At 26.1% G+C, this 120,514-nt stretch overlaps 1 protein-coding gene across 1 annotated transcript; it reads right to left on the reverse strand.

Annotated features, from left to right (window-relative positions):
• Positions 1–15,665: 15,665 nt before the first annotated feature.
• Positions 15,666–89,816, reverse strand: LOC113557164. The gene is made up of 3 exons (XM_026962507.2): positions 89,244–89,816; positions 55,599–55,965; positions 15,666–20,087 (listed from the first exon to the last, which is right to left on the reverse strand). The coding sequence occupies exons 2-3, from the start codon at positions 55,876–55,878 to the stop codon at positions 19,750–19,752; spliced, it is 618 nt and encodes a 205-aa protein (XP_026818308.1). The 5' UTR covers positions 55,879–55,965; positions 89,244–89,816; the 3' UTR covers positions 15,666–19,749.
• Positions 89,817–120,514: the final 30,698 nt, after the last annotated feature.

A 120,514-nucleotide genomic window follows, 5' to 3' on the forward strand; every position in this document is an offset into this window, starting at 1 on the left:
TAAGTTTAATATTTATAGGTTTATTTATAGTTTTATATTAAATATTAAGACTAATAACACAAAATTGAAACTGTTAAATTTAAGTTAACCATATTTGTTTCTAAGACATAGATAACCCTTGCGGATGTGGTATCACTCTAAACAAGAAAGAAATATCTTTAGTTTATAAAGTGTATTGATTGATCTTATAATAATATTATATTATACAATTTTTTGATTTATGTATTGTAACAGATTATTTTAACATTAAAGCCGTCATTCTTTGTAATGTTTTATGGATTTTTTTTTTTTTTTTTTTTTTTTTTTTAATTGCTTTGAAATGAATTTGTTAACCTAATGAACTGTTTCAAAAATGTATGGTCAAAATGAAAGTATAGCTATTTGGTTTTTATTCATAAGACATTCCTTAAATTTATTTTATTTATCATTAGACCAACCAAAATTATACAAATTCTGTACTAAATAATAATTTGCAAAAAAAAAAAAAATACATTTTCTAAAATTTAAAATCCTTAAACAAAACTAAATATTAATATAAATATCCATTTTTTAATTTAATTATATTTGTTTTATAATTCTTATAGCAACACTTATTTTTATACATTTCTGTTATTTATTAATTAGACAAAAATCATACAAGTTAGTTGTACTCTGGCTAGTAATTATTATATCTATATTGATACTGACTAAAGATAAAAATCATAGAATTATTGTGGATACTAATATATGTTAATATATTGTAAATTAGCTACACATTATATATATAAAACTAAAATAATTAAAAAAAAACATTATACCAATAAGTGACCTACAAGTTTATAATTAATATAAAAATATAAAAATTAATTACCGTGACAACATTTTTTTTTTATAAAACATGTAAATAATTATTAAAATGAGTTTTAGATTTTTTTGTTATCATAACTAAAGCATTATTGCTATATTAATATTATTGTAAAGTTTAGTTTGTTATGTTGATTTAGTTGTGTTTGTGGATAGATTATATAAAGTTAATAATGTAGATTAGATAAAGTACCAAAATAGCAATATTATAGTAGGTCACATTTTGGTATAGTGAAAGAAAATTGATTTTCATATAGGGGGAAATGTTACATGATAACTACTAGTAAACAATCTTTTTGAATTTATTCATGGTTTATTATTTGTATGGTTAATATTTACTTTTTTTATTTATGTTCTTCTTATAACAACCTTTTGGCAATTAAATAAAATTAATCTTAAGAGATTTATTTTTTAAAAATTGGATTTGAGATTATTAAGTTAAATTAATTTTGTAAAATCTGTTTATTAATTTACTTAGCACATTTTTATTTATTTAAATTATTTTTATTCATATATATAAACCACCTATATATATTTAAAAAAGTTTAAAGTTTTACCAACTTCAACTAATTATATTGTTTGATAAGACAAAAATTAAAACTTATAAAAATATATTAGTTCAGAACATAAAATTGATTATTCCAAATAATTGATACTGTTGACTAAAATCATTTTGAGACATCACTTTTTAAAATTTGTTGCTAATTGTTTTTATAAAATAAATTATTGCAGTAGAACCCTTTATATATGTTTAAAAAAACTTAATTATATTTTTGTTTTTAATAATTTAAAATTAATATTTAATCTGACGAGTATTTATTTTATTATAATTGTAAGACTCATAGTACAACAAAACAAATATTAGGTAATATTTCTTTGTTTATAGTGTTGTTTTTTCATTATGGTTCAGTTTGATAATTTTGGTTTTCTATTAGTAAATATGTGTAATATACTTAATGTATAGTATTAAATTATATTTTTTAAATTACAAAAATTGCATTCATTTCCACATTGTTTTAAAATGATAAGCACTGAATTGAAAACCATTTGGCCAATGTAGTTCTTATTGTTATTATATATAAATTATGTTATTATAATTATATACATAATATAATAATTTTTTCATTATGATAAAATAAATTGTAATCTGAATATAATATCTAAATTTGACTATTTTTTTAGCAATAATAATTTTTTTTATTACTGTAATCAATGTAGATGTATTGTTTTATATAATTATAACTGTATAAAGTGTAATTTATCACCAAAAGAAAATAAATTATTATATTTTAATAATTAAATTTAGTTTTTGAATTATGTGCTAGAATATGTATTGTGAATTTTATTCAAATTGGAGTTCTAACTGAAATAATCTGTGATCATATATATTTATATTTAATGTATAATTATATATGTATGTATTGCATTTTTAAATATGATATAATTTCAATACTTGTAACTAGTAATGTGTTTAATGGACACATTCTTCTGATTAATCATCAAGTAATTATTTAAATCTATATTCATAGCTACTATGAATACAACAGCGTGTTGAAATGTTTGTAAAGAAAATACATGGGAAAAAGCTAGAACAAATAATAATTAGCCCACACTTACCTGTTTGTGTATACAATTTACAGATTACTTGGTCATTCTCATTTCGAAAAATTAATTTTTGGCTGTTATTTTTAACTTTTAGCATGGCTAATGGCTATGTGCATTTTTTTATTTTTATTTATTTTATTTATATTTATTAGAAATCTTTTACATAGAAGTAAAAAGGGTTCTATCTTCAACTTTGATGGAGAATTCTGCTAATAATTAAAGTTAAATTTATAATACATTATATTGTATGCAAAACAATTTTCAACTATATCAAAACATCAAAACTAATTAAAGAGTATAACATTTTTTTTTTTTATTAATTATTTTAGAATTATTGGTTAATTATTAAGCATTAACTTTAATAAGTATTATGATCAGCTGTTATATTTTAATGTACCGACTTTGACCTTGGTGAAATGTTCATCCTTTTACTTTAAAGGACCATAAGGCTAAATATGTTATGTAACATTATGGATATTGCAGTCAAATAGGACAGAATTGTAATTCGTAATTTTTGTACCATAATTAAATGTTGAAAAGCATTCAAATATAATTTTGTAGTATTTAAAAGTAGTAAAATATAAACGAGTGAAGCACAAGATATAATTTTGGATAACTTGAATACAACATTTGCAATTTACAAATATAGTAGGTATCTGCATTGCATAGCACTTTTAAATATTACTTAATATAGAAAAACTTATATTATGTTTTGCTAATGGTTAATCTGTTCTCTACTATATTAACTAACAACAATTTATTTTTATATATTTTTTTTAAATTCCATGTTGTGAAAAATATTATGTAATTCCAAACAGTGGATGATGGTCACTTTGACAGAATCTCGAGCGTAGTACAAATTTCTTTTACAGTCTCAGAAAGTTAAGTTCCAAATGTTTCAATATCGGCAATTTGTAATTAAGAATTGATAGCCTACTGAACATGTTATTGTCAATGGCGCTTTTCTTTATAAATAATTGTTGTTAAGTTTCTCGAGTTTCTGTCGATTTATTTTGTTGTTTTGATATTTTTACACGGTTATATCTGATCAGTAGTGAATAGTGATTACCATTACTATCCATACAAATATTATTATTATTACATTTCAAATAAAACTTACACGTTTTAACTTTGTTAGAGGTAAGACCAATGTTGAATATCGTTTTCTCAAGAAGTTTACTAGCAGGAAGTATGAAATTATTGACCATTTTTAACGTTTTTTCCTTTCGTTGGTACACTACTACACTGGTAAACTAGTGGCTAGTGCACTAAGCACACGAGCGTCACGAACTACGATAAATTGTACACTAAGGCTGCTAGTAATATTATATTAGTGAACATATAATATTATCTATATCGTAGATTATTATACTAATCTTTAAATTGTTTCGCGGACTGGAAATAAACAAAATATCCGGGAACGCAATTCACGTACATTTTAAAAATAACCGGGCCTCAATTTTCGTACTATATGACTGTGACTTGTTTAGAGACGCAGTTTATTAACTCTGATTTACGTTCTACATCAATTATAGGTATTTTGACAACAAAATTCGCTGTGTACAGCAGTTACAACCCAATACATACCTATGTATAGTGTTGTAAAGGCAGGCACGTGTTGATGTTAATTTATTATGATCGAGTTTTAAATTATGAAAGGAGTGAAGAATGAATACATTGATTTTACAATATCATGTTTTTTTCCTCTTTGTCCGTCATCACTTTTTGGAACAGCAAAATGGCTCGATTCGCAATTTCAATAGATTGTCCAATAGAAAACTGAATCTGGTTGATGCTAATAAACGCTAAGCGTCCTTTAATTGCGCTTATGGAACCATAATAGTGTAGTACACTGTACTTATTACTTACGTCAAACTACACAGATGTTTTAAATTCCGTAAGTACCTATTTAACGTTTATACGATCAATGTGTATAATAGTCGTGTAGAGTAGGTAGCCTATGCATGCTATTTTTAATTATTTATTAGTTTTAATATTTATTTTAGTAGAATTTATGGTAATATTTACGTAATATTCTTATTTATTATTCAAATGGATCCCATTAAACAGGTCTGTGTGGGGCACATGTTCAAGTGGATGTTTTTTTATTGTTAGATATAACATATAGATCTCTAAGAAAAATCAATAAAATAATTGCATTTTATATTCAGACAAAAACTTGGTAGTTACTTGGTTTTTTGATCTTATATTTTTTGTGAAGAACACTTATTTTTATTCAATAAATTTGTTTATGGCAGAATTTATGCATATTAGGTATTGATAACTAATGCAAATTATGATTTTGTATGAGCAACTTTGATATATTAGTTTTGGATTTTTTTGATTATGTGTATTGCAGATTGGGTAGCTTATATTGAAAAGTTGTCAATTAAAGAGGCATGAACAAATGCTTTAATGTTTGCTAATGTATTAAATCCCACACATGTAGATTGTAGGTGGTGTGTGGGCAAGCAATGGTGTTTTTACCGTCTACGCTGCAATGTTTATTGGCTTTTAGGTCTTAAAAGTACATGACTTAAACAAGATATTCTATTGATTTAGTTATGAAATTAATAAAGTCATATCTGTTTATTAAATTATAACATTATCACAGTCTAAATCGTTATTACCTATTGGTTATATTTATGTTTTAGTCTTCCTTTATTATATTGTAGCTACTTATTTTTGCTCAAGCTCTGTGTAGAATAATATGTTCGAGTTCATCTAAAAATAAATTAATAACAACTTGAGGAGGCCTATAAATTTCATGTAAAGTATGAATTTTATTTTTCAAATAATTTCTTGACTAGATAAAATTTTGGTTTAACTTACCAAGTTTAGTTTTGGTATATTATTTCTTAATCTATATCTAATTTTACTTAATGTTCCTACAAATATCATTTTAGATCATCAGTATTATTTGTTGTTTTTCGGTCATATCTGGATTATGTTTTTTAATACAGCTAGAATTGTTTATTTATTAGCCTATGTTATTATTACAATCGTAAAAAACAATTAAAAACAAAAATGAATCCATCTAGTAGCTTAAGTTTACATTTTGTCAAACTTGCATACAAAGAATATTATGTATCTGTTTAATTTATATAAATTTATGTATTATTGTTAAGCTATAAGTCTAGTTATATTTCTAGGTATATCTAGGATTTCTAGGTCTAGGTATTTGTGAAATTTATTTACAAACTGGAAGTAGTAAAATAGAATCATTGTCTGATTAAAAATTGACGAATAACCAAAAACTAAGTTAAATTTTAATTCAAAATCTATTTATAGATATTACACTAATACACTAGAATGAATTATATTATTGCAATTTTAGAATTTTAATGTTTGAAATTGTGATTTTTTGTTTTTAGGTATCAATATATTTTACTAAAAATGTTTTTTTATCAAAATGTTTCATTTGTCCTAATGAAGTTCAACATAATTGAAATTACACCTATAAAATGATTTGTAGAATATTTAAGATTTTGTACTTATTATTTTTTTAGATTCTGAGAACGGAGTGATGAATGTATTGATTTTACAATGATGTGTGTTTATTTTTATTTTATTTTTTTATTTTTGTGTCCGTCATCACGTTTTGGAGTAGTAATTGTGTTTTGATTTATGACTTAAGTCCCTCTTTGAAAATGAAAATGAAAATGAATTTAGTAGGTACTTTGGTGAATCAAAAGTAAACAATTTTCAATAGTTTTCAAAAACGTCAGGAAAAACCCTGAAAAAGTAACGGAAAAACGGAAATTTTTACGCATAACCATTTTCGATAAAATCGATTTTTTGATTTTGCTCTAACTGAAAAACGAATCATTGTAAATACTTGAAATTTTTACCAAATGTTTATATTAGCGTTATCTATTTACGATTAAATTTTCAAAAAATTTAGAATTTTTTTAATTTATTTATAAACCATTGAAATTTTTGATTTTTCTAAATTTTTTTTCTTAAAATGCCGATAAAAAAAATTTGGCTTTCCTAAAAATTTTTAAAATATAATACAAGGTTTATTATAAGTTGTACTTATCGTACTAAAAAAAAATCAAAAATCATTAGTCACAATTTTTGTTTATAAGCATTTAAAGTTCAAATGTTTACGAAATATATCAAAATCGCGGAAATTTGCAAGGAATTTTGAAGTTGACAATTCATAAAATGTTTGTGATTTATACTTAAGGTTAAAAAACCCAATTTAAGGTTATCCATAAATTTTTCTTCAATAGCGTCAAATGTCTTTTATGACCTTTATAAGCGTATGAAATTTAATTTTTTACGAAATCGGGTAAAATAACGATATATTATAATATAATATATCCTACTAATTATCATTGACTGAAAAATCATCTCGGTTCAGAATCGTTTTTTGTATACAATGATACCTGTCATTGCATTCAAATTAAACACATCCATTAAAGTGATCTACTCTCCATCGCTGCTATACAGCAGAGCGATATCCACTTGCCCAACTTTTTTATAAATACATATATATATATATATATATATATATATAATAATAACAATTTATTTTGTTATTTTGTTTCAGATATTTGTTTTTATTAATATGTTCCGTATGAAATGATATCCTAGAAAATGAGAAAAAGAAATTGATAATTAAATAAATACTCGATACACGATTTGCTCGTGCTCATTGTAGAATTAATTAAAAAAATAAATTAATAAAAATAATTAACTATTTTACTTAAAAATGATATATTTTGTTATATTAAAAAAATAATTATTGTATACCTTGATTATTTAAAAGTTAAATAATATTTATTTATTCATTTTTAATTTATAGTTGTGTTCATTATTTAAATTCTGCAAATTCTAATTTAATTGTAAAAGTTTTTTTTATCAAAATAAATTAGAAAAATTGTTAATATTTAGAAAAATTACTTAAAAATAACTTTCTTATATTTTTATAAATATTTAACCATTTATGACTTATAGCCTTTTGAAATATGTATAGACATAAAATTAGTTAAATATCATTATAATAATAAAATAAAATTATTAATATTTCATTTGAAAATTCAGTAGAGCATCGGTCCTGTAAAACGTGGTAATCTGGATGGTACATAACAGGTCGTTTTTCAGAATTTCCCAATCTATTTAATCTAATCTTTTATCAGCAATAATAAAATACATGTCAGTTTGTTCACATATTTCTTGTCAAGCGTACTATTAAAAACAATTCCAATTCTTTTCCTAATACATAAATATGTATTTTTTTAGTTATAAATAGTTAAGTCTTGTACTATTAATGTATTTTTTTTTGTCTTTTGTAAAATCGAATAAAATATGTGGTGTAACAAAATGTCTTAGTCATTTGAGTTGGTACTATCGTCCGAACTATTGAAGCTCTACTGTATGTCTGTATATAATTATGTAATAAAGCTAAAATAGTAGTAAGCAATGGTATTAATGAAACATTTTTTTATAATAATACATTAATTAATAACTAGGATGTTGTAATTATTCACTTTTAATAAGATATAATTGATGGGTCGTTGAATTTCAATCTCCTTTTATCATTTTTATTAGTTTTTAAAGCCTAATATTATTACAATAAATATTTGGGCTTGTGACTTGTGAGTAGTGAGTTCAGATTAAATAAATATTATTCATTTTATTATATACAAAAACATATGTACATGTTTATTGAAACCTTTTTATTATTTATATAATATAAAATCTTATTGTTTTGTAGAATTATTTTTAATAAACGTTTTATTCTTGATAAATAAATAAATGGATATTAGATAAACTATTTACTCGTGTACTTTAAGTAAGTCCATTTCCTTTTTATAATCAATTCAAAGGCTGAAGCCCATATAGCAGATGGTATGCAGATATGGCGAGGAAGTAATTTTTTTAGTGAAATAAAAATACTTATGAATTATATAATAATGGCAATAGTTCTTACAAATTGTACTGAAGGTTAATCAAAAATGGTTAAACAGAGCTTTGTTACTTTACTGATAATCCTACGTATGAATCAATGAAGATTGGCTGATCGATTCACTGACTGAGTGTTGTTATTAAATTTGGTTGTACTTTTACTATTTAGTTATTTGTGCTATAGCTGTTGTTTTGCTGTATTGAAAAGAGAGGTACAATTTGTTATTGTTATTGCAAATTTTTTCATATTGATTACAAAATATATAAACGACAATATTATATTCAGTTAATAATATGTTATAAGTACATAAAGGTGAAAGGTCCAAATGTCAGTTAATGATAAAATAAGTTTTAAAAAGTCCTATTTAAGAGGTGCCCTTTGTACACATTATACACACACTTACAAATTAGTGTTCAAGTCTTCAGAATTAAACCACCTAAAACACAACAAGACAGAATAATATTATTGTATTTTAATAATTTTAGTAATAATTTTTTTTTTAATGAAAAACAACATAAAATAAGGCAGCACAATTTAAAATAATAGGTAATCACATAATACACTTTAAATAGAGTACTTATACATAATATAATCTATCTCGTATTCTGTTCAGTTCATAGACAATATTTTATCTGTTAGGTACTTATTATAATATTATTAATTGTTGATGGAAATGCTAATATTTATATATAAATATATCAAAGTTATTAGTTTATTAGTTTGTTTAATAAAGTAATTTTGACGGTTAAGACTCTTATAATTTAATATTTAAGTTTTAGGTACCAATTTCAACTTAACAAACTTATACATTAAATTTTTTACAAATTTCTTTATTAATTGATTTAACTTTTCACATTGCTACATAGGTCTGTAAATTGGAATATTGAAATTAGTGTTATCAAGTTTTATATTAATATCTGAAGATTAGATCTAATTTATCATATTAATTATTAATAATGATATACTTTAGTATTGAGTAATTTAATTTACTTTCCCGGACTTGGTTTTTTGTTACTTAAAAAATAATTCGACAAAAATAAATTTACCGACTTATTTCATACTTTTGTTTACAAATATGCGTATTCTTAAACAGTTATTAATTTTTTTAGATAGCAAAACTAAACTTATTTTTATATAAGTTATGTTAACAAAAAAAAAGATATAGAAGATGTTAATATTCCCAGACCCTAAATCACTTTAATTTATATAAAAATCTCCGCCTAGCAATATGCGAATCCGCAACGAAACTAAAACGCGACAATAAAGGAATATTTATAATCAAATATCATATTATTGTCGAATATTTTTGTATTTTAATTGTAATATTAATAGTAATCATATTTTTAAATGTTAAATCTAAAGAACAAAAAAATGTATGTGTTTGTAAGCCAGAAATAGCAAAACCGAATGTTAATGTATCTAAATAATATTATTATATTTAATTTTATTTATTTTTTGTCGCGCGTGTATGATAGATAAGTCGCAGCTCGCAGGAACTGCTCCAATTTGTCTTGGATGGCGTATGTCATACGTGCAGATTGATACAGTGACATTAAAACATATTTGGTAATCTAAATAATCTATGTATAATATGTGCACTGGCGTACCGCATACGTGACTACGGGACCAGACGTTCTGGAACGACGGGCGGGAATTTGCTGATCCAGCGACTCTCAACCTGCTGTTGAAGATATAAGGCTCATGGTTACGGCACACATAATTATTTATACTTATACTTATTGTTAATAAGTCAATGCCCACAGCAGTCGAATAGATGAATGCTTTAGGCAGAACCTCTATTGTAATAAAGAAAATCTATGCGATTTGTTTAGAGCAGTTCTAATAAGTAGGTATAATCATTGATTATAAATTTAGTAGTATAATATTGATTTTACAAATATGCGTGTTTTCTTATGTCTGAGTACGTGATAATATGTATTTGAAAAAAGCTCCAATTTTCAACTTCGAGGGTGGTTTTGGATAGAAAATTGGATCTAGTTTGTACTTTGGAGAGGCAAAAATTAAATTATAGATTCTCAGTACCTACATACTTTTTTTTACAATCGTGAAAAAACAAACAAAAAATTAAGAAAAAACTAGAATTTTTATGCAAATGTAATATTATCTTAAAACTTATCAAATTTAATCTCTACCTAGTTTAATGCGGGTCGTAGGTAATGTTCAAAGTTTTCGAAGCATAAGACCAATAAAGACAACTATAGAATGTCATAAATATACAAGTTTATCCAGTACCTACCTAATTGCAACACAATTTATTTTAATATTTAAAAAGTGCCAGGGCGTCATATTTTTATAATTGTTTACTAAAGAAATTAGAAGGAGTACGCTAAAATATTTTTAAAATAGAAGTAGGACTCCGTCCCCCCAATTCAACCACTGATTTTAAATAATCTACATTTTTATAATTATTCATAGAAAACCAATGATTAATAACTTTAATAGCTACATTAAAAAATTATCATAAAATATACTTAGTGATATAAACTGACAGAAATATTTACAGAAAGATGTTATAAATTTTGTGTATATCAAATGATTTTTTTTAAATTTAAACTATCCCTCGACGCAAATACCATTGGGGTATAATAATATGGTATAAACATGTATAATTATAATAATTTAAATTGTTAAATAGTTTATTTAATACTAATAATATAATAAATGTACCTAATATTTTCGAAAACAATAATTATACCAACCAACTAAAATACCAAATTTAAAATAAATTACTTTAATAGCTATATCAAAAAACATATCCCTCGGTCTCGGTGATAACCATAATGGTGACACTCGACACCTAATGTACAACAAAGTAATTTGCATACCTTTTTTAATTAAATTTTTGTAAATATTTATATTTCAAATAACGAACAGTATCAAATACATTTTAAGAGATTATACATTTTTAGTAATATTAATTTAACCTAGGGATTATAATATTTAATATAATAATTGATATTTACTATACAGAGTGATTCTTTTATCAATAAACACTAATTATTTAAATAATTGTAGACTTTTTTCAATTTTTTTTTCAAAATTTTTAGTTTCATGCTTTTTATAACTATTTAACATTTTTATTTTTTTCACCCTTATATTTAATAGTGAAATCACTTACAACTTTTGATTTTCAAATGATAACTTATATTTAAAATGTCATTAAATAGTAGGGCTATTTTTTTTTATGAATTTTAACGTTAAAATTATTATTTTTTATTTAACTGTTAGTGAGTTATAGTTGCTCAAAGTTGGAGGGTTTGAGGTTTTAAGGTGTTCACCTTACAGATTATTACGGCTGTGAGCCGTTGGTAATTACAGGTAAAAAGTTCATCACTGTGTTGATAGTCGATAACGAGTTTATTACATAAGATTATAATATGAAACAAAAAGTTTTATTAAAAACCGAAAACCTCCTAATTTTGAAAAGCTTAAAATTAACGAAAAATAATAATTTGAACATTAAAATTCATAAAGAAATAGCTCTATTTATTTAGTACATTTTAAATATAGGTTTCCATTTGAAAATCAAAAGTTGATAGCGGTTTCACTATTAAATAAAAAGATGAAAAAATAAAAATGTTATACCTACAGTATTACCTACAAGCGTGAATTAAAAAAATGTTGAAAAAAAAAATTAAAAGAAGTCAATGTTTGATGAAATAACGAGTGTTTAATGATAAAATAATCATCCTGTATAATATTTTATCGTGTATATTTATTTGCTATTAAAATATTTTATCTTATTATTAGTAATATAATAAGTTGAACTCATTTTTTTCGAAAATAATGCGTTGAAAATGCGGTGTGCATAAAATATAATATTATATACGTTAAAAGTTGAAAGTTCCTACAGCGAATAATTTTTTTTAAACTACAACGAAATAACTAAAATCGTTATTCTTTGTTTAGATATATAGAAATTTTTTCAGCTCTTCTTGCTATAATATTGAATTTTCCGAAGAAACTCTAGCTATATTGTATTTAGTCTATCCTTAACTTTTTCATAGACATTTTTTACGGGATACTTGTTTCACAATGATATTTTTAATGTTTTTGTAGAAAAACGATTCATTATTCCATCATTATTCCACTTCGAGCTTCGTTTTGGGTAATACATTGAATCCAGTTAATACTTTTGTTGAGTAAAATCCCCAATACTTTTCAGAATAATCAGGAAAAACTAAAAATAAATTAGGAAAAATGAACATTTTTATGCAAAACAAAATTTAAATTGATTTATTATTTTTGTTGTAATTCCAAACAAATACTTGAAATTATAAAATATTTATATATCATTTACATTTAGCATTTAATGTACATCATTGATTTTATAAACATGATATAACTTTCAAAATGTTTTAACTAATTTTTTAGTCATTTATCGACAGTTTCCATTATATATATATATATTTTTTTTTCTTTAAATAGTAATAAACATTTTTGCTTGATTAAAAAGTTTAAAAATGTAATATATTTATAATAATTATATAATTAAGGTTTCTCGACAAAATATATGTACTAATTTTAATAATTAAAAATGTCAAATATTTTTTATAAGGTCAAAAACTAGTTATTTTTTTAACAGCTATTTTGTAAATAATTTAAATTAATTCGTCCGAATGCTACTGATATTTAAAACTAGGAAATATATTACAAAACAAACTGTATATCTGAGTAAATAGTTATTATTATAATCAAGTAGGTACCTTACTAATTGATAATTAAAATTGTAATTAAAGTTCGTTTCAAATACTTTTAAAAAGTATTTGAATAATACTCAAATAGGTACATTACAAAAAAAAATAAATAAAATATTTTTTTACATCACTGTATATTATAACAATATTATGTGCATTTTTGGTCGATGCACAAAGGTTACACTTATTATACAGGTGCTGTTGACATACAAATGCTCTTTAAGCCGTACTTCAAACAAATGCATCACATAACACGCATATAGGTACATGTAGGTATAATGCTGCATTCATTATATATTTATAACAACATTTTAAGAAGCTGTTAAAGTGAAACAAATCTCTATTTAAATATGTATTGTTGTTATACAACATTGTACAAATAGTGTTATATCTTTTATTTATTATGATGACGATGATAATAATAATAATAATAATATAATAATTTAAAAAAAAAATAATAACACAACATACTATCAGTAATATAATAGCTTATAAATCTATGAAATAATTATGGTGATTTAGGCATAATGTGACTTTAAATGATGAGCTTTTCAATCTTTAATAGTTCAATTCATAATAAAATATATTCTAAGGATATCCCTCGGTTTAGTCAATTGGAGGTGACAGGAAAGAGCCATGATGATATCACCTCTATAACACAAATGTGGCTACTATTTTTTTGGAAAAATATGTATTTATGCAATAAACAAACAATACATCTATATAGTTAAATATATGTATACCACACTCAAAGTTGAAGATCAAAGCAATTTTCCTACAATATTTTATGTATTTCAGACACACACACACACACACACACACACATAAAAAACATATAAATTTACGATTAGTATACTCAGAGTTTGATAAATCTATCTAGAAGTGTTCAGCCTCGGTAACATTTACAAACATTAAATAGCTATTAAAATATATCTCATATTAAAAAATTGAAATCAACTAGCTTAAATACTTTTCCGAAAGTAATATATTTTAATATATTTAGGCATATTATGATAAAACATTAATAAACTATATAACAATATTGTGAAGACAATCTTATACATATATTTTAAGTGCTAATTTTCATAATAAGGACAGTGAGTATTATCGTTGAAATTTGTTGTAAACCTTTCGAGACATTATAGAATTTATCCGAAGAATACATAGCGTTTGAATTCAAAATTATTAGCTATGAAAACTCCATTCTGCATCTTAGTTCGCTCATTATTTGAACTTGCGGAACTTTAATCTGAGATTCTTCTACTGCTGTCGAATCTAACATGCTCGAACGCGTTCAATCAAGCTTCTTATACGCTTTGTTCCTTATTCTCTAAATTATAATATACCTTGCTGCCATGTTGGGTAGTATTGTAGTAACAGAACGAAAGTAACTAAAGTGACTATAACGACGATGTTTGGCCTTAAGCGTTACTCAATTCGTCATTTCGTAGAAACGAAAATGTAATGGAAATAATGCGTAACTGTTTTAATTTGTTTCGAGTATTGTGAATAAAAAAAAAATTCATGTACTAAAAAAGGATTGGATAAAAGAACTCAATAGTTTTATATTTTTGCACAACTTGACATTTTGAGAACATAATTTATTGACGCGAATACCTACCTATATATAATAGATATGAATAATTATTTTAAATAGTTCACTTTGCCTGTAATATAATGTTATTACACGTATTTTAAAAACGAATACGAAAGTAAATATTAAATAATTGATAATTTAAATAAAACATAGCTTTTGTTTTGAGAAAAAAAAATATTATATTATAATATAATAACAATAACAATAATATAATAGTAATTGTATAGAGCAGGCACCGGTAACTCGCGTCCCTCGGAACTTTTTGCTGCGGCCCTCCAAATATATTTCATGGTATTTAAAATTTAAATTTTATTTCTTAAATTGATTCAAATTAAATTTAATCATGAATATAATATAACAACGTGCACGCATTGTCACATTGTCATGACATAAGCTATTAGCGAGAACGTAATATAATCGTATATAATGTTTATATCGTAATATACTATTATATATAATAAATTATATTTTTTAATATTTTAATTTTGTATGCGGCCCTCAACGAAAAACTGAAAAAAAAACTATCGCCCGTGTAGGTAAAAAGGTTGCTGACCCCCGGGTATAGAGAACAGAGCTGCTGCAGGGTATAACTTTCAAATAAAAAATACATTAAGTTCTATATCACGTAGATTCGTAGATACCCGAAGCAACTATTAGTTAACAAGACAAAATACTGGTATATTTTTTTTAAAGTTTGACGTCTGAAAAGTAAATCAAATTAATCTTGCAAGTTTTGGTTTTGACGAAAAAGAAAATGACAGCAAAAAATAAGATATACTTTATTTTCGACTTTTTACGACGTATTCTGTGCATGCTCTTTTGTCTTTATACTTGTTTTGAGTGTTCACTCATCATAAAACTTGACGAGAGTGATAAATGAACGGCTGGTCTATCATTTACATTACAGAGATATTATAGACGTATGTAAGTAGAAGGTTCGACGAAAAAATATACAAATAATTTTGTTTATAATATTTATTCATATAATAATTTAAAAATGAAACACACGTTTGGCTCTTAATCGAATGACTTTATATTATTATAACTAGTTAAAAGTGAAATTCTATCGGCTGACATTAAATACATATTACATATAATAATAATTAATATATTCATATAATAGTTTACACGATGGCAGTCAAAAAAAAAAAAACAATAATATAATAATTAAATAAATACAATAATTTTACACTATAAGCTATATATTAGACATAATATCGTAGTAATATGTCTATTATAACGATACGCGACTATCTAAATGATTTTGGGCAGCGATTCGACCAAAAGACGAACATTTTGAAACGTCAACGACGGCGTGCGTTATTTAATTTGAACTCGTAAAACCGACGTGAACGAAATCTCACAAAAACGCCGTGTAGGGTACAATACAATATATTATATGTATATAGGTAGACTAATATCAAACAGTGTTATATTAATATAATATTATGTGAGCAAACTGCATTGCTAAATCTATCGTTTATCGTTTACGGTTGCAACAGAGACCGCGGATAACATCAAACGCTAACCTATTTCAGTGACGCGTCAAAGGGGGTGGACTTCGGCTCCGACCCTCCCCCGAGCATGTAAAATGTCAAATTTAGGGTAGTTGAACTGCTCAACTCCTCACCTAAACAAAAAATGTTCTACTCACAGTCGGCTTAAAAAATATTAACGTTCGTATAATTGCTCTCGATCTGATAATTTCATCAACTTGTAAATATTAATTTGAATTGAATATTTTATGTATTTATAAATCTTCTTATATAATATCATGCATGTCTGTAAACTCTATAAAGTCTCTGTCAGGTAATTTAAGAATCGTTATAAAAGTGAACGTGCCTGTGATTTAGCTGTATGCGAAAATTATACGTTTTATAAATAAATAAAACATGTAAATGAGGTGTTAAGTGGTGCTGTACACGTCGTGGAAGGGTTTCTGGAGAGCAGTAATTGGAACGTTACAACGTTACATTTTTTAAGGCCGAATGCGAAAATTACATTTTTTCTGTACTGAGCGCGACTCGAGAAGTCGAGAAGAATAAGTGTGACTCAATCCGTAAAATTAATCAAAAATCAAAGGCAAAAAAATGTTATTTGTTAACTGTTTGGGGGGGGGGGGAGATCGTTTTAAATAATTTAGTGCTGTTATTTCTATATCGGTAGTAATTTTCTTTTAATGAATTTGAACAATCCAATCGTCATTGATACTTGCACTACACAAAACACATAATATTATTACGATACATGTCTTGCGCAACTACACGACTATGTTATACTATCATAATGCATCATATTGAAATTATATTATATATTGTATTCGATAATATGATGTTGTCAAATCGAGTAGGAGTCTCGTGCCGGTCGATAATCAAGCACGTCGCACAGTACATACTCGTACGTATTATACCGACGACAGAAAACAACAACAACAAAAAACACAACACAAAGTCAAAGTCGTAAGCGTAACGGCGGAAGTCGCGCGCACAAAGGCTTTTCGAGGAGCATAATATATTATATACCTAAATAATACAGGACTGTCGCACACGCTTTACGCGCTCGTGTATTGGTGTGTGTAATATCTTAGCGGTTCGTACGTGCTATATACACTGTTATAATATAATATGGCGCGTATATTATTGCGGTGCATTATATTACGCGTATAGCATTAGTCGAACCCCTTCTATACGGTGGTGGTATCCGCGGTACACAGATTTTCGACGCGCGGGGCGAGAGAAAAGTGCCGCCCGGATGACGAGAATAAAAATTGTTCCGGTGAAAAATGTTATGACCTATAATAATACGACACCGGCGACGCTGCAGAGCTCGTTGGCCATTAACGCTATTACATATATATATATATATGTTGAGGGGGATGGGGTCGATTTCCAACAATCTTAAATGTTTGACGGTAATTTAATCGTATAAAATATTTGTTTTAAATATTATTATATGTACAAATTATGGGTACGCGTATCATTTGCTCACATTGAATTTTCGTCGGACTCACATTCCTCTATCTTTCTCTCTCTCGGAAAAAAAATTCCTACTAAAAGTATAGTGAATAGCGAGGTGTTATGTAAAAAATAAGATTTTATCTTAAATGGGCTTGTAGATCATGACGATTGTTTATAAGTTTATTTAATTATCGTTTGCACGACGCGTGTTTGTCGTGCATCCATATATAGATACACAATTTTATATTTTCGTATGACATTTATGTAAACGGCTGAGAAGAATGTCCAAAGTCCAAAGTGAAAGTGTTGGATCGAAACAGATTGTTGGTTGAAGAATTTTCTCGTGAAAATTTAAAAATTATTGGTAAAATACTTAGTTTGCGATAAATTTTCATTTTTTTTTTTTTTTTTTTATAACAATAAATTAGGTATCTTTTTATTATAGTATAATAGAATTTGAAATATTGGTTGTTTTGGTTTTTTCTCTGCGGTGAAAATATGCTATTAATTCAATCTTTACACGTGTGCTATAAGTTGTATTATAATAACAAGTTATGGTGTTCACTTTAATTTACTTAAACCTATTTATATGTTTTATCAAATCGAAAATTTTTAGGGTGGAAAAAGCTAAGCGAATTTGTAAATGGCTTAGCACCTTTAATTGCCCCTATTTTTGCTTAATACGGGGTTGTGACGGTTGTGTTGTGTATAATATCGGAAACGTAGGAAATCTGAAACAGCGAAGTGGAGCAGGAGGTGCGTATTAGTAGTAAACCTATGATTTAACCACCTAGCCGTGTCACTTATCCATACGTGTCATGTAGTAACTGAGTATCGTCGTAACGAGGCGGAACACGATTCAAGCCAAGCCGCCGCCAAATGAGCTAATAAGGTGACCTGAGTTAACTCTGTAAAAATACACGTAACGATCGGTTTCGTACACTATTATAGTATATAATAATATAAATCACTAAGCATTAATATTGTTAATTTGCATATAGGATCTGATGACGAGCTGAAAAAACTGAAATACAATATTACAATAATTGGTGTCACAGCTGACGTGTGACATAATATTGTGTTATCACAAGACTTTTCGATAACTACATCGTGCACTATGTACAGGGAATGTTCCTAATACGTTTTTTCGACGATTCGACGGGTACCTACCTGTAATCGGAATATTTTTTCCGCCATTTATAAAATTTAAAAAACTGTTTTAAAACCGTCGATAGACCAACACTACCGTTGTTTGAACATCGTTCGTTCTTTATACAACACGACTACGTATATTATACAGACAAATCCAATGACACTTACATCCGCAGAGTACGGTCGCAAAGGGTCTTGGCGGAATTTTACGACACACAACATTTACGCGGTTTGCTTTTGAAAATAGGCTATTTTTGTATCGTCGCGACTAATAACGTATTTTTTAGTTTCGGAAACGATACACGTCGAGTTCTCTTCGTCTGCGCGCTCCCAGAGTTGCGGTTGCGTTCAACTGTCTTTGAACGCGGGCAATCGTATGTCCCTCACGATGTCGTATTCACACGGGCGGAACAGGCGTATACGTCTTACGTATGGGTGTTCGGTACCAAATATACACAAATAAACGACGACGATAATAATAATAATAATAATTATATGTATTGTTCCGGGGCGGTTTTGGGTACATCGCGTCTCTAATTATCGGCTTTACGCGCGCAACACATACGCACGCAGATCCGGGCACGACGGCTAATACGTAAGATGCGCACACCGCACGGGCGCGTCTCGCCGCGGGCTCTATAAAACGCGGCGTTTATCATCATAACGGTCATAATATAATGTAACGCGCGGCGTCAGCGGGACCGGAGAAGACCGCCGGCGCGCGCGCCTCACATGTTTTCGGCTGCCGTTGTCGCGTCCGCATCGCATCGCACGCGACAACGCAGTTCTACATCGATAACAATACAATATCATTAGGTGTGATATATTGAAATAAATTATCACGCCGGGCGGCGTCTCGGCGGGCGAGAGGGGATGGCGGGGTGTGTGTGTGTGTGTGTTTGTGTGTGTGTGTGTGTGTGTTGCTCGGAGGGCGGCGGGGTGGCGGACGGCCGTGCGGGCCTATCGCACGTTGTACGTCTCCAACAGCTCCTGGACGGACAGGCAGTGGCTGCACCCGTCGTCGTGCACGAACAGGCTGTGCGACACCAGCCCGAACTTGGGGTCGGGCTTCGGCGGCGTCGGGTCGCTGACGCACACCACGGACACGGTGACGGGCGCGTGCTGCTGCTTGGACGGCGGCTTGTTGTCGCGGACGGGCGCCGCGCCGCCGTAGCTGAAGCCTCCCCTCATGCGCTCCACCGCCTCGTCGTACGTGGGCAGCCCCGTGACGATCGTGTAGCTGGGCAGCGAGTCGGCGTCGTGCTTTCGCGAGTTCTTTTCGTTCCTCCTCCGCTGGACTGCGCGGTACGCGGGTACCGGAAACACACAAAATCGTAACAAATATATAGTGACTGCAGATGAGTTATCAAATCATGATGATTGGGGTGGGTGATATACGGCGTGAGTTAATATAAGCCACGGTAATTGGTTAGATTGTTGCGATAATCGTAGGATAATGATCGATAATGACCATCGATTACTTTACAACATTAGTAAAAAAAAAAAAAAAAAAACTCGATGTGTTTTACGACAATATTGAGATCTATAACGATCTGCAAAGCTGGGCCAGTTAACTTATTTTTTCAACTCATCAATATTTAACTTGTTATATAGAAAAACTGAGTCGAGTTTAATGTTAAAAGTCGAAAAATCAATTAGACGTGTTATCCGAGTACTTGCGACCACGGTGTGAAACACTATACACAGAGTTCACGAAAGTATATAATAATAATATACACAAAAAAATATATATTTTAGTGTTTAATAATATTTACGAGAAAAATATTACAGAAAGGGAAGCCATCCAATTATATAGAACCATACTAGCAGTACTGACTGAAGTTATAAGTCATTTGGGTGTATTTTTAAAGTACCGCAGCACCGAAATCTCTAAACGTTGAACTGGGTTATCTGATATAGTTTTATTTTTGTATGATTTGAAATTAATATATTTGTGAGAAATTGTAACTTTCCACGGAAATTCATATGATTATACCTATAATATAACTTATTGAAAGTTTAACTTTTTCATTTGTCAATGTCAAGCTTCAAGTTTTAGATATCCTAGTCCTTTACCTAATTAAAATATTTGTAGTATTTTTAAAAATATATAGCGTTTTATATATGAATATTATGCGTAGAAATTTCAATACTTTTTTCTATTATTTTCATATTGTCTAATATTTCTTAGAAAAAAATGGATAAATTACTAGTTTTTTATTTTCTCGAACAGTGTTATTTGCTATAATACATTCAGTATTAAAATAATAAGTCTTCATGTACTCCCATTCATCAAATTATATTTTTAATTATAATAATTATAGATAAACAATTTTTATTTTGTTTATAAAATTTAAAAATTTTTATTTTTATTTATTTTACCTATATATGGCTATAATTTAATATTAATATATAAAGCTAAATTAAAGAACAAAATATTATGTTTTGATGATAATAAGAAAGATGATGCATATTTTTGCATTTGACCGTTATCGATTTTTTTAAATATGCTTTTTTATGTTTATTCTTACATAAATGAGTATTATACTAAATATTTAATAGTTATTTTAGTGCATATTATGTATGCATATATTTTATTATTTTTCAGCGCACAAAGAACCGATCCCTGAACATATGAACAACATATTATTTTATTTTAAACAGCGAATAATTATTTAAGTATTTTAAGTTGCCTATATGATATGCCCGACTCAATTAGATACAATACAGTTTATACATATTTTATCAGTTTTAACGATACATAATAGGTACTAATACTCGTATAGCTAGCTTATTACTCTTTTTTCAGTTTAAGCGCAACGAAAGACAATTGGTTAATTAATGGTTGTACCTAAGGTCGGTATAGCAGTTAGATGTATGCTATGTGTATAGTGTTCAATAAGGACGACAATAACGATTCAAGACGTGATAAAATAACAAAGTTTTTATCATAATAAAATGTGGTCATCTGTAACTGAGTGTACCCTATTGACTATTACTTCGCGAGTGTACTACGATATCCGTAGAATAGAATAGCAATCGAGTTCTTAAAGGATATATCTTCATGATTCGTGGTATCAGTCGGTTGTTAAAATTTTGCTTTTATAATAATTCTCTGTACAGTAATATGTAAAAATGATAACGACTTATAATTGCGAGGTTAAGAGCATTCTTACCGACTGAAAAATTGGTTGGTATAGAAAATGTTATCAGATCATAAGGACTTATTTTACATAAATGTCCCCCGTCTGTCCCCGCTTTAATGAAGTCCCCGATGCTTGCACAATATATATTATAACGCTTTACTATAATTTAAATTACAGGGCTTGAAATTGAAATTATAATTTTTGATGTTAATTTAAATTTCACTTGTCGACATTTGTTTTTTCTGATTTAAATTTAAAAGAATATATTGGTTTTTATATTGGTATAAACATCGCTTTAAGATTTTAATTTTGATTTCTAACTAAACCAGTCATCGTTCGAGAGTTCAATATTCGTAGTTACGTGTTTTTGTAAAACGGGCCTAAGAAAATGAGATATTAGTCGTTTATTATTACTTATCGACGACAAATATTATGGGACTATCGAATATTGTAAAATTTTAAATCGATTTATATTTTTTTTATTAGATTATACAATTAAAACATTATAAAAAAAAAATTTCAATTTTACAATTACTTTTGATTTTTTAGATCATTTTTAACAATTTCTTTTTATATTTAAATACGATTTCAAGTCTTTCAGCTATACATTGTAGCCATCATTGATATTATTCACGATTCAGAGGAAAAATATAATATACAGCTGTCAGCTGGGAATAAACGCTTAGTGAAATAAAAATTTCACAAATTATTATTATCATTGTGTGGTCATATTATACGAGTAGGCATAACAAGGCCACATGACACACGTATACGTACACGTTAAATACTCGTTAGTTACATTATATTTGGTGGTGCAATAAAATCATATAGATTATGGTGTGCTCACACTGCTCACAGTAGGATATGGTTGTCAAATATCGTCTTGTTTTGAATATCAAACCGTTTAATTTTTAATCGGTACGTCGTCTACGCCTTAACATGACAGTGCGTATATGTGCATGCCGATTGGTTGACCAATAAGACAATAAATAAACAACATTTTAATTTATATCTTATTATTTTATCATACTACGTATTTGACTAAACGGTCAATATGGTGGCTCATCTTTCAATATTTTTATTTGAAAAAAATGAAATTGTACAATCTATGCAGTCATTGTAGTCGTAAATAGCAGGGGGCCGGCTAAGGTCTAAGTCCCGAAAAACTCATACGAAATTTTGTTTTGAACGTTTTGTAATATGAGAAAAGCTTCAGGTTAGGTAATTCTGCATATTTTTGAACAAGGGGGCCCATACACCATTAGCATTTATTAAAATAAATTTTCAATAACTTGGCGCAAGGGTGGTGTAACGGTCGTCACAATAATCTCCAATAATGGTATGTATATTGCGCAACGATTAAACACACACGAGTGCAGCTGCTCTATTAGTTATATAAATTATATGAACAAACATAGTGTGAAGCATCATTAATCGGACTCGTTTATGGATACTTAAACGAAAACAAGAAAACCATCAGGCTTAGTATGACTGTATGAGTAATGATTATGAAAAGAGCAGCCGCACATCAAAATGCGTATATAGATATTTAATTGTAATATTATGATATTAATGATCAGATATTTTTGACGGTGATCGGGAATTATATAGGCACCAGGCTTAACTTATTTTGTCATTTATTAGTTATTGTTTGGTTCGGAAAACATTTATTTAACACTTATATTCGTTGCATTTTATAGGTATATAAAAGTATAACATGTCCTATCCACGTTGAAAATTGAATACAAATGACGGGGTTTAATATTATAAAATATAAACAATGAATAATAATACTTGGAGTCCCTTAAAATTATTTAAAAAAAATCAAATATATATAGGTATATAAAAATAAAACATTGATATTTACGATTAAGCTGTTGTAAAATAATATTATTGATTTGTTGATCGAATTGTTCGATTAATATTTTATATATATATGTAACCTTTAGTTATAATCTTTGTTTTTAAATTCATAAAAAAAAATTTAAAAAAAAAGATTAATTATATAATATAAGGTCAATCTGCAAGGCTGGACAATTATTATTTTTTAACTTGTTAAGTTAATAAATAAACTATTAAGTCAAGTTATATTTTTTAACTTAAAAACGTTACTAATTTATTAGAAAAAAAAGTAACATAAATTTGTTAAAACCTATAACATAATTTTTTTAATTGCTAATTTACTATCTATGTCAAAGGATATTTGATAAAAAAATATACATACATATATAGGTATTCAAAAATAGAAATATATATAAAAAATAATATATAATAGAAGAGTAATTGACAGAAAAACTAAAAGGTAGGCCAATGATGGAACCTTACTAAATTAAGTTATAAATAATTTAGGTTTATTTAAATAAAATATGGCACTTTTTTTTAACGTCGAATTGGGTCTGTTAGTGTCATGTTGTGAGATTTCAAATTAATACATGTTTGGGTGAGATTATAATTTTATTACATTTATAAATAATACTATTTTCCGATTATTATTATTATTATTATTTTCTCCATAAAACAATTGTTTGAACAAAACAAAATATATTTTATATCTATGGATTTTATGTAATAAGGAAAAAACCAATTACCTTAACTTGACGATAAAATTTAAGTGATTAATAACTGCATGACTACATATTATCATTGGAAACAAGGCGTGTACTCATTAAATTAAAAGTTATATTTGAAAAAAAAGTACCTACCTAACTCGTTATGTAACTTGGTTAAAAGTAAGTTAATTTAAACATTAATGCTGTCTTGTCAATGTGTAAAGTTTTCTATCTTGTGTTGATGATATTAAGTTATATATTACAATATTATAGCACACGGATCGGCAACCCGCAGTCACCGTATCTGCAAGTATTTATCAATTCAGTTAAATCGAAGTTATACTTATTTTACATACATATAATACAGATATGTTATACAAATGATACTTGAAGTCTCAATAGAATGTTTATGATATTATTTATTTTATAAACGGTTTAGGAAAAAAAAAATTATGCATTTTCTTCTTGCAGTCTACAAAATCGGAAATAAACGCTCAACGGAATAATACGGTATTCAATATGCACACGATACACACAACATCACACATAATACGGCCCATAGAAAAAATGGAGTGAAAATAAAAAACAATTTTCAGCATTACGCGTAATTAATTGTGATAGTGTTAAGAATTAAGCGCATATACCATAAGCTATTCAATGCTCGGCCGCGTGGCTAAATAAAGTATACACACATAATTTGATTTCAGTCATTAAATAAAATTATCGTGTTTTGCTTCTTTTGAATAACATAATATAATATTATTTTAATTGCTATCTCGTTAACACATTCTTATACGTGTGTAATAATTGCTTTGTACGTAAATAACATACAAAACCATTATAATAGCCGTACATCACGTGATGTACCTACGTATGTATTATACTCGATATATCATAACGCTCAATGCCGAAGACGAAATGACGATTAAATTATACATTCATAAATTGTATAGTAAACATATATTATATATATATATATATATATATATATATATATATATATATATATATATGTATATACATAAGAACTATTCCAATGAGCGAATTCATAAAATATTTTTTATTGTTGAGGGACTTATACTTTTCACGTTTTATACCTACCCCCCCCACCCTAACTGCCGTGGTAATATTTATTTTTGAATACATATAATATCTATATGATTGCAATATTTACGAACATAATGTAATATAATAGAATATATTGTCCAATAGAAATTTGTCCGCGCGTATGATTTCAATTTGATTTTGAATTAATATTTTATTCAAACGAATGTACAAAACGGTACGGAGACACGTGGAGTGGAAAATAAATAATCGAAAATTACAATTTATGTGCACAAGTACTTCCCCCCCACTTCATACACCTTCGGACGTTCTGGTACAAGTACAATCGCGGTATCTATTGTATTACCCCACGTTTTAATTAAAATTTAAAAGTCAATATATTATTTACTATTATTTAATATTATTAAATATTATAATTAATACTGCAGTAGTTGCGGTTACGTGAAATCAATTGAAAATCTGTTTTTTAAACGGCGCGGTTGCTAATGGTGTTATTGATTACAAAGCCATCACTGTCAGACCAACGCTAAAGAAACATGCATAACATTATGTCATTTTCTCTCTCTCTCTCTCTCTCTCTCTATATATATATATATATATATATTCACTGAGTATGATCAAATTCTGATTTTTGAAGTTTTTAATATATATGTTTATAGACTGTATTTTCAAATTTTTAAGATTTTTTTGTATTACTTAAACTCTTTAAGTATTAAGTGGATAATTTTGTCGAATGTATTGGCATATATACCTAATTCAAAATTCAAATGAAAAGTTTCTCAGTTATTAAAATGTTTATACTAAGGAATCTTAATATCCTTAGTAAGGATATTAAGTTCTTAGAAATTATAAAAAAAAAAAAAAATATATAGAATAAATGTAATATTCTAGTATATTTTGCCTATACTTGGACGACCATTTTTACAAATTATAAAATATGTATGTTGATAGACTAATATTAATAACGAAAATGTTCAAAGCACCATAGTCCCTATATCTTCTAAACACATTACTATGAACCTATTACCCTTAGTATACACATTTAAATAACTCAAAAACAAAACATTCGAATCTTGGTACGTTATATTTTTCAGGTAAATCATTCACAAAATAATTTAAAGTAGACAAGGGATATGGAGAATAATTTGAAAATAAAAGTTGGTATATTCACAGAACACTCCTGAAGTATAAATCTCAAGATTTTGAACTACATTATTGGAAAAAAATGATCATGCCCTGAATTACTTTGTATACACACACATATCTACACATATATTGATTTATCGATATCCAATTTGTATAGATAATAATAATTATTAAAGTATACATTATACGGCCGACATAGACTTAAATAATTATCGATTGTTATTTGTCTTGATGTTACTTGGAAGATATTCGAATGATAGTCGGAAAATGAAATTATAATTGTAAATTATGCTATACGTTTATTGTTCACTTTATTCATTGACTATAGAACAGCTATTTTTATTGTACGAAAAATAAGTGACAGAATTCGTGGGCGTAGAATATAATATATATAATAATATTGTTTAACGATAACCGATCGAGGTTGTTTAATCAAGTCGTTGTTCGTTAAAAATAATAACAATAATCGACAAAAAAAGGGGGAAAGTAGGTAACCGGTGTAATCTGCTGTACAGTAGGTGTCAAGTGTAGTACTTCGTCATTGAGTAGTAAGTCATTATAATGTGTATGTTAAATTTGAATTCAATGATAAATCATCGCATTACGAAAAACGATTCTGAGCGAAGAACAATGTGTCTGCCTTATCACTAAGTATTTATTTTACTATTAGTGATGCAGTAGGTTTGAATTAGATTTTGCGTAAAAATATGCATTTAAAAATGTCATTGTCATTGTAAAGGTATAAAATATTATATTATATTATGTTATAAGTTTCAAGTATCCATTGGTAAACGAACAATTTATGAGAAATCTTATTGTATAAAATGTCGATACTTTTGATCCAGCGAAAAAACTGTTATCGACATAATATAATATACAAAATATATAATAGAAAAAAAAACTAATTTCGCCAAATCTGGTTTTTTCGTGAAAATTCCTGTGAAATTTTTCCTGGTTATTTTATTAAATAATGGTAATTTTCGACCCCCCTCAGAGCACTAACTAGATTAAATTTATAGCCAAAATCAAATATTAAAATTGAAAATTGTAGTGTTTATAAATATATATATATATATGGTCCCTAAAAGGCGATGTGATGCCGATATCGGACAGAAAACAAGCACACATTTTTGTAAAATCAATAATATATTATACGTTCATTCGTCACTCCACTCAGAATTTAAAAGGGCTAATACTCGAATATAATCGCGCTTTGATATGAAACATCGAGATTTCCACAATATCACAATATAATTATTTATTGCTCGTGCGACTTTACGGCGGCGGCGTGCGGTCCGATACTCTTATACAGTCCGCTGTCGTTATATTATTAGTACTTATATAAAGGAGGTACACGCGCGCTCGGTCCACACGACCGCAAGAGGCAATATAAAATAAGAAAGGAAAACTCAACTACGCCTATACGTGTATATATATATATATAGGTATTCTTACAGGGAGGACCGAAGATCGTATAGATGACGACGATGAGATTTACCTTCGTTCCATTGAACACATTCGTCCGTGAACCTAATAAAATAGTTATTGACCCTTGCGGTGCTGTGAATTAACCTACATATTCGTTGCGACGATTGTAACGATTCGTATCTATAATACCGCGGCTTAACCTCTGGCTCGACGAGTAACGATAGATCATAATGTCGATACAACGTACGCGTATATTATTATATTATTATGTTATATCGCGCGAGAGTCGCGGGTACATTTTCAGCGACATTTTAATCATTTTATTCTCCGCGATGAATATTGTTTTAAACCGCGCGGAAACCGCGTGTAACCATGACTACCTAACGCGTAGGTTAAGAAGTAGGTACCTGTATATTGCACGTATTGTTCCCGATTACGTTTTATCCGAATGGTTTTTTACGCGCACTGTGCAGTGTATAAGGTAATGCGGAGACCTCGAAAAGTTAATTTAAGACACGCGGGACTAGTGTGTACAATAATATATTATACATATATATTTACGAATAAGCTTCGATCGAGTCCATAAATGAGCAAGTTGTATCACTGTACACACACTATTCGTAAATTAACTACCTACGCCTAATTAGTTTTCAGCATCGGTGTTTTTTGTCGATTTTTTTTTATTAAAAAAAAAAAATTATTATCAACTAGAAGTTACATAGATATATGTAGGTAATATAAAATATACGTTTTCTATGAATATAAGTTTCGAAATTTGTCGAAGTAAATATATACACGACTTTACAATGTTTTTGTGAGATAGACGTCTAGTTTTAATTTATGTAATATTTGTTCCTTAAAAATAATCGAAGGACATGGACGAATATTCAATTAAAACTGGCCAGTTATTTTTAACTATTAAGTTTCAGCCCCATGTTCATTGAAAATAATTCATAATATATTTACAGTATAGTGTTGACGCTACGAAGTACTACTAATTAATATTTCAGCTGGACGATGTGACATCGAAATTAGGTTTTAGAAACGAAAATATAATATTAAAATACGCATTTTGAAAAAATTTCAAAATTTTAAACCTTTATGGATGGTACATGTGTATATATAACACAATTTATTTTTTTTAAATGGTAACATCAAGTTTTTTCTACAAACTTTAATTGATTATTTATTTATTGAACAATTTTTGTACAATTATTTTTTTCTAAATTATCTGTGTAAAAATAGTCATTTTACAGTATCAGGCTTGATAACCAGAAGCGTATTTAGGGGGGAAAGGAGGGGGGGAATCGCCCCGGATTCCAATTTGTAAATCTTTTAAAAAGTTACATTTTTTAAAGTTAAATTTAAAGTTTTTTTGGGGGAAAAAGGGCGCCAAAATCGTAAATACGCCTCTGGCATGCACTTATTACCAAAAGTGTTAATATGTTGAAATTTTTTCAAAATGTGTACTTGCATATTCTTTTAAACTGTGTGCTATGAAAATCCCATTTCGGTCTGAGGTTATCTAGCTGAAATATTCAGTGGTACCTACGAACCTCTTATAATAGAGGAAGGAAAACGATAAACTTTACTGATATGTTTTATACTCTATGAATTTTTTACTGTTCATAAAATCGAGTAACTCCTCTTTTTAATTGTATTCGTATGTACAATAGCATTTAGTATTTACTAATAACACAACTAGTTATTACCTGATATGATTAATGATAAAAAATATTATTGAGTTTGTAATAAATTTATTAAACAGAAATATTATTATATTATTATACCTATAAAAATAATTTACGTAAATTTACTGAACATTTTTCTATGGCACAAAGCTATAAATTTGACACTCCACATATACATGTAATAAAATATATTTTATTAACACACAGACAGCATCGTTATTTGCTCATTTTTGCGTGTGATGATATTTAAATGAGCATCGCGATATGCAGCCCGAAGGAGTTAGCCACTCAAATATAGGAACCGTTTTGGTGTCGAGAAACTGGCGGGTAGGTAGTGAAGCGTGATGTCATCGTCACCGAGTTACATTTTTGCTTATAATATATTATTATAATCACTTCATTTTAAACCGACAATATTCTCTTAAATATAAAACAATTATTATTTCTTCTTTTTTTTTTAGCAGATCCCTACTGCAGAGTGCAGAGATATCCTTGCCCATATAATGTAGGTAAATACATGATGACTAATAGTCGCTATAATAATTAGATATTCTTATGACGTTGTCGAGACATTACACCATTTTAATATTATGAGCTTGTATACCCACACACTGATTCTAGTGATTCTATTTGTTCTTACACGTTAAATAAATGATACATTTTAAAATTCAATGAAAACAAAACCGGGTAAATCGTTTGGTGTATACAGACGTATTATAGTAAATACTATATTGTTTCGAGTGGGCGCGTGTAACATGTTTTCACCAAAAATGTACCTTGCCATTTTCCACTCAATACTCGTTTCCATCAAACGGATATTACCGGTTCCACGATTCTCTACAAAAACAATTTTTCTTTTTACTTGTTGTTCCGACGAATGCATAAAATAAAACTTATTTATTGACGAATATCGGTCGCGGCGATCGGTCTAAGAATAATTTGTGTTTTTAATACCTTAAACTTATTGTTTGTATTTTTTTCAATAATGATAATTACATAATATACTAGATATGACTAATTTTAAAATAATTATATAAATATTATACTATTTAAAAGTAAGATAATAATTTTGGACATCTCAGAGGCTTTTGTTATATATTAATTATGTTTCAAGTTATTAAAAGTGTATGTTTTAAAATGTTCATAATTTGCATCGTAATATAAAAGTGCTAATAAAAGCCTCAGATAAATATGTCTTGGATAAATCTTACCTTTACATTTTATAATAGTCAATTCATTATAATTTTAAAAATAATAGAGTAAAATTCAATGATTATGAATGTAAAATTTGCCGTGTTATATGCTTGTAAGACGGAGACAGCATAATATAATGATAATGTGATTATGGTGTCCTCTATAGAGAGGATATTTTTTTTGCAAATATAGAACTGTTTAAAGTCATTGTACAAAATATTCTTTGTACTTATAAGATTTTGTTATTACTAATCTCTATATTTTAGAACGTTAAATATTAGAATTTAAACAGCTTTGTCAGTGACGACCTAATGTTCTGTATAATCTATAGATTATTCAGTGTATTTTTTTTTATACAATATTAACTTATTCTTGGATAGCTATAATACTGCTATAGAAGTAATTTCAAAAGTTGATGTATATGTATCGCTATTGTTGTATAATAGAAATCATTAAAATACACGCAGTACTGTAATAGCAGTAATATTTTCAACGGTTTCATATGAGAGAGCATGTTTTATTTTTCCACTACAGAATTTCAAAACGTTGGGCGCTGCATTATTTTTGGTATTTCCGTCAAACCTATAATATTTAATATTATTATTATTTTATAACGTTACGACATAATAATACAATTTATCTATGCCATATTTTAGAACCACACTCATTGTTGTCGATACTGCAGGGACTTGTTTCAAAGAATTTCATTGTAATATTAATATCAAGAATTTTTTTTATTATTTGTTTGTTATTATTATTATTAAGTTAATCATATAGATAAACAGATAACATTTTTTTAATTTAATTTTATTCGGATGTTTATTTTTAAAGATGAATTAATAATAAGTTTATTTTATTAAAAATTGGTTTAGTTATAAATATATAATTTTTTTATTCTCCACGAACATGGTAATAATAATGATAATTAAATGCAATCATATTTTTTAACATAATTTTATATAGTGTAAAATTTTAGAATTTGGCCAGAATACGCATAAGTAACGCTGTGTTGTGTTATCCGAGCTTTTTTATTATTATGTTTGTGAATTTGTCTCAAAGATTTGGTATTTGAGGAATGTTGAATACAAGGTAAATTTATTTATTGATATTATTAATATGATTTGTTCAAAGAATATTAAAAACAAATATATAAATTTGTTTTTTACTTGGTAAATTTAGTTAACGATGAAGTGATTTAATTAATTTCATTTGAACTTTATTTTTAGATAAATGTTGGTAAAATCTTAGATTTTAATTAAAACTAGTTATATGATTTCCACATTTTAATTTGCACCTAATTACTTCTTCTTTATTTCACACTGAGAACGTACCATTTAATATAACGTAGATATAATATATTTTAATTTATAATTAATACATAAATTACACGTGTAATACTGTAATGTACGTTATTATCATTATATAGTACCGAAGTTATGAGATGAGTTATAAGTCATAACTTTTAAGTAAATACCGGATTTCGCATAAAATACATGTTACCATTTTTTATATCATTTATAATATAATCATTACTTGATTGATAAAATAAAAATATTTCATACTGCATATTTTGTATATTTTGGATGTTAGTGCATATTCTTGATTGAAATATATTTTTCTTCATATTATATAATAACATATATATATATATGTACTTAATGTAAACTACTTTGATTTTTCAAATCTGTAAATTCATTTTGAATAAATCCAATTTCAAACTTTATATCAAATCTAACTTTATAAGTTATTATTGAAAGTATTAAACAACTTGAAATATAAATTTGACTACTCACAGAATTAGAAGTAGTACGAAAACTTAAAAATTCTATAAATATTCTTTCTAAAAATGAGATTAGTACAGTTATTAAAAATAAATATGAAGATGTTATCAACAAAAATACTGGACTAAAATTTCGAGAGGATACTTTTTAACGATTTTCCAAAATAACAATAATAATTTAATAATCATTATTAGTATATTAGCTGATTTTAAGTATGCATCAATAACATCTGTTGATGTATAATGTAGTTTTTTATCACACAAAATACATACTCAAACAAATCGTTAAAATAATTTTACAGAATTAAATATATATGAAACATGCCTAGGGTTGTAATATAATTTTAAGTAAAGTTTTTTTATTTAATATTTTTATATGGAAATTTGTTCTATACATTTACATACTTATCATTAACTAACTTTTTTTCTCACATGCGTTACAACTATTTGTAACTATAATATGTATAAACTTTAAATTAAAGTTATTGATGCAATTATAAATATTAAATTAAAATAACTAAATGCTATGGTACTAAATATCTTGCATATAAGTGCATGGAAACCCGGACTCTAATTATACCTAAGTTATGAGTTATTAATATAATTAACAATCTTATTGCATTCAACTGCACTTCAATAGCATCACCTACCTATATGATACTCAAACAGTAGATATTGTCATGTTTCAGGATTATATTATAATGGGCTACAAAATGAACAAGTTACAGATATTAACTACAAGTCTATAACTAGTATTTCATGAAGTTCCGTAATATCGTTTTCTTTATCTCGAAATAATATGATATTATATATAATATACATCATACATATTTATTATTACATATAATGGTGAAATATATTCGGAATCAGTTATAGTGATATATTTCAATATTAGGATTTCGTGGAAATTTACGCGAACTTGAAGTTGTTACTGCGCGATGAACGATGATGATGTTATTATTATTATTATTATTATTGGCAAACCTACTTGGAAATTAAGCGGAACACTCGCTGTGTATACGGATTTTTGATATTACAGTCAATAAACATAACAAGACAATTCAAATACACTAGTCCTTGAAATTCCTCCATTGTAAATATGTATACACAAATGCGTGTATAACGTCATATTATTATATTATAGTTTCTCGTTTCATTCGTGTTTGTTTTTATAGACAACAATAATATTGTTGACAGCAATATTATTTTGATCGCAAATCAACTGCATTTATTATTGTATACTTATGTGTATATAATATTTACGAATTATGATTAAAAAATACATTTATTTATTCATAACGTTATATGTATAATATATCAAATGTGTTGCATTTCGACGTGTTCTCTTCTCAGCGTATACTCCTATTATAGGAATCGATCGATCTGCATTGGCGGAATTAACCCAAACATTTTTTAAGGTGAAGAGAGACTGAGAGGTCCCGGCATACATTTTCTTAAAAATTAACCCGTTGGAGCTTTGTCCTCCCTTCTCTATTCATTGCCAATTGTTATTAATTAAAATAATGTTACAAAATAATTATCTTTACCCGATAGTTCTATACTTTAATTTTATTATTATTAGTGAAAGTGTTGTTTTAAGTTTTTCTTGACAAATTTAAAGCCAGATGATGTATTATCATTTATTATTTATCATTTTTTTTTTTTTTTAAAGGTGGGTAAGTACATTTAGAGTATATTACTTTTAATATTGACTGGTTAGGGTCTATTATTAGAGTTATCCACGATTACGTAGATAAAGATAAAACTTAAAAAAAAAACATCACCGTCAAAATGGTATTAGTGTTGAATATGTGCGTGCCACGTGTAACATTTTACTTTGTCATATGCATTATTATTATTTATTTTGAATTTAATTGATATTATACGATTTCCAAGATAAATTTATGTTTAGCGAGTTATTAGTGATTTTTTTTTTTTTTTTGGAAGGTATCAACTCTTAGCCACTCCTACAGTTACGCGTACGCAATCAATATAATGACGATACGATTTAAGGATTCTGAAAACAGCTTTGTCTACAAATTTAGACTGACTCACACGTTTTCGTTTCTTTCTCTTGGGTATACAAAAATAGTTTTTTTTTTTTATATATATAATTTGTACTTTGATATATAACTTACGGAATACGTATAATTGTAAAAGTTTTAGTATTGCATGTGTCATCGACATCAAACCGTCAGTATTACATACCCCTTGAACAAACCGAAATATTATCATAATGTTTTTAGTTTTATTGCAAAAACAATGAGCTATAAAAAACTATATTATAATACTCGTAGTATATAAATTAACTTTTTTAGAATATCATCTACGTAATATATTTTATAGATCACTCAAGTATTATATAATTAAAATATAATATTAATTATATAAAATAAAACGGATAATAACTGACCAACGATTAAGTTAAATTTAAAGTTACTGACCAACAATAATAAAATCGCATACTTAGCTATAAGTACATAATATAGTAAATAACAATATGGCATATTATTATTGTGGTTGTTATTATTGGTTGTGTTAAATCTGATACAAAAAATGCGTTTCTAAATTTTAGTTAGGTACTAAAATTACCTAAAAAATATATCATTACTATTGCCTATTGGAATTAAATTTTTTAGTTAGATATGTTTATTTTCAATATTTTCAATCGTAAGTATAATATATTTTGTTAAATACATTTAAATAGTATTAACAAATAATATTTATTATCATTGAATACAAATGTATATTAGAGGTATACTTTATACTTAATAAATGTACTTCGAATCCACATATTAATCAATATGGAAATATGGAATTTTTATACTTCGAGGAACTACAGAAAATAAATATACTTAGGCCATTAATCATAGGTATAGCAAAATAAATTTATTCCAATAAAAAATAAATAAATCTGAATCTACTAAAAACAATAAATTATAAAGAACTTGCGAAATATTACCTGTGAGTCTTTTGTATAAACAAATCTGCTATTGATTAATATAGGACTTTAATCGTTTAAATCTCTCAATATGTATAAAAAAAAAAATGAAAATATATATGTTATATTAAAGTTTCTATAGAGTTATTACTTATTAATTTTGTCTATTATTGTAATTTTCATTAATATAATATAAAATGTAAAATCCCTCCAACACACATTTATATAAGAGGGCGATAAACCTTAATATACTTTAAAGTAATTATTTGTATAATTATATAATATTAATAGATAGTAATACACTTATTACTCATGTTAAACTTTAAAAATAAAATGCAATAAATTATATTTTCTTTAGACAGCTTTTTTATTAGCATTTACCTATAAGGCTATAACTATTAAATACATATTACATCGCGTTGCACTATTATTACACTATATAAACTATTAATTTATAAACACGTTATTAAAAACCAGTTAAATTATTAATGTCAACGAGGTGTCTTAATAAGTTATCTGTAATCGTATAATATTATCATGCGTTTGGAATAGATAGTATATCGTTCTAAGTGAAACTTTATTTGTGTGTATAAAATTGCTAATATATAGGTATATATCGATATATATGTGTGCGAAAAATAGATTATTTACTTATTTGAATAAATCATATCTTGTCGACAATAATTGTACAAGGGATAACCACACAAATTTTAATCATGAATTATAACTTACAGCTTCCTTTTCAATTATATCGTGTTTCAAAATATTTTTTATTTTTTATTCAATTTAATGAAAAATGGTATTACATCACATGGTTCCTATTCATTGTAATAATTCCTATTTAAATAAGTAGGGAACTTAATATAACGTTGGTTTTTCAGAAAATGTTTATGTTTAATCTTATTTTTATGAGCAAGGTTTGATAATCTAATTATAAATATTTATGAATTATTTTTAAATAAAAAACAATCGTATATTATTATTTTTATATGCCATCATGTAACTTAGTGACACAAGATATCATTAGATAACATATTATTTTATAAGTTGGTAATTAATAATTATATCACAGACTAAATGATTAACACTTGGCACTTTATTATAATCATAGAAATAAGATCCTGTACATAACATTATCTATAAAAAAGATAATAATATGAACAAGTGATATCAAGAAATATTTTTTTTTTTTGACAAAGTTAAAAACCGCAGCTAGATGTAATGAATAAAACGAATTTTTAAATTAACTCTTTAATGTTATAAAATTTAAAACCAAAAATATATTTTATGATTTAAAAAAAATATTTTGGCATTTGTAAAATTGCGTTTGTTCAAATTGTTGAATAGATTGTGGTAAGCGTCGAAGTGATTGATAGCATTGCCAAGCAAAACTTTATATCTATTGTACATAATACATCATAGCATACAAAATAATAATCCGGGGAAGCGGTGAGGGGTTACAGTCCCCCGTGACTTTCTATTAGTATTTATATATATAAAAAAAAATAACGAAAATAATAATATTTTTTTTTACAGGTACCTACTTATCACATTTTTTGATATAAAAATTATTTTCCACTGATAATAAAAATAACCATTTCTCGTAATCATGTTTTTCGCTTGTATTATAATATAAGCTCTATAGGTCTATGGATACGTTTTCTAGCTGTTTATGGGTTAAAAATAAAATTGATTTTCGTATACAACTTGATCGAACGCCCTGAATGACTGATGACAATCGTAATAGAAATTTGTGCACTTATAAAATTTAGAATTCTTATATTAATTGTTATATTTTGTCAGTGATGGGCGGTAATGGTAAGGATAACGTAAGAAATGTGTTCATTTTTTTTTTTTACTAATCAGAAATAATAATAATAAAAGATACAATATTATTTTTAATTTTAAATTTAGTTTTCATTATATTATTCACTTGGATCGTACATTATTTAATTAACTCTTCTAAAAATACATTTTAATTTTTGTTGACTTCTTGCTCAAATTATATTTGGCTGTATACACATACATTTTTTCCACTTACGTTGGTTTGCAATAGAAGTATGAAAAAAAAAAATAGAAAATTATTTGTGTAATGTTTTTTTTATAACAAATAACGAAGTTAATTTTTTTTTATTATTAAAAAGTAAAGTAATATCAATAAAATTTTATTTGATTAACGAGTAAAATAAGTGAATTCAATATTTCCAAACACCTATGACCTATAACAAGTAAGGTTTACCTATATTGATTAGATACTTTTTAAAAGTATGAGTCATGTACTATACTCATCATGTGTATAAATCTAAAAATATTATATCTTCCTCCCACATATTATGACAAAATCATGTGTCCACCACCGAATTTTACAAACAATATGTATCTACTATAATTGAACAAGAAGGACGTGAATAAGTTGATTAACGCAAATAATAGTACTTATAAATAATAAAGTATCCATTTTATAATACCTAAATACATATCTATATGCACTAAAAACCATTAATAGTTGTAAATTTTGAATAAAGAATTAAATTATGTTCTTTTGTCTGCCATCAAAAAAAAAAAAAAAAAACCATTAAACTCATATACGAATATGACAATAATATTGTATTTTATTGGTTGATTTTCATAATAGTATTTTTAATTACCAGCCTTGGACGTTTATGAGGTGATTGTAATAGAAATATAATTAAATTATCGTACAAAGTGTATGCAATAATTACTTAGGATATACAAGAAAAAAAAATCGATTAAAAGGTGTCATATTATAACATACATATAAGTTAAATATAATAGTTTGTAATTTATGAAATTTGAGTATTCAAATAAAATAATATAATATACTTCTATGTACTCAAGATATGTTTTTTGCAACACGAAATTTTATTAGAACATTATTGTTCGCATATTTAAAAAAAAATTTAGTGTTAAGTTTGAAAAGTTCCCATTAACTCTATACTTTTTTGTCGGTTTATACTAATATTTATAGTACACAATACTAGCAATAGAAAACTAAAAGGTATGATATCCCCCGGTGTTTGCACTACAACAAGTGACGAGTAAGGTAAACATGGTACATAGTGCTAGGTATACATGGAAACTCCATTAAGAAGCACCTGTGTCGAAATAAAGTATGATGTATGTATCTATTGTATCTAAATGTATTTACCTATAATCTATATTATGTAAAAACATTATTGCAGGACACACGATACGAATCGGTTGTAAAACGAATATAATAATAATAATAATAATAATAATATAATGTATCGCCATAGAATATATAGTATTATATTTAACATGTTAGTTCGTTTATCACTATTATAAGAGAACCACAATATTAACCTTACCACCTTAATTTTATTCACATTTAAATTGTGACAGTGGTGTCATTTAAGAGAGACTAGTGTGTGTGTGTGTGTGTGTGTGTGTGTGTATTATTTGCTTTGTTCTATATCTTTAAATGCTGGTTAAATTTTTGGAACCATAACCGTTGTAATTATTAAGGAACATATACCTATACCATCACCGTAGCGAAGAAAGTTATGAAAGTGAACCTTTATTTGTTCATTGATATCTTTTTTTACGACCACGATTCACGTAGTTATCTTTATTTGTTTATTTCTGAGCGGGTGTGTTACAATTGTAAAATACTCAAATAATATAAATCTAACGTAGAATCGCGTACTATGACGATTTTAACTTTAAGTTTGACAATACGCTATTTCACTCTAATATTTAATCTCATAATTCAAAGTTGGCGTTGCTAATCAAAAATTTGCTATGTTTGCGCATGGGTCAGAAACAGAAAACAAATACAGTAGCGTCGCAGTAATCCGAAGGGGATTGGCGAAAGGTGCTGTTCGGATCACCCATGATTTTACTTACGTGGAGCACACTTTTTTCGACAAAAATGAAATCACTAAAAAGATCACTATAAACTATAAAATATGACACGCGGCTAACAATCGTTATTGGTGTATGGAATCTCAACGATGTACACGTGTGATATGCAGTCGTAAATCGTAATAATCGTTATAATTATTATTTTATTGATCTAAATAAGTACAATGATAGAACGGTGGCGATGTACACTCGAAGTCGTTCGGATTACCGTGTCTTTCGGATTAGCCTATGTTCAGATCACTGCGACGCTACTGTAATGCGAATGTCTTCAGGCAATATATAGTGTCAAAGCAATAAAACAAAAAATATATATATATATATATGGTTTTGTAATAACTTTAAATAGTAAACTGTTTTATGAGTGATGAACAATTAATATATTATTAACAATAAATACTAAATTTATTGTATTATGTGACAAAATATTATTAACAATTAAATAACGAAATATATCTATTTTTGTGTTTAATGTGTTGTGCAAACTGAATTATGCATATTGTATACATGTAAAAATTGTCTTTATTAAGTTCATTACTATTATGATTTATCGATTTATGCTTAGAGTAAATAATGACTAATATATCATTATGATTGATTAACAAAATAACAATAAAAACTAAACATTTTTAAGCAACATTTAATTCGGCATATTATTTATTTAAGATTAACATTTAAGTGTGCCCTTGTTAAAAATACATATAAATATACTACCGTCGACAGAACGATAAAATGTAGGTACCTCATAAATGGATTCGTGGGGGGGGGGAAATTCGATAAAAATAAGTTAAATTAAATATAATATGTAATTAGAATTTGTAAAAGTTATTAAAAAAGTGCATACACTGAAAAAAAATGGTTAGCACACGATTATGAATTACGACAGATGGGTACTGTAGGTAGGTATTTTTTGCTAGTTGCTCATCCGTCTTCCGTCAACGATGTGGACATTGCATTATACTATTGTATAGTTATACTTAAGCTTATGAATATATTAATAATAAGAATAATAATCAATAATAATATTGTTGTTGAGCGTGTACCTCCTTAATTGTTATTTAATCAATTCTATATATATATAATGGTTCTGCCTCGGTATATTATACATAGCTGGCAGGTACGAGTGCATATTATTTTGCCGGAAAACGTACATAGACCACCTGTGTGCATGTGTGGTGGGAGAAGCGACTACAACAACTACTACTACTACCCAAGTAGATTTATTAAACAACTGTCAGAAACGCGCATACATAATAAATAGGTATTGGTAATTATTATTTTAAACGCCTCTGTTCGACGACGATGTTGTGAATTTCCGTACGGGTTCTAAAAGCCAAATGTACAACAATATTATTATATTAATGGCGGTTAAATATTTTGGACGACACAATAATATTTATACGTAAGTGTGAACGAAAAATACACAAATCATACTCGTACGCTATAGAGTGGTGGCCATCCCTATTAACAGTGATCATTCAACCTATCTCTTTAGATTTTTAGAATATGGTCGATGGTTGGTCACGACAAAATTATTTGAACATTAGATTTAAGTGTGTCCATCATGTGAACTTAAAAATAATTGCTTATTTACAGTAACGTATTGTTAAAAAAACTATGGATATATACGTCTATTTCGCGTGGACAAGTGGCAATGTTAAAAACCTTAGATGCTTAACTATATAATAAAGTCAAAAAATATTTTTACCACCGAAACACGTATAGACACTTCCTCTAAGCCCTTATTACTATGTTATAATAATTAAATACAAGTGTACTTTACACTTCAACAATATCCGCGGTTTAGGATATTATTTAAACGAATGTCGGAACGTTGAGTGGATGGTTTTTCAATAATCGTCGTGATTTAATTGAGGGCCACTGTACTCATACGTACACACCGCTCATCGTATACGACAGATGCCAGAACGTCTTTTGTCATATTATGATATACTGATGATGGTAGTCGTATACGTCGTAAAAAGCGAAAACACCTCCGTACGTACAGTTTGAATTGAACTACGTAGAAAACATAATATTTAACAACAATATTTAAAAGGTAAGATGATTATTGTTATTGTATACGTCATACGGGTTCTGCGCTTTCCATAGCATTACCTACATAACACTGTAGTGTATACTTTGCGCTACAGTACTACGCATAATAATCATTATTGTGCTAACGTGATATGTAAATATTATTGTCGGAACAAATATAATAATGTGTTATTTCCCAAAAAAATCAAATACCTACCCACACACCAGACGGGTATTACCTACTTCCTATTCACATATTATTACGAATATTATTTATTATACTTAAATACGTGTATCGAATACGAAATCGTAAAAATAAATGCGTAATAGAGTCATTTGTGTTGTATACTTTATTTGCAAAATAAGTTTGCTTTCATACTTAGTCGGAAAAAATGTTTTTGTTGATTTTTTTTTATCTACACAATATAATTTCAGCGGCACAGCTAGAAGTAAATTTTAGTAAATTTTCAATATACCAGAACTGATTGTTTTACAAAGCGGAGTTTTGAGTTCAGAATTTTTCATGGAATTAAAAATAATTTACCAATATAAAATATATTGTGTCTATTTGAAAAGTACTTTTGGATTAAAAAATCATTATTAAACAAAACGACAATAATTTATCGTTTATCTTTAATAAAAATTAAACCGAATTCAATGTACAAATATTATTACAAAATTTTCAAGCCAAAAGCGATTACTATCTAATATAATTATTATTTATTATTAAGACAGTTGAAGTTATTATTATAGTACTTAAAATGATCAAATATATCTAGTTTAATAATTATGTCTAAATAGGTTATAGGCTTATAGCTAAGAAGAATTGAAATTGAACAAATGATCATTAAAAATGACTAAAACCATCAGAATATTATTTATTTGTGTTAGAAAAGTATCTACCTACTGTTTTCAATCACAAATCTGTAAAAGATGATGAGCATTTTTTATAGAATGCAATGGCACTGATTTTCACAAATCGACACTCTTGATTCTATCCACACATAATATAATATGTATTTAAATATTTTGGGCAACTTTAATTTTAAAATATTTTCAGCATACGTCGATGGTTGTGAGGGTCAAATCTCATCAGCTCACCTCCTACAAACATACGCAATATTATATAATACCCGTGAAATATGTGTACAGGCCCGTAATAGGCGTGTGCAGACCGCAGACCTGAATTGTACTATTTCATATGATGCTTATAGCATTTTTTGGATTCCCTTATTTAGTTAGGCCCTTTCCTAACAAGTCAAATAATGTTAATAAATTATTATAAGTGTTTAGGTATAAAAAAAAAAAACACAATTTATAACAGATGTCTCTCTATATATATATATATATATATATATATATACCTCTACAGAGCTATTAAAGGTATTTACAATTACTGAATTCGATTATAATTAAATCTAAATCGCCATTTTTTGTTCTGTAAAGACTATAGAGCTAATGATGCCCCAAACTTTTTTGGTTTATGATATACATAGGTGCTTTTCCTATTAAAAAAACGCTATTTAATCGATTTACACTATTTTAATCACATATTTTAGAAAGAAAGAAAGACAATTACATTTTTTTACAGGTAAAATGTGTGTCCCTGCCCAGGGGCTGCTCACATTTAGTATCCTCTAATTGCAAAGGTTCCCAGGCACATCTGCAGGCATCCTACTTATGATGGCCAATAATGTGTACGGAATATTCATTCGCCCGGACCATGGGCGGTATTATTACGGAAACAATAATAATATGTGAAGTCGCGGAGGCGTGTGATGTGCACGTGTGACCACAAAAGGTGTGTATGTAGCAGATATACCCGTCCGCCGCCGCATCGTTAGAGTTGGTGAAAATGTATACGAAAAATGAACGGCTTTGATTGATTTGGAGAATTGTGAAATATAATATAATGACAATGAGTGTGCACGAACGTTTCTGCGAATTTGGTGCTACGAAACAATTACGGAATTATATATATATATATATACGCGTATACATAATATTACGTACAGGTACAATAATTTATTGTAATACACGAACATGAATATTAATCCGACAGTGGTCCTCTATTTTAAAAGCTCAACTCGTTTTTCGATAAAATAATTGTACAATATGTTATGATGTGCCTAATTATTTGTATATTATGTATAATAATATGTAAGTTTCATTTATAATTTTATATATTCAAAGGCGTGGTAGACTTGTTTGTCAAACAGTGCAACTTAACCCTTAATAAACCATTATAATTCACACCCATTCAGTTTCAGTAGGTATATAGGTAAGTTGTTTCGTGTTTGTGTATCGCATTTAATTGGAAGGATTTTCGGAAATTAGTGAAATTAGTAAAATGTGCTGACCAACTGCGATTTGAATAAAAATAAAAGTTTTTTTTTCCAAAACTGTACTAGTATTATACGTTTTACATTGAATTAGCAATTCTCTCGTGTTTATAGTATTATAGTATAATTACAAATACAAAATAAAAATAAATGATAATATGTCTGAAATTTAACTAAAGATACGTCGTTTATGAATAGGTTCTCTAAATACAAATTAAAACTAAATATAAAGTATTATCATTTATCACGACATTTAAATATTTTTGGCAGCACATGTAGTTTTTAACATAGACATTATTATAGGCAACACTGAAAAATACATACATAAAACATATAAATATATTATACAACTATATTATAATATTATAATATTTAGATATGTTTTTATTTTCAAGTAAATATTTTTCTTTAAGTTCCGATGTTAATTATTACAATTAATAAATTAATAAATGTAATTTTTAATTTAACGATTTAATTTTTTATACGATATGTAGTCACTAGTCCACTAATAATCAAATTAATTTTTATACAAAAAATAAATATAATAATCAGAAATAGGTAAGTACTATTTATAATTGTAGGCAATACCAGTATAGCGTGCTAAACAATTTTCAGATCTGATGGAAACTACCATTTGACCCCCACCATGCACTCACAGATTTTAATTGAAATTCTTCTTTTTTTTTATCTAATAATATAAATGCTATTATCAAAAACTTTTCATCGTACTAAACCCGTTGCCCGGTTTGGACCTATTTTGGTCTTGAGGCAATTGCCTCAAAAATACCTATTCCAGCACATAACTGTGCAATACAATTAAAATATTTAAAATATCTCACCCAAAAATATTGATTTTCTATCAGATAACCTAATTTGACGTTGGTGGCATGATGTCTTGAATATTAACTTGTCACAAATCAACCTAAGTAATTTATAACTTCAGTAGATACTTATACTACGACTATCACTTAGGCCTCCTTTTATTATATTTTCCATCAATTAATTTTATATTGTATATTCATTTTTGTTTCAAGAGCAAAGAATAGATTTTTGATTCCTATTGAAATATTTTCAAATGTACTTATTCTTTTTCAATATTTAATACATCATATTAAGACTTATAACAATGCACATTGTCATCGAGGATACATATTTTTCTTTACAAAATGAATTCTTCAATTTTCAGTATACACCTGTAACTTTTTATAAAATTTAATATGTTATACTTAGAAACCTTATATCATAAGAATCGTTTCGTAATAAAAATAAAATAATGTTTTAGGTATAGCTACAGGTACGCCTTTACTCTTTTGTGTCGGCCACAACTCACACATAAGACGTTTGAGAGGCTGTGGCGTAACTAGGATTTACGTAGCCCGTAATAATAATAATAATAATAAACAACAGTAAGCTTATTTTTTTTATAAATTTCTATGAATTTTTTTTTTTAAAATAATAATATTAATTTTTTTTGTAATCGCAAAATATGTATAATACCAATTTTTTTAAAAGCAATCAAAATATAACATTAATTAAAATTTATAAATGTCATACATATATGATATATATAGTGATTTATACATTATAATCAATAAAAATTGTGATTTGTTAAATATTTTTTAAATTTGTTTTTTTCAGCTAAAATTTTCACAAATATATCAATTATTTTCTCAAAATTCACTTTTCGAACGGTTTCTTGTTTAATTGAAAGTAATAGTAAGTCGTTAAGCTATAGGTACACGCTTATAAAAATTTAATAGGTTGTATTATACTAAAAATTACTATAATGGCGAAAACTATAAATTTGGATTATCATAGTTCATTTAAATAATATTAAAATAAAATATTAATCATTTTAAAATACATATTATTATTAAAATTGTAAATTGTCTATATTTTCAATACGATAATTCCCTCGTATAGTCGTCAATCGTTGTGTTTTTCCCATCGCGCTATCCTATTGTTTTTTTTTTTGTCAAAAGCATCAAGCCTTACTTGAATGTGTTGGCACCGCAGTCTTATAAGTACGTAACGTTGTGAATTTAAATTCGGCAGTTCTCATTTAGCGTCGTTATAACTTTCATATTGGAAAGAATTTGTCTAACTCAAAGGGAACAACATATTTAGTGGTTTGTTGCAAGGTTTTTTTCGATACTTTAATTTTAAAGGAAGTTATGAGCATTTATACGTTTTAATGTTTAACACGTGTATAATTCGTTTCGAAATTATAGTATTGAAATACGTACACTTTCAAACGAACACAAGAATATATTCTATTGTTAGTTGTTACCCTTAAGTTTAATGATAGGTGAATTCACTCTGATATTACAACTGACGAAGCTAATATATTTTAATGAGTACCGATTTCTGAACGTATATATTTGCTACGTCACGTATTTGTATGACGGAGACAACACAATATGCGGGCGAGACGTCCTCTGAAGCTCGGCGTCTTACGTAAGTACCTATATCGATGTTACTAGTTACCCATATGTAGTATAATATATGATAGTAGTTGTTCCGACCGGTTACCTGCGGTCGAGGTCACCAGCAGCGTCAGCGGCAACCGATGTCGCGGTTCTTGTAGGTACCTATCTAACGCGCAAAAGTTTTATATAAGTACCCATTTACTTGGCGCACACCACTCGCGTTTCGACATAAACTTTTTTGCGTAAAGGTAGGTTTACACCAGGGCGATCACATTTATATGAAAAACCGCGCAAACGATTTTGGCCCAACTATAATAAAAACTCCTCCCAAAATTGTATAGGGATTTTTATATTCTTATTTCTTAGCGATATTTTGGAGATGATGTTGGTCTGTTATATATTATTATGTGGTAAAGGGTTAGCCACGTTGTGTGGGGACCACGTCAATGTAAGACACGTTTCGAGTTTATCACGGACATCTGTCCGTCGTTACTCTTCGACGAAAAAGGTTTTAATGTTTTAGAGATGCGCAAGTCCTCTTAGTACCCCCCCCCATAAGTGCCCACAATAGCCACTAATAAAAAATTATCTATTAACAATATTTTAATTTTTTTTTTCAGATTTTTTTCTATGTTTGATCAAGGGATTTTATAGAAGAATAAGGCGCGTTCTAAGAATGCACACACACTAAGTTTATACAAATATATATTATATTATTATACATGTATACAGTAGATTCTAGTTATGTTGAATTTCAAGGGGAAAAGGTCAAAGTTCGAGATATAGATTAGATTCTAAAAAAATTAAAAAAATTGGTAAATAATTTGAATACTTAGCATCATATACATTTCAATAAACTACAATAATAAATTAATATATATTTTTTTTTTAATCTGCCATTAAAGTTTATTTAATATTAATTTTGTTTTTTTTTAAGAATGTATAAATTAATTGTAAGGACATTTAATTTATGTGTATTTTCCATACCACTATATTGTATATGAATAATACTGCTTAATTTTTTTGTTCTTACCATAATAAAAATATTATTTGTGTGTTCGAGATAACGTAAAACGATTAATTTTATTTCGAATTACCTATAGAAAGATAAACGCTATTAAGTGTAATGGTAGTTTCAAGGAGATTTCAATGTAGTTCGAGATAACGACGTTCAACATAATAAGAATCTACTGTGTATAGGTTCTGAGTGTTTTGAGTTCTCCCGTAAGAGTTTCTGATTCGCGACAATTTAAAAATTCGTACTCGTTATGATTACCAACTAACACGTGCTTCTGTGCTCAAATCGCGTGCCCACATATTGCGCATACTAAAAACTGACAAGTTAATCCGCGTAATTTATATATATATATATATATTTTTTTTTTAAATTAATTAATGATAATTATCACAGTTTATATTATTAGATTATTCTTTTTATCGTATTTACGTTTAGAGAAGGTTAAACATAATCATGTTGACAAGAGGAAGTAACACAGCTTTAACGTAACACTCAGTAAATAGATGTCCTTTTATTTGTTATAATTATCATATAGTAGAAAATATAAAACGTTGGTAACTTAATATAGGTTACTGGTAAGGTATATATTTAACATTCTATTTTTTTATGGAATGACTATTTCCCCTTTTTTCTCTTTTTATTTATAATTAAGGCTTCGACTTTAATGGTCATTAGCCTGTCCCTTAAAATGTTTGTATTAATATTTACACTTGTTTACATTTTATATCATTTAACATTATTTTTTTTTTAGATCTATAGGTAATTTATACAATATAGATCAATATTAAAAGATTATTTCTCTTTATTTCATCAGATTTATTATTTCCAATCGTCGCGTTGTGGACGTGATATTTTTTTGAAGTAACCGATCTGGTTGTAAAATAATATTGAAACAAGATAATAAAAAAAAATATATTTCTACGTAATGCGGTGCCTTCAATAAAAAAAGGAATTTATAAATTCCTTAATAAAACATCTACATTACGGGATGAAAAAAAAAATAAATGAAAATAATGAGGAGAAAATGGAAACTAATATATAAAAAAGTGTTTGTAAATTATAAAAAAATTATATTTGTCTATATATATGATTATTATTAAATTTGATTTTAAACACAAATTCTGTTACTGTTTTTGAAATATTTTTCTTTTAAATCAAATGATTATTTTTTATTCTATTAATTTAAACCATTATATAATAATAATAATTAAAGTAGCTGTATTGACGCAAATAAATATATAGTTAATAAAAATTCTAAAGAAATCCTTCAACTCAGTTGCAAAATGGAAATTTGTTTGGAATAAGGGACACATATATATTTTTATTTTATTTGCGTGGAATTGTATAATATACGTTTTATTTTTAAAAAACATTTCAGTATATAGCTATATAGTTTCAAGTTTGTCGCATATTTTGAACGGGGTCTCGCGAATCCTAACGCCGGTACTGGGTACAATTAAACATACGTATAGTTGTATAATTTATCATAGATTTTTTGTGGAGACCCGAAATATATCAATAGAGCATTTTATATAATTTTTTTAAAATTTTTATAAAGAGATGTATCTCAATGTTATCTTCATATTTTTAATTTCACACTGATACGAAAATTGTAACCTTGATAATAATGGTTATTACCTATACCGTTAAATGTAACATAGCTGTACGGGGCTACATGAATATTATTTATGCAAAGTATATTTATTTTTATGTGGTCCTCAATAAAATTTAAGCAACGATAACGTCGGGACTATGCACAGTGCACAAGTGCAGTCTACATTAGCACGATTATTGTCTCAAAGCGGCCGCACTTTCGAAATTTCCTTACCGCAACACACAATGAAGCCGCGAGTAACCGAATCTTATTATCTATTTCTTTTTTTTTTCAAGCATTGCGAAAAACGTGTGAACACGGAGATTAGTATTTTGTGCTGCAACCGCGCATATACCCATGTGGCTATATCACAATATAATAATATGTAACTATTGATATAGAAACATCACAAAAATAAAATGTTTGTTATACCTATATAATCGTTAATCGTTGTATGTATAAACTGTACCACGTAGTGAGGCACTGGATGTTATAAACCGCGGAGCAGAAGTTAATATTATATGTAGGTACGTACATAATGATTTACGACAATAGATGATGGTTTATTCGAAAATCCGACATAACGGCAAAGCGCAAATGTACTAACATTATATCTCACCTTTATTGTTTGAGTATTTCTTTCGATAAAATAATATAATGAACGTAAGTATATTATAATAAACATATGTAATAAAACAAAAATAAGTTATTATTTTCCTTACAAAAGATTGTGCCGAAAGGGAGAGATCGGAAAACAATTATCTTAACTATTATTTATTATGTTTGATACTATGAAATGTGTATAACATTATAGAAATAAAATAAAATAACTATACCTATATACTATATTATTATGGTTAAAATTACATAAAAAAAAAAAAAAAAAAACAATAACATTTTTAAATTAAATAAAGGTACTAAAATTATCTAAATTAATTACAAGTTTTTATATAACTGCATTTGATAATCGTGTTTTGTTTCCTAACAGTAGTATTATCTATTGATTGTACATATGTGTTTAAGTTAGTGTTTATTTGTTTCTTGTATCATATTTGGTTACAAAATTTACATAGGCTATACTTGTAGGCATAGGCGTAACTAGTTCTTTAAGTTAGGGAGGGGAGCTAAATTCCTAAAATCGTTTTATAGCCAATTTTTTTTTAATTTGATTATTATTTATTGTTTCTATTGGTGTTTACAACTGATTTGAATTCGTTAAATAAAGTTAATACAAATATGTTTTTATGCACATACATTTACTCAAAAATTAAACTTTCAAACATATATTTTATTTCGTAATAGGAAATATATTATCTGTGAAAAAACTAAAGAAAAAGGAATAACATTTTTAATCATATTATTTGTACCAACATTTAAAACCAATTATATATGTAAATATGTTTGTCTATGAGCCATCACAATTTTTCAACTCACTTGACTCCCTCCTCTAAAAAATTCACTTATTAACATCTAACTGTTAGTATTTTTGTTAACAAATGTCACTTTTACTGAAAGTTAATAATTAATTTTATCTCATTACTGAATAGTCAGAGGACACATCACACTAGCACTCGTCTTTTATCAGTTTACTCGTATATATGATGTTAAGAAAGAATGCTACAAGATGCTGTAGGACCTATATAATTATTATCGCATTTCAGAGATATTATTGGTTATTAATTATTAAATTCTTGAACCCGAAGTTGTTATTGAAAACTCATTAATGTGATAAGAAAATCATGTAAGCTCGTGAACATTTTGGTATTTAAATTAATTTAACCATGAAGACAATATTGTTATTAAATTATTGACCCAAGAATCACGCCGTGACCATTTAATTTCGATAAACGAAATAACTATGATTTTTATGGCCATAAAATATATTTCATGCCTCTCCCATCCTGTAATAACAATATTTTTCATATTTTCAAGAGCACTGCCTTTGGGTAAATTGCTAGAAATATCTTATTTAATTTAAAATTTATTTTGTTTAATATTTTTTTAATTAAAAAATTGTTTTACATGATGTCAGCATTATATGTATGTAAACAGTGAAGAAATATATTATAAAAAATATTGAATTAAATTTCTTAAAGTATTAAATATTTTAAATTTACTTTGTTTTTCATAAGTTATAAGCAAAACATGTTTTAAAAATATAAATGTAATTTATTAATAATGAATACAGAATTAAAAAACGTAATTTTAGGTACCTACTATATTGACCAAAAATATATTTATGAAAAATAAATACAACTTCTTGCGGTGGTGTACCTAGTTATGAATATTTAAAAGTACATAATAATATGTAAAAATATACAGATTTTTGGCGATGTATATATTTTAAGATACATATAATTTCGCTTTTGAAAATACTATGTATTTAAAAATTTGTGTTTATTGAAAACAAAGACTACATTATAATATGACATTAATAGCCTAAAGGTTAAAAATATTATGTACTGAAATCAATGGCCGCAAAAAAGTTTTCTATTCGTGTGTGTATCGTGTTATTTACCGGTTTGATCTTTTATTGGCCTCATAAAAACCTGCAGACTTGCAGTGTGCAATTTTTTTTGAGGCAATATATCAAAAACAGAGTTTATAATACTTGTCCTACAACATTTAATATTTACAAGTTGAAAATTCATATTTGAAGACGAGTCGCTGCAATTTCCATAGCGATAATAAAATGCACAATTTTAGTGTTTGATTTTAAAAACTCATACGTGCGAATGAACACCGTCTTACGGATATTAATTTCAAGATATGAGATTTTTAAACTCTGTAATCTTAATACATATAATGTAGTTTTTCAACAAACACATTTCTATTCACTTCTTTAACAGTTATTTAATATTTTCCCGTTTTACTGGAACACTCAGTACAATATAGTTTAAAAAAATGTATGAATGTATTGATTTGTGTATTACATAATAATACGAAGTTATTATAATTCTAATAAATAATTAAAAAAATACAATGTTTTACAATAATATTTTATCACAATGGTTTTTAATGTAAGTTTATTTCATATTTTAATATTTTATGTTTGTTCATGAACTATAATATATACTATTATATGAAGTGATATTTTCGGCTTTGGATATTTTATTTTGATGACTTGACGATGGAGGAAAATCGTCAGTGGTGGAGTAGGTAACTGATTTTTGGAGGAAAATGACTATCTACGACTCTAATACACATCCGGGACATTATTTGGGTGGCGCCATTACAACTTATAATGTGCCAACATTACATAATGACGCACGCACGGGTAGATATTTTTTGATTACCGCGATAAACGATTATTATAGTCATGTTTTTACTATTTACATCATGACACATCGTATTACTGCGTTATTCGTGTTAAAATTTGCTTTTTTATATGTATACGTACCTATATCAACAATTACTATCTGGGTAAAAATCCGTACCACAACAACAAAAATAATAATAATATAATGATAAGAAATACAATAAGGTGGTGATTAACTCAATGACTATATTATGATAATATTTTAATTCTATAAATTTTAATGTTAGTTGCATACGGCCTTAAAAAGCACAAAATAATATGCATGCACTTATATATTTAAAATTCTTAAAATAATATTTATTACAATTTTTGTTGTAACGGCTATTAATGGATATAATATATTGACAATAAATAATAAATAAATGGCTTCTTAAATGCGACGTCGTTAAATAAAACATGGATAATACCTGAGTTGTTACGAGTGTACACTCAAACACTCAATCGGCAGTGCGTTCAGGTTTTCAAATAATCAAATGCCATGAGAATCGATTGTTGTTTTGCCAAACGTTATTTAAAAAAAAATGTGTAAAATAGCCAAAGAAAGAAGATATACCTTAAAATACAAACATAAAGCTCAATAGATGCGTCTCAAAATATGTTACTATATAAAATATTATTATACTTGTAGGTTTCGTTGTGAATTATCGTGATATGACACGAATTTGGTATTTGTGGTTGTCCTTTTTTACGATCGCACAAAACAAATATGTAAAATATGCTTCTAATATCCCCTAATTATTATAAATTATAATATAAACATGTGGGAATTGCAAGGTAATCGACATAGACACTTTTATTGCCAAAATTTAATCAATTGACTACGAAATTCATGATCGTTATCATGATATGTACTCGCCTATAAAAACCGTCGATAGTCAAATTAAAATAAGTGTGGTGTATAATCAATTTACTAAAATGTTGAAAAAATAAAACCGAAATGTCTAATTAAAACCTAATGGTAGTGCTATGGAATTATATAATATAATATAATATATATTATTCACTAATCAGGAACTCTATTACCATTAACAATAATATGTCCATACTATACATAATAATTCTGTTGACTAGACTAAAAATGTAATTGTAATCTCGGTTCGTGATTATCGGGCAATTATATATAATATGGGTCTTTCTTAAATTGTGATTATTATTCAAATAACCGCTATCAGAATTGTTATTAATGCATAATTCAATTTTGTAAGCCCACCACAAACTGCGTGTACCCAGGAATAAACTAAATTTAATAACTCAAATTTTAGTATGTCATTATCTGTGAATCAATAACATAATTAACAACATAAGAAAAATATTATTAAGATGATACACATTAATATTTAATACACGCATAAGTATAAAAACTTGGTACTTAAAAAATACAACCGTGGTCCAACAAAATGGTGATTTGACAAACGTACATAATATATGTAATTAATATATAATAATATAGTTGCTATTAAATATTGAAACAGGTTTTAAGTAAAAACTTACCACTCTCATTAGGTCAAAACGTGATCGATTTAAATACATTATTTATATTAATGCGCGTAAAAAAAAACAACAACTATATTTACAAAATAGACACTTATTACGCATATTTTTAACGTTATTCTTCGATTTTTGAAAAGGATGAGATAAGTAAGGGTTCAAAAATAATTAAATATTTGTATATGGACAATCTTATTAAATAAATTAGATTGCGAACTGTTCACTTAGTGTTATCATACGACGCAGTTTATACCTATCAATATTGTGCTATAAATTTATTTTAAGTTGACAGTTTTATTTAGATTTTTAAACAAATTAAAAATAAAACCTAGTACTTTTGACTGCGAAAGTATAACTCGCAAAGAACTATATTTTCCAAGCATTTTTACTCACGTACAAAAATTTTATCAAACATCGATCGAAAATAAACTAAAAAAGTCAATAATTTTTAAATATCCATGAATAGCATGTATATAATATAAACCAAACATATTTTGAAAGTTATATCATATCTAGTAATTGTTAATACAAATATTTTGTGAAAATCGCAAGTCCTTACAGTTATTTATTTTTGAATTACAAAAAAAAAATAAAAAATAATAGTCAAATCGACTATGCTAAAAACTGGTTTTACGCACATAATATTCATAATATTACACAATAACCGCTTAATAACGATGGTACAGATGAGAGGACCACTATTGTAAGTAATACTTGAATTAGTAAATATGTTATTTACATTTTTGTTCAATCACTTACATCAAAATATTCAGAATTATAGTAATGGATCTACTATTCAACTACATACTCGTAGTGTTATAATAATTATACACATAAAACATTAGGCATTTTTTTTTACATTTTAATACGACGTAATCGGGCAATTTTACGATTTTTTTCGTGAAGTTTTTCCAAATATCTATCCACGTGTCTCTGTAGTGCCTTTTTTCAGTGTTTGGTCAATTGATGAAGGAGAGGGGTACACAATTTAATTCAAAGTTTCGGTTTATAGGTGAGGTATTAACAACATGATTTTTTATTTTTATAGAGTTGACGCAACTCTAGATATACACTCCTAGATTTCATAACGTCACCGTATAATACCATTTTCGACTAGTGGTGTGGAGGTCAATCATTCTATTTTAATGTTTTAGGTTTTTTTTATGTTTACATTTTTTGCCAAGAGAGGATAGAACGCACACTGTATTTCAATATACCAGTTTTTTAGAGAGGCGTTTTAATAACTTTGTTATTAGTTTTTTTTATACGATCGAATTCTGCGTTATTCGACGATAGTATAATCATATTAATTGCTTTATCATAATTTATAGGTAAATGATAAACGATATATGGCAAGTGTAAGGTGATTTACCAGAAAAACAATTCACTTCAATATTTCCGATAAATTTCCAATTACCTATTCCGGCCAATTCTAATTTTTATGTTATCGATGAGGACATTTAAAATAAATCCAAACAATTCATGTAAGAATAAAATATCATAGAAAAAATTCATCATAGTAAAGATGATAATAATAATGTCGTATTTATTTAACGAATTTCTGTCTTATAGGTATACTCTTGACGACTTGACGTTTTAAGACTCGTCGACAAAAATATGAATTCGAGCCACGAATTAATGAATTACATCATATTATAATAATTGAATAGATTATTATACGAGTTAATATTGTTATTATAACGACACGGCGGTCGATACGATTTCGGACTCGGTCTTACCTCCGTGTTTCCACTGTTGGATTTTGCAGTACAAAAAGCACAGGCACACGCACGCGGCGCACGACAGGGCGAGCGTGGACAGGATGGCGTTGATCCAGACGTCGTTGATGACGATCTCGTCGTACATGAGCCGGCCGTGCACGTTGACGGCCCCGCGGTGCGTGCCGTTGCGCTGGCCGCTCCTGACTATCGTGGAGGCCACGGTCGTCGACGTGGCCACGGCGATCGTGTGCGCGGCGGCCGTCGTGGTGGCTGATGCCAGTAGAGAGGCGTCCATCATATAATAATATTATAGTAAAACGATGCGCAGAAACGGCGATCCTGTATCCTGAGGGATGGCGCGATGAACGTTGCCTGCGGCCCAGACCTAGAACACGACAGTATAATAAAATTTAAAAAAAATAGAACTCATCGATTGTCGCGTACGCCCCGCGGGAGATTAATAACCGACGCCCCGCCCTATACAGGGTGATTATTTTATCATAAAACACTCATATTTTCAAAAAGTATTCATGTTTTGAAAACATTTTTTTTACATAGTTTCAAGTTGTTAAAAAACGACGTTTTTATTGAAAAATTATATTTTTAAATATTTTTTAACCTAATATTTTTTTAAGTTTTTACTTTTTTAAATATCCACATAGAGTCTTAATTTCATATTGCAAAACAGAATAATTTTCTGAGTATTTTGGTACATAAAAATCGAATTTAGAGCGAGTAGTTTATGAGTTCTAAGTATTTAAAGTTTAGATGCGCGGAATGGAGTGGTACGGGATTACCCCTCAAAATGTTTGTCCACTACTCCGCTTGTATAAACTTTAAATACCTATAACTCATAAACTACTCGCTCTAAATTCGATTTTTATGTACCAAAATACTCAGAAAATTATTCTGCTTTGGAATATGAAATTAAGACTCTATGTGGACATTCAAAAAAGTAAAAACTTGAAAAAATATTAGGATAAAAGTATTTAAAAATATAATTTTTAAATACAAACGTTGTTTTTTAACAACTTGAAACTATGTAAAAAAATGTTTTCAAAACATGAATACTTTTTGAAAATATGAGTGTTTTATGATAAAAGAATCACTATATATTTGTCTTCGAAATAATATAGCTACTCCGCCGTCACAACCTCTTATTAGAAATAAAATTATTATCTTTGTTTCGCCGATGACGGATGACTTATTCAATCAAAAGTTTTGGTTTTTTATTATTCATTTACTGTTTTCAAATTTAGTCGTGGTTCTCAATAGAATAGATTGTAGACATTTTGCGGGTATTTTCTATATACACCTCCTATAATGCCTATGCGATAGAACTTAGAAATTTGAGGCTTTTGGTAAGTCAGTTTAATAATGAAGTGTTATGTCTCTTTTTTTGTATATAGATGACGCATCACTTCCAACCTTTTTTTTACAAATTTTCTATTATATAATTTATTGTATAGGTAACAGTAACTGTTGAGTATAATTATAAAAGTAAACGTTTCAATAAGTATTCATTATATAGTAATAATGTTATTCTTTTAAAAACTTCGTGAAGACTTTGGATGCGTAAGAATGATATTTTGTCAAACTATCTTTACTAACGTGCAAACAAACATTCGTTGAATACTAATTGAGTCCGCAATTGAGAAAAGTAAAACATAAATATGTATCAATCAGTTCAAATAACTGAATTATACATTTATATATATAGTATATATACACACATTATGTATTATACTGTATTATACAAATTTATTCAATTTTTCAAAATTAACATAAGAAGGCGACCATTCTTTTGTATACTATAAGTAGTAGGAGTCGAGCGTAATTCATAATAGTCGTAATAGAATAGGTCACTTATACGGTTTATTTTGCACGAAAGTGTTTAATTTGAATTCAATGATGGATCATTGCAAATGAAAAAAGATTCTGAGCGATTAGGTGGTCTACCGGCGTATATCATTAAGTATACCTACATTTTTCATGTTTATTGATATTGCTTTAGATTCTTTAGATTATACTGTTTATAGTAACTATTATTTTACTGTTAGTAATATTAGTATTATAATTTATAGTAGACTAATTTAATTTTTACTGAACATATTGCATCTATTTTATTACTAATATTCAATTATTACAATAGTATATATTTGTATAATGTATTATTGTTATTACTTAACTTTTGAGTTAATACCGCTTTATACTGCGTAAGGTGGCGTGATTAGGATTATGGACAAAAGCTAAGTAATGCCTAGCTTAAAAATAATCTAAATGTTGTGAACATAATATTATTGTTTATATAAAATATAACAATATACGTAAACGTTTGAAGTCCCGTGAATAATATTTTTGAATTACAACAAAATAATTAAAGTTGTTATTTATTGTTTAAATATCTAATTTGAATTTCAAATAATGTCTTTAAAAATAAATTATTGGATATTTTTTAGATTTTTTTTGTTTTAGAATAAACGTCTTAGGCGCCTTGTATTCAAGTTTCAAACTTTTTGACCAAGCATTAACTCTAATATCGGATTGAATAAAAAATCGATTCATTTTATGGTTTAATAAAATGTAGTGGACCAATCATGGGCATGATTAAAGCGACCATTAGCTCACTATTGATTTATTAATTGTTTAGTGATTGTTCATATAACCCATATAGCATATGCATTTTTACTGTTTCAAAAAGTGATGATAGACACCAAAAATACCCTTTTTTGTAAAACCAATACATTCATTATTTCACTCAGAATAAAACATTTTCAACCATACCTGTAGAATTGTTTCGGGCAGTCTTGAAAGGATTCAGTTAGTATTAAAACACGGACTCAATTAGTATTGTCCTAAAACAATTTGCGGCACTCAATTACCTCAACAATTTTTATTGGAACTTAGTTCGAATGCATCCGAAGATTATGCGATAGAAACAAATAACGGTGTTAAATAATTTAACGTTGGTATATTAATTTTGTACTGAGTTATATTAGTATTTTTATATTGTAATGTTTTTTTATACCTAAATACTCATAAAACACTTGAATACTGAAGTACTGTAAAAAACTAACGTATGTTTGTTACAGACAGTGTTCTTATTACCTTTATAAAATTTGTTAACAAGTCAATTAAATGTAATAATAAAACTAATAAATAATATTACCAAATAAATCACGCTGAACGCAAATTATCTATGTTAGGTACATATCAATACGTTTGTAAAGCGGAGACTTCGCGTGCGGGTGTGGCATTTTTTTTACGTAAAGTAATATATTTTTAACTTATAATTACATTTTATTATAAAATAGCTCATGTTTTGAATAATATGAGACATTATTACAACTATCTACTGGACTAACTTCAATTAAAAACTTGTAAACAAGTTAAATATGTTCAAATAATAAAGTATAATAAGAAATATTACAACTAACGATTGTTGTTACTGTAGATATGTTATATAATATTATACGTATTTCGCAAAAGTATTTATTATAAGGCACAATGTAGAAATCAATATTGATTTTTATATTCGTATATTTTTTCTTATATTATTGTAAAAATGGAAACTCAATTATTTGTTATTAAAGTAAAATATCATCAATTACCAACCGCTGTTTAATAGTATTATATTACGTAAGCCTTCAAAAATACTATGGGAAAATATTTGAATAGAAAAACATCGTATTTTTATATAACAGTAGGTGTAGGTATAGTCGGTAATTAGATTTATCGTCGTCTGTCGTGAAAATCGATCACTTCGACTTATCAAAAGGTGTATAGAACCCTACAAAGAACTAAATTCAGTAAAAAATAAAAAAATACCATTATTTTGCCGTCGTCCAATATATGTATATGACGATGTTGTTTACGTGCAATCTCGCATAGTGTTTTTCATATATTAAATTTTGTTTTTTATGTATAGTGCGTAGTTCACATACTTACCTAAATGTAACGGATCGAGAAGAATATCGAAAATCAAACAACATTATACTGTAGAAAACGCAAACGTTTGATTTTTATAAATTATGATTTTGTTTATTTTATTTAAAGTAGGTTGGCGAGTAAATTTTTTCAAATTAGGAAATTCCACTCAAAGTTCCGGAACGCCAACAATCGCTCGGTATTAAATTTCAAACTCGATGTAATTCGAATAGATTTAATAAATAAATATTATCGTATCTCGACGGTTCAACGGTAATTACGAATCGGTATGTTTTAATCTCATAATATTTTTATTCCACATAATTTATCATTACTTCGACAACAATTTAACTGTTTACAGCATCGCTACGACGACGACGACGACGACAACAATAATTAATATTGCAGCAGTGCGTGTGATTGTGTCACAACTCACAACCGTTTCATTATACATAATATACAGCCATATTATAATATTGTACGTAATAATGTGCTCGTATATTATTATGCCGCGTAAGTCCATAACGCATCGCCGCGCGAGCAATATTATAATACAGACAGAAGGCGTATACTATAATGCCAAATACTGCTGTACGCACCGCGTAATATATTTAAATATTTCGATATTATTTTGCCCAGGTCGGCCAGGACGTATGCTGGTCTGAGGCAGATGTATAGTATAATAATATACTGTATAATTGTAGGTACAGAATGTGAGTTGGCGAATCACGTTCGCGCCCATTTTTCTCTTTAATACGTGATATCAATTCAATCATTTTATGATTTTTGAAACTTGAGGGTATGTATATACTTGGAGAAATATTTTTAAACACTTTGTTAAAGCGTTATAAGGAGAAGCGTCCTAACTGTGAATATGTTTTTTTTTTCAATTGCAGAGAACTCATATTTTTCACTGTAAGTTGTTAAGCAGATGCATTATTTTTTTGGAAATATTAATATGTATCTATATTTAAATCAAAACTCGAACCAGTAGTTTTCTAGTTACTGCAATGAGTGAAATGTATAATATATTATTATTTATTAAATTGAAGATAATAGCCATGTTAAAAATTGTCTTACAAAAATTTAAAATAGATTTGATATTGGATCTAATATTTATTAATATTCTCGGACAATTGTTAAAAAAAAAAAATAGAAAATATCGATAGATTAATATTTTTAAACCATCATTGTCCACATATCTTAATATTGGATTATAATAGACTTACTCGTCTACTAAACAGAATTAATAGCTCAAAAACTACTCGATCAAATTTCGATTAAAATACATCAAGATATTTTTAAATAATTCATTATCCGACTAATAAATATCAGGGTGATTCTGATTTGAAAAAAATAATTGTGTATAAATGGTCCAACAATCTAAATAATTTAAAATATGGTCTGTAAATGAACTTTAAAATTTCGGAAAGCAGGATTTAAATAAATTTATTATATTGAACGAAAACAAGGGTCAAAATATGCTTGGCGAATTACGCTGTATAAAGCTTCATCGGAAAATTCAATGATATTACTACGCGCAGTGATCCGATAACACTTGTTTAATTTTATCATTAACACTCACCCTCTGCGGGCTCACTGATACACGCTATTCAAAAACGTAGTATATCAATTGGTATAGGTAGTTATATTGTAATTGTTTAGGTCACCGTGCGTATTACGCCATTACAATATTATTATCAACAAACAAATTAAACGTAGTAAAAACTTTATACGCTATTGTATATTTTGATGTTATTGTCTCGCCGGCAATTTGTACATTTCGCTTACACGTCATTCCGATGATGTAATTAAAAAAATAAAAAACCGGAGAAGTCGCTATGCTGTATAGTAGGTACCATCGAGTGTGCCTCGTCAGTCATTAGTCGGATGGGCTGACTAACTCTCGCCGACCGCGGACGGTTATCTCATTGCTCATAACGCGAAATCGCCAATAGATAACTGTAATTCTACTTGTCTACAAAATAATTTGGAATTTTGAAGAATTTCGTCAAAATTTGAAATTCAATCGCTCTTAAAAAGTTTTCACATTAATGATTCTGTTAGGTGAGCTTGACTGGTGATTAAAAAAAAACCCAGACAATTTTTTAGAAAGATATGTTACAGATAATGGTTGTGGTAAAAAATTAAATGTAGTTTGTAATTAAAGAGGTAAAAACAAATTCAAAATATTAGAAAAATAAATTATTGATAAATGGAAATATTTACAAAACTTCTGTTTTTGACAAAATCAATTGGTTCTTTTATCGTTAAAAACTTATAGTTATAACAGTAGAAACCTAACATTTCATCAAACATTAATATTAATATTTTATAGACATTATAAATTATAATTATTAAAATATTTTGAATTATTTTACGTCATTTATCTGTATAGACATTTAATGTTCTATTTTTTCACATTTCAGATTCTGAATGGATAATGAATGTATAAATTTTACAATGAGGTGTTTTTAATTTTTTGTACCTAGTATATTCTTTTAATACAATAAAAATATTTAAATTTTAAATTTTGATTGTGGGTTATGGTTAAAAAATTTGATCAAGTTAGTACTCTCAGGAGTCAAAAATAAAACATTCTTAGTACTTTTTAAAATAGCTGGAAAAACAGGAATTTTTTAGTTGAACTAGTACTTGACAAAATTAATTTTGTTTCGCTGTTGAAATTCGAAAACAAGTAACCGTAGATACTTTAAATTTTCCTTGAATGTTTGTATTATCATTTTATAAATATAATATATTTTTAAATAATTTAAAGCTTTTAATAGTAGATATTTTTAATTTTCAATGTTTTTTTCTATAAATGCTGATAAAATTCATATACATTACGAAAATTTACAAACTGTAACTAAAATCTTCAATTTTTATAGTTAAAGTTTGAAAATGTAATGTAATTTTTCTCATAAGTACTGAAACTAAAAAATTTAAAAAAATATACCAACAATTAAATTTTGAAGATATTTGAAGTTCAAATTTGGACGAAATTTCTATTTAAACGATGAATAACAAGGTAAATTTGTTGTTAAAATTTAAAAACATTATTCGCGGTGACTTAAAACTTTTATGTATATTATGTATTTTACTATATGTAATAAATTTTTCAAAATATGCAGATTCATTTTTGATTTCTTACTCTAAAGTAGAAAATATTTTGAAAGTATTTCGATTCATAAAAATTGAATTTTGGATAAGTAGTTGAATAAGTATTTAAGTTTTGATAAGAAACTATTCTGTTTATCAACATTTTAAATATGCTTTTAAGTTATAACTAATAAGCTACTTGTTCGAAATTTGAATTTTATAGATAAAAATACACTGAATATTATTTTGTTTCGGAATATGAAATTTAAAATGGTTACTTTCATTCAAAAGAGTAAAAAACTTAAATAATTATCATGATAAAAATGAATGTAACGCATATAATTTTTAACCATAACCGTTATTTGTAACATATTGAAATTATGTAAAAGGAATATTTTTAAAGTACTCTAATGTTTTCTGAAATAAGTAATATACGATGCCTTATGTTTAATGGACATCCTGTATATTATCAAATATTTTTATAAATAAAGACTGACAGACTGTCTACGCTCAAAATCGTTTTTCGTACCTATATGCAATGATTTATCATTGAACTCAAATTTAACACATCCATTACAGTCACCTATACAATGACGAAGTACACTCAACATTTTACAATACAGCATAATATAGAAAGTACTGCGTAGATCGACCCCTAAGTTTTTTTTATTTTATATACGAAGTGGCCGGTATTTTTTCGACACACCAATTTTTTTCACTGTATTTAATAATATAAAATCTACAAGAGTGATTGTAATTTAAAATGTATAATATACATTAAGGACTATAACGAATTATTATTATTAATGGCCTATTATTTTATGCCATTTAATACGATTACGTTTTAAACTTTGAATATAATAATATATGTGAATTTGTGTTTGGCGTGTGCACTGTGCACCTAAATAGAAATATCTTTGCGACATCACTAAAATATGGGCATAGAAAAAAAACTGAAATAAAGCCGTCTATAGTCGCTATAACTAAATCCGTAAAACCGTATAATACCACAATAATTCTGGTGTTAGTGATGTAGGATACTACGTTATTAAGTTCCCATTTCAGTGGCACAAGTGGAAAGTATTTTCTCGAAGACGGCTTTACAATATAAATATAAATGCTAGTACCTATATATTATAGGGTGATTTATCAAGCATTTATACAACTTTTTTTTATTTAAAAATGTAATTTTTAAAAACCTTAAAATCTAATTTTTTGTAAATTTACTTAAAAACCATATTATTTTAAATTTATAAACATTTAAATTTTTTATGTTACTTAATGAGTGTCCCATGGAAATCCAAATTTCTGTTTTTCAAATAAAAACCCCTAATTTTTACTATAAATTATTTAGTGGACAATTTTTCTGAAAAATTTAACCTACCAAAATAAAAATTCTAACGAGTAATTTCTGAATTATTTGACATTATATACCAAGAATAATATAGCTTCATGATAACGGATTTGGAATTTATATATATATATATATATATAGCGATTAATTATTACTGTGATTTGAACATTATCATTATTAAAATCAGTCTATTAACATTTATAGTTAGTAAAAATGGTCCGAGTATAATTTAATACTGTATTTAATGTTACATTTTTTTTAATTTTTGCAAAAGCATTTTTTTAAGGACTTATCCAAGCATCATCCTCGGCATATGAAAAAATTGTATCGATTGAAGTTTTAAATAGGTACATCAAAATATTCGACAAAATTATCCGATGAATAATTTACATTATAAAAATAAGAATAATTTCATTAATATAAAGGAAAAAATGAATATGAGTACGCTTGGTGAATCATCCTGTATATTATTATTACATCGTAGGTTATGAAAAGAAATGTAACGCCACCTTACCAATCTCACTGAGCCGCGTAAGTCCCTGCATCGGTGTAGGTATATAGTTTAATTTTTTTGCATTCGCAGCGATTGGAAAGTATAATAATTAAGTAGGTCATACTTTTATTATTATTTAGAATGATTATTTTTAGGACTTGGAAGTTTGTACACTAAAAATACCGGAATATGCATGTATAATGAATCTCAAAAACAAATATAAAAAAATCAAAAAATCTTAGAAAAATCTTATAACACTTGAAAACAGTAGACTATTTGAAAACAATAATTGTTACCTACGTTTTATTGTATTCACAATTTTAAAAATACAAATAAAATATTTCGTATTTCTTACTACCTAAAAATTTCGTTTATAAGATATATAAAAATGTTAAAATTGTAGAAAAATAATTATGTGTTAAATTTGAACGAAAACAAAAATTATAAGCCATCACTTATATAGATAGAACAAAAATGTGAATCATGTATCCAAAACTGACAAAATTCAGGCGAAAGCGTGTACACTTCTATGTTTAGTTCCTTTCTATTTTAAGACATGGTTTAAATTTATAGCCTATAAGTAGATAATCCATAACGATTTGTTGTACCATTTTATATTTCCCACGATATAACACTCACTTAATAATGAATACACGATTTTTAACGTTAATACTTTTCACGTTTCATTCAAGAATTTAAAAAAAGATGACAAAATATTTGCATAAAATCCGTTTAAAAATGTATTAACTTTTCCAAGAACTAAATTACATGTAAAATAATAAATGTATTTAAATTTTGATTTTCGTATTTCTCTCGAGTGTTTTGTGTGAAGATACAAAGTTAAATAATAAAAAAACTACTCGTTGGATTTTTAATATTGCTGGGTTAAAATTCTCAGAAAAATTAACCACTAATTAATTTACAGTAGAAAAAAATGGGGTTTAAAACAGAAGTTGGTATCTATTTCCACAAGGACACTCCTTAAATAGTACAAACAATTTTAAGAAATTAAAAATATTGGTTCTAATAGTATATTTAAAAATCCCAAAAACCAGATTTTGAATAATTACATCATTGAAGAAGAAAAGGGTATAAATATGCTTGATTGACTACGATATGAAAATATAATACATTATATAAAATAAACTACGTAATTGTTTACGACATCACCTATCGAAAAATAATGTTGTCTTATGGTATGAAAGATAGTATTTTACGCCAACTTTAGTGCTTGTAATCTGTATTAAATTTTAAAAATGTAATTTTGTGTTATATCTATAGAGGTTTATTTTGATAATTTGCGCGACATTTTCAATTTTAATTATTGAAAATTACTAAATCTACTGAGCTTACATCATGCATGTAACATACTGCTCTAATACTTACACGTATCTTATATTACTGTTACTGTATAATTGTTTTATTGTTAATAACAATATATTTTCTACTGATAATAAATACGTAAGATAGAGATGTTACTATAATTACTTGCCAATATAACTTGTCTGATATATTTGATTAGTTTATGTTACATATTATTTTCTGTATAACAATTATCAATTTACTGTCGAGATATATATAATATATATTTATAAATCGGTTGGAGTATTTTCAACAAATACGTGAAGAGTACAAAAAAGCTTAGTTTTGTTATTAAGTTCCTAGTAAGTAGTAAGTACCTATAAGAAAACGTGAGTACCTAAGCTATATTTTAATTTTATTTAGTTTGAAAAATTAATTTTATAATATTTAATTGTTTTAGGCACATAAATTAACAAATACGGACAATGAATTATATTCACGAATGGTTGAAATATATTTTAATAAGTAAGGAAAAAAAATATTATTAAATATTTTAAGTGGCGCAAATTACAATAATATGTCTATGACGAAAATTACAATTGTTGTTGGTACAAGATGGCGCAAATGCGCAATACCCTTTTATTTAGTTTTATGTAGTGCAAATTACATCATTAAAAAGTGGCGCCAATTACATTTTTTTTTAGATTTTTTAGTGCCAATCTTATACATTCAGTTCCCACTACACTACCATGTTGTACGCTATAGGTTATCTGCCTAATAAATAATAACCAACAGCAACGCAAAAATATGTGTTGAAAGGATTTGTTCAAAATTGTACTACTAACTAATCCAAAGCTATGTTACCTTGGTTTTTTGATTTTATTTTTTTTTTAATCGTGTTAAATTATTAGTTTACCTACCTGCCTATATAATTTACACAGCTTAAAATGCCACGGCCATCGCCGTTCACGTACTCAATGCGGCAGAGTCGTTTTAATCACCGATTGTCCGGGGAGTGGGGGATTAAAATATATTCAACGCATAAACAAATAATGATAATTAAAATAAAAAAAAAATTTATACCGGATACAGAAAATTGGTTTCGGGTAGGTATACTCGTCTCGATTCGATCACCTTGGTTCGGGATAGCTGCAATATTATAGTGATATCGTTTAATACATTATTATTAAATAAACACACGTAAATCTTATCCGCGAGTGGGAATACGTGCAGCCTATACAAATAGGTTTTTTTTTGTATATAATTATAAGAACGTATGTGTTTACAGGGTAATCTGACAAGGACGCTCATCCCCGCGATACCCATTAGTAAGGAATTTATTCAGATTCAGAGTTTTAGAATTTTTTAGTTTATAATATTTTAAAATAGGTAATACGATTTTTTAAGCCGTTTATGTAGGAATGTGCTGTGGGAGATAGCGATACAACGTTTTTTCTATAATGATAACCAATTGTTTACAGTAAACATTGTTCAGCAGATTTTTAATTTTTAATATTTAATGTAACTAAATACAAATTCGAACAAAACTATAAAACGGATGTAATATTGGATAATATAATATATTTATTATAGAATTTTAATACTTGTAAATTAAAAATGTCAATGTTTTTTAAAAAAAAACCTTAATTTATCTAATACATCAGAATTTGAAATATGTAAACTAGTATAATTATACTATAATATTATATAATATTATAAAATATAGTGAAAATGGGGTGAGCGGCTAGGTTAATCACTCTGTATATAATATCGTGATTTCCACGTGGTATATTAACAATAATTATAACCCGTGACCGAAGTCTGAGTTCGCTATATTTTAATTCTATCGAGGTATACGCATCATATGCTTATATTGTTTTCATCTGATGTGATTCTTACGATCAATTCTAACACGATAGTTTATCACGACTATGATATCTATTATAATATTTATTAATATGCATATCAATTAGGTACATTATACAATTATTGGTTTATTCTGAGAATTGGGTTTTCAACTGTGTAAAGTGACAGTCAAGTGAACGTAATGTAAAAGAAATCGCGGGGCACACGTGTCACCAATATGTTGTCGACCACTATTATATAGTATCTTTCACTAAAATGTGTGTACCTTGTGTCCATCGTTTATGCTAATTGTTTAATCATTCTTTATTATTTTAAACCAAATTGAATTGCACGATAAACATATTATACGAGTCGACATTTGATAAACTCCAAGGGTGCGATCAATATGATTATAAATTTTTAATATAACTTCATAAAAAAAAAAAAATGAAAATATATAGGTAGGTACTCATATTTCTTATCGTATTAATCCATTTCAATACATTGGATAAAATATTGCCATGTTTTTAAAAAAAAGAAACCGGACGGTTCTCTTTAATAAAAACAATTTTAGATGGATTATCAAGAATAATATATTATATTTTTTAGGCAACAATCTGTTATATTACACTGATAATATATAGGTAGGTAGTAACGTTAATTATCTAAAACATAAATATATTATATCGGGGTTTGAAATCGAAATGAATATTATCAATTTTAATTTAAATTTTATTTACCGGTGTTTGTTTTTTTATGATTTTAATTAAAAATAATTTATAATTTTATATTGTTATTCAATATTGATGTAATTGTTATATGATTTGCAATTCAATTTTTTGCATAATTCTTCTTTTGATCCAAAATATAAATTATACATTTTTATGATTTTAATACTGATTTCTAATTACGGAAAACCTGTTGTCGTTACGTGTGGCTGTGAAATGAGTCTAAGAAAACGAAATATTATTATTTAATTTTAAACTTAAATTATTTTTTTTAAAAAACTTTAAATTGATTTGTTGATAGAATTTATAAAAAGGTTATTGTATTGATGCAAATTATCAATTTAACTTTTTTCAATTTTATTATACATTTTGAATATAATTTAAAAATAATTATTTTTTAATATTACTGTTGATTTATTTAACGATTTTTGAAATTGATTTCAAGCTATATCGTATTATGTTGTATTGCGACGCCGACGAGAATAACAATACTCATTATTGGAGTACGCATGGAAATAAATCACGGATTGTGTATTTGTACATGTATACAATGAATTTGATTTGTGTCCAACAGAACCAATTTCGAGGATTCGGATTTAGTATTTATGTGAATATTGATGTATACGTATAGTGTAACTTAAGAGTAAAATGTATAGAAACTTCATCTGGGTTTTTACGTTGGTTTTTTTACGATATTTTAATTTGTAACTCACTACGGCAGTAAAGTGACGGCTACTTTATATTTCTTAGATATCGTCCAAAGGCCGTTTGGCTGTGTTAAATAACGTCTAACAATCTGTGGATGTAACGGTGTGATGTGAAACAATTTCAATTCACGAGGAACGTTGGTTCATTGCTCGTAAAATAGTCCATCTAGTATCAACAGCATTAAGTACATAAAATATATGATGGCTATAATGCGCTTTAAAACCATGATATTACAAGCCGTGCTGTTATATAAACGACCGAGACTCGTAGTGTACTATATAGTGTTCCATATAATAATATTACAGCTAGTACAATATTATATTAAAATATATATCTGATTAAAATTGTAATACTTATTTTAATTCACAAGCGGTCTTACAGGACCGATCGATTATAATATTGAACGATAATTCGATAAGATGATCGCCGTACGGTATTTATGATCATAATATACCCACTACGTTGCTTTAGTCAAACGACAGATAATAATATTATCGCGAACGTATCCAGCAATATTATGGTCTTGTACGTACATAAACTAGTTTAAAAGATCGATTTCCAAACAAATATTATACGTAGACGGTATTATGAACTATATAATAACTGTGCTAAGTTAGTTAGAGATGTGTAGGTAGATCACCTTGTCGTATTCCCGGCGCCCAAACGCGAGTTTATACACACGCACACATTACATTTATTACTCGTCTGTCGCAATTTATATTGTTCTTATTGAAAATTATGTCTGACACATAACGAAATAAAAAAAACCATTTACTATAATAATATCGTATTATTGGCGCGTTTTAAAATTTTATATTTTAACTTAACACTTTTCTAAATGAAAATATTATGGTACAATGACTACGTACCAAATAATTCGTTTATTTTATACATATTATTATTATTATTATTATTATTATTATCAAGGCTGGACATTAAAAATTTTAAGTTACAAGTACATTTTATTTCAACTTTATAACTTTACTAGTTACTTTTGTGTTTTCGTTAAATTAAATTAACTAATTTTTGTTTACAAATTTATTTCATTTTTATTATACATTTCAATCAATTTCGTTTGTAAATAAAAAAAAATATTTCTTTTTTTTTTTAGTCACAAAACCCTTTAATGAAACATTATAAAGATAATATATACATATAAAAAAATCGTACATAGTGTTAAATACTTTTTTTAACTAAGTAAAAGGTTTAAAAAACATGATACATTATCTTTTAATTTAACGAAGTTAACCAAAAATTAAATTAATTTTTAACTTTATCTTATTAATATTTATATATTATTATCATCATCATCATTACATTGTATGGAGTATCGCGTACCGAGCTTAATATTTATGGAAACACGATATTTTCCCTCCCCTATTTTTTTCACCTATGAATATTTTGCATTATCGAATCATAATTTTTTTTTTTTTACATAATAGTATAATATATTATTATATTATGTTTATGTGTATTACAGTGGAAATCATTGTACATCCGCGAAATAAACACGTTTCCTCGCCACCCGTTCGCTGGTCATCGATTAGAGTCATTTAAAAAAATAAAAATGTATATTTATAGAAACCAACTCGTTCGGGAGAGCTACAAATGAGAAAAAAAGCAGTTTCCTATAGCGGAAACCAATCGAAGGTAAACGTGTTATTTAAATATAAATACTCATATAACATATAATATCATAACATTACGTATTATTACTACAGTGTACACAGATCTATACCCATCTGATTTACATTGGCTTCGTCTTACACGTATACCATCGACAAACGTACCTATTTAATAATATAATATAAGAGTAAGTCAACTGAAACCTACGTCCTATTCGAATAATATTTACCTCCACAAATATACGCTATCGTCACGTCACAGATCTCATCGATATATTATAGGTAATATCTATTATTATATTGAGCATAATAGACCTGTAAACTCAATTTAAAAAACTGCACATTTCGTCAAAGGTGGACATTAAATGTTTGATTTTTTTCTCTTAGCTTTTACTATAGTTAATTTTAAAAATAATACGTTACGTTACAATTAAGTTTGTATACATTATTACCGATTTATATTATAACGCAGTTAAAACTAATTATTCATTTTTGTATTTAAATACGCTGTATAGGTATATAATTATTTTAAACTAATACTCCGATTTAGTTAACACAAAATAAATGTCTACTAAAGTGTAACATATTATGTCTAAACTTCAGCTAACGTGCAACAGAAACAACAATAAAAAGGATTAATAGAATTCAGTTATAACACAATATTTAGTTATTATTTGATGAATTTTTAAGTTACGCAATCACATGTGTGACCTAGGTATAGTAGGTAAATAAAAATAATTAATGAACTTATTTTTAACTGAGTTAAATTAATACTTTTCTCCACATTATAACTTTAAAGTGTTTGGTGTGAATATAATATTGTTTGTTAACTGAACGCTTATAACTCAACAGTCTTAATGTTGAATTAACTTAAATAGCTCAAGTTAATATTTTCCATTAACTTGCCCACCTTGTATTTTATTACTTAAAGCAAACAAACCACGTGTAGGACTTTGACCTTTTAATTTAAATAAAAATTATTAAACATCTAATGAGTTTTAACCTGTACTTACTGTTCTAAAGCCCTGTTTAAATTTTTAAATAATTTGAAAATTATATTACATAGTAATATAATATAGATACATTGTATGCATTAAAACTAACTGAATACCGTGGTAATAACCATTAAGACCGCATACCTAACTGATAAATTATTGTCACAGCCATTGAAAATAACTATATCAAAGCTTATTAAATATTATTTTTCGTATCAGAACAATAAATTTAATTCATAAATTGCAAACTATTATTAATTAAAATATTTTAAATATACTATCACAATAATAATAATATTAATAATGAATTATATAATAGTCATTACTCGTTTTATTGTTTAGTAGTACGCAGTACAAATAACGATTTGTATATTATCTACATATTATATAGAATTTTGCCCTGTTTATTATAATAATATATAAACAGTGATTTTCTTTTTTTGTTACTCATTAAAGAATATTTTATGCAAAAAACGATTCAAAATAAATATAATCAATGCATACTATATAAAGTAATTATAACTGCTACAACCAATTGTTCTTTGTTTTAGATTGACTATTTTGCGGTTGATTCGGAATCGTCTGCAATCGAGTGTAACGCGCTTGAAACGATTGTCTCTTTGGTTTTAGTTTTGATATACGTCGTACGTGTTAGATTTTATATATATTTTATTTATAATATAATCATCTACTTGAAGCGCAGAGGTCATCGAAAACACGATATATTATTTTCAATGTCACGAACAGGTGTTGATCCACAAAATAAATTTATCTGTAAACGAAACCGAGATTGTCGAGAATTCGAAATGCTAAAAAATTAGGAGGGGCTTTCGGGAGGGGTTGTAAGTTATTTTGTTTGCAAAAAAATAAAAGAGTTTTTTTTAATCTATATTCATCGCGATCTTATTCTTGTATACGACATTCTATTACAAATACATATATTATATATTTTTAAATCATTATTATCATGGTCGTTTAACGGTTGACAGATTCTTGCGGTAAACCTGAGAAATTATCAAAACACCATTATTTTCAGTTAAAATTGTTTTATTATATTATTTATCTACATATAGTTATAATACACTAAATGCACGTATATGCGGTATACTCAGTTGAAGTTCAGAAAGCTGTGTCCCTTCCCGAAATATTTGGAAAATTTGAAAATGTGTTCGGTGAACTGTAGAGGTATACAATATAGAAGGCAAACGCATGTATTAAAATTTCTGTAATTTGTATGAAAAATTATAAAAGGACTATATACCCGTGATCATCCACATACCGCACTTATATGAGGATCCTAGTTAGGTCTTTATGTAATGAATAAAAATTCGTCGTTGTGATGGAAAGGGCCTCCATAGCAAAAGCAGTAGCTATACCACTGGGTTTACTCATGCGTATGTACCTACGTCTAATGTAATTTTTTTATTCCAATCGTGTTAAATCAAAACATTGGTTTTTGAAGAAAAGAACAACTCAACTATGTAAACCTATTAATAATGTTAAAATTATATGCTCATAGTTATAAACATATATATAAGCTTATAAATATTTTAGTAATAGTAATATCGCTGATGTTCGGAGCGTATATAGAAACACATATACATATTTATATGCGTTGTTAATGACTAAATGAAATATTATGTCATTTCAAATGTTCGACCGAAAACAATACTATTATTATTTTAACATTAATTAATAATTAATAGTGAAACATAAATCAGTAATCAGCAGCACTGATGATTATATTAGGTATATTCAATGGCGTTCGTTGGTGTAATTATTCAGCAATAATATACATACATATAGTAGAGGCGTGTAACGAGCATTATTGATATGCAAATTATAATTGTTGCTCGGAAAAAGTAACGAACAACTATCAACATTTTAGGATTTTAACGGAAATTATAGTAATGTTTAATAAATACGTTTTCACACGATTTCCAAGCCCCATTTACGCATGACTTTTTCTATTTATATTATATAATAAAATACCTATACCTATACCAATAATACTCTACTATTACATTATTCAAACGTAAGATAAAAAAAAATTTAATTCAAGAGTCCACCACGCCTCCCGTACAATCGTTATTATTTTATAGACGTGTACGAAAAAGACCCTCCTGAAATATTAATGTAATTTGCAACAGGCCTGGAAAAATGCTACGTTGGTCAACGATTTTGATAGATAGCAACAATAACGTAATATAAATATTATTACAGTGAAATATTCTCTAACGGACACCTCTAAACGGCAAAATACCTCCAAAAATAGAGGACGCTTTTTTTGGATTTAACTACAAACTGAGCATTCTGAATAGCGATCACCTCTGAATTGCGGACGAATTTTCAGCCATCCACAGTGTCCGGTATTTAGAAATTTCACTGTATAAATTGGATTAGAGTATGAGACTGCCAACATCTATATACACCTACCAATTATATTGGTGCATTTAAATTTCTTAATGACACTTGCAAAAAAGAACTTCATGTGAGTATCGCGAATATTCATCGGTATCTTTTTATTTATTTATATATATAAAGGTATGATTTATACCTATGTTGCAGTAGGTTTGAATTGAGAAGTCGTAGTTATTCTTTACCACTGATATTCCTTTAAAAGAGCCCCTTCCTTCAGAAAATTGTCTACGAAAGGTAAGCGGAAATTATTAAGTTGAGGTATATGACAAATTATAATTTATAATACAAATTAGGTACACTTTAATTGCATTAATTATTTTGTCAGATTACATTTTAGGGCATAATAAAGTAATATTTGTAACTTGATAGTTGATAGATATAATTATCATAACATCTATTATACGGTATTTTATTTTCATTTTGTTCGATATGTTGTACTTAATATTTAAATATAGTTCGTACCTTGTGACATAACCGTCTATTCTTAAAAAAAAAAAAACATGTTAACAACGAAAACAATTGAAATTTATCAATTAAAAAAAATAGGAAAGATATTATTTATTAACTTATTATATAATATATTGTACATTACATAATCATAGAGATGTAAATAAAGCGTTAAAAATGTCTTACAAGTCAGTGTAGAGTGCTTTCTCCTAGCTATATAATATTTTGTCGTTTTCAAATTTTAACTCCTAATTTTAATACGCATGTGCTCTTATTTATTATCTCTGTGTTAATCTATACTTTATACAATTTAAAAATAAGTACTCGCTACCCCCGACCAGCTGTTCAATGTTTAAATGGCTGATTAGGTGATCTCAGACCAGTAAAACTATGAAATTAATAGAAAACGCTTTTAAATTCATATCATACAATTTTGATTGACCAATATTGGCGTACTTAACTATGACTTACGACATTTTTTTTTTAAGATTAACCTGCACGACTGATTCAAATATTAATGTATACGTATAATGTTTACCATACCTCCTCTGCAGACTATAGATAGCCTTTATACTTCAGTATAGTAAAGTATTATATGTAGACGAATATTATAACTTATAAGTAATAGGTATAGGTACACAAAATGCTAATGTTATCGAGTTAAATATATGCGTGTGTGAGACGGGCTAGGTCATATACCTATACCTGAGTACCAGGTTGACGGTCGTTTACTATAGGTAATGTGATGGTAAAAATTATTCAGGAAATAATTTCCCATAATTTCCGGGTCATTAGATGAAGTGAGATGGATTTAAAGAGAGCAGCAAATTATGAAAAGAAAAAATCAAAATGAATAGTCATTTTTTTTTAAAAAAAATACGAAGAATCATCACAATAATTAAGTATCTCATAAAGTCTTGTTTATCTTGTTGAATTCTAATATTCGTAACGTAATATTTTTACACTCATACCGTACTTAATTTTTCAAATTTCGTGATGTTTATAATAACAACATATTTGGTTAATAATATTTAATATATGGTAATATGGTATACACATAGTTGATATTAAAAGAGTAAAAATGCGAAGTAAACTAAATCCCCGCGAGCCATAATGGTACAGAATAATGAGCATTTTTCAAATAATACGAAAAATATTGAATTTTCAATACCCAATATGACAGCAATTTATATTATATCTATATATTATATTAATATTAAAAAAAATATTCAAAGAAAATATCGTTTAAATTATTACAATTTCTACATAATATTACAGTGTATATTACAAGAGTGGTATATTTTTTTGATAAAGATCTACTGAGATTAAAATTTTCATTTTAGGAGCAATAAAAATAAAACTATTGTCGACAGCAGCCACTAAAATTAATCAAGAAAAATACTAAATATATAACAATTAATTCTAACAAATGGGGATGGACTTTGAAATCGTTGGCAATCGAATGTTTGGCCACTTCTAGTATATTACATAATATTTCATCAATGATTCAAAAATTGAAAAATATCTAAAATAGTAAATGACAAAAAAATACGTTCCAGACGATTTTGAGTCTAATAATTAATACTGAACCTTATATTCGTGAGTCTTATAAGCGGCGTCTACTGTATAATAATATTATGATATAAAAACATAAATAATTTTAAGCTGTAGCAAAAAATGTAACAGTTTGTTGTGAATAATCTTTTATTGATAAAATATCCACCAAAAAATAAATTCCAAAATGAGATTAAAATATCATAAAATTTTTGAACTTTTGTTTTTACGGTGTTATCGTTTAAACTGATATCGAAATTATATTAATAAATATCTTTAATTATAGAAATTGGACTATTCATTTTATCGATAAACAAAAAGTTGCCAATCTCTTCTTATTGTTGTCAAATTACTAGTTTTCATCTACAGATTCTTAGTGAAACTAATACATTACATTACATGAACGTATTGATTTAATGACAATTGTGTTTAATGTTTACTTATTATATTTCTTTCTTTGAACACGTTTTTTTTTGGTAAAAAAAGTGTTCAAAAGTTTATAGATATAATATCAAATATGATACTTAGGGCAATTTATATTTTGAGTTTCTTAATAGATAGTCATTTTCTGTATAAAAATATATTCCAATAACTGTAAAACATTTTTGAAGGATTGCAAGCAAAAAGAAAATCGTTTTTGAATTTTTGAATCTGATGAATATTATTAATGCGTTGGTATATAATATGCGTTTATACAATATGTTATTCTACTATTTTATTTTGTTAAATTATTGTATTATTTTATTAACTGATAATTATATTCTATAATATACCATTCCGGTGCCGCTGCAGTCGAATCCATGGTTCAGTCGCGTAAATGCATAATATAGTTGTCCAAAATAAACGGTGTGCGTACGAATTATATAGACACAGTATAACCATCAATTTAGTTGATTTAATTTACGGTCACGGACGCGCGTTTCACTGTATGGTTTTACGTTAACTTGTAAAAACTTTTTGAAATATCGACGAATATGTTTTATTAATCGATAATTTACCATTAAACTGTGCTATTATTTTTATACGCCAGTTGACGTTTTGTATGTGCGTATGTGTTGTGGCGGGATCGTAGACCTTGAGGTCATTTCAACCTTCGATCTATTGAAATTTACTGTATTACAAATATCACACGTATTTTTATTTGAGCATTATATAAACAGTGATAAAGTAATAAAATAGCATCTTATTTGTAATTCTGTTTTCAGTGTAGCTTTGAGATAAAATTCAAGACGTAACGTCATAAATGTTTTTCAAAACCGGAGATGATTTTTTCTCTATGGAAAACATAATAAGTACAAATCGCGTGTTTTAGTTACATTGATTCGCAAGAAATATTGTATGTATGTATTAATACATTTTCTAGAAATATCTAACGAGTAAATGAATATGAGGAATAAAATACTTTTTCTGTTAAATTAAAAATATATATAATTTATTACAGTTAATATATATATATATACATATATAAACGTATTTGAAATGTTTTTTTCCAGTTATGACAATATAATAACGGAATGGCAGTGAATTCAATTAATCTACTGTCAAATTTCTCCAAATATTGATTGAGCCTGCTTTGGACTTAATAAAAATATATTGTCAAAGCTGAAAGTATATTCTTTCCTTAACCCGATCAAGTATATATAATACTACAGGTGTGGGCGATTAATGGATTAAATTAAGATATTAATATCGCATACACAGTGGGATACTATACCCTGCCAACGTAAAATGTATTCATATTATTTATTTAATATTATAGTTTATTACATAATCAGTATACTAATATATTTCAATTTCTGAATATGTTATATGCATACCATACATTTTATATTGTAATATTTAAAAGATTGCGATTGAATCGATCAAGTGTGGACACACAGTATAAAACACAATAACGTACCTTATAGGTATACTTAAAAAAAAAAAAAAAATATTGAAATAATTAATAGTGACAACGCGCGAGTTTCTAAAGACGTGAACATTCTTTTATATTCATCATATCCAAATACTGTAATACTGGTGATGTATGTAGGTATGATATACATAATATCTGTACATTGCTATAGCTATATAATTAATTTTTGCTTTTTATAAGGTAGATATTATAATATTACATTTTAGCATTATTATTTGATTATCAACCGATTCAATCATTAGCAATCAAGTAAACGCTATATTCGCTACATATTATATAAGTCAAATGTTTAAAAATTTAAAACAAAATTCCTTATAATTTGTTCTTATTAGAATAATAAAAAAAAAAATTCGTGTAAACCATTATCATTTTTGTGTTAGATTAAATATCTGCATTTTGGACAACATTTTATACTCAAATGTGTTGTAAAAATAGTCAAATACAGTTTGTTATTTTGTTGAAATTCAAAAAAAATTTAGTTGCGTGAACTTAAAACGTACTACTAATAATACTTAAATTTAAATTCAATTTCAATCTAAAAACAATGAAATTTTAAAAGTATTAACTTTTTAGTTTAATTTAAAGCTATATTTATGCTGCAAACCTATTCACACCGCATTCTAAAAAATACGGTCGATACATAGGAGATTGACTTACGAGTTAATATCAATAATCTATGATAAAATATTTTTATAATACTCGTTATAATTCATATATGTGATGTTTTTAATAAAAATTAATTTTATCTTATTGTATTATTAATAATATTTATATTATTATTATTAAATTTAAAATATCTTATAGAAACCACTAAAATATGAAGGCTGACTCATCGTCTCCGCTCAGAATCATTTGTCATCTTAAATAAAATAATTTACCATTGAATTGAAATTTAACATGTTCACTACACTCAGTAATCTATTCAGAAACGAGGTGCACTCGAAATCTATTAAACTTCTTTCACCTTTTCTATAGCGTATTGCCCGATGTTTTGTTGTTGTGTACTGTGACGTAAATATAAAATATATTTTTCAATGTATGTATGTTAGTGTTTTATCTAGTGTATGTATCTCTTCCTTTTTAGATTTTTTTCTAAATACGCCTTTATTTCTAGTTGTATGACGACAAATTATTTAGACTGGAGAAGAAGTGGGTCGGTCCATGATGGTTATGTTGGCATAATGGTATATATACCATATCATAGTGTGGGTGAGTAAGAGTGTTTTGTGTGAAATTAAAACGAAGATCATAATATTCTATACACCTATTATCATTGATAAATTATTATTTATATCCACGAAGTCTTTAAATCTTTAACAAATTTCGAATAAACATGTCTATATAGTTCTATACAATATTTTAATAACATTTATATGACATAATATTGTTATTCATTTCTAAGATTTATGATTCATAATAAATTTATAATTTATACATGACCATCAAACTTGGGTATAATAAAAAAATATTTGGAATATTCATATCGTATGTAGGAAGTATTCATTAGTAACATCTCTTTAAAACTCAAATACTCGTGAAAAAAAAAGTATATCGAATATTATCTATTAAAATACTTCATAAAAATATAATATTTAAAAATTTATAAAAGTATATGAAATAATTTAAAAATATTTTTAGATATTAAAAAAGTTATATTTGTCTTTGAAATAATATGAAATTATAATCAATGCTAAAATATATACGTATTGTATCTATAGATAGGATTATGATTTATGTTTGACAAACATTAAAATAAAAAAATTAGCTTCAATATATACTATAAAAGTATTCAGAACAAAACGTAAAATATTTTTAGAAAACATTATTTTAAAAGTATTCCGAATACTACTCTTATCTGTACACGGTGAATCGATATTAAGTGAAAAGTGAACACAGTACAGTATCTGCAACTATTGTCATACACAGACAAAGTTTGTACGATCTATTTATATACATATCATTTATAAATTATGTCTATTAAAATTTGCAAGTGCATAGTAATTATTTGCATAATTCTAAAAGTTTTATTAGTTTTTTTGTAGTGGTAATAAAATCAATTTCCAAGCCGTAAAAAATGAACCATTTGAATAAGAACATTAATAAAGCCAATAGATGGATCACAATAATGTATTACCAATATTCGCGCCATACATTATAATTCATAGCCGTATCATTATTGTCGTATAAAAATTGATTACCATTAAAAATACAACCACAAACACGTTTTAAAAATTTAGAGGACACTTCATAGTAGAGTTTGTGGTTTCAGTTTGTATGCTGACTAATAAAATATTTCATCAAAATTGTTTTTCGTTCTATTAAATACCCTAGTTCTAAACTTGATAATCTTTTTTTAAGCTTTGTGTTGGTATTCCGAGTTTTCAAAAATGTCATTAGCTAAAAACTTTTAAGGTCCTTTTTTAATAGATAAGTATAACAAACTTTCCAAAACATGTACTTATTAAATTCTTTTAACTCACTAATGATGATTGATGATGGAAATTACAAATGTTGAAATTATGTTCCATTATTTTTACATTTCACTTTCGTTTTAGGTAATTTAAATTTGTTTACTAATGTTAATCTAGGAAGTCCACACTATAGTCTCTAATTTTTCTATAGGTATGTAATCGTCTATTTCATCATTTTGAGTATTTTAGATTATTTTAAAATGATGTTTATCATCAATGAAGTATGTTATAATATCTGGATTTTAAAATTGAAGTTACTGTGTTAACTGTTAACTATATGTACTTAGTATTAAGTTTCAAACGGAATTTAAACTTCTCATTGTAATATATCATGAATAGTATTTCATACCTATTGACTATAATATTATAGTGTTAGATAATAATAATATTATACTGAGAATTTCTTTGATTCGTTGCATTTATAATAAATAATTACTAACTATATTTAGTTTTGGAAACAAATTAAATGATACAATAAATATACAAATACTTTGATATGAATACGTTTATGATGGCTCATTATTATATTGTTTTATTTTTTACAAGGCTGGGCAAGTTAATGGTTTTTTTTTAACTCAATTAAGTTAATATGCATCAATAAGAAAAAGTTAAAAGTTAAAGTTAATAACATTTTTGGTTAACTCAGTTAAGTTAAAAGTTAATACACATTTTTTTAACATTTTATTAAGTTAAAAAAAGTTATTTTTCTTTTATTCGTTAGCGTATTTTATTTGTTATCAACATACAATTAAATTATAGAGTATAGACTATAATGCTTATACTTCACACAACATACAGTATTTCTATATCACAATAAAAATATTTTTAGACATGAAAACGACTGAAATAGTGAATGTAAAAAAAAAAATAAATTAACTTAACTTATTTCTTAAAATAAAAAATAAATTCATTAATTTCGCGTTAATTAAAAAATAAATTTAGTAAGTTTATAGTTAAGTTAATAAAGATCCAAACGTAACTAGTTAAGTTAATAAGTCAAAATTAACTTAACTTTCAACTTATTAACTCGTTAATGCCCAGCCTTGATTTTTTATAATGGCAGTATGTATGATGATACCACGTCGTATAGATATATCAAACGTAATGTAGTGCTAACATAAACGATTTATACTTTACACGTACCTCGTCCATATCGTTTGACATAATTGATGTACCACACCACCCATAACCTTTTTGAATCTCATATTTTTTACCTACAATTTCTGGTGAAATTAACGTACTGGTATATCGATAACTACACTATCATTATTATTAATTTTTGTTGTTTGACAAATTATTTTTCTACAATATTGCAGCAAACAAAATCATTACTCTGAATTCTATGTACAGTTTAACATTCACGCATAAATTATGTATCGAAAATCATATTATCTATAACCTATATGGATCTTTGTTCTTGAGAACTGTAGGTAAATTATCCATATCCACTCAACGTGGCTTAAAGATCATGATATCCGTACTAAAGTTATTTTTCGTCGCAAATTTAAAGCGCATCAATATGACGTGTTTTTTCCAGCAAATATACTTAATGCACCTAAGTCCTATAGTGGCATATATATAGGTTTTCCCACATGTAGGCACTTTCCTATTCAACACTTTTTCCACTACGTACCTCCTAAAGTTATTTTTAAAATATATTTTAATACATTTTTTTATATTATCATAAGTATTATGTATATAAAAAAAAAGATATACTATTAATGAAAATTTAATTGTACTTTATATCTTTTTTTGAAATTTAAAAATTTAATATTATTTTTCTAATTTTTACGTCTACATTGCATAATCAAATGAAAAATACTTTTTATTATTTTGTAAAAAGATATGATAACATTTATCGCCCATAAAATGTCGCCTCGCCTCTATATTTACCTAGATATAATGTGGTATGGTATTATGATAAATATTATTTTAAAATAATCAAGTAAACAAAAATTATTATTCATGTTTATTAAAAATTAAAAGCCCGCGTGTTTAATTAATTCAAAATAAATTATTTAATAAGCGTAAATTATGTTTCAAATACCTAATGTATTAAATATGAATGTATGTTTATAAATAATATATATATATGATTTATTTAGTGTCAAATCACCAATTCAATCCTGGCGGAGAATATATAATGTGTTTTTGAACATAAAGTACAAATTGATATTCAATTCACGTTATTCATGATCATAATACATTTCCTGTTTATCCAAGTGTTAATGTTTAAAAATATACCTATAATTTAAGAAGACACCAATACTTTTAATAATATTACCTGTAGGTAATAGGTATACTAAAAACGCTATGATATCACATTTAAAACTCTCAAATATTTAATATAGAGCACAAAGAAAAATCAAACCATTTTCATCATATGTAGGGTATAGGGTGATTCACCAAGCATGTCCATTTCCTTTTTTTCTTTACTAATGCAGTTAGTGATCATGCCTGGTGAATCACGCTTTATATATTATATCTATGTATTCGGTATTTTTAAATATTTTTATATCAGATTTGATAATAAGAAAATTGAACTTTATCACTTCTGTCGTAGAATGAATTAATAATAATAATATAATTAATAGGATTTACATAATATGTTTACCTATTTAAATTTAAATATACAAAAATATTATTTTATCAGATTTACAGCTAGTAATAGGTCATGCAGATTTGTATATTATGACATTGGACCTATGTGTATAACAACTATATATACTGGCATTGCTGTTTAAGAAATTTCATTGAAAAACGAATATGTACTACGAAATTTATATTATACGTGAATACCTACGGGCTATGGAGGAGGCCGTAACTTGGGTTTTAATGATGCGATTTGTTTTTATAAATTTGAAAATCGAAACCACTTTTTAGAGTAGCCAATGAAGCGAACTAAAGTTGTCATTTCCTTATATGATTAGAACATCTATATAGTATAAAATGCACTGAAATTGTATGTGAGGTGTCAGTTTTCATTATTTTGTGATTAAAATCTTGAGCATAAGCGTCATGCATATTATACATAATAATTACAAGAATTTGGCATAAATATTATAAATTAGTAAGCCCCAGGCTTAACTCAGAAATATAGATTTTTTTATAATACGATAAATGTATTCACATTTTATGATTAAACAACGCATCTTCCAAAAACTCTGTCTCTTTCTTACAATCGTGCGTGACGCACTGACGCGCAAGTCATATATGTAAGAAACCTAATTGGAGTGTCCGGTTTAAATATCGTGTGCAAGTGTGCAATTAAATACATTATACAATATGCACTACGGATTCGGATAGTATTGGATTTGTTTAGTTAGTATTGTCCAGTAGTTAATGTGGTTTTAACAAAAAAAAAAACCAATTGACAGTTTTTTTTTATTATTTTCAATAGAGAGGTACCTTTAAATAATATTCTTTTGAAAAGTGTGTGGTTGTTTTTTATTTTGTTAACATTATAACACCAATAATACTAGCCAGTTACTTATATAATATTACAATGACTGTTCTGTGTTTTACTTGTGTTTCTTAAGCGCATTAACATATATTTTTAGCTGCGAGACATTGAGGTAGCACTACACTATAAGGGGGTCCTGAATATTTTATGTATATTTTAAAATATCGAGGAATATATATATAATAAGATATATTCAAATTATAATGTTCTCAAGTTACAAATAACTAATGTCAATAAAATTCAAATCATTTAAATACGAAATATTACTACTATATATGTCCAAACAACTACCTACTAGATACCCACCAAAATGTCATTCTAATAACAATATTATACGAATAATTATTATTCTACTATTTGAGTTTAAAATATATTTAACACTTGTACAGGCATTAATTTATATAATACGTATATAATAGACTACACTAATTACAATTATTTCAAGATAAGTTAAGAATAAGAATGTTTGAATTATTGTTCTCTGTATCGAATACTACATCCAATAATCAATATAAGTGTATATATTTTTTAATAATGTCCCTTAATATTCGTTGTTACATTATTAAAAAAATATAAAAACTACCGAGATTCACTGGTTACAATTACTGAGTCCTCGTAGAGGTAGCCAGAATCGTAAAACGAAGGATCATTTTCACATATTATAGATTCATACCAATCTTTAGACGCCATGACTCCATGACGACGAGTTAAAATATCGAATATAGGTATATACACTAGATGCTAACACAATATATAATATTATACCATCACACAAAACACATGTCCGTGTCTCCTAATACGAGTAAGTATTTTCGAGTATCCGTTTCATTGAATTAACGTATTACTAAATAATAATGACTTATGAATAATAGGTAAGTAAATAAAAATATACAAAAATATTAAAATTTAGAAATAAAATCATATTTCATACAATGACATTCACTCGTTTAGTTTTATATTACAAATTGTTAAAAAAAAATTCGAGAGATAATAATTGATGTACGGTCAAGTGTTCTGTACATAATACTCAAATATCTGTCTAGTCTCTAGTAGGTATTAAAAATAAATAAATAAATAAATGGTAGCACTTGAAATATGAAATAAAATAAATATATTTTAATATTTGAATCAGTACTAGTTTTAATATTTTCAATATTTTAATGTTATATTAAAAACTATAGACTAATAACTATATTATATACGTTAATTTAATCAATTAGTGCAATTGAATAAATGTATTTTTCTATCTTCAAAAGTTTTCTACACAAAATGGGGATTCAATTATTAATACATATACACATATTTTACTATAATAATATAAGATAATCGAATTAAAATAAGTTTTGGTTTTAAATTCTATAAATTACAATATGTAAGTACCTATTAACATGCATTAGTTTATTAGGTACCATAAAAAACTACTAACAAACCTTTTTGTAATCTTCTTTCGATTGTATATACATTAAGTGGTAAAAATTATTTAAGACATTTATAAAATAAATTTCACAATCTAAAATACCATACGATTTTTATCTTATATAAAAGTATTGACTTTTATAATTTAATATTTAATTTAAACCTTAAAAATGCCCGAGTGATAGTTTAAAATTTAAAATGAAATGAATACTGCCATAGAAAAAGTTATTTTCTTAAATGTTGATATTGAATAATGATTTAGACGAAATATGATAACCATATTTAAGTTTCACAGCAAAGCCGCAAAGGAAACTAGCAGCATACGTTTACAATACTATTCAGAAAGATAGTAAACTGTATAGTCTTAAATATTAATAAATGTAATGAAATATCAACAATAACATTTTATGAGTAAAAATTTGTAAATAATTATCTTATAGTACCTATATGATATTTTATGTAATTAATATGTAAATCAAAACTTAATAGATAAACATATTCCAAATAAATTAATTGATTACATTAAATAAGAAATAAATAGTTACAAGTTTAGGTACATTTTTTAAATTTAGATTGTTTGTCAAAAATTATTAATAAAATATTTTAAGCCCTTTAGGTTATAAAAACCAAACATAATACATTTTTGAAAATTATGAATAAATAGTTTTTAGTATTATAATAGTAGTAAAAAGAAATACAACAAAAAGAAAAGTTTTTACGTGTGATTTGGTTTTGTGAAAATATGAATTATGTCAAACAAAATTCGATTAGAATTTAAATGTATTAACTTTATACATGTATTATAGGGTATTATAAGGCTTAGTAATACTTATATACATTGTATATATTTTTATAAAATATAGTTAAAAACGTAATGTATGTAGATGAATGAGTTGAAACATTTTATAAATGGTACTTTGGTAGTCATATTCATTATTTTGTTTAGTTCTTACATTAATTCCAATTGTATTTAAGTGAATCAAAGAGATACATTTTTTATATGATCTATATAAAATACGACTGATATTTGTTACATATCGTAAGGTATTAATAAATATGGAGTTATACTATTGTTATATATTATATGTATATTGTATATAAATATATACTAAAATTTTAAGATCAAATAATGACTTTTAGGAAATATAAATCAAACTGTTAATCACTTAAAAAGTTTATTTTCTGGAAAACAGTTCATAATTTAATTTGACGTGGAAGTTCACTTTTGTGATTTTATTAAATCACTTCAACATTCGTTTGATCAAAAAAGATTTCCTCGAAACTGTTTAAAATATATTATTTGATTTGTCAAACATACACATATATATATTTCTAATTCGGCATTATATGGAAAGTAGTCGTTACATAATGGGTTTCAAATATATATATATATATATTTTAAGAAAAATATTATTATTACAAGTATTATTATATTGTCGTGAAAAAAATTAAAATTTAGAAATATAAGGTACTGAAATATACATAACCAAATATAACCTATGGATTCATATTTATTATTCTTCAATCGATATTTTATTAATATTTGCGTATAATAACAATTTAATAATTGCTTTAATTTATCATTCTGTTGAATTTTTAATTTTAGATTCTGAACGGAGAGGTTAAAACCTATTCATAATCTTTACAATATTTGATGGTAAAGTGTTATTAACCGAAAAATGAATATCAATAATATATAGTAAGTACCTACAGAGTATATAAATATTGTTATAATGATTAAATACTACTAATATAATACATTTAATATTTTTGGAGAAAAATAAATCAATCTACCGTATTACTTATAGTCAAATAAATAACTTTAATAGATATAACAGAAAACATGATATTATGAAATATACTTAGTGGTAAATGCTAATTGGAATGAAAACAATTATGTCTCCGTTCAGAATCGTATTTCGTAAAATATAACATGATATATATATACGTCATATACTCATATATTATAAAAATCAACTAATACAGACTTACTGATTCAACACCTAATATACCTACGGAAAAGCGGTACCGACTTGCCCGCTGTCATACAATGTCATACATTTTAATCACATATTAGTGCCGTTTATTACCTACGTTTCTATAAGAAGCAGTAGGTAATTAAATACGAAAAATATTAATAATGAATTTCAAATAAACGTATTACGATCAAACGATAAATGTTTTAAAGTTCCGGATTCATTAAGAATACCTTGAAAAAAAACTATTATTTTAATGATATAATAATTACTAGGTAGGTACATATTTTAATATTATTATCAATTATATAATATGACGTATGTATAATACGGCACGGACTGCATTCGAGAATTCAGTAACAAAATCCCATATAATGGGCATAATAGAAATGAAGCTGTATTTAACGAACAAGACGTATTAAGTCCATATTTTTGACAAAAAGTACATAGGTTTAAATAATTGCTTGTTCTTTTTTTAAAATTAATGGCTGATGGTTAAAAAGAGTAAATCACCTGCACGGCGCGCTCCGCTGTCATGTCATCTGCAACGCGCGCGTGCTTCTCGGCAACCGAATTAAATAGTATATTATATTATTATTATTCACACATCATCTGCGTAATTTCGAAACTCCTCGCCAAAACTTCTAAATTGCCTTTCTACCGGGAAAACAATCGACGAAAAAAAAAAACCCGTGATGTAGACGTTGTCGTCAGCTGCAGGATTTGCAGAAACTGCGTGGTTATTATATGCGTAATCGTAACAACGCATTGGCGCTGCAAACAGAATAATGGCGAATTTGTTATGATATTACCTATACAGATAGAAATGAAAAATATGATGATGGATAGGTGAATGTGTTCTGCGTTGTTCGCGATCGCAGGAGTACACGATATTAAACCTATATATATATATATATATATATATATAATTGCAGTGCCGGAGTAAAAAGATTGAATCGAATCGAACGTTTCAGGAAAAAATATTATTAAACTTTGAAAATAAGTAGTTATTTCTAAAATAAATATACGCGCATATCGTAGACTATATCAAGTTCGACGTGTAAACTTAGCACACTTGTTATATACTGTAATATCATACCGAGTACCTATATACATAAACACGAATGTTCCGCCGTGGCAACGTTTGCGTAATTATAATTTTTCCATCAAATACTTTTGAACAATCGAATTAAATTTATCATCGTTAACTTGACCGACATTTTTATATATTACATAGATACCTCCCAACTATATTATTATATAAAATACTTGATTTATATTATTATATAAAAACAAAATATATGATTAATGTTGGTTGTGTTTCGACATTTCTCGAAAACGATATTATATATTACTATAAATTACAAACATCGTAGGTAGGTACCTATAGGTAATATAATATAAATAATATTACTACAACTATTATTATAGGTATATACCTACGTCTACTAAACGTCCTTATCGATTTTATATGCTTACATTAAGACATGGCGATTAATTTATAACTTTAAACGTTTTAAATATACCTATCAAAACAAAAAATTATAAAATATAAAATTGATAAAAAAAAAAAATTGGTAGGTTTAGAAAAATACAAATTAGAAAATAAAAAGTTATGCATTATTCCGAATATATATTTTATGCTATAGATAATACTGTAACAGTAGTGAAAAATTCGGTTGAGATAGGTTAGATATTATAATATGTAATAATGTTTATAATAATTGTTTGTAATAATAATCGTTTTTGCGAAATCCTCGATATTATCGATGGAGAACAAAATGTCTAGGCGCTTATAGGTGATTATTAAATAATTATAATAAATTACGATTGAAATACGGACGAAAAAAATAATGCGATTGCCCAACATTACACATGTATATTATTATAATATAAAATCGTAGGTATATTTTATACTCACTGTAATAGTGTAGTCTTGTGAAATTATGCGTATGGTATTATACGATACCGGCGCGCTCAAACATCTAACGGCTTTTCGTAAAGTTCGTAATAATGTTTTTCTTGCGCTGTACAATCTTGTCGCCTTATTCGAGAGTGTTATTTCTTCCGTCGCGCGGTCAAACCTATGCGTCATATATAGGCACACTCGGCGGGTAGGAAAAAAAAAACGTAAAACGTATAAAAAATTAATTTCTAATGATTGAAAAAAATTAAATAATAACTCTATACGTATGTCGCAAAACTGTGTTACATGTGATATCGTCGGCCGGCACTCGGTCTCGCGGGGAACCGTTTGAACGCGTGAAATCGTTATTATTTTTTTTTTTGTTTTGACGGGTACTTCGCAACTCGGCCGCCAAAATTTCGATAAAATACCGAAAGATAAGCCGACGACGAAACGCGAAAACAACTGGTGTACAATAATCGACGACCACGACAAAAACAAAAACAATATAATAACAACAACGACGTCGACGAAAAATATTAAATAATAATACAAATAATGAGATATTATTTTATTATATTAAAATAATAATATATTATTATATAATATCTGTTTGTATTTTATTATTTTTGTATAATATTATTATTATAACACACTGGTATAATATTATTATTATTACTATTATCACACAGGTATAATATTATAATACTGCACTCGCCAAGAGCGGTAAAAAGCGCGCGCGGCGACCAGACGACGACGACGACGGTTGTACGACAACGACGGCGACGGTGACACGGCCAAGAGCAAGTCGGCGCACGGCGCGCGCAGTGACGGCGACGTGACGGCAATGTGTTCGGTCAGCCGATTGAGAGGGAAAAAAAAATAGAAAAAGAAAAAATATTACGCCACCGCCGCCGCGGCCGACTGTGAAAACCACCCCCCCAAAATCCGATCGCGTCTCACTCGGACGGCAGTGGCAGCCTACCTTGGAACGCGTATAATAATAATAATAATAATAATAATGATATTAATAATATATAATATTATTATTATAAATTATGATATCATATTATTATACCTCTACCTGACTATTATTATTATTGTATTACAATATATCTCTATTACGCACGCGCGCGTACATGAGATACGTAATTTTTTATTATAATATTATAATTATTGTATGTGGTGTGCAACCGTGCAAGAGTTTAACGAGAGTAGTAATAATATTATAAAACATATACGTATACAAATTATTATTGTGATGTGGTGACGGCGGCGGTGGTGGAGATTAAACCGAAATCATATTTTATTTTATTGCATATTATTTGTCATATAAATACTTTATATACTTATTTATATATATATTATGTAAACCTATTAAATATTTCTATTAGTATTATTTATATCTATTATTTTCAGGAGTCTCTATTATATTATGTACACGATTTTTTTTTATTTATTACAATAGGTGGGGGTTTTGATTTTTTTTTTACGATGAAAAAGATGCACGTACAATTATTCAGGTATATACTCTATATTTCTATACAAGGAAGCGGTTCTCGACCATTTTATATTCACGTACCACCTACACTGTTTGAAAACGTTGACGTACCACTACCGTGGTATTTTTTTTTGATTATCCTAAAACCAAACAATATTTAATAATAACAAATTTTCATTCCAAATGTTTTTATAGAGAGAGATTTTCTTCGCGTATTCAGTTTCCGCGTAACACTGCAAGTTAAGAAACTCTGTTCCAAGACACGTATTCAGAAAAATTTACCAGTGGTGATATTTAGTTTGGTCCACTGGGTAATTAAAATTCTTAATAAAATGTACAGCCGTATTGTAGGCCAACATAAATTACAGTCAATCTATTCGTTGCTAAAACCATAAAATATTTACTCACTGTAAAACTATACAGGTGGTGCAGATGATCATTTAAAAATGAGGTATATTTTTAATAGTTTTGAGTAGTGGGAAATGTTTTTTTTTTTTTTTAATGAAAGGAAAACCATTGTTGTAAAATTTAATTTCGATTTAACAAATTGTACGTAAAGCGGTTATGATAGTACGTTATCATCAATACGTCCATAGTACGAGTACCCATCATTGTCATATTATAAAATAATTGTAATTGCTTGGTAACATTATGCTTAGCTTTATTGAAATATCTATTAACTATTATTAGATACTATGGTGTACATTGTCTACTTATATATATATATATATATATTATATGTTCTAAAGTGTTGAATCAATACATTCTATCTATGTGGGAGGAAGTGACTGTTGAACGCTTCTCTCCGGGTCCTTAATTTTGAATTTATGGCAGTATATACACCGCTGCTGGTTCATGCGCAATTACTTACGCAAACAAACAGAAGTGATTCGTGTTATATTTTAATTCAATATAAAGTTTTCTTTAACTTAACTTAGAATTAAAAAAAAAATTATTATTCGAGATCATGTAGTCAATTACAGTAAGAATTAACTGCTGAAGTTTATTGTTTTTCGATCTAAGAAGGCGTTAATAATTTCCAGGTGGCGGGGAGGGCGTGAAATTTAACTTAATTAAAAATAATTATAAGGTAAAATCAAAGGGATCAAATTTCGCACCCGTATTGAAATATTTTTAATGCTGGGAAAGAGTGAGTTTTGAAAAATTTATAAAATGTATTTTTAGAGTAAAAATGGTTGGGAACCTCAATCATATACGATACGTATACTTTGCTATATACTTGTATATTATGTACTGTATGCATAATATATATATATATACTTTTTTTTTTGGCTTAACTGATGACTGATGACTGTAGAAATGCTAGACCGAGGTCATTACCTTTCCGAGACTATATTTATGTATAGACTATTGGTATGCTGAAAACAATTTTCCTGAACAGGTTCTCGCAAAACAATACTAGTTTCTAGGAACAAACTAAGAAAGGATTTATAAAATTCTGAAACGATACAAATTATAATATTATTATTTATGACGATATGGCTTGGATATTTTGTACATACGCATTGTCATATTTTTACTGGTCAATTATACGCTGAGTAAGCACAAAATATGCGTGATTAAAGATACGAATTATCTTAGAGCATATTTCAACATTTAACAGCTTTTAGATCTAATTTTACAATTTTAAGGTCGCATCTTGTTTTTTTTTTTTTTTTAAAGCATATATTATTGCATATAAATATAAAAATAAAAATGTTAATGACTGCAGCAAATTTTTTCAGAAGCAAAAAAAGGAAAAATTAAAGTCTTTCATCTACGCATAGCTGGAAATCTATAGCTGATTCTACTAGTGTTGATGTCAATGTTATCCACTCTTCGTTGTGTGTTAATTTCGAGTTGGGAGAAACTTGGTGTTGATTTTGCATTAAGCGATAATACTCGTAATTATTCATTGGTGTAGTAAACTAGTAAAACCCATAATAATGATTAATGATTAATATAACAGTATAACACCAGTTTATTTTTAAATAAGTTTCATAGGTACTAATTTTATTTAAACAAATAACAAATAAAACTATGTCAATATAATATAACTGATGGTGTTAAATTAGAATATTTTTGTTGAAAAAAAATTGAAAATATTAAAGAAGTATATAATCAATTAATACCTAATAAAATTATTCCTTAGTTTGTATATTATTTCTTTGGAAGTATTCCAAGACTCAAAATTAGCACCTAAAAGAATCCAAATGGTATAATTTTTAATATTTACATAATTATTCAATGTTAATAACTAATAAATATTGTGTTTTTAGATTGTTCAAATTCATTATTTTAGCATTTTATGTTTTGATATATTTTCTTTTAGATTAATTTTAAAATGGTTTGATAATAATAATAATTACCAAAGTTAATATTATTAATACCATTATACATATTGAAATCAAGTATGGAATATCATACAAAAAGAGGCTTTTCTTACTTGAATAAATTAATTATAATTTCTATCATAATTCCAGAGAGTTTTTGAATACCACGATCGCAGTTTTTAAAGTTTACAGAAAATCAAAAATTGGCTTAGCACTATTATGTTGAACAACGGTTAAATAATACACTTTACAATAAAGAAAAATAATTTTGAAATAAATAATAACAAATATTGGAACCTAAACATAATGTATTGATTATTACTTTTTTATTGTTATTTATTAATATATTGAATCAGTATTTATATAATATAATATGTACCTACTTGAAGTGTAAAGAAAAATAAACCAAAAAAGTTATTTAAAAATAAAAAAACAAATACTTAATTTCTTTTAAAGAAACGTATGATGAGAATTAATTGGTTGGATAGTATTAGTAAATTATATATATATATATATATATATATATATATATATATATATATATATATTAGAGGAATATACTATAGTATATAAACATGTATAAGGATATTATAATATATTATATATATTTTAATCGTTATGGTCAGATTCACTGGTAATAAATTGGTATAATAATCACGAGTACGTGTGTACAGCCACGTAATAGGTACATAATATAAATATTTAATATCGTCACTGTATTATTATAATATTATATGTAGGTTCTATATAAAAGATACATGACTCGTACATGTATAAGTCAGCTAAATATGTTTACCGTACTCAGCGCAAACGATTATAATATAATGTATATTATATATGTTGTATTCAATATTCATATTATACAGGATGAGCTACATGCTACATGCTTACTCCCATTTTATTTTTAAACAATGTGTTTATTCTGATTTTTAAAAATTTTTAAATACGAAAGTACCATATTTTAAAACACTTCGATATTTATACCATTTGAGCAGGTGTGTCCTGTGTGGCGTATTAGTGTATTACATAACTTCTTCTTTTTCAATAACAAAATTACCCTATCTCCTATAAAGATTATTAATCAGATGATTTTTTTTTTTTAATGTTGATGTATCTAAATCAATATTGGAAATAGTATAGTTCTTGAATCACGTATACTTTAAGATTGAATCTATGTACCAATATATTGTAACTTATAATAGTTTCATTTATGTATGTATAACATGCAATATGCGTATATATTATTATAACTGTAAATTTAATTAAACAGAGCAATGCTTCTCTAAATTTTTTGTAAACGAATCAGAAAAATAGAATTTCAGGTTTGTAGGAGTTATTTGAATTTATTCAAAAAAATGTAGTATCTGAAGTGTTTAATAACTAGAAAAATAATACGTACTTAAAGATTATTATTTGACCGTGAAATTAATCCTTCTACTTTTGAAAATTAATTTAAATCAGTGCATAAATACTAAACAAATTAATAGCAAATAATCGCAAATCACGCGCAAAACCGTAAATTAATTTGCACATTTATTGTATTGGGAAGGGCAACTTCATCGGCCCCTCTCTACTACTTTTTCCGATCTGTACCAAACCAACGTTAATATTTAGCAAATAATTGCAAACCACTTTTTTGAATTTATAATAATCACCTATAAAAATAAATTCACCAAAACTGCAATTTTCATCTAAAAATTCTAAACTTTATTCGCAAATTCATTATCGAAGGTTCACATAAAAGTTGTATATAAATCGACTAAAACATTTAAATACATTGAAAACATGTGCCAATTTTTAGATCGATCACTATTTTCTTAATTTTAAAATTATACAGAAATATTGAACTCAAAAACCAAAGTAATCAAAGTTAAATTTTAAAATTATGGTTTTATCTTTTATGTTGTCGCACTCCACCATATATAGTTATCAAAACGATATTATTATTATGGTAATCTGCGGACATGACATAATATTATTTGTATTTTATCATTTCTAAGTGTACTATATATATATATATGGTTGTATCTGTGACGTTTCGATTTAATTATAGCTAAAGGTATATAAACTTTAAAAAATAACCGTTACATATACATATACCTACAGGGTACAGTAGATCTATATTCATTGTAAGTATATAAATTAAATTATATGCAACACAAATAATACGTAGTTATACATTTTATTCAGGAGAAGTATGAATACCTATAAACCTACTACGACGCAACCTTCGTCCGCTTTGATTTTTATTTGAAAATGTAATACTTATTTATTAATCAAAGTATTGTGAAAACACAAAATTGAATAATTTGATGACAAGAATCAGCGAACTGAAATCACAAAAATAAATATGGTGTATACTAATTGTATTATACTTATAACTTAACCTAACCTAACCTAACCTAGGATATAAATACAATTTCCTAACTCTTAAAATCAAAACAGTACTTAGTTACTCCATTTGTAAATAACTATTTTCAGTATATAACTCAATATAATATCTTTGTATGGTCTTGATGAAATGTCTGTAGTGAATAGTGAAAATATTATTACTTATTTATTTACAAGGTTACGAATTTTGATTATCCCGAAATTTGAAGTATAGAAATTTATTAAATAAATATCAAATAGAAAGAGAATAAAAGCAATATAATTTTAACCAACATTTTAGCTAATAAGTCGTTATATATACCTAATACCATAAAAATTGAAATAATATTAAGTAATTAATAATTATAATCATCATATACGTATAGGTATTGAAATTATACGATTAAATGAAAAACTTATAAAATTAATTAATTGCAACGAATATGTTAAAACCTAAAAATATTATAAAATTAAATGTATTACCGGACTTACACCGGGCGCCTTCAAACAGCAACACTTTTACTTCTTCAAAAATCAGCGACCAATATAGGAGTAAGAAGACAAAATAGGAACATTTCGAGGACATTGTATAAATTGGCGACGCAATATATATATATATATATGTGTTTCTTTAAGCTCTATATCACCAGCACTGTTAATTTTGAATTTCAACACCAAACTTTGACAGCTAGTAATAGGTGTTATATGTACAATCCAAAATGTGGTTCACCACGAAAACGAAAAAACAGAGTTTCTTCTGTGGAGTTGCCGGTGATACATTTTCTCAGCACTCCCTTTTACCAAATGTCGATAAAATGCGACTTTCATTGGTGCAGTAATATGTGCTTTTTGTTGTTCACCGCACGCAGTTGGAAAAAAAAAGTAGATGATGTGTTGTACAATAAATAGCATAATATATTACATTGGCAATGTTTATTTTTTTTTTTTTTTGTAATAGAAGAGTAGCAAGTGCTGGTGAAATGAAAATCACAAAGGATTTCTGTTTTGTTCTCGGTTTCGACAACTTTTGGATACTCAATGTAAATGTATATAGACGCTACAATTTAAACTCTATAAAATATATATTTTTAACTAATTTATTTATTTTTTTTGTCAGCAATCAAAACTAAAATCATTATCATCACTTACGTATTTGCTATGTAATTAACCACTTTGGTAATAGCCAGACCTATAAATTTAAATTGATTCAAAATTACTAAAAAAGAACTAAAAATGTTTTTTTTTGTATAAAACTAATTGTGTTATAGGCAAATTAATATTATGTTTAATTATTTTATGAAGATTAATTTTACCTCTACAATCAGTTATCACTTGTAATTATCGTTTTCGCTTAACACAACTAACGAGATACCTATTTAATATTTTTGTTTTTGATAAACGTTTTATTGAGTAACCAAAATAAACTTCTTTAAATAAAATAAAAATTAATGATCGTAGACATTTATCATAATCAGCTATTAAAAAGTTAACTTTTCAAGCTTTTTAACAAACCAATTTATTTTATAACTAACTTGACTAAAAGTAACCATTGTAAAATCATGGTTTTTTTCAAGTAAAAATGAAAAATATTTTTTAAGTTAAAATCATAGTTTTAATTTATAATATCTAACTTCTGTAGTTTAAAATATATTTTTAGTTATATAGTTGACACAAATATGTAATTATTTAAACCACTCAAGTGCTATATCACTTTAGCTAGAGTACAGCAATATTATAGAATAATATTGAATGTATTGTTAATGAAATATTTAGGTTTTGCTAAAAAAAACAACACTGAAATATAATAAAATAAATAAAACATTAATACAATTATCCTACTTTTGAGTTAAGTTAGTATTTTTCTCTGTATTAATTTTAAACTTTTCTAGTTAAATATATATTGTTTTTTAGGCAATTATTATAACTAGTATAGCTTAATTATCTTAACGTTGATCTAACAAACTCAAGTTAAATTATATTTTTTTAACTTAGATACTCACCTTCGTATATTATTATCATAATGCACACGTGTAAAACGTATATGATTTCAGTACCTTACAACAGTGCTTCCCAAATTGTTTTGTCATGGGGCCCCCTAAATTTAACGTAAAACTGTCAATGCCCCCTAAATCAGAACTGTAAGGCTTACAGTATACATAATGCGAGTACATACATTTTGGCGGTTTCCAAGCGTGTTCGTTTTCCTACGGCACGCAAATGATAATTATTATATATCTAAGTCGTTAAAATAATGTCGCGACCGAACGAAATAAATATATATACTATATTATATTATTATGGTATCTTTCACAGTTATTGTTTCATTCAACCAGTGTAGTGTGCCGCAGTAATGGTAATAATTATGTTTTATCGTCGAGCAGCAGCCTGTGGTACATATTATATACGAATAGTAGTAGTTGGGATTTTTCACAGGTAGTACATTATAAATTGGATCATAAATTCCGAAGAAAAAATGAAACATTTTTAACATCACTAGTCCACAATAAGGCAGCTTCGGCGTCCGGCTGCACATACATAAATACACGCCACATCACTTATTGTAGGTCGAGTAAGTACATGCAAAATCATTTAAATGAGCTAGTGTTTTAAATAACATAAAGTTCAAATTTCGTTACTCGCATACAGGATGGATCGAACTTCAATTTTCCCAATTTCGAATCCAAACATAGTTTTTATCTCAAATTATTCAATATCAAACTGAAATTTTTTTTTTCATTCGGATTTTTTTCGAACTTTTCTTATATTATGAACTTCAAAACTTTAATCAGATAACGGACACGATTATGAAATCACGAAAAACTTTAAAGGACCATATGGGAAATACGGGAAATAAAATAAATATTCTATTGGGTATGGACATTTATATTTTATACTCTATAACACAATTTTACCGACAAAAACTTCATTTTTCTAAAACTGTTCCAAATGTTCGAAGTCGAAATATTCGATTTCGATTGATAATTTCCAACAACGTTCGAATTTATTAAAGTTCGGAGTATTTGGGAGTTCAATTATTTCGAGAACCTATCCCTTGAGTATGTATATAATATATATGTGTGTCAATATTAAATTTAAAGGAACGTCGCACGTCGGTGTCAGATCTTAAAAAAGTAATAATAACATTTAGACGGAAAAATATTAGGATAATTAAATAAAAAAACGAATAATTTTGAATACCTACCATTGAACAAAATATATCAAAAATGACAAAAATAAACAAAACTTAAGATTAATAATAAACAGCAAATGTATATTAATAAGCAACTTAAAAAAATAATGACTAAAACCAGCGTTATATAACGTTAAAAAAAATAACGTGGTACGTACTGAACATTTCAAATATATTTTATTAACTAAATACCTATTATTTTATATATTTATGCTCCACTTCAAGGAGTCGAAGAACTAAAATAATTAGAAAAATTAAATCTCTTAAATTAGAATCTATTAAACAGATTTTCTAACTCGTTTATGTCGATAAATTTTTGTTTTAGTCATCAGACTATCATAATTATTATAGTATAAGCCAAAATTGATGTACCTATTAATAAATAAATATAGTAACGTTATAAGAAAAAATCAAATAACGTATGAAAATGCATTAACTTTTATCATAAAAATGTGCATGATATTTAAACAGTTATTAAATATAATAAAATAATAAATATAGTAGGTAATGTTTTTTTTTTTCGATTTACACCCTAGTTGGTTGGTGTACGTATATATCTTTTCGATTATATACAAAAAAAAAATAAATAATAGGTATAAGTCAAGAGGAGTATGAGTGCGGTCGGCTTATGATTTTAGAGGGCAAGAATATATATATATACAAATAATAATAATAATAATAAATATAAATATATTAATAATTAAAAATTTTAATCCCCCTTCCTATGGTATTTAAATATTTGAGTATTATACCACGGTCTATGTCGTCGTTACAAAAATGTATACAATTATACTCTAATATTCTTTATAAATGTGTTTCATGCATCGTAAATACCAGTAAGGGAGTATAATAGTATATTATTGAGTATAGATGTAACTACTAACTATTAAATTTATTATTTACGTACCTAAAAATAAACTGTAAAATCGTACTTAAAACATAATACAGTTATTATAGCTTGCTTATTATTGTAATAACTTCAAAAATAATTACAAACCGGTTAATTGGCTATCGTTTAAAACAAACAATACTATATTACTATACTATTTATTAACAATATTTCGTTTTTAGTGTGAGATAATGAAGCAAAACCTATTGAGTGCAAGAAATTTGAGTAAGAAACTTTAGTACGAGCCCATAGAAGTTGATCGATTTGAAAAAAAAGTTTTATATTTTTAAATATTTTTTATTTACACAATACTAATTAATATTATTGGGCTTAGAAGTCATGAGTTTAATTTTATTAATCTCAAATTTAATCAAATATCCAATTTCGTCAAAACTTTAACTTCAAATATCTAAAAAAAATAACAACATATATATATATTTTTTTTTTATAACAATAATAACTTAAGAAAAACATTCTATTAAATTTTGAAAATTGTTGATTAAAAATATTTTATCAATATACATGAAAAAAAAAAGAGATAGACAAATGGATATCACTCTTCTGTACATTAGGTGTCGAGTGGGTTACTGTGATGGATGTTTTAAATTTGAACTCAATGATAATATACTGTTGTAATATTGTACACGAAAAACAATTCTAAATGGAGTCAGTTTATCAGCCTAAATCATTATGTATAATTGATGTTTTGTTTTTTGATATTACTATTAGGTATAATAATTTAATTATCTATTAATAATAACTAATAAATAGATTGAATTAATTTTAGACGAATTATTTCATTTAAAAATATAAATAACTATGTAAGAGTCTTAAGTCCTTAAAAATAACGTTTTTGATTTATAACAAAATAACGCATAAAGTTATTAATAATTTATATATTTTTAATTTAAGTATGAACACTGTGAACTACATATACTTTGTATTAACTTTTACTATTGTAAATAAACATTATATGAGAAACTCTGTATTAAATCTTCAAATATTTTTCCCCGGTAAATAATTGTTTATCGACATTTATGTATAAATTATAAATGTATATAAAAAAAATATGAAAATGTTTATAAATAGCTCAAAAAGAGTCAAATATTTTTTTATTATTATTATTAAAGAAAAAAACCTTTGACAGTATTGGTCATTGGGTGTATAAAGTGTTTTTTATTGATTTATGGTTAAATATAAAAATATTATATATATATATTATTATACATTACATATAATATATTATATTTAATAATAATAATTCTTTAATAACGGAATAAATTCCAAATACAAATATTCTGTGATGTATATTGATTTTTGAGTATTGCAAATGTATATTATATCATTTTTTATAAATTATCGAAATTAAAATATAATATAATAAAATATTAAGTAATTTATTCTTATTTAAGTAAAAATGTAATTATTATTTGTATAATTATAAAACTTATCAAGTCATCAAATCAAAATTTAATATAGTATTACCTTCAAACATTAAAATGTTAACAGAGCTATATAACATATATTTAGTCATTAAGTGTTAATATTTAACAAAACTGTGTGTTTATTTCTGGATTTAGTAGAATTAACTTTAAAGTTAAATTGATCAAACACGAAACAGTCCTGAACAACCGATCATATTATTCTATAATTTGAATAGGAATCTCAAATGTAATATACGGTATCTATTTTTTAAAGAATAAATTTAAAAAAAATCACTTATTGTATTATATTCTGAAAGGGAGGTTCTTATAAACGTTCTTTATAACGTATAAGATAGATATCTTAAAAGAATTAATTTAAATTTACAAAAGGCTCGTATTTTGTCCGATATTGTCTGTATGCCATATTAATAAGGCATATTCTATTTGGGATCAACTAATAAGAAGTACCTATTAAGTTTTTAATGTCGCATTGTCGTAAAAATCTATGAACATACATTTTAAAATACCTAATTTCATAAATGATTTATTTCGAATATAATCAACATGCTTATTAAAAATAAATTTTGAATAAAATTACTTTTAGAGTTAGCGACTCTTAAGTCTTTGATGGTATTATTATAAGATAAACTAAGTTTATCTATAGAATAATTAAAATATTAGGTTTATTTTTTAATGAAAAAGATACAGTAAAGCATTTTTTTATTTTTAAAGATGTACCATTCATACTTATAGCACCATTGATAAAAATTATCTAAATCAACTTGAAAGTTAATTAAATTTTCAATATACTCAATATTTTTAAAAGTTTAGTGCCATCAGCAAGTAATAGGCATTCAGAGTGTTTTACAACCTTAACAATGTCATTGATAAAAAGAGAGAGAATAATAATGGTGATAAATTATCTCCTTGAGGGGAGACCAGATAGAACATTAATTAAATTAAAAGTGTAGTTTTAATATTTTAAAATTTGAGTGCGGTTTGTTAAAAAAGAGTTTATCCGTGAAAGCAACGTATTATTAAAACTAATTGATTCTAATTTTTTTTATTAATAATTGATGATCAACTCTATCACATGCATTTTCAAAGTTTATATACACATTAAAAAACACATTTTTTTTAAGTTTTAAATTTTGTTTTGAAGTTTGGCGGTGGTGATAAAATTGATGATGTTGGAGATTAACTAGGGATGATTGTGAAGTATTTCAGACATTGAATTGGAGAGGTTTCAGTTTTTTTGGTGTTGAGGTGTATTTTGGCGGTCGAATTTTCAATGTTGTGTTTACTTTCATTTAATTTAATTGAGTAAGATGTCCATTTCTGATACCATCAGAGTTAACATCTTTTTATTATTAGCGTTTGTATGTCCCTGCATGAAAAGATTTGTGTGGACGATGATCGATAAAAACAAATATTTAAAAAGTTATATCATGAATAGAAAATAATCATATAGATACTTGGAAGAAATTTCAAGTACCTAGAGTTATTGGATTTTGATTTACACAAAAAAAAAAAACAAAATAAAAAAATTATATTTTCATAAAAATTCATATTTTTACTAAATTTTAATTTTGTGTTTTTTTAATTATTTTGAAAAATGTTTATTTTCTTTTTTGAAATACAAACTAAATCCAATTTATTATTATATTAATTTAATATTTATTTATTTATCTTAAACTATCCATTAAGTTGAAATTGGAAACATTTTTTTTGTATACATACACAAAACACATAATATTGTAAAATCAATACATTTATTGCTCCGCTCAGAATCTTGAAAATATTTTTAATTATTTAGACTGCGAATACAGAACATTAAAATGACATATGTCAATTGACTCTTATTAACGTTTATTATAAAAATACAATAATAGGTATTCTGTGCCTGCAATTTAAACTATCGTTGTAATTGGAAATTTTTTTATTAAGATTCATTGTCGTTTTATACCTATTTAACATTCATTGGGCACAATTATATTATTCATTTAGAAAAAGTATATATTATAATATATATATACACACTTGTGAATGAAATGTAGTACCTATACATTTGTTGTAAAATTGATAGATGCAATTATTATTTTAATAATCTTATTGAGTGAATTTTACCTTGTATTTTAGCATTGAAAATTACTGAATAAAACCCAAAAGAAAATTTCTACATAGCGCCGAATTGTTTGCTCTGTTTAACTGTCATGGTGTATAAGTAATAAGTATATATATATCAAGGTTCAATGGCAGGTATTATTTCCAATGACATTTGTTCAAAATTATTTAATTACTTTTACTTTTAATATATTATACTATGTATACATTATACCTATTACTTCTACTATTACAATACACTAATCTTCTATTCTATTCTTGTGAATAATGTTATAATTTATAGCTTTTTATCACACTATATTATTATGGATTATGTTACTATCTATAATAGTCAGTTTCTAAAACTATTTAATGAACATTTTTACATGAATATTCCTGTTATTATACTCTTACTAACCGATTGAATGATGGACAAATTATAGTTATTTTTTCTAACTCATTTATGTAAAGTCAATATTAAAATATTGGTAATAAAAAAAGGTAGCAATTAAAATCTAATTTAAACATGCTATTTATTATTATTAAATTAATTAAATTAAAAATGTGTAAAATGAAAAAAAATGTAACTTGTTTCATTTTCTATAATTAACATAGATATCTTCGTACGAGAAAAATAAAAATATTAAGAGCTAAGACAAATTAATAATTTTAAATTAACGTTATTTAATACACGGTTATAATATTTAAAAAAAAATCATAAGCAATGTTATGTAATATGTATGTATATGGTTTTTTAATTTTTTATAAGCAATATAGTATTATCCATTCTATTTACGCAAATTTTAAATGCTAATATAATTTATAACAAACAACTGCTATTTTTAAATTACTGGTTAGATGCAACAAAAATTATACATAATAATATAAATTGTACGCGTGTGTCGAATTAAAATTCAATTGATCAATGCATACGAAAAACAACATTATGAGTGGAAATTGTCTGTCAAACTATATTTCTAACTATATTTTATAATACATTTAAGTTGCTATTTTATTAGTAATTTCCTTTTTTATTAATAATACGGTAGGTTGACCTAATTTTTGCCAAAAAAAGTTCGCGTATACTATAATATGGTAATTATTATTACGTATAATATTACTAGCAATACTAGCTATATTATAACGGATATAACGAAATGAATAGATTCGTCATATTGATAATTATTATATCCATGAGTATAATATTATTATTTCAAGTTACTATAACTATATTGTACTAGTATACCACATAACAATACAAAATAATGAAATATATTTTTGTTATTAGTATGTTATGGTTATGACTTTAATATTAGATTAAGTTATGTAAAAAATTATGTTTTTATTAATATTCGTGTATGATCAGTTGTTTTTTTTTTTTTTTTTTTGAGAATACCTATGGAATTCATAGCTATAAGTAACGAAATTTCTATACCTATCGATTATTAAAATACTAAATATTTTGTATTTTAAGCAGTTATTTATCTACGTATTGTGTTTAAAATATGCCTGTATGATTTGTATATTTTAATATTTACACTAAAAATTAATTTATATTAATATTATTAAATATGTATAGTATGTAAATAATTACTTAAAATACAAAATACTATTTAGTATTTAGTATTTTAATTTTCAATATAAAATCATATTTATATTAGTGACTTAGTAACTACCTTGAACCAGTCTATTTCCCGCATATATATGCAATATACATGTTACAAATAATGTTGATATTTAGATAATGTCGACATTAACTATGCATTTTGTTTTGCGTGTGTGTATTTCTTCGTTTTTAAACATGGAATATCAACACTTAATGCTAACATTATCAATTATTGATTGACATTATATTATTGTGATACTATAGACTATAATATACATATTAGTTTATTACAATAATAAAACACTGGATTGTTAAAATATAGTAACTTATTTTATCTTAACGATAAAGTAAATTCCAATAAGTTAGATGTATGACGCGTGCAGCAAAGAATTCATTGAAAAAGGCACCGATGGACGCACACAGATGAGCAGAGACCATTCTCGTGTGGTATTTGTGGCTAGACATTTATCGAAAACGACCGTTTGACGAGACACCGACTGACACTGCGTGGACTGAGAGAATGCGAAAACGTTACACTGATTATTCGTAATGAATGCCGTTGAGTGTTCATATTTTTGTATTGTTTTCAACCATTAATAAATTGTTATATATGTACGTTGTTCAACAATCGTAACGAAAACTCGCCGTATTATTTACTCTTTATTTTCTATTGAATATGAAGACTGAGAGTGAAAATTGCACCGTTAAAATGTTTTGGAGCTTGTTTAACTAATGGATATAACATTTAGGTTACAAAATGTTGTATAACTTTCCAGCACTCATTATATTATATTTCTTCGATTTTAAGAATATTTTTCGACTGACAATCTGCCAATCGAACGGCTTTCCAGCTTAAAATCAGATGGGCCCAAATGCCAACTTGGAACCCTCTCTCACTACCCTCGTCATTTCCATCAATATTTTAATGAAATCACTGTGTCTTTAGTCATTGGTATACTTTGTGTACCTATAGATAAGTGTAAAAAATTAGACATTATTAGTAACGATGTGTTACATAATGATTAATACGTTCCAAGAACCCTCGGAAACTTTTATGCAGACGACAATAGAAAAATAAGTTTTGCAAGAGGTCAGTTTTCTTTATGTATTGAATAGTTGAAAATAATAAAATCAATTTTTTCAATTTTATTTATATTGTTATCTTAAACTATATTATACTCATTGGCATATAATTACATAACTTATATTTTAGGTATAATTTTGCTATTTTTTTTTATATAAACACACCTACCTGAATAAAAATACTGTTAAATGTATTGATTTAAATTTTATTTTTTGGCGAATAATTGTAGAGCAATGTTCATTGCTGAAATAAATTGAAAAAAGTCTGTGTGTGTATGCACGTGTGTGTTGGAATGTGACCAATGTACAGTGAAATGAATATATAATGTATATTATGAATTATGATCTACAATTAAAAATTAATTTAACATGAAATGGGTAACATTAAGACAATTTATTCGCTTAAATTTTAAATATATAATTAAATCAAAACATTTTCCTATGAAAAATATTCCAGCAATCTGCTGTTCTTTCAAGAGAACGGCACAAACAATTTACAATTTTAAAATTCTCATAACTTGAGCCTTTAAAACCAAAATACAAAAAGAGCGTATGAAATTCAGTAGATAATATTTTTACTTTTAGCTATGTCAGCGTGTTTTTCATATTTTGAACGCATGGATTGTGTTATTGTATCCTACTATAGCATCGTCTACACACAGCTACAGCCTACGAGTTAAGTAAAACGCACATTTGTAGATATTATATAATATACATATATACTATATATATTATATTTTACATACAATTTTATTGTACAATATATCTGAGAAAATTCTTGAATCACGATCTCGAGAGCCCTCCGAAGGTTCTTCAGTATTTATAAGTGCAGTAAATATAAAAGTCCTCTAATACTAAACGGTATAATATTATTGTATTAGCTTTCTTATATTTTAAGCATTATCTAGTTTTATCTTTAATAGTTCTTTTCTGTTATTCTATTATTTTTTACGTTATTACAATAACTAATTAATATATTCAATATCATTTCAGTTTACTCAGTATGTTTACTAATTACTATATACAAACTTCGAATTAAGCTTCAACGTTTTCGTTGAGTTGAAACCAGAATCTAATTTTATATTATTTTAAAATACTCAAACAAAATAAAAGGGAGATACAATGAATACAAATAATTAGGAGTTATAAATTATAATTTAATTTGATTCAATTTTTTAGTACTATTTATGTTATTTAATCAAAGTACCTATATTTATTTTAAATTTGATACAAATGTATCATATATTATGTGACTTTATCTAATTGTATTTTTTTAATATAATTAAAACGGTTCACTTGACTATATTATATTACAACCCTTATATTTATTTAATCTCTAAAAATTGTATATTATACTAATATAAGTAAAGCTTTAACTTAACTGATTAAATGTTTTACAAACAATGTAATTAATAACAAAAATAACTTTAAATTATGGTTCTATTGTTTCAGAAAAACCGTCAACAACAGTCTAGTCACTCTAGTCGCTTATAAATATGTATTATTTCAAGTCAATAAACCGAATGTATTTTATAATTAAATAAAAACATCATGTTTTATTATCTCATTGCATGTCACTAGTCACAACGTTGGTTTATTAAAAACTTAAAAGCTAAACTATTCCAAGAAAGAAAATAATAAATTATTTTCTTACGCAGTTTTAACTCATAAGTTATAACAATATAACATTATAACCTATGGGCACCGATTCCGATTATTAATAAGAACAGCATTAATTTTGAATAAATATATGTATTATATATTAGTGCCCGGGGCATAGTTATTTAAGTATTGTATTTCGAGATTACTTAAACCTTTTTCGAACAAATAAGGACAAATTACGGAATATACGCCACGGACCGAAGTTTGAGATGTCAAACAATAAAATATATGTCAAAATAATTTCTGAAGCTAAATATATAAATAAATTTAGATTATGAGTTTTTAATTAAACATCTATTTTTGTGTTAAATATTTATTTTCTGTGTAATGTAATTTCCAAATGTACTTGACCGTACTAGTTTTTTAGTGTTATAAACTTTTTAATTAAATAATTATTCGAAAAAAAAATAAACAAGCAATATTTGTATTCTCTTTAACTAACATAAGATATTTTATAAAAAATCTTTAAAAATGGTTTAAGTTGACTTGTTTTACATCGAAACGGCTTAGGTTAATTAACTTTATTAAATTAATTAATTACTAAGATTAACAAAAAAAAAAGAAATGATTAAATAGTTCACCGATTAAAATTAAACGAAAATGTCTTTTAAAAAATGGTTGATTTGTTAGTAAGTTATTGATTTTAATTTTATATAGAATAATATTATTTGCGAACAATGTCTTAAGATTGGAAAAATATATGATTAAAAACTAAAAATTAAGATACAGTGTTTATGAATTTAAGTCGAAAATCACTTGTTGTTTCTTGGTTCAAATTATTATTATTTTTTTTTATCTATTTTGTATATACTACAGATGATTATATTTCATAAAAATTTAATAAAGTACATATAGAGAGTATAATAGAAAAAATAAGTTATTATTGATTACATGCCTATATTTATTAATGAATATTTATCGATATAGGTCAGGCCTATGAAGCGAATGTGCTGAGACCAATACCAGTTTTACCGTGTGTCCTGTAGATGCGTCATTCCTAAGCTTACGAAATTCAGCCATTCAGGTCCTTACCAAGATTTAAATTTTTAAACCGTTATAGGAAATGTTAAATACCTTACTATTATTTAATTTCTTGTAAATTCAAAAAAAAAAATAGAATAATAACTTCTATTATCGGCATTTTATCAATGATCATTGTAATAATAGCTAAAAAATAATATTCAATATGAATTATTCAAACATTCATTTATTTGAAAATTGGCTTGTAAATACTGCAGATGATCATTATTGCTACCTCGTATGCATTATTGCAATGAAAGACGCTATTATAATATACTGGTGTAAGAATATAATTTTAATAATTTTTTTTCTTTCAATAATTTTACTTTTATATTTAATTTATTTACAAGTTTAAAATATAAATCATTCAAGTCTATAACAACATTATATTTATAGCACTTTAATTTATATTATTAATACATGACTGACTAAAACCTTGTCAATTTATATTTAAAAATAAACAAATTAACTGATGTTTATTGAAGTAATTATGAAATACTAGTAATTTTAATTTTAAAAAAACACCCAGCTGTAGATTTTTATTTAATCAAAGGAAACTAAAAATAACTAAACTAGAAGTAATACACTTATTATACCAAGATAATTGTTGTATATTTGAACTCCAAATAAAATCTTTTGGAACTAATTGAGTTTCTGAGTGTTTTAAGGTACGTACTATTTGAGTTTTATGAAATTAAAAATATAATACTAATTGAGTTTATTTTTAAATACTAACTAAATCCGTCAAACTAAAAAAATAAAATTTCTTTGACATTTTTACGAACCTAGGATTATTTGTCACAAAAAAAAAAAAATAAATAAATAAAAGTAAATATGGTTAAAAATATATTTTTTTAATCATTTTGTAAAATTTGAATACCTATCTAATGTGTGCAATATACCATTTATTATTTACAGTAAAAATAAAATACAAAATTTCTATAAAAATAGCCTATATATGTTATTATTATATTATTAATTATTATTATTTCTATCTGACGAAAAATCGTAAAAATGATATGAACGATATCACGTAATCGTACTTCAAAATATATAATATGTAATTTTCATTTAAATATAAGCCTTTAAAATGAAATATAATGAACCTCGTCATAAAATGTTTTTATTGAAATTAAAATCCAAGCTTAAAGTAACATTGAACTATTATATGAACGATTAAAAATGGAATTTAGTCAGAAATGAAGAATTAAATGAAAAATAACAATTTTTATCAAACGAAATTGATTCATTTGTTGTAATTTAAAAAATATTTCCTTATCAAAGAAAGTTGAAACTTTCTAGTTTCTATCATTACGCTGTATATTATAATTGTTTATACAAATCTTAAACTATTTATGGATAAATAGTTTAAGTTTTTTTACTAATTATGGACAGCTGTCGTTCATTCAATCAGGTCACGGAAAATGGAGAATTTTTTTATTCAGTCAAAATGTTTATCACTTGTACTAAAAATGTATTTTATATTTGTACAGTACTAGCGATATTTTTTAGTATAATTATAAAGAAAAATATTATAGTTATGTTTTTATTCGCTGAAAAATAAAATCAAAACAAAATAGTACTTAGTTATAAACTTTTTTTAATTTTTTTTACTGAATTTTCGTTATAGGTATAATCTTATAGTTTTAAACAACCTATCAAGGTTTAAACAACTCAGGTACTTTTTTAAGGTATTGTGAATATTTAATTAATCGATTATGTGTAAAGAACTATAGAACAATGATAGCCACAGGTATCAGGAGATAGCAATAGCGGAGCACATTCGCGTTAAAAATTTGATAAATTTTTTTTTTTATATGTATATTTATTTTATTTTAATTTTTTATTTTAAAATTAATAAGTATTGTGCAATGTCAACTGGTTACCATTTAACAGACAAAAACCTTGCTTCTATTTGTGAAACATTAAATGATATTTTATTAATTAAATTTCATAACTTAACAATAAATAATAATGAATTCGGCACTAATTTAATATCAGAAACCACAATACAGACAATCACTTTATATTTTCCATAAAAAATTCACTATCGTTCGGGATTTTTAAACAACAATAATAAACTGAATAATCGCAGTTATTATACCTATATCTTAATATGAACTTGTGAAATTAACAAGCTATTCATTAAATTTAAAACGCCTGATAAAATATTTAAATATATCAGTGCTTATTGTGTCAAATCCTAAATACTATAGAGTCTATATTATAAACGACCTAAAGCCAAATTATATAATAATTATAATATCCTAAAAAACGGTCCAAAATATAACGTAGAGTTGTTAAATATGTATGTATTTGTATAATTGTGCATACTATATGTTCTACATTTTTTAATTTTTCAAATAATAATCTATGAGGATGTTTGAATTTAATTTTAAGTTTTATCATTAACCTTAATTTTATGAAGAAAAAAAAGTAAACATTCAAAATATTTATTAATAGTAAACGAAGAGCAAAAATATCGTGCCTATGAGGCTACGAATGCCTATTATTTTAGTTAAATTTATTTATATTTTCGTGATAATAAAAATCCCAGAATCAATAACATTTGATAAATCCAATTAAGATTCTATAATATGCTGATTTATATATTTATTTTCCGCAAATCCATCGCTATTTGGATTTAAACTGTAGATATAAAACGTGTAAAAAAAGTACAAAACAATAATTAAATATATTAATAATAATAAAGCTTATTAAGTTATAAAATATAACATTAAAAACAATTATACAACATTTAAATTAATAACAAAAAGTAATAAACTCAGTAAATTATGATTATAAATGGAAAATTTTATAATATAATATGTAAACTTCTATAAAATTAGCTTATGTAATTTCTTATATTAACACAGTTTTAACTTTTAACTCCTACATTTGATAGTTTAAATTTTTACTCCAGATAAAGTAGTGTTAACTCGTATACTAACTTTTTTAAGTAAAAGATAGCTTAAACAAATATTTAATTTATTTAAGATTGTTTTTTTAATTATTTTTGTAATTTAATATACATTAATATATATTTTAAAAGGTAGGCAAGTGGGTATCGCTCTACTGTATAGTAAAGAAATAGTACTGTATAGAGTAGGTCACTATAATGGACGTGTTAAATTTGAATGCAATGACAGATATCATCGTAAACAAAAAACGATTCTGAACGGAGTTGATTTGTCAATTTAGGATAATTAATAGGATATATTATATTATTAAGTATGTTTAAATTGTAATGTAGGTATCGTTATTTTACTCTATTTCGTAAAAAATTAAATTTCATACGCTCATACATTTTTTCTATATTGACGCTAGAACTTTTTCAGAGTTACTTGAAGAAAAACTTATGGATAACCTTGTATTGGGTTTTTTAACCTTAAGTATAAATCACAAAAATTTTACGAATTTTCAATTTCAAAATTTCTTGCAAATTTTCGTGATTTTGATATATATATATATATATATATATATTGTAAACAAAAATTGTGACAACGATAAGTACAACTAATAATAAACCTTGTATAAGATTTTTTGGAAAGCTAAATTTTTTAATCGGCATTTCAAGAAAAAAAATTTAGAAAAATCGAAAATTTCAATTGTTTCCAAAAAATTTAAATAAAGTCAAAATATTTTGAAAATTTAATCGTAAATAAATAACGCTAATATAAACATTTGGTGAAAATTTCAAGTATTTACAATAATTCGTTTTTGAGTTACAGCAAAATCAAAAAATCGATTTTGTCAAAAAGAAGTTATGCGTAAAAATCCCCGTTTTTCTGTTACATTTTCAGAGTTTTTCCTGATGCTTTTGAAAATTACAGAAAATTGTTTACTTTTGACCCACCAAAGTACCTACTAAATTCATTTTCATTTTCAAAGAAGGGCTGAAGTCAAAAATCAAAGCACGATTATTACTGCTCCAAAACTTTATGACAAACAGATACACACAAAAAAAAAATAAACACACATCGTTGTAAAATGAATACATTCATTACTCCGTTCAGAATCTAAAAAAGACAAAAACTTTAAATGTCTAAATAAATCACAAAATATTTTGAAACTATAATACTTTAATAAAAAACTAATATGTGAAAATGTATTTTGGTGAAAATGTCAAGTCTCTTCAATTATTCAATTACAGTATAATACTCGTACTATAATGTAATTATTTTAAAACGCCACCCTCATAACGATAATCAAAAGGTCAGTCTCAAGACGTGTGTGTGTGGGGGCTGCAACCCAGTTATGGAAATATAATTTGATATCGTTTCTTTGATTCTGAACAAAACGATATAATATGCATTTGTTTTAGAATAATATGGGTTTTTTTAATTTATTTATTTAGTTTTGTGTCACCTTTCGGACCAGTAAAAATGCTTTAATGTTAAATTTTGAAGGATATTTCTACTAGAAAATTTTTTCTACTTATTAATATAAGATTAATGTATGTAATATGTCTACAAAATTCCAAAATAAGCTCATGTTATTAATGTTTCCAATATATTTTTAGTTTTTGACTAGTAAATATATGAAACAACGGTTAGCTCTTAGTTAATAGTTTTAAAAATGTACGATAATGTGTGATGATTTCTATTTTTTACACTTTATTGTCAATTTATTTATTTACATACATTTAAATGTTTTATATTTATAATTGACTTTGAATTTTAATTCATTTGGTGTGCACTATACTTGTAAAGCAAATTGATGCTTTTGACCTACATCAAAATTAATTGAATTGAAAAATCATAGTAACCATTTCAAAGTCAATATTTTTATTTTGTTTTGATTAATATTATATGCTTAATAAAATATTTTAGAGGTAAATAAATAATTTGATAAATTAAAAAAAAAATTAAAGGTACTTTATTTTATTGTATTAATAATACTGTCAATGTATTAATTCATTTTCAACCACTAAATAGTTTATAATTTTTAATACCAAGAATTATATGCATATAGAATATAACTAGTTAAAATATGTATCTTTGTATTACTATTGAATTACAATATTGAAAATACATGTAATTTTATAAAATTATATTAGTTATTAAATATATGTAGAACGTGGAATTTTATAAATTGATACTAACATGCATTGGTACTTTGAGGGTCAAAAGTAAAAAAAAATACTTTGAAAATATTTGAAAAAATGGAAATATTTACGCAACACTATGTTTTTTGATTTTTATAATTTATAATATGTAAAGTGTTTTTAAAATGAACAATATTATATAGGTAAACCTTATAGTTAAATTTTAAACTAATCAATTAATTAAAATCGATTGACGATTTGTATATAAAAATTAAAAGCCAATTACTATTTTGTTAGGTATACATTTTCCCCCCACTAATGTGAACAAATTTAATGGAATTTATCGTATTTCGTTTTTCACTAATTATCACAAACTACGTTAGTACCTATTATATAATATATTATATTTTATATTTTATGCCCGTTTTAATTTCAATAAAATAGAGCACGAATCATATGACCACAATTTTATTCCTTATATACATTTATAGGTATCTTCATAGACTTTCACCATATAAATCGTTATTTATTGCAACGCGACGGCGACGTTTCAATATTTTTTTTTCTATACATTCAACGCAAATATAGATAATATTTTTATAAGTGTATAGTTTTTTTTTTTTTTAATTAAATAATTAAACAGTTTACGTAAGTAAGCAACAAATTATTAACACGCATTGTGTCATTGTATTTCTTAGTGCATATTTTTACGTATATACGTATTTCGTATATAATATATTATACTCCGAAGGCTTATTATAATGTTTATTATATTTTTATCGCCTACTTGTTTATTGCGCATTATTGATGATCGATATACATCGCTTTTGTTTTATTACGCATTATTATTATAATCATCAAATTCATTTGTTTAATATTTACATTTCTGTACGTACATAATGCTTTACGGTTTCAGAAAAGCCTTAAGAATGTGTCTCAGTGTCCCGCCAGGCCTGTGAATTTAAATTATGTTATTCGAGACTAACTTTTAGATTTATTTTTATAATGGGGACTAATTTCATTTAAGAGACCCACCAAAAAATTATTGTTTTGCAGATCACTGAAACAATTCTACACACGTTCACACGGTTATTTATTATTATTTCATATAGCATTCGCTTATATTCGCGTTACGTTACATACCTCTACGTATTAGGTATATATTTAATTTATAAGACTATTTTTAAACTTTATACCTGACGATGATTAATTGTTATTATTCACGACGTGTAAAAATACTTAATGTTCGATTTATTTACTTTAATTTAGCCGATGGTTGAAAAAAAAGTTGAAAACAAATGTTGTCATGAATAATTAGTATGTACCTCTATAATATTACTCTCGTTCAAGGTCTGGTTATGTCGCTATGAATATACCTATACAATATATATATAAAGAAGAAATCGATATCATATACGTGTATGATATATATCATACATATAACATACACGTATAAGTGAAAATCGTATAAGAAATAGGATTAATATCCATTTGAGCTAAGTTAATTTCTTAAATATTTGGATATGTCGTAGACCAAATGGAAAATTAGTATTTTTGCAAAAAGACTGGGCTCTTTGCAATGGGGTAGCCCGTTTGCGAACTACTTATTATTTTTCCAAACAGCCTGTTGTTTTTCAGGCTCATTGCATACAGACTAACAGCAGTTAGGCCTTTTAAGAACTATAATTATTTTATGATAAAAACCATTTTAATTATTTTATTTTAAGGGTTATTGATGATAACACAGTACAATATATGTAACATGTAACACCTATTATTCATTACTTATTAGTAATAAGTTATTACTTATTAATTTTGTACAGTTGTTGACTATTTGACTAGTTGTTTGATTGTCATCATATTATACTGATGTGCAAAATGTATTATAAATATTATTACATTCAATTACCATTATATAAAATTCTATTTTTGTATAAAATTTTGTAAGATGTCATCTTTACTAATACATTCTTTTATAAAACTTCAAATCATAAATATACGAGTAGATTATGTAAGAATAAGTGAATATTAATATAATAATATCATACTCATAGTAGGAATTTATATTGTTATCATCGCATTTATTGCAGTAGGTATAATATTGCAGTATATTGTTATTCAGTCATAATTAATAATCATATTTGAATTTTAAAACATCAATACTTGACTTAGTATTCCCTACACATAGTAAGTTATAATAATTTTTGAGGTATTATACTATTATTATAATACCCCCCATTACTAAAATATTGAAATAGTTACAAATTTTAATTTATTATAGATTTATTTATTGATTTTCTTGCATAGGTAATATTTTATAAAACTGTTCTTTTCAAAGTTGTTAATAAACCAAGTAGATACTATAGGTACCTAACTAGTTTAAAAAAATAGTATGTATTTATCAACATACTATGATAGCTGTCGTTAATAGCTCTGACTTTTATAAAACCAAATTAGTGGGTGTTATTACAGCTAAGTAATATGTGCAAAAGGTGTCAAGTCAGATATTGTTTGTGTCATTAATAACAAGTCACTTACAAAAGTCTTAAAATGATTTAAAATTTAAAGTTAAATGAAAATCTAAAAATTAGTATGTCTATGAGATATATAGAAATAACTATTTTACAAAATGAATAAGTAATGAATAATAATGTTACATGTTACATATATTGTACCGTGTTATTATCAATAACCCTTAAAATAAAATAATTAAAATGATTGTAGTTCTTAAAAGGCCTAACTGCTGTTAGTCTGTATGCAATGAGCCTGAAAAACAGCAGACTGTTTGGAAAAATAATAAGTAGTTCGCAAACGGGCTACCCCATTGCAAAGAGCCTAGTCTATTTGCAAAAAAACTAATTTTCTATATAGCCTACGACAGATACATGATATCTGTATAATGGATGATTATAATATTATCAGTTATCACTTACATTATATGCACATAATACATAGGTAGGTATTATAGTTCATATAACCATAACAATAATATATATATAACCACAAAAATGGGTATTAACTAGTTGAAAAGTATATTTTAAGTAGGTATTTTATATTTTTAATATTTAACTTAAATTGTTCATTTATTTTCTCATTAATTTAAGAAATAATTTAATTTACTGTGATTGAAATAATTTAGCTTTGTCAATCTATAATCTCAATTTAAAATTAAAATTTTTTAAATTATTATTAGTTTTAATGATTTTACACAGTATTATATATTACTGCAAGTACATAGTTTTAAATACAAACAATCTAATACTATAATTTTTTTTCTGTTTGAAAATTATATTATATTTTGATGATACATCAAAAATACTCTTTATGTGTGCTTCGTATTAACTAAAAAAGTAGATTGCCTTTTTTAATCAGACTTAAGTAAATATTTTTTTTTCATACTTATCTTAAACGTCTTGAGAGTCAAATATATCATTTGTAAATATGTGTTCACTTAACTTAACTTGAGTTGATTATTTTCTAATGAAAATTTTATTTAAATTAATATTTGCTCACTTTTGGGCTATTATGGTTATAGCAGTCGTTGTGTATCTATAGTATTTCAGTGATTATATTATTATAATTAGGGAACAGATCTAAATGTAAATTGCATTTTTTGTCTGAATGTCCGAAAACATTGTTTTCCAAACACAAAGTTAATTTCATACAGCAAGGAATTAAAAAATGTAACTTTTATTTTGCATTTTTTGACATTTTTTATATTTTTAAATCATTTTTATACATGAGAATTGATAAAATTGGATAAAAGTTAAGCAGTACCTGATTACACAGTGCTATGATGAAACACAAGGTAAAAATATAACGAATGTATCTATATAAATTGTATATCTATTTTTTTTTAAATAATTTACACAGTAAAAAGAAGATAGGAAAACTAGAAGATGAGGAAAATGATATGAATAATTAATACCTAAGAAAAAAATGTATATAATAAATTAAACAATTTTTTTCAATGTTGAAGATAATTATTTTAATAGCATTTTTTCAGTGCATTTTAAAAAAAAATTCTGTCATAAATGCATTAAATCCTATTTTTTTAAGGCATTTTTTTTGTTTCTTAGAACATTTAAATCCGGTTCACTAAACATTTTTTTTGAAAAATTAAAACTATGTAAAACAAAGTAAAACTATGTACGTTTAAATGTTTATTTGATTACTCATCCATATATTATTATTGTAAAAGTATAATGCTGACTTTTTAAAATTTACATATCAGTTTTCGGTAAGAAGTTCGTTGATCAGCTGGTATGATTATTTATTATAGTTCATTGAGCGGTTTATCGATAAAAACAATTTCTCTATAAGTTATAGATGCATAATAATATATAATATACTTATGTGTTTAAATAATAAGCGATTTAGTATGCAAATTAGTTAAACACTCTTTATAATATATTTTATATTATTCGAGTTAGTAGCAAACCGTACTCTGTAGCTGTATGACCTGTAATTGGTAAGTTGCTGTTGACATTTTCCTGTTCCGTCTAACGTTTTTTTTTCAATACATATATATTATTTTATACATGCAAGTACTACCAAGGTCGAATGAAGTAATAGGCGCGGGGATCTTTGGGGATCCAATCGAATGTATATTGAACTGCGCAATAGAATTACAAATTATTTTGATTGTTTATACTATATAATTTACAAGAGTAACATGTTAAGCATATCATATGATACCAAAACAAAATTACATAATATTAGGTAGACATATTATTGTAAATTGTTTTTAATAAGCTATCTATTTTTCTAAAAGAGAGAATAGGTTTTTTTATACACATTTATACGAAAATAAAAAAAAAACTATGATTTATCGCATCAATTGAATAGATAACGCAATACAAACAATTATTCATATTATTATTTATATCAATTTATGGTGAGAGTCCACCACTCTCAGAATTAATACACAAAATCTGCACTCTGCAGCATTTCTATCTCTTGTCCGAATAACAAGAAACATCGTCGTCGTTCAAACAAGAATTTTAACACGTTAACAGCTCAAGTAGATTTCTAGTAATTAAAAAAATGTATGTATATTTTATACAAACTAAAAATAATATAATAATAGTAGATAATAATATATTCTATTTGATAACTTTTCATAAGACACTTTTTAAATGATATAAAACATAGAATATGATCCTTAAAAATATATGTGCATAAAAATTTCGAAAATAAAAAATAAAATAAATTACTTTTTAAAGGAAAAAATGGATGAGCTTGATTGATTAATTATCCTGAATACATATATGAAATAGCATCAGTTCTTTTTTTCATGTACCACGTTTCTGAAGACATTATTGAACTTTTTTAAGTAGTTCCAAATTCCAAGTGCTCTTCGATAGTCTTTATAGTGCATCTTTTTCCAATTTAAAATTTAGTGTTTTATAATTACTTTTAATATTAAAAGAAATGACCAATTATCGAATTCATGATTTATCTTCAAATTAAAACATCATAAAAAGTCTACGTGGTGTCAGTTATAACTAATTTTCTGCAGTATAAAAAATACAAAACAAACTTTTGGATATACGTTGTCAAGTATTCCTCGCCATTAAGTAGAAACTATATAAAGTTAATCCACGTGTACTTTAAAGAACAATTTATATAAAAATATAATTATTTTTAAATTAACATATACGTATATGAGAATATTTTAAAAATATTTTATGAAATAATTATAATAATATATTTTTTTTATATTTTAACATTAAGTATAAAAACTAAATATATTGTTTGAATGGCAGAGGTTCCCACGTTAATATCACGAACTTGAGTAGAGAGGATGCCAAGAAATAATTTTAAATAATATAAACCATAGTTACATATTTTACAAAATTTAATATGAAAATTATTTTATAAAAAATAATACACACATCATTTAAAACAATTTCGTATTAGTTGGTTCACTAACACCTCGAATTTACTTATTTAGTAATAAATAATTAATTTTTAATGTTTAAAGTATTTAATTTTTTAGTTATGTATAATTAATGTTAAAAATATTTAATTTTTTTTATAAAATATAATGATATATGTATATATTATAATTGATTATACGTCATACCTAAAGAAAATTGAAATAATAAAATATAAATACTATTAAACATTATATTACCACCTAAAACTTGCACTGTAGAAAAGCCTTTCATAATATATGATAATTTTTTATACATATAATATAGTTTTCAAAGTATTTTAATTCTCTTTGAGTTAATAGATATTTGAAAGTTTCCATTTTTTTTATTTCTAACTGTCGATAAAATATTATTGACTGAATAAAAATGCTTAAAAATTTAATACAAGGTTTCTCACGAGATTTTAATATTTCAACAAAAAAATATTAAAAATAAATACTCATAGCATTTTTTTATAAGCAATTAAATTTAAAATGTATTTTGTGTGTAAGAAATTTATAAAAAAAAATTATTTTACACCTAAGATTTTAAAATTGGTTACTAGATTGCTCATAAGTTATTCAAACTTAATCTACAAGCGTTTCAAATTCAAATGTTTACGACATTGCATATTTTCCTGTATAATTACTATTATTTTCTAAACGAATTTTGTATTTTGTTGTAATTCGAAAACGAATAAATGTAGATATTTGAAATGTTTATAAAATGTTTATACAATTATTTTCTATACATAATACAATATATTTAATTAGTAGAAAACATATTTTTTATATATTATTCATTGAATATGTTTATTATTTTAATCTTGTATAATAAATTTAAATTTTTAACGGATTTCTTATTAATGTAAAAAAAAAAATAAACGAAATCAATTCGTCATAATCTATGTATACAATTGTTATTAACTTATTTAACTTATATAAAACTTATAACATTGTCAAATAAAAAATAAATAAATATTTTTTTTTTATCGTATAATAATATTTACTATTAGATTTTTTTATGCTATTCAAATTTCAATATTAAAATTATATTAACACGGCGCATTAGATATGCAATTTAGATACACCATCCCCGCATGCAATAGTTTTTTTTTTAATATCCGCAGTTTGATCTATA

This window comes from Rhopalosiphum maidis, chromosome 3 (genome assembly GCF_003676215.2).
Source record: "Rhopalosiphum maidis isolate BTI-1 chromosome 3, ASM367621v3, whole genome shotgun sequence".
Taxonomy (NCBI): Eukaryota; Metazoa; Arthropoda; class Insecta; order Hemiptera; family Aphididae; genus Rhopalosiphum; species Rhopalosiphum maidis.

Coding starts and splice junctions, on each gene's coding strand:
- LOC113557164 (XM_026962507.2), bottom strand. CDS start 55,878: ATGATGGACGCCTCTCTACTGGCATCAGCCACCACGACGGCCGCCGCG. Junction 20,088..55,598: donor CCAACAGTGGAAACACGGAG/GTAAGACCGAGT, acceptor CGTACCGCGCAG/TCCAGCGGAGGAGGAACGAA.